Source organism: Grampus griseus, assembly GCF_964374135.1.
Source record: "Grampus griseus genome assembly, chromosome: X".
Taxonomy (NCBI): Eukaryota; Metazoa; Chordata; class Mammalia; order Artiodactyla; family Delphinidae; genus Grampus; species Grampus griseus.
The window spans coordinates 42,323,543-42,450,413 of NC_138999.1; the positions used below are offsets into that span (position 1 = coordinate 42,323,543).

Here is a 126,871-nt window from a genome sequence, read left to right on the forward strand (position 1 = left end):
CCACGGCACAGGCATGAAAATCCTAGCGGGTGAGTTACAGAGTTTACGATTGTAACGCCCAGTGCACGAGGCGCCACGCCCTGATGTATGATCTTAGAAAACCCCAACAGTAAACTCCACCTTCTGCCCCTCCTACACTTGAACAATCTGAACTTCTGAGGCTGTATTCAAACCCACCACCCGAAATCCCCAAAGCCCGGCTTAAGTGGCCCGGAACACGGGACTGGCATCTACTGCGCATGCCTCGAACCAATGACCAATGGGAGCCCGGAGCAAGGGAGCGGAGGCGGGACTATATTATTCTCCGAACTCGCGTAGCTTCAAAGAACAACAAGGACGAGAACTCGGTCATCGACCAATCAGAGGCCACGGCGGTCTCCTGCTCTCCCCACCTGTGAGCCAATTGCCGGCTTCGGTGCGTCACGAGCTGCTTCGAAATTAAGGAATCGAGGGGGTGGTGAAAGTGGTTAAGATGGCAGATGTGAGAAGGCTGAGGGTGAGACCACAGAGTGAGGCTCGCCCGAAGCAGGTGGGAATCATCTTGGGACAAGCAGAATTGTGACACTCCCCTCTCCATTAGGGAATGAGGCAGCCGTCTTATCCCTCCCCCACAAACAAAATGGTATGTTGCAAGATGGCCACCCCCTCCGCAGTGGTATGATCCTGGGCGACAGTTCCATTTTGCGTTCCTCCCCACGCCCGCAGTGGTCCATTCCAGACTGCCCTGTTAACAGTCTTGGGCTCACACAGTCAAGGAAGTGGGCGGCCCTTGGGACCCACTGACCGGAAAGTTGAAACTCTTAGAGTCACACACATTCGGGTGTGTATTCTTCTGGTGTCACAGACTGGGAAGTAGACACTTGGGGTCACAGATCGGGGTAGGGGGTAGGGAGTACCCATTTAGGGAAAGTTGGTGGTGACTTTGATGTTGTGGGCAGTGTAGGGACCAGGAGGGGACCTTTAGCTCCCCGGCTGGTCCGAGGTTAGCAGCACAAACCTAGAAGGGAAGGAGAGAGCTGGCTGGCACAGTGTTTTCCCGTGCAGGTGGGAGGAGTAGGGCAGGAAACATGTGGTGGGTGGGACCTCCGAGGTTGGCAGGGAGGTCTCCAGGAACATGTCACGGCCCTGGAAGAGTCTAGCTGGGCCCACACAATGGATCTCTGAGCTGGACTTTGCAGCAAGGAAAAGTAGAGAAAGGGCAGTGGGAAGGTGGCCGTGTTCGGTCTCTGACCATCCACCAATGGTGGTGGGACCTGAACGTCTGATGGAGGAGGGTGAGGAGAGGATTGGTGCAGGAGTGGGGAGAATGCTAGACTGAGGGAAGGATAGTTAATTCATCCAAGTTACTCAGCTATTCCATGAAAACAAACAACAATGCAAAATTATAACGTGTTAAGCTCTGCCCTCATCAGATGAATTATCTCATTTAATCTTCCCAATAGTCACTACTATTATTATCTCCACTTTATGGGTGAGAGAACTGAGGCACTGAGGGGTTACCAGACTTTAAACAGCTGGTAAGTGCCAGAGCCAGAGCCAGGCTGTAGGGCTCCAGAATCTGGTTCTATCCACTGAGCAATTCTTATCTCTACAGTCGTCTCTGCTTTTCTGTGCCCACCCTGTCCTCACTCCATCCTGACCAGGACTAGAAATCAGCCCCTCTCCTGAGGGCCCCTAAAGCACCCATTTGCCCATAGCATCAGTGAACAGTGTAGACATCTCTGTGGGAGGGGCTGGCCCCTGCACACTCTGAGCTGTTTTTCTTCCCTCTTTCCCCATGCAGGGAGGTGAAGAGAGGACAGGGGAGCCCAGTGGGAAGAGGGCAGTAAATCACAGCATAGATATCTAGACCGTACAACGATTATTCAACAAATATTGATTGAGCTTTTGCATGCAGGGTCTTATGCTAGGTGGTGGAGGTATGGCAATGAACAAGGCAGACGAGGGTCCGGTTCCTGCCTGCCCTGGAAGTGTTTGGGGAATTCCTGGTAGGCAGACTTTGGTTATCACAATGATGGAGGTGCTTTGGCATTGAATAGGCAGGGGCCTGAAATGCTGGGGGACAGCTCCACACCACCAAGGCTCGTAACATCCATGATTGTCATTCCTGGATGGTAAAAAGAGGCCTCCCAAAATGTTTCTTATGAAAAGGGAGCATTGGGTCCAAGGGTTGGGAACTGCTGTTTCCTTAGGCCTGTCCCCAGGAAGCACCCCTCAGTCAGGGGTAGGGAGGACCACGAGGGGCAGGAAGGAAGGGAGAGGAGAAGGATGGCATGGCAAAGGAAATTTTGCCACCTTGGCCTCAGTTTGGCCTTTGAGGACAGCGGTAGTGAAACAGGAGGGAAAGGAGCAGGGCATAACTTTTAAAAGAATGGCATAGCCATAAGACATGACAAAAACTGACTAGAACCGACTAGGTGCAAGATGGTGGAAGATTCAACTTCCAGTAGACCTTGAGCCTCATTATACGCTCATTGTAATACGTTAGCATACACTAAATGACACATCCATCAGCGCCATGACAGTTCCAAAGCTGACCATAAAAGGTCAAAAATGGGTGGTGGGCCAATTCCTGGAAATCCCCGCCCCTTCCCCCAAACAGTTGGAATAATCCTCCCACTCATTAGCCTATGAAATCACCCAGCCCATAAAAACTAACCACGCTGTATTTCGGGGCCTCTCGCCTTCTGAGATGGCCCACACTCTGTAGAGTGCTTCTCCTAAGGCCATTCCTGCCTTTTGAGATGGACCGCATTCTGTCTGTGGAGTGTGTTTCTCTCTAAATAAATCCACTTCTTACCTATCACTTTGTCTCTCACTGAATTCTTTCTGTAAGGAGACATCAAGAACCTGAGCTTCATTAAGTTCTGAGACCAGGTGTGTGATCTCAATTAAAAGACAGTGGGTTCAAGTCCCAATCTGGGTTTTGGCTGGGTTCGAGTCCCAGCCTGTGGGTTCAAGTCCCAATCTCAGTTGTGCGCGATTTCAGCAGGACCCTGCCCATTCCTATATCTCCTCCGTGGGTTCAACCGCGTGGCAATGACTGGGGTGTGGAAGACACTCCCATGTCTTATAACTGACAATGTCTTATTACCTACTCAGGACTTGAGGCATGGCAGTCAGAATCTTGTAAGCAATATCCCCTCAAAATAAAGCAAAATAAGCACAAGATATAAACAGGAAATGACTCTCTGTCTGGTGATCCCTGGGGGTTGGCAGAGAGAGGTGATGGGGGAGCATCAGGTGGGTGTAAGTTATTAGGCATATCCTGGTTCTTGGGGGTTCCTGGGTATTCACTGGATTACTAAGAAGTACGTTAAAACTTTTGCTCCCCTCTGTGGTGGGCTGACTTGTAAGTATTCAATCCACTCTCCTGCTTAGAACAACCAGAAAAGCTAGATTAGGGTTTTTGTTCTTTTTTAATCTATTTGAAGGTCCAGGAGAGCAAATTACCTTTGAGGTCATCACCTCACCAAATACTGTCATCCAGTACAGAAAAGCAAGAGTTGATGGGAACAAATAAAAGTAAAATAAACCAGCTCCAAATTATTAGTGCAGGTCACCAGAGCAATTCAATAATCTGAATAAGATGAAAAATGATTGTAAAATGATGAATAAATCACTGTTTTCCAGGGTGGGGAAACTCATTCTATTAGGGACTAAAATAATAAAAATCTACTTTAGGTTTTTCATTTGGAGAAAAATATAAGTTTTAAACCTGTCTGCTCCTTAGAAGAACAGGAAATATACAACTTTTAAATGTTAATTTACAAAATAACCAGCAAATGTAGCAGAGGTTTAAAGCCCCCTGATGTAGACTTAAAGGGGACAGATCTAGGAGCGGAGAAAGAAGGAGAACAAAAGACAGAGAAGGAGCAGAAGAATTTTTTCTGGGGCCCCATGTGGCATTTAACAGTTTAGGAACCATTTCTCACATAATTGGCCTCAGCTCCACCACTCACAAGCTGTGTGACCTCAGGCAAGTTAGCTAAGCTTCTCTGGGCCTCAGCTTCCCTATCAGTAAAATGTAGATAGCTGGAGTGCTTACCTCAGGGGGTCGTCTGTGCCCATGAAATGAGTACATAAGTGTGAGGCACTTAGCTAAAGATCAGAAAACACTAAATCAAATTAGACATTAACCCCTCATTCATTCCTTCAAGAAACATTTATTGAGTGTCTAGTTAGTGCCAGATACTGAAGAGAAGCCTGGCACACAGTGAGAGCTCAATGAACAGTGTCAACATGAATGAATGCAGTGGCTTCCTAAGGAAAAAGCAGGACCTTGCCCTAATGAACAGGCTGGAAGGGGCTCCAGGCCGGGAGGTATGAAATCACCCGGTAAGTTGGGAGCACCATTCGCTGGGTTGTGAACAGAGAAAGGAGGGAGGGAGGTTGGAATTGCCACACCAGAAGGGGCCTTGAGCCTAGGCTTAGGAGAGAAGCTTGGCACCTGCAGGTGTGGGAGCCATACAGGTTTCCAGGTAGGACTGTGGGTCCTGCCTTGAGATGTGCTGTTTCCCTTCAGGTACCTGGGAATGCCAGGCACACCCCAGACATGCTCAGCTCCCCCAAGCTGCTGTATGCGTACCTGAGAACTTCACGTCTCCAAACAGGCAACAGGCCCAGGGAGGAGTGGGGACCGAGCTGGCATTCACTTGGGGAAACAGTCTGTCAAAGTTAGAGCTACGCAAACCCTACAACGCCCCAATTCCCATCCTGAGTGTGCATGCCTACGTGGACCAGGAGATGCATACAGGAGGGAACACAGCAGCCTTGCTGCCAACCACAAAAGCCAGAATCAGCTCAGATGTCTGTTAACAGGAGAATATGAACAAATTGTACAGTAACACAATAGAATACTATATAGCAGTAACAGGCAAATATGAATCTTAGTAACAGAGCAGGCGTGGAGCATCCTGACGAAAAGTGCACACTCTGTACCCAGCCTGCCTGGCATGCAATCTGGGCTCTACCACTTGCTAGCTAGGACTACTGGGGAAATCATTTAACCACTCTGTGCCTCAGTTTCCCTCCATCAAATGGGCACGGTAAAAATTGTGTGTGTCCCCCGGGCTGATGTGAGGATTTCAATGAGTCAGTATTTAAATGAGTCAATATTTCAGAACAGTGCCTGGCACACACGTTCAGTGCTACATGAATGTTTGTTAGATAAAAATAGAATGTTGAGTGGGGGGAAAGACAAGTCTCCAAATATCACATACTTTCAAAAGTTCAAAGGCAACAGCAACTAAACAAAATGTTGTTTAGGCATTTATATATGCTATAAAATCCGTTTCTTACAAAAAGGGGATGATAAGCAGCAAGTAATTTGGGAGCTGCAGGGAGGCAGGAGTAGGGATGGGGAAGATGAGCTGGGTGCGAGCAAGTTGTTGGGGTCTCAGGAGAGGGATGGGATCCCAGGCGCTCGCTGTGTAATTAAAGGAAAAGCTTTAGCACAGCAACCCTTCAGCGCTAGGGGCCTTGGACCTCGGGCCCAGACTAACTAGATGCTTTGGGGAGGAAGGAGGCCGCCCAGCCCATGACTGCTCCCCGCCACACTGCAAAAATGCTGCAGTGGCCTAGCTCTTGCTGCCAGCCAACCAGGGGGAGGAGGGCCCGAGCTAGTTAGAGGGAGATGGGCCCCAGACAGTAAGAAAAAAGGAGAAGGACATGAGCTGGTCCAAAACATGGGTCTAACCAGTCAAATGGAGGAGGGCCCCAGTCTAAGGGAGGAGGAGGAGGCCAGGCCCACTGAGGGGCCCCTGGAGGACTTGTTTCCCTTGTGGTTTTTTGCACTTCCTGTTCCCCTGCTCGCTGCGAAAGTTCCTCTTCTTACCCTGCACTCAGAGCCTAGCCGGAGAGGACAAGGGCAGGAGGCACCATGAGTGGGGGCCCTTCGGGAGGCAGGCCTGGGGGCCGTGGAGGACCCGGGGTTCAGCAGAACATACCCTCCACCCTCCTCCAGGACCATGAGAACCAGCGACTCTTTGAGATGCTCGGACGGAAATGCTGGGTGAGCTGGGGATCTCCTGGCCCTCCCTGTCTCCCTTTCCTCTTCTTCCTCTCCTCCTCCTCTTCCGCCTCTTCATCTTCCCCATCCTCCCCCTCTCCTCCTTTCCCCTCCTTCCTCTCTCCTCATCTTCCCCATCCTCCTCTCTTTCTCTTTCTTCCCCTCCTCCTCTTCCTCTCCATCATCTCTCCTAGAATCCACTTACCCCCATTCACCAATCCCAGGAAGATCTCGATGTCCATTCAGTTTCCCTCTGGCTGCAGCTCTTCCTTCAGAGCCATGACAGCCATGGGCAAGGAAGGACCAGGTCTGGTTCCCAGACCCTCTGGCTGCCCCTGACCAGATTCCACTGAGTCCTGCTCTCCCCTCCCAGACGCTGGCCACCGCGGTTGTTCAGCTGTACCTGGCGCTGCCCCGTGGAGCCGAGCACTGGACCAAGGAACATTGTGGGGCTGTGTGCTTCGTGAAGGATAACCCCCAGAAGTCTTACTTCATTCGCCTTTACGGCCTTCAGGTGACCCCCGCCCCCCACTGGACAGACAACCCAGTTTTCAACCGACAAACCCAGAGCTGTGTCCATAGCCCTGAGCCCTCAGGCAGATCAATGAACCCCTGAGCCCCAGAACCAAAGACTTCATCCAAATGTCAACCTCTGGTTTGTCTTTCTAAGTCCGCGATGACTGACCCCAGAGTCTTCATGTCAAGATCTATAACCCCCAATATTAGTATACCTCCTAAGTCTGATCTGTTCCACAAACTCCAAAAAAATGAGTACTGTATTTTTACCTGAACCTCCAATCTGTTCGAAACTCAACATTTTGGGTCTCAGAAATCGCCCATCAAAACTCCTGAACTCCAGAATTCTGCCTAGCTCCTAAGTCATAAATCTGTTCCACAAATCCTCAACCTAAACTCTCTAAGCATAAACCCCAAATTCATCCTTCTAAACCATAAAGGTAGATCCAGTAGGACCACATCAAGATCCCAGGGCCATAAAATATTGACTAAACCCCTAAGCCATAACTCTGCTCCACAAACCTCAAATTGCACATACGTTGGCTAAACCCACCTCCAGAAAAACCTCCCAAGTCTATATGTCTGAACCTCAAATCTCAACCCCAACTCCTAATCCTGGAGCCCTACCTGCCCAAATGAAGGCCCCCATAAAAGGGGGGATTTGGGCTGATTCTACGAATGGGCTCAGTTTCCTAGGACTAGAGTCCAAAATCCTCAAATTCAAGCCCCCAAGTTCCACATCTAGGGCCCTGGACCCCAAATCCAAATCTCTCACTGAAGTGTCTGATTCCCATACTGTACCCCAACCCTCCACATCTGACACCTAGACCCCCAACTCTCCGATGCAGAGCTGGAAATCTCCAAATCAGATCCCTGGGCCCCAAGTTTGTATACCATGTTCCCTGTCCAGAAAACAGAGGCCTGCCACCCAGGGCACGCCTCAGTGCCAGTGTGTTCCCCACTTCTCCAGGCTGGCCGGCTGCTCTGGGAACAGGAGCTGTACTCACAGCTGGTCTACTCCACTCCCACCCCCTTTTTCCACACCTTCGCTGGAGATGTAAGTGACCACCTAACCCCTGGGCCTCAGTTGGGGTGCAGGGAGGAGACGGGAAATGTGGGGGGGGCCTGGAAGGCCACTGACCCCCCCACGCACGTGCAGGACTGCCAAGCGGGGCTGAACTTCGCAGACGAGGGTGAGGCCCAGGCCTTCCGGACCCTGGTGCAGGAGAAGATACAAAAACGAAATCAGAGGCAAAGCGGAGGTGAGGAGGCCTTGGGGGAGGAAAAGAGGTTGAGCAGAAGTGAGCGCAAGAGTAGGGAGCTGGAAAAGCCCCTCTCATCGTTCTGGTTCCCAGTCCACCTGTCTCTCCACAGACAGGCGCCAGCTCCCCTCTCCACCAGTGCCAGCCAATGAAGGTGAGTCCTCTAGTGCAAGGAAGAGTAAGAAGGGGCTAGCCCAGGAGCCTGTGGCAGGGTTGCGATAGCTCTCTACCCATTCCGTCTTCCCAGAGAGAAGAGGAGGGCTCCCACCCCTGCCCCCACACCCAGGTGGAGACCAAGGGGGTGAGTGCTATTCTTCCCTGTGTCTCTACATGGGCAGGTGGTGGGGGGGTGAATGGATACACAGGTGGGGAGTGGGTGGATGGATGAGTAGGTGGGTGGGTGCAGCAATAAGTGGGTGAATGTGTGGGTGGATGGATTGGTGGTGGAAAGATGGTTGAACGGGGGCATGAATTGATGGAAGGATGAAAATATAGATAGATGTATAAGTGGGTGTAGAGATGTATAGGTGAGTGGGTATGTGGATAAATGGATGAATACATGGATGGATGATTGAATAAATTAATTAATGAATGAGTGATTGAATGAATTCGGTAGTGAATAAATGAATAAGTGACAACATTTCAATCGGTGAAGAAAGTAACTATTGAATGAGTGAACAAATAATTTAACAAATTAGTCGATGAGCCAGTGAATAAATGAGTCAGTACTTAAGTGATAAGCATGAGTAAATAAATTAATTAATTCATCAGTGAATGTATGGATGGTTTGTGGCACCCACCCAGCCGCTTCTCCATAAACCCTATCTGGACCCCTCATCCACTCCCTCCATGACCATCAAACACACAGATTCCCTCAACCATCTTCCTGTCTCTTGCTCCTATGCTCTGGTTGGTAGGTAAATGGGTCAGTGGCCCAGTCACCCATTTTTCCCCACAGGCCCAGCAGCTGGCTCACTGTCCCTGGGGCTGGTGACAGTGGACATCCAGAACCCAGACATCACGAATTCACGATACCGTGGGCTCCCTGCACCTGGGCCTGGTCCAGGTGATAAGAAACGCTCAGGAAAGAAAAAGATCAGCAAGGCTGATATTGGTGCACCCAGTGGATTCAAGTGAGAATCTCTCCCCAGTGGGCCCACAGATCCTGGGGGTGGGAGAGCAGATGAGCAGGTGGATAGGAGGATAGTTGAGTGGATGGAAGGATGGGAAAATGGATGGGTGGGTGGGGGAGTAGGTAGATGAGTGGATGGGTAGGTGGGTGGGTTCAAAGCCGGGGACTAGGGAGAGGCACCAAAGGCACCAAGGTTCCCAACTTTTACAGAGGCAGTCACTCTCCGGGCCATGCAACTACAATTCATGACTCAGAGAGTGAATGCCTCCTGAAATTTTGCTCCTCACTCACCTCAAGCTAGTCCCACCCTAGTCCCACCCTGGGTGGGCTGGTGGGTGAGTGGATCGGTGGGTAGATGGATAATTGGATGAATGAATGAATGGGTGGATTGCAGAATGAATGGATGGGTAAATGGGAAATGGGTAGGTAGATGGATGGGTGAGTGGATGAGTATGTGGTCTGATAGGTATATAGGCTGATTTGTTCACAGACAAGGTGGATGGGGATGGATAGGTGGTCAGATATATGGATGAATGGACAGTTCAATGGGTAAATGGACAGAAGTGTGTGGTTGAATGGGTAGTCAAGTGAGTGAATGGATGGAAAGATGGGCACATGGGTAGATGGATGGGTGGATGGACAAGTGTGGGTTAGGACAGATTGGTGGACAAATGGGTAAATAGATGTGTGTGGACAGATGAGTGGGGAGACAAATGTATATAGATCAATGGTCCGACAGGTGAATGTGAATGGCTACGTGGGCAAATAGATGGGTGGATGGATGGTGGAAAGAGGGCTGGGCGGACAGATGGGTACCACAAACTATGGACCCCTTCTAGTTCCATAACTACTGCTCTCACTCCTTCATTCACTTAAGACTCATACGTTAATTCTGGCCCCTCAGAGTCCCTCTGGGCAGGAGAGGGCAAGAGGGCTTCACTAGGAAGAGAGGGAAGGAAGGGCCGTGGGGCTTCACTGGGGTCTCCTCACCTCCCCCAGACATGTCAGCCACGTGGGGTGGGACCCCCAGAATGGATTTGACGTGAGTAACTCCAAAGTCCCCTGGACCCCACTCAACTCCCACCTACCTTTCCATAGTCCACTGCTCCAGACCTACTCCCCAGACCCCACCCTTCCCACACCCCTCTTAGATCCCTCTCTGGGGTGGACCCCATGATAATCTGTGCCCCTTCCCTCCCCACCTTATTCTCACACCCCTGCCCCGGCCTTTTACCTCCTGGGCAGGTGAACAATCTGGACCCAGATCTGCGGAGCCTGTTCTCCAGGGCTGGAATCAGTGAGGCCCAGCTCACTGACGCGGAGACCTCCAAATTTATCTATGACTTCATTGAGAACCAGGGTGGGCTGGAGGCTGTGCGGAAGGAGATGAGGCGCCAGGGTGAGCCCCCCTCTTTCTGGACACCCCCTTCTTCTCCAACCCTGGTAGCTGATCTCTAAGAGATACATTGCAGGCACTCAGTCCTCATGGAAACCCCTATACCGCTCAAATTGGGAGTTGGTCGGTTAGGATACCCATTTTACAAATGAGCAAAACTGAGGCTCTAAAGAAAACTATAATAATAGCTCTGTGTTATCTTTCCCCCTCAGAGCCGCTTCCACCACCCCCACCGCCATCCCGAGGAGGGAACCAGCCCCCCCGGCCCCCAGCTGTGGGGAGTAACAAGGGTCGCTCTGGCCCACTACCCCCTGTACCTTCGGGAGGTGCTCCTCCCCCGCCAACTCCCCGGGGACCCCCACCACCGGGCCGAGGGGGCCCTCCGCCACCACCCCCTCCAGCCACTGGACGCTCTGTACCACCGCCCCCTCCCCCCCCTGGAGCTGGGGGGCCGCCCCTGCCTCCGCCACCACCACCACCACCGCCACCACCCAGCTCTGGGGTCGGACCGATCGCTCCCCCACCCCCTCCTCCTCTGGGGCTTGTGGGGGGCCTGGCCCCTGGTGGGGGTCGGGGGGCGCTTTTGGATCAAATCCGGCAGGGAATTCAGCTGAACAAGGTGAGGGCCGGCGTGATGGAGGATTGGGGGACTGGGACTCTGGGGTGTGCTGCACAAGTCAGGATATTAGGGGGCCAGGGCCGAGACTGATGGGGGTCCCAGGATTTGGGGGTTGAGTGATAGGGTTGGGAGGTTGGTGGGGAGACTGGAGTGTGTGGGAGGAGAAAGGATGATGAGGGGCGGGGAGAAGCGCTTCTCTCACAGGCCCTGAGCCTTGTGTGCTGGACCCTGCTTGCTGCAGACCCCTGGGGCCCCAGAGAGCTCAGCGCTGCAACCGCCACCTCAGAGCTCCGAGGGGCTGGTGGGGGCCCTGATGCACGTGATGCAGAAGAGAAGCAGAGCCATCCACTCCTCGGGTAAGAGCTCCCCCTCCCCTGCGAGCCTGCCATTCGGAGCCCATCCTGCCAGGACCCCGACCCTGGTTCCCAGCTAGTGTCAGCCTAAAAACACCCCTAACAGCCACCATCAATAGTAACATTAGCCCATATGTTGATGAGAGCATGAACATGAATCTTTTATCAGTCTCTTTTTCTACAACGTTAACTGTCATTATGTAACAGTAATATGATTAACTCTATCTATCTTTGACAATAGTATTAACATTAATCCCATATGTTCAATAGTATTAACATTAGCCGCTATGTGATGATAATATTATAAGGAGCCCCCATCTTTGACCATCATATTGACTCTAACTCCATGTGTCAACAGAGTAACCTTAACACATTATGTGATAATATTATAACTAACCCAATCTTTTACAATAATGTTGACATTAATCCCTTAATGTGTCAACAATATTGTCATTATATGACAATTATATGAGGATAATATTAACCTCAACCTATTATGTGACAATAATATAATTAACTCCAACTTTGACAATAATACTAACATCAACCCCAGAGTCTGTTCACAAGATAAACATGAATCCATTACATGACAATATCATAACGAACCTCATCTTTTGACCATGACATCATCATTAACCCCATTCCGTGTCAACAATGTTAACCTTAACCCATTATGAAACCATAATATTGTAATTTCCTCCACCTTGGCTAATATTTAAATCCACCCCATTAAGTGATAAGTCTGTTAAAATCAACCCTTTGTATGACAATAATATCCCAACTAACCACACATTTTTGACAATAATATTAACCTCAACTCCAGCTAGAACCCAGACCCCAGCTATAGTCCCTACCTTGCCCCTAAATCTCCCTCCTCTGAGGGGGTCCCTTCTTCATCCAACACACAGGCCCCAGATCTAATTTCCAAGCATGAGATCTCAGTCCCCCAGGGTCCTGAGCCCCAACCTCCCAGGTCCTAGTAACCCCCCTCCCTAGGGCTTTTGAACCCTCCTGCCCATCCTGAGTTCTACTCTCTCTCTCCCTCTAGACGAAGGGGAGGACCAGGCTGGTGATGACGATGAGGATGATGAATGGGACGACTGAGTCACCACCCCCCTCACTGTTCTGTGCTCACTCCCTTGGCAGCCCTGCTCGCCACCCTCCACTTCCAGGCCCCTAAGCCCTGTTTCTTCTCCACCCACCCCTTCAATGCTGTTATCTCTGACTGCCCCCCCAATACTCACCCTAGCAATAGTAGGGGACCTTTTTATACAAACTTTCTCAGTTCTCCTCACTCAAGGATTTTTAAACAAAAATAAAATAACTGTCTTTTTGTTTCTTTAAATCTTACTTCCTTTATATTCCAAATGTGGGAATTTGGGGTCCTTTTTCCCCAAAGTCCCTTTTATTCCCATTTCATTTATTTAACCTTATAGGTATACATTCATTTATTCCCTCGGTCATTTAGCCTGTACTTCTTTGTTTCCTTCTGCCCTTTTTTCTTTCCACAGATATTTATTACCAGGAACTACTTTAGGGGCTAGGGATAAGGCAGTGGGGAAAAAACAACAAAAATTCTTGGTCTTGTGAGGTCAACATTCTAGGGCAGAAGACACACAAGAAACAAGGAATTAAATCGAAACAAAAGATAGTTATAGGACTTCCCTGGTGCCGCAGTGGTTAAGAATCCGCCGGCCAATGCAGGGGACACGGGTTCGAGCCCTGGTCCGGGAAGATCCTACATGCCGCGGAGCAACTAAACCCGTGCTCCACAACTATTGGGCCTGCACTCTAGAGCCCACGAGCCACAACTACTGAGCCCGCGTGTCACAACTACTGAAGCCCGCGCACCTAGAGCTCGTGCTCGTCAACAAGAGAAGCCACCGCAATGAGAAGTCTGCGCATGGCAACGAAGAGTAGCCCCCACTCGCCCCAACAAGAGAAAGCCTGCGTGCAGCAACAAAGACCCAACACAGCCAAAAAATAAAATTAATTAATTTTTTAAAAAGATAGTCATAGATCATGATAAGTGCTATGATGTGCTGAGGGGAAGTGACATTAAGATGGAATGTTCAAGGAAAGCCACTTGGAGGAGGTGACCGTTATTCTGGATCTAAAGAGAGAGGAATCAACCATGTGAATATTTGAGGAGAAGGGCATTCCAGGCAGAGGAAACAGCCAGTGCAAAGACCCTGAGGTGGGAAAAAGCTTGGTGTGAGGCTGAGTGTGGTGAATGTGTGAGAGAGTTATTTGTTCAATCACTTACTTATTTTTTTTTAAAAGTTCAATCAACATAATATTAGATCAAGAGAGTACTTGATGGTCATACTTCCCCATTCTCCATGCACACAACTCACACACTACGATCCTGATGGGCAGGATCTCCCTCTCAATTTTAAAATTTGGTTCTGCCCAGTTCCCAGTGCAAACCAAGTCCTGGCCAATGGCAATGGAAGAAGCAAAAATTTAATAATCAGATAGATCTGCTCTAGAACCCGGGCAAGATGCCTCACCTCTGAGCCTCAGTTTCCTCATCTATACAATGGAGGCAACAATATGTAACCTTTTCCAACTGGGATCCCACTGGGTCACCCTCGTCCTCTAGAACTTTCTCTCCAGGAAAAAAAAAAGCACAACTCAAAACTGTCCGTGGTGTTTAAAGCTGTTTCCAAAGGAGTAATTAGAAACTCTTGTACATCAAAGCCTAGAATAGAGGTGGCTACTCCTTCCCATTTCTGAAACCTGGTGGATTCAAGATCTCAGATTTCCTACCTTTAGAGGAAGAAGAAAGCGGGGAGGAAGATAAAGGTGAGGAGGAATTCAAAGAGGGCAGACTTCTTCCATCTGCAAGACTAGTGGAAGAATTTCTGAACCATCCAAGGGCAGCTTGAGGGTTTAGGGGAGGGCAGAGGTGTGGGGAGTGGAGCTGGCTTTGCCCCTTAAGAATTCTCCCACAGCCGTGGAAGCTGGAGAAGGGGGGAGCCTCAGGTTCCCTTTCATTCTTTCATTACTCTTCATCCCCTACTCCACTACCCACCCAACCCTGGTCGGTTCCCGTGGCGAGCACTGAGTCTAGGAAGGGCCTATCATATCACTTCTCCCCCACCTCCCCTCGCCAAACCCAGAGTTCTGTAACCCCTTGGGCAGGCTTTGTCCTGGAAAAGACCTTACATCACACAACCTCTGAAGCCCCAGGAGCACAGGCTAGAGCAAGCACAGACCTGTGGTAAAAGAGTTGACTGTGGGTGAGTTGCTTGACCTCCCTGGGACTCAGTTTCCTCAGTCTTTAAAATGAAGATAAAAATTAAAGTAGATGGTGTCTGCAAAGTTCCTGCCTCCTTGTAGGCATCTATAAGCATCAGATGCTGCTACTGCTGTTGTTACTATTGTTATTACTGGGTGTCCCTGATCTTGAGTCACCATTGATTACAAAATGCATCGTTATTCTATGTATCGCTAAGAAAGACAAAAAAGTACTGCCAATTAAATTATGACCCATCAGCGCTTGTAAGACACAGCCTGATTCCAGAGATGTTAAAAAATTAAATGCTTCTGGAGCCCTGGCTGGTGATGTTGTTCCTTAACCTGCATTCTGGCTCCACATGTATGTTCACTTGTGAAACTCATGACATGGGTCACCCATGGTCTATGAGCTTTCTGTATGTGTGGTACAGTCCATGTGAGGTTTACATTAAAAGCAGGTCAAACTTGTGCAGCTTGGAATGGATAAAACCTTGTATTGGCCTCACACTGGGAGATGCAGTATACACAGCTAGGCACTAAATTAATTCTGAATGAACAGACGAGTGGCTGGGAGTAGGACACAGTAATAACAGGGTAGCCTCTTACTTTGAGGTCTCTTGAAAAGGTGCTAGTCCAGAAAGATTCATTTTCTTTTGTTTTATAAATTTGTTTATTGTATTTATTTTATTTTTGACTGGGTTGGGTCTTCGTTGCTGTGCGCGGGCTTTCTCTAGTTGCGGCGAGCAGGGGCTACTCTCTTCATTGCGGTGCACAGGCTTCTCATTGCAGTGGCTTCTCTTGTTGCGGAGCACAGGCTCTAGGCACGTGGGCTCAGTAGTTGTGGCTCGCGGGCTCCAGAGTGCAGGCTCAGTAGTTGTGGGGCACAGGTTTAGTTGCTCCACGGCATGTGGGATCTTCCCGGACCAGGGCTCGAACCTGTGTCCTCTGCACTGGCAGGCGGATTCTTAACCACTGCGCCACCAGGGAAGCCCCAGATAGATTCATTTTCTAGATGAGTAGGAGATGCCCACCCAAGGTCATTCATCCGAGGTTTTACAGATGCAGAAACTGCCTAAGGTCACACACTTTAGTAAATGGTGGAGCTGGGATTGAACCCAGGTACTTGGGCTCTAGAATCCAAGCCTTTACCCACTACACTGTACTGTTTGGGGAAGACCAAGGGATGCTTCCCAATACCCATAAACCTCTACATTTTCCCCTAGATTCAGGCAGAAAGAGGTCATGCCTTAAACCACTTTCGTGGGTTGGACAAGCCTCCTGGACTCCTGGGATTGGGAGGGTCCTACCTGCCGGGGGAGACTGGGGGCATGTGAGGACCAGCATCGGACTCTGTTCTAGAAGGAATAAGGGAGGGAAGGGGAATCTATGGTGGGACTTCACTGTTAACTGTTCCACTCACGGCAAGCAGGGACTAATGGAACCTCAGCCTGACCAGCCATTTATCCAACCGGTGCACAGGTGGACCGGCAGGCACAGAATAACCGTTTGGTTAACTGTATAACCGTTTGGTTGACTACATAACTCATGGACTGACAGGGAGAGGGGCAATTTGAGGAAATGACAGTGCAGTTTCCTGACACTGTGAGCTACTGAAAATCGAACTGAATTACAGCCCGCCTGGGACAGGCTGGGGCTGGTGACCTGATGGTGCAAAAGATGGGCAGCCTCCTGAGGGACTTACAGGCTGGCTGACTGATGATCCACGCTGCTGCTGCCTGCCTCGGTGGCAGGATGTTGCAAATGGCTGACTTGTTAGGAATCACACCCAGCCCGAGGGGCTGTCTGGATGTTACACTGTCTGGCGATGTGTAAAGGAGATCTACCCTGAGGGAATTTCAGGCTGACTGATGGACAGATCTGTGGCCGCCTGATAGGCAACTGTATCTGGTGACTGACTGTCTATCCTGACCAAATCACAGCATGCTTGACAGACTGTGTGGCCAGTCGGATGCTGAGAATGGCTACCTGGCTGACTGATATGAGGGGCAGACTGAACGAGTCACAGACCAGCTGACCCACTGAAAGATGAGTATAGCTGCCTGACCCCATGGCTGTCCATGGATAGAATCACAGCCGCCCCAAGAGGGCCCCGGGGTCAGAGGCTGCTGACTGACCGACCAATGGGGGGCATGCCTTGCCTGAGAAATGACAGATTGTTGACGACTGACAGGTTGCCTGGAGGCTTTAGCTGCTGTGACGACGTGCTCTGAGGGAATAAAGTGCCTGATCATGGTGTGAATGAGGAGGAACCTGAGGGAATTACAGAGTGACCAACTGACAGTGGAGAGCGTGACTGCCAGGGCTACATTAGATGCTGACAATGACAGCCTGTCCTGACATAATCACAGCCAGCCCGAGGACCCGGCTGTGGCTTCCTGGGCGGTGGTGAGATGATTCACCCCAGAGGATTCGGAGCTACTCCCAGAGCCAGGGTAGATAGAGAGTCCGGCTGCTGGACCGACTGTCGGTGCTATGAAGGGACAGTCTAAGGGAATGACAGGCTGGCTGACGAGCAGCGAGTAGCGTAGCTGTTGTCAGAGCCGTGTGTCTGCCTTGAGGGCCTCGCAGCTGGCCCGAGGGCACGAATGGATGCTGCTATTGACAGACTGACAGCGTGAATGGGGGGCGGAGGTCTGATGAGACAGTGGTCGTGGTGATTGTCTGATTTGAGTCGGGTGACTGACTGAGCAAGCTGTATGTGGAGGTAATCCACCTGGGGAGTCACGGCCTGCTTGGGGTTAAAATGTGGTGACGGACTGACGGCGGTAATTGGGGGTCTGACAGGACGGAGAATCCCCCAGTGCAGCTGGCTGACAACGTGATTGGCTGACAGCGTGACAGACAGACCGGCTTACGGGCAGGGCCTCCGGCAACCTCAGCTGCCGCCGCCGCCGCCTCCGCCTCCCAGACGCACTCTGGGAAAGCGCCGGCGAGCACCCGCCTTCTGGACCGAGCCGGGAGGCGGGGAGGGATCCGGTCACGGCTCGCCGGTTGGTCCGCGCGGGCGCTGCTCGCGGCGCGGCGCGGCCAATAGGCTGCGCGTTCTCGGCCACGCCCGCGCGAGCTCTCCTCTCGCGAGGCCGGTTAGGCCCGAATGTAGTTAGCCGTGGGGAAAGATGGCGGAAAATTTAAAAGGTGAAGCAGTGGCGGCAGCGATGCGGGCCCGCTGGCCGGGCCGGGTGGGCTGGAGGGGTGGCGTCGCTGGCTCGGGGCCCCGGCGTCCGAGGCCACGGGGTCGGGAGCCGGAAGCTCGGCGCCGAAAGGCTGGAGCTCGGGGCGCGCGGGCCTGGCGCGCGGGGCTGGGCGGGGCTGAGGGGAGGGGGCGCGTGCCTCGGAACGCGGCGGGCAAGGGGCTAAGTGGGGACACGGGAGGGGCGCGCGCGCCGCAGGTCGCGACCGGACGGCGCGCGCACGCACGGGGGTTTGTCTGGGAGGCCGCGCCCGCGCGCGGGAAAATTGGTCGCCGGTGACCGTTACCCTCTTGGTGTCCACGCGAGACGCCGGAAGGGGAGGGGAGGGAAGGGGACGGACCTCCTTTTCAGAGTTAGGGGACGGGGGACTCTTCTGGGTGAGGGTATCTCCTCGCAGCGTGGTGGGGGAGGGGTTTGCGGCAGAGAGGGCTCGCCCAGGAAGAGGGGAAGGGGGCTTCCCTAATGGGAGAGCTGGACTCCCCCATGCGCGGGGAAGGAGGGGTGACTCAGTGTGTTGGGGAAGGTGGGCCCCTCTGGGTGAGGGAAGCTGCGGGGAGGATGGGTTCCACAGGTGTGAGGGGGAGCTCTGAGGGTAGGAGAGTCCATCTGTGGTCAGTGCGGAGACAGCAGCTGATGTGAGTTGGGACCACGTTAGCGGGGCTTCAAAAGCAAGTTAAGGATTTGAAAGGGAGAGGCATCACAGGGAAAGGAAGGCGTGGGTACAGGCCGAGTCTCCACTAGGCCTGCCTAAGTGGAGGGGGGGAAATGCACACGTAATAATTTTGCAAAGCTCTTGTACATTTGTAGGTTGACGTCTAGAGTATTTCATCATGAGTTTAAATGTTTGGTTTTTGTAATGGAAGGTAGAAAATATTAAACATTTTTAAAAGATGAAATAGGATAAGGACTGACTGACTATATTTGGAATAAGGGTTTTGTGAAATGATTTGATAAAATGGCTTCTAAAGCACAGTAATCAAGAATATGCCTTGAACTGAAAGAAGCCTTTTTAAGTAAAAAAATCTGTGTGTCCTGAAAACTTTTGGTAGCCCCCCAAAACATTCCAGGTATATTTAAAGTAATTACTGTCACTAACCTATATTGTTCTGTCTGTTCTTGAATTCAGAGCACACCCCTTTGGGCCAGCTTTACCCTTCACAGAAATGTGGATGAGACAGAGAAAATCAAAATGCAGTGTGAAAAAATATACCTTGTGGGTTTAAGGCACCTGCACTAACCATTTGGGGAAGCTTCCTGTAATCTAATACCACTCCACAATCTCTTATTCATAATTCTGAAATCCAAAAAGCCCTGAAAACTTAAATTTGGTATCATTCAGTGGTAAAACTAGGCTAGATGGAGGGACTGTTCAGTGCCACTATCTTGCAGCTTTATTTCTTCTATGTTTGTGAAAATTCAGACTTTTGCTACAGAACTATTAATGTATTTGATTATGTCTTGATGCCCTGACCACACTAGGGGTGTGTTAGGGAATGTATGGGATATACCTAGAACTGCACTTGTAAAATCTAAAAAAGAAATTTGGATTCCAAAACATCTGGCCCCGGGAGCTTCAGATAAAGGATTATGGACCAGTCTTTCTAGTTACGCCTTTGTTTGGTGCCCTGGAGGTTTTAATCCCATCCCTACCCACACACCTTGGAGAAATGCACCCTACTGAGATGGAGGGGGTTGTTCTCTTTCTTTTGCAAAGTGGGGAGAAGGATGATTAGGTCTTGAACTCCAGGCAGGTTTGCAGGCAGTTTAAGGAATGGTATAGAGGGAGCTGGAAGCTCTGGGAATAGATTCCTTTAGGACAATCCATGCAGTAGATCCCACTTGGAAGTCTGCTGCTCCAGGGAAAGCCTTGGACAGTGAGCATTGAGATGGGAGTGGCACATTTTTGTTGTAGAAGGGTCTTAGCATTGGGAAGGCCTGTGGGAAGGCCTGTGGATTAAATTTCACTGACTCTGAGGTAGTCCTTTGGAAGTCCCAGGGAAGATTTGGGGTCCTCTTTGACCCCTGGCCTTGCCAGGATGCCCAGCAATAGTTCCTTCATGGCCCCCTTTGTTCTAGGCTGCAGTGTGTGTTGCAAGTCTTCTTGGAATCAGCTACAGGACCTGTGCCGCCTGGCCAAACTCTCCTGCCCTGCCCTTGGCATCTCCAAGAGGAATCTCTATGACTTTGAAGTCGAGTACCTGTGCGATTACAAAAAGATCCGCGTGAGTCTGGGGTGACCATGGCCGGGGCAGGGGTGACTCAAGGAAGCTGGCTTCCTGCCCCCTTACCCCCAATTACCCACATCTGTTTCCAAAAGTAATTTTCTCCTCTGATCTTAAAAAAATAGGATTAGTAGGCCCTCTTATCATCTCCATTTTACAGGTGGGAAAACTAAGTGGCTTTCCGAGAGGGGCAGGAGCCAGAATGAATCCCCAGATAAATCTCTCCTCCCACCTCCCTAGGAATACAAACCAATTGCAAAGATTGAGATGTTGACCCCAGTAGTAGAGATAATGACAGCTAATGGTTATGAGCACTTTGCCTGCCAGGCACTTCCTTTCAGAAACTCATTTAATCCTGCCAGCAACATTGTAAAATGGGAACTGTTATTGTTGCCAGAGGAGGTAATGGCAGGATGGTTAAGAGAGCAGCCTGGAGCCAGCATGCTTGGGTTCAGATCCTGGCTCTGTAACCCCGGGATACTTACCCAAATTCTCTGTACTTAATTTTCCTCATCTATAAAATGGGTATAATTAGTAGTATCTACCTCATATAGAGTTGTGAGGGTTAGATTAGTTAATACATGTAAGTTGCTTAGAACAGTACCTGCTACATAACGAATGCTAGAAAAATGTCAGCTTTTTTTTCTTATTTACAGATGAAGAAACAGGCCCAGCAAGGTTAAATAACTGCCTAAGTTTACACTGCTAGGGAGCGGCAGTTTCAGGATTTGTCTAGTTGTAGAATCTGTGTAGTTAAACTCTATCCTATAGCTGCCACTCAGCAAGAAAAGATCCCTCTGGCTGCTGTGTGGAGAACAGACTGTAGGGGCAAGGGTGGAAGCAGGGGGACAGGTGAGGAGGCTGCTGCACTCCAGGTGAGCAATGACGGTGGTGACGGTGACAGAGGTGTGAAGTGTAGGATTCTGGATGTAGCTTGAAGGCAGGGCTGACAGGATCTCCTGAGAGTGGATGTGGGGAGTGTGAGAAAAAGGAGTCAAGGATGACTTGGAGAGCTGGACTGAACAGCTAGCAGGAGGGAATATGTTTGGGAGATTAAATTAAAAGTTGGGATTTAGACAGATAGTAAGCGGGAGTGAGGGATTTGAACCCAGTGAGCCTCACTCTAGAGCCCATGCTTTTTAACCACTGCACAGAGTCATTCCAGGAAACGGGGGGAACAGTTTGGGTGTTGTCCACAGGCGTTGGGATGGAAGTCCCATGAGGGCTGGCCCAAGGGTCTCGTCTGTCACTTACAGTGACCTCATCCCTCCCCACCCCACCCCCCAGGAACAGGAGTATTACCTGGTAAAATGGCGTGGGTACCCAGACTCAGAGAGCACCTGGGAGCCACGGCAGAATCTCAAGTGTGTGCGCATTCTCAAGCAGTTTCACAAGGACTTGGAAAGGGAGCTGCTCCGGCGGCACCACCGGTCAAAGCCACCCCGGCACCTGGACCCAAGCCTGGCCAACTACCTGGTGCAGAAGGCCAAGCAGAGGCGGGCGCTCCGGCGCTGGGAGCAGGAGCTCAACGCCAAGCGCAGCCACCTGGGACGCATCACCGTGGAGAACGAGGTGGACCTGGATGGCCCCCCACGGGCCTTCGTGTACATCAACGAGTACCGTGTCGGTGAGGGCATCACCCTCAACCAGGTGGCTGTGGGCTGCGAGTGCCAAGACTGTTTGTGGGCACCTGCTGGAGGCTGTTGCCCTGGGGCGTCGCTGCACAAGTTTGCCTACAATGACCAGGGCCAGGTGCGCCTGCGAGCCGGGCTGCCCATCTACGAGTGCAACTCCCGCTGCCGCTGTGGCTATGACTGCCCCAACCGCGTGGTACAGAAGGGCATCCGCTATGACCTTTGCATCTTCCGCACGGATGATGGACGTGGCTGGGGTGTCCGCACGCTGGAGAAGATCCGCAAGAACAGCTTCGTCATGGAGTACGTGGGAGAGGTAGGGAGATGGGGCTGTGCGCAGCTCTCCCCACGTGTGTTCCCACCGTGCGCGCCCAGCTCTCCCCACTGTGTGCCTGCAGCTTCCCTGCTTTCCCTGTGGGAAAGGTGTTGAGGGGGTTAACCTGAGTGTGAGAGGGACATCCTGGCAGGGGCGAGTATTCCAAGCTGGTAAAGGCACGTTGAAATACCTCCAGACTGGGTTGACTTCATAAGGGTACCTAGCAAAGAGGAAAGCGGGAACTGAAATCCAGGCAGCGTTCCTTTTAACAGGCCGTGTGGTCTGCACAGGATTGCGTCACCTGAAAAGGCACTTCCTCTTCTCATTTCACGAGGGTCCAGCTTATCACCAAGCTGTGTCTACCCAGAAGGAGCACCTTTTACTTATCTGCACAAAAGGAACACAGTCTGGAGTAGGACATAGACATGCCTTGGGGAGGTTGGCTACCTCCTCTTTTAGCCGCGCAGGACACTGGGGAAAGGCGGGCTGTGTCCAGCAGGCTAGCCGCTGGACCAGACGAGCCCCACATCTTAATGGCTTTGCATGCTATAAGTCCGTTTGCTCTACCAGTGTGGGCATTTGGGTCGTATCCTTCCACACGACGGCGTGGCCACCTAGGTTCTTTCCCTCTTGTGCCTGTGCCATGCCTTAGAGTCGCCTCTGATCCTCAGCATTGCCTGGCAAGTAGGCTGGGGGTTGCAGAAGGGGAGATTTCTGAGAGGCCAGGCCTGGACGCGGTGCATATCATGTCTGCCTGCACCTACTGGCTGGAACCGAGTCACTGGCCTTACCTCAGTGCAAAGCAGCTGTGAAGTGTGATTCAGCCATATGCCCAAGTGGAAAACAAAAAGGGATTTGGGTGAATAACTAGCAAGTATCTGCAACAGCAAGTGTCATCTTCTAAGATGGGACGTGGTGGGCATTTGGAGTGGGGCAGTTCTTTGTTACGTAGGACCGTCTCATGCATTGGGGAACATTTAACATCCCTGGACCTTGACCATTTAAATCCATGAGTGTGCCTTGTCACGATGACAACCCCAAACACCTCCGTATTTCTGTGGGTCTCTTAGGGGTATGACATGGCTGGGAAGTGACAGAATTGGCCTAAGGGACGCACACCTGAGGATGTCTACACTGTAGTGATAACACTGATGAAGAGGAGAGGCTCCTGCTCTGAGGAACTGTAAAGTAGAGAGGGTCATAGCCCCCGGGGCTGGGAGCGGGGCAGAGACCGTCTAGAAGCAGAGCAGTCCACACTGCAGAGGACCCTGACAGTCTGGACAAGGAGATGTCCACACCCCAGATAATCCCAGTGGTTGGGTGGAGGAAATGTCCACATGTTGAAGGACCTGACAGTCTAGAGGAAGAAGGAGGTGACCGCAGCCCAGAGGGTTCCTGACAGTCTAGAGAAGGGGGGGTCCTGACAATCTGTAGGAAGAGGTGTCCATGTCCCAGAACGACCTGAGGAAGAGAGCAGGCTCTCCAGAGGACCCTGGCGGTCTGACTTAGGAAGTGTCCACACCCACACTGCCCTGACACTCAGGAAAGTGAAGTGTCCTCACTCCAGAGGGATAATGACAGTCTGAAGGAGCTCAGGTCTACACCTAAGAGACTCTGACAGCCTGGAGGAAGTGTCCACACCCTCAGCGCCCTGACACTCTGGTGGAGATGTCCAGACCTTAGAGGGACAGTGACAGTGTGGAAGAGATGTCACACCCCAGAGCTATGTTAGCAGTGCAGGGGATGAGGTGTCCACACCCACAGGAGTCAACAGTCCTAGAGGAAGTCCAGAGCAGTGGGTATCCCTAGCTCCACTGCACTGACAGTCTTTGGAGGAGCTGTCAACAGCACAGGAGAATCCTGACAGGCAAGGAGGAGGAAGAGTCTTCATCTCACTGGCACCCCAAGGTCCCCTGGGCCCAATACTTTTCCCACCATTCTTCCTTAGTGTCCTTACTCCTCCACGCTGTAAACATGGCGGTTTCTGGGGACCCTGCGGTGCTGTCCTACCGGGTGTTATCAAGGGCATATCCCCGACCCGTTCACCACACTGTCCTCCTCCAATCTGGACCTCCGTTCACTCTCCACCTCTGCACTGACAGTCCTTCCACGTGAGCTGCCCTTCCACGTTCTGTCAGAACATCTCCACCCTCACCCAGCAGAGAACATAGCCTGTTTTATCAATTCTGAAACATGCACTTTCTTCATATTTTAACAACTCTGAAATGAAAGTGAGTCTCGCTTTAGTTTAATTAAATGATGGCATATCATCATTTAATTAGCAGCAGTTTTTCCTTTCTCGGGAAAGGGCGCACAAAATCAGGGAGCCTGTTAGATTTTGACAAGCTACGGTACTCATAACCACTCCTAACACAAAAACAAACAGAAATCCCTCTCACATCTCTGATCTTGTTGGATTTTGACAACAGCCCCTATCAGGTTGGGATGATTGTCACTGTCATCTCCATTCGACAGATGAGAAAACTGAGGCCCAGAGAGGTATAGTAAAGTGCTCAGTCACCAAGCTAGTAAAGTGGGTAAAAAAGGCCCAAATGTCTAAAACTGGTGTGCTGCCAAACCTGGTGGAGTGTTGTTTTTTGGATTTGGGGGGGCGGGGTTGGCTGAGGAAACAGGGGCAGGGAGAGAACATTCAGGATCCCATATCTGGGACGGGGCAGAGCAGCAACTGGACTCTGAGTCTTCTGGTTCCCATTCCCATCAAAACCCTTTCCCGGCTGCCAGCTTCTAGCCCATCTGTCTTCCCCAGTCACTCCAGAGAATTGCTGGGGAGCAGGGAAATGGACTGATTTGTTCTCAGGTTTTCAGGGTGGACCACCCCTTACAGAGTGGGAATGAAAAGAAGACAGAGAGAAGGAACCGTTTGTGCCCTGCAGGGTTTGCAGTGTGACTCACACCTGGGGAGACTGGGGGAGCAGGTAGGGGCAGAACAGGCAGGAAGATGGAGACTGAGGAGGAGGTGGGCATTCCCTCTGGTTGGGGAGGGGCCCAAAGGGAAAAGCTGGCCCAGACACCACCCAGTATGCTCATGAGCCCAGGAGAGGCTGTCCTTTGATCCCAGGCTTCTGAAGGCAGCGGTGGGTGGGGATTGGGAGCTTCAGGAAGGCTGCACAGAGAAGTGACATCTTTGGGAGCTGATGTCACAAGGAAGAGTATGTGGGAGGTAGAGGGAAACTGACCTTGATATACTCTTCCTCAAAATGCTTCTGTGGCTCCTGTTTTGTCCCTCAGGAGAGTCCCCACTTTTCAATCTGGTCAAAGCCCTTGTGTGATCTGCAGTTTGCTTTGATGGTGTATCTTTTTTCCACTGCCCCTTAAACTCTAAGCACTGTGGGTGTCTGAGTCCATCTATGTTACCAGATTGTGACCCACGAGGGCCAGACTGGACCTGGTCCCTGTGACTTCCCCACCAAATTGACCCCTGAGGGCCAGGACAAAGCCTGGTTCCTGTGTCTCCCCCACCCAACTGTAACCCCTGAGTACTGGGACCAGGCACAGGGTAGGCCTCATGAAAATCCACTGAATGAATGAGTGAACAAACAAAAATTGAGGGTATGGGGGAGCCAGGTTCCTCACGGAATGGAGCTGGAGTATGGGGCAGTGAGCAGTGCGGCCTGAGGGATAGGCCTTGGTCTTCTAAGGGGGTTGTTGATTGGCATTCAGCACGGAACAGAGGCTGGAGGTGATGGTGGAGGAGGCAGGGAGGAGGCTAGAGAAAACGGAGGCTGGTCAAGACCAGAAGTAGGAAGAGCAAGGTCACTGGCTGGCTTGAGGATGAGCAAGGAAGGAGGCCCGGGTGGGTCTTGGGCTTATGCCCAGTGTGGCAGGAGGGTGGTGGTGGGCAGTGGGTCTCTGATGAAGGGAGAAGGAAGGAATAAGGGGTGTGGCGAGAAGAGAGTGCCTGAGTTGCCTATAGAACCACTGCTGGACAGAGGTCAGGTCTCCGAGCTAGAAAGCAGGATACAAATAATGGGCATCTGCTGTGTGTCTGCTGTGTACTGTGCTGGCACTTGTGTCTGAGGGCCGGGCAGAAACCCGGGAGTGGAGAACGAGGCCGGCCCTGGTCTAGGGGCACCCAGGCTGAGGAGGGGGCAATCTTGGCTACCGCGGGACCTCACCCAGAGGCATGGGCCCAGAAGAGGGGACATGAGGGATGGAGAGGAGGGATGGAGTGTGGCAGGGGCTGGGGTGAGGAATCCGTCACCAGCATTTGGGAGGCAAGGACAGGCTGGGCTAGGATAATGGTCCAGTTACTAGGACAGATGGGGACCCATCTGGGGAGGAGGAAATGCCTACTGCTGTCTTAAATACCAGTTGTTGGCAGTGTGCGGTGTCAGGGCTGAGCGAGGTGCTCTACTCTGTGCTCTGGTCCCCTTTCTTTCCTCTTCCATCTCTGAGTTTTTGGCCTTGGTCTCTTTTTTGTGATCTCAGACTCCTTGGGGTCTTGGGCCTTTTTTCTGGACCTGGATCTTTTGCGTTAAGATTCTGTCTGTTTCTAACTCTCTGCCTCTAGCTCTCTCTTCTGAGTCCCTTTCTCATTCACTCAGTCTCCCTTTTCCCAGGCCTCTCTCTTCAGCTTACTCTCCATGTTCCTTTTGCTGTCTGCACCGCCCTGCACTGGCTCGGTTCTCTAGTGCTGGATCCTGCAGCGCCTCAGGCTCTCTCGCCCTGGATCAGTCAGCCTCTCTCACCCCCACTCTCCCCACCCCTCTCTGTTGAGTACTGGGTCTTCTTCTTTCTCACCCTTGATCTGGGTCCCCTCACTATGTCCTACTATGGGTATCTCACTATGGGGACCTCTGTCTGTCACTCCTGGACCTTGTGGCCGCCCTCCGCCTACCGTTGAGACTCCCAGTGCCCTCCAGAGGGCTGAGAAGGGCTGACACACCCTGTGCGTCACTGCCTCGCATGTGTCCACACCGCCCAGCCCCGCTGAGCCAGCTGCAGGGTGCGGGTGCCTCCTTGCTCCCTTGTTCTCCTCCAGGGGGGCCATGCTAGGGGGTCGGGAGCTGTGCTGGCTTTCCTGAACCTTCTTGGCCAACCTCCCCTCCCCTGTGGCCTTCTCCTCAGATCATTACCTCAGAGGAGGCAGAGCGGCGGGGCCAGATCTACGACCGCCAGGGCGCCACCTACCTCTTCGACCTGGACTACGTGGAGGATGTGTACACCGTGGACGCCGCCTATTACGGCAACATCTCCCATTTTGTCAACCACAGTGTGGGTACCCCGAAGGCGGGCGGGGGGTCGGGAGGAGCAGGCTGGGCCCCTCCTCACCCTCCCACTGTTCTTTTTTGCCCAGTGTGACCCCAACCTCCAGGTGTACAACGTCTTCATAGACAACCTTGATGAGCGGCTGCCCCGCATTGCTTTCTTTGCCACAAGAACCATCCGGGCAGGCGAGGAGCTTACCTTCGATTACAACATGCAAGGTGGGGGTGGCAGGGGACCGCGGGCAGGGACACACGATGACGTGGGGCACAAGGACCCTTCCCCAAGGAACTTTAAGATGTTCTTACTCCCAGTCTCATATCTGGACTCCTGGACCCCTGCCTACCCTTTGGGGGTCCCTTAATTCCCAGCCACTGGACCCCCATTCTGATACACTCATGCCACCTTCTCCCAGGGCTCCCGGGGGAGGATGTTTGGCTCAACAGTTATGACACTCCTCCTGACTCCAATCTTGTCTGAATTTCCCCAGTCCCCCAACCCTCCCCACTCCTAACCCCCTTTGGCCTTCCTCATTCTAAGCCTCTGGACACACTTGTGGCCTCCAACCAGTCCCCTTCTTGACCAACTAGCCACCTCTGAGACACTCGAGGGGGGATCTTTGGCAGGAGAGTTCAGATGCCCCTCTGGATGCCCAGGTGACCCTCCATTCCTGACCCCTGCCTGACACAACCCTCTTGGTTGCCCCTGACAGCTCCCTGACACCCCTCCTCCAAGAACCCCCAATCCCTGGCCATCTTCCTAATACCTGAACACCCATCTAGTGCTAAGCCCTGGCCCTTGCCTGAAACCACCAACCCCATGACCCCTTCCTGACCCAGACCTCAGACCTGCTCCCATCCCCTAAGATCCCTGGGTCCCGTGGTAAAAAGGGCAGTGGGACAACTTCATCTAGGCCTTCTATCTAACAAGTACCCCCCCCACCCCCGGCTATGACTCCACAGTGGACCCCGTGGACATGGAGAGCACCCGCATGGACTCCAACTTTGGCCTGGCCGGGCTCCCCGGCTCCCCCAAGAAGCGGGTCCGTATTGAATGCAAGTGTGGGACTGAATCCTGCCGCAAATACCTCTTCTAGCCCTTTGAAGTCTGAGGCCAGACTGACCATGGGGGCCTAAATATGCGTACCCCACCCACCCACTGCTGCCCTCCTGTTGAGGAACGACTGCCAGGGCCTCCTGCCTGCCTCTGCCTGCCCCCACCTGCCCCATGCTCGGCGCTGCGGGGCCATGGGGAGGACAGACTACAGGAGTTCCCTCTCCCTGTCCCAGCCCCATCCGTGGGTTGCACTTACCCCTGCCCACCTTCGGAAGTGATTTTTCAGCACCAGGACTTTCTGCAGTTGGGATTTCATCGCCTAGCAAGGAGGTCCAAGGGCTGAGCCCCAGCCCAGACCCAGAACAGAAAGACGTTTGTTTTTGCACCTGCTTCTGCCTGGAGCTTGAGGGGTCTGTTGCAGGCCCTCTCCCCACTACCCCAAGGGTGTGGGGAAGCGGCCCCAGGACAGGCTGATACCAGAGCCCAGGGTTCCCAGCCCACTGTCTCCCCTATCACAGAAACGTTGTGCTAGTGAAAGAAAGGGGGTCTCCAAGGCTGGGGTCTGAGGCTGGTTCCTGCTTATGCTTGCATGCTCCTAGTGTTGGCCTAAGAGCCGTAGGGTCTCTTTTTCAGGGCTGTGCGTCTGAGAAGTGGACACCCACATGCCACTGGAAGGACAGTGGATGCCCATGGCCTGTTGGCCAGTGAAAGGCAGTCCAGACTTTCCCAGCCCTTAAGGTGGGCTGGGACTGAGCTTTGCCTTTGGGAGTACATAGAAGGTGCCCAGGGCTCTCAGGAGCTCAAAGGGTGCTGGGAGCTCTAAACCTGGGGTGCGACGACTGCTGGGAGTACCCAGAGCTGGAACTGAGACCTGGCTAGGCTGTAGATAGCACTTAGGACAAAATGTGCATTGATGGGGCGTTGATGAGGTGCCAGGCACTGGGCAGAGCACCTGGTCCATGTGGATTGTCTCAGGGAAGCCTTGGAAACAATGGAGGTGGATCCCAGGAACGGGCCCATGTGGCAGAAGGCAAAGCGCAGGCCAAGAATGGGGGTGGGGCTGGCTTACCCACGAGGGTGTGGTGAGGCGAAGGGAGCCTCTGCTGCCTCCCAGCCCTGGCCCTTTGTGCTCACCTTGGGTCCACTGGTCTCAAAAGTTACCTGCCCACAAATGTACAAAAGGTGAAGGCTCTGATGGCTGCCTCGCCCCTTGCTTCCCCTGTGAGGTCTTCTCTAGGAAGCCTTCCCTGACTACCTGTGCGTAGTGTCCCTACGTGACATTGTGTGCCCTGCCACCAGATCTGTGTGTCCGTTTATATGTCCGTCTGTGTGTCCGTGCTCCCACCCCAGACTGACCTTCAGGCATGGACTGAATCTGATTCTTCTCTTGTATATCCCTCAGCCCTACCCAGCCTGGGATGGGCATCAATAAAACAAATTATTGACTGAACAAACCAAGGTGTGGGGATTGAAGACCTTGTGTAGGTGGGGGTTGGGGAGGTGAGAGGCTGGGAGCCGGGGGCGCCCAGGAACGCAGTCCTCCAACCTCAGCCATTTGACTAACACTCCCCACAGTGCACCACTTGCACCGTCTACATAACATCCTGACCTAAAATAAGCTTGCTTTATGCTTAAATTTTATAATGCACTGAAAAAGCAAACTAAATCCATTGCTGTTTAAATGGACAAACCATTATCACTGGCCATAAACAAAAACCAGAGAAATAAATACAGTGGAGATAGATACAGAAATAAGACACAATTCTAGCTGGATCCTCCCTGCTCTTCAAAGTTTTGAGCCCAAAGCCTGCCTACTGCATTCAAAGAGAAAAGTTTGTGTGTGCTAGGGGAAGGTTTTTCTGCAAATATTTATTGAGCACCTATACGTGCCAGGGTATAGAGCAGATAACAATGAGATGGTGTTTCAAGTATATGTACTTGTTTTTATCACCCCTCAACCTGAACGTGAGCCAGTGCCCTTTGGTTTTGCTCAGAGACTGCACATGCTGTGGCACATACCCAAAGATTTCAAAGACCTCACACACAGGTGACAGAATCCTCAACAGCTCAGAGACCTCAGGGCACCTAGGGCATGAGCCTCCAAACAGCTCATAGACCTTATACATTGGATATTGACCCCAAACCTCAGGGACCTCACACCCTGGGACATACATCTCCCTACAGCTCAGCAATCTCATACCTAGACACAAACCCCACATCACTGAGGCTGCACTGAAGCCAGGGGACACAGACTTCCAAAGAACTCCGAGACCTCAGATGCTGCCTCATACACTGCATTGGATTCATGGGCTAGAGATGCACAAACATCTCAAATACCTCACAATCTGGAATACTGCTCCCCAAGCTATTTGGAGCCTTCACACCCTGATCATCGAGTCCCAAACTGCCCAGAGGCCTCATAGCCTCAGATAACCCCCCCAAAACAGCTGAGATGTGACACCCCAGACATGGACCGCCCAAACACCCGAGAGACTTCATACTCTGAACACAGATCCCTAAGTTATTCCAAAACCTCATACCTTAGACATGGACCCCCAAGTTGCTGAGACACCCCGGAACACAGAGCACTAAACACCCCAGAGCCCTTGCTCCCTAGAACACAGTGCCGCAAACAACTCAGACTCAAGTCTTGAACACAGACCCCAAAGAGCTTAGAGATCTCAGAGCCCAGAAACAGACACAGTTCAGAGAATTCCGACTCTGGGAAACATCTATACATGGTTCAGAGACCTCACACCTTCTGACACAGACCCCTAAACAGTTCAGAGTCAGGGCATCCTAGGAAAGACTACCAAGCAATTCAGAGACCTCACGCTTTGCAACCCACATACATACCCAAAGAGTTCAGAGACCTGAAAATCTCACTACAGGCCCCCACAAAGCTCAGAGACTTCACAGCTGGAGATAAAGACCCACCAACTTCTTGAAGAACTTACAAACTTGGGTAAAGATGGAGAAATGGTTCAGAGACCTCAAACCCTCTTCTCAGACCACCAGATAGCTGAGAGACCTCACAACACGAACATGATGCTAGACAGCACCAAAATCACATCCGCTGGGACACGGGACCTAACCCAGCTCAGCAACGTCACACTCTCGACAGATTCCTGTTCAGAGATGTCACGTACTGAACACAGATTTCCCCCAAATAGAGCCTTCAAACACTGAGACAGACCCCCAAACAGCTCAAAGGCCTCATATTCTAGTTCACAGAAGAGCTCAGAGATCCGAAGATCTGGACATGGATCCTTTACACAGCTTCTAGACTTCAGGTCCTGTGATACAGACCCCAGATAACTCTGAGGTCACACGTCCTGGACACAGACCCCAAACAGCTTAGAAACCTCACATCCTAGGCTAACATCCCCAGCAAAAATCACAGACCCGCAAACGACTGAGAAATAGCACACCTTGGACTCAGACCTCAAAACCACTCAAGGAATTTGCACTTTGCACTCATATCCAGAAAGATTTCAGATACCTGACCTTTATGGACACAGATCACCAAACAGCCCAGAAACCTCACAAACCTGGGCAAAGTCTGCTACAAATGGCAGAGAGACCTCATAACTGGGACACAGACCCACAACAGCTTGGGGACCTCGCATCATGGAGGCACAAAAACGGCTCAGACACAGCACATTCTGGCTACGTGTGCCCACACACAAGCACCTCACATTCTGGGACAGAAATCCCCATAGAGTTCATTAACCTCACAGCCTGGAAAGTAGACCCACAAACAGGCCAGAGACCTCACATGTCAGACATACAACACCAAAATGCTCAGAGTTAACAAACCTTACACCCTAGGAGACAGACCCCTACACAGCTCAGAAACATAATAACCAGGACACGGACCCCCAAACACCCAAGAGACATCATAAACTGGTGACAGAACCCCAAACTGCTCAGAGACCTCAAACCCTGGAAACAGACCCCCTAGTAAGTCAGAGGCCTCACATCCTGGGACAGAGACTCCCCCAACAGGAGCTACCTCACCCTTGGAAACATACCCCAACGGTTAGGGACCTCAATATCAAGGGATACAGAGATCAGAGATCTCACACTCTGGGACACAGAGGTCTGAACCAGTAGAAAGACCTCAGCAGAAAGACCTCAAACTCTGGAAGCAGATCCTGAAACTGCCCCGAAAAATCACACCCAAAGACAAAACCCCCAGCATCAGAGAGAGCTCACTCCCTGGGACATGGGCTCAAAACGGATCAGAGGGGTGACACCCAAACAGCTCAGCCACCTCTCCCCTGGAAAGAGAGACTTCTAAGTAGTTCAGAGACATCATACTCTGCACAGAGACCACTACAGAGTTGAGAGATTTCACACACCGAATAAAGACCTCCAAATAGCTCAGAAAACTCACTAACCGGCACCCACCCACCCCCATCCCCCCATTAAAAGCTCAGAGAACTTGACCCTGGAACAAACCTCTAATGAGTCAGATAGCTCACACCCTGGGACTGAGGCCTCTGGAAAAGAAGACTTCACACCTGAAAATATGTCCCAAACGGGACCACAGACTCTAGGACAGTCACCCAAACAGCTCAGTGAACTCACCCCTGGAATGTAGACCAGAAGAAGCTCAGAACCCCCAAATCCAGGATTCAGAAATCCTTCTGAGACTTAGGATATAGACCCTAAAGTATAATTCAAAGAAAATATGCTGGATGCAGAACATTGAATAACTCAAGAGACCTCAAATTGTGAGACATACACACCCAAACAGATCAGGAAACTCACGCCCTGGGACACACACACACACACACACACACACAAACAGCTCAGAGAATTCAAATTCTAGGAAATCATGCCCTGAAAGAACAGACCTCACATCCTGTGACATACTCACATAAAGATCAAAAACCACACAGGCTGAGATATACACCCACAAACATTTCAGAGAAACAGCATCCAGGGACATATAACCACAAACAGATCACAGACCTCAATCCCTGCAACATTTGCACATAAAAATACAGACACGTCGCATGCCGGGATACATGCCAACAAACAGATCAGAGCATTCATATCCTGGGAAATACACCAAAGAATGGACGGACTGGGTACTCACACCCACAAAGAGACCAGAGACTCAAATCCTGGGACACAAACCCAAAACACCTCTGACACTATGAAGAACAGTATGGAGGTTCCTTAAAAAACTACAAATAGAACTACCATATGACCCAGCAATCCCACTACTGGGCATATACCCTGAGAAAACCATAATTCAAAAAGAGTCATGTACCACAATGTTCATTGCAGCTCTATTTACAATAGCCAGGACATGGAAGCAACCTAAGTGTCCATCAACAGATGAATGGATAAAGAAGATGTGGCACATATATACGATGGAATATTACTCAGCCATAAAAAGAAACGAAATTGAGTTATTTGTGGTGAGGTGGATGGACCTAGAGTCTGTCATACAGAGTGAAGTAAGTCAGAAAGAGAAAGAGAAATACCATATGCTAACACATATATATGGAATCTAAGAAAAAAGTCATGAAGAACCTAGGGGTAAGATGGGAATAAAGACACAGACCTACTAGAGCATGGACTTGAGGATATGGGGAGGGGGAAGGGTAAGCTGTGACAAGGTGAGAGAGTAGCATGGACATATATACACTACCAAACGTAAAATAGCTAGCTAGTGGGAAGCAGCCGCATAGCACAGGGAGATCAGCTAGGTGGTCTGTGACCACCTAGAGGGGTGGGATAGAGAGGGTGGGAGGGAGACGCAAGAGGGAGGGGATATGGGAACATATGTATATGTATAACTGATTCACTTTGTTATAAAGCAGAAACTAACACACCATTGTAAAGCAATTATACTCCAATAAAGATGTTAAAAAAAAAACAACCACCTCTGAGACCTCACATGCTGGGACAAAGAAAGACAGGTCAAAACCGTGTGACCTGGGACACAGAGTCCCAAACAGGTGAGACACCATACACTGTTGACGGACATACAAAAACAGACCCTCACATCCTGAGACACACCACCACTAGGGATCAGGTGTCTCACGTCTTGAAGTACACCCACAAACAAATGTGACAGCCGGGGACAGGGACCCCAACATGGATCAGAGACTTCACACCCTTGGACATACACCCACAGACAGGTAATAGACCTTGCAAGCTGGAAATACACACAGCACTAGATGAAATACCTCTCATGCTGGGACATAGACCCTAAAAGAGGTCAGAGAACTTATGTCTTGGGACATATGCCCACAATCACAACAGAGACCTCAGACCCTGAGACACAAAACATCAGACAGAGAGCATACACCACGGAATGTACACCCACAAAGGGATCAGATACTGCCCACCCTGGGACATACATCAAAAAAGACCAGAGAGAGGCACATTCCAGGAAATATACTTTAAAATCCTGGGAAACAGCAAAATGTACACGCAAAGTGGAGAGAGACACACATTCTGGAATACTCACCCACAAAGAGATTAGAGACCTCAAACACTGGGACATTCGCCCACAAGCAGATCAGAGACCACACAACCTGGGACACATACCAACAAACAGTTTGGGATTTCACATCCTGGAATAAACAGCAAGAAACAAATCAGAGACCTCAAAAGCTTGACAATACACATGAAGATATCAGGGCTATCACATACTGGGACATATAGCGACAAAATGTTCACAGACCTCACATACTGGGAAATACACACAGAAACAGATCAGAGGGAATCCCCTGATGGTCCAGTGGTTAGGACTTGGCACTTTCACTGCCGGGGCCCAGGTTCAATCCCCGGTTGGGGAACTAAGATCCTGCAAGCTGCGTAGCGTGGCCAAAAAAAATAAAAATGAAACAAAGAAAGAAAGAAAGAAACAGATCAGAAACCTCGCATCCTAGGACACACACCCTCAAATAGATCACAGACATGAAATCCTGCAAAACACCCACAAACCATTTACAAACCTTGCATCCTGGAACATACAACAAATCAGAGACCTCACATCTGGCGACTACACCCAAAGAGAATACAGATAACACATCCTCAGACAGACACCCAGAAGCATATCAGTGACCTGAGGTTCTGGGAAGACAACAGCAAACAGATCAGAGACCTCGCATCAGCAAAATAAACACGCAAAGTGGAGAGAGACACACATTCTGGAATACTCATCCACAAACAGCTCCCCCAAAAATCACATATTGGGAAATACACCCACAAACACCTCAGAGACTTCACATCCTTGGACATTCACCAACAGACCAGACACATCAAAACCTACAAATCAGGCTTCCCTGGTGGTGCAGTGGTTGAGAGTCCGCCTGCCAATGCAGGGGACACGAGTTCGTGCCCCGGTCCGGGAAGATCCCACATGCCACGGAGCGGCTGGGCCCGTGAGCCATGGCCGCTGAGCCTGCGCGTCCGGAGCCCGTGCTCCGCAACGGGAGAGGCCACAACAGTGAGAGGCCGGCGTACCGCAAAAAAAAAAAAAACAAAACAAAACCCTACAAATCACACATGGAAATCAGTCCTCATATATAGGGGGATACACCCACAAATAGATCAGAGGGCTCAAGTCCTGGGATGTACATTGACAAAAAGATTAGAGACATCACAGCCTGGATACAGAACAAACAAACAAAGACTTCAAAGCCTGCAACATCCATCCACAATCAAGTTAGATACTCCATGAGCTGCAAAATACACCCAGAAAATACACCGGATGGCAGACGGGACATCTTGTGGTATAGCCCACAAACAGGTCAGAGGATCCAAGCATTGTAACTTCAAATCTCTCTCTCTGACCTCACAACATCTGCCATCACATCACCTTTTGTGACTTTACTTATGTCACCACATAGTCCTCCCTGTCTCGACACACACAGTCACTTGGTCTTCTCTGATCCTGAAGGTTCTGCCTCTCTCATATAAAGATTATACTGTGACCATACTGGACCCTCCTAAGTACTCCAGGATAACTGCCCCAATCTCAGGATGCTTACTAATACATATCTGCTAAGTCCCCTTTTCCAGGTAAGACAACACATTAACAAGTTCCAGGAATGGGGTGAGGACATATTTGAGCAAACAGAATATACATGCACAAACAAAAAGAAACCTCACATCCTGGGACATACATCCATGAAGTGCTCAAAAAATTCACATCTGGAACCACTCACCTCCAAAGAAATCAGAGACCTTCCACCCAGGGACATACATGCAAAAGATGAGAGAGCCGCACATTCTTGGTGCTGTAACAAATCACCATAATCTTATTGTCATAAAACAACACAAATATGTTATCTTACATTTCTGCAGATCAGAAGACTGGCAAGGAGTCTTACAAAGTAAAAGTCAAGGTGTCGGCAGAGCTGGCCTCCTTCTAGAGTTCCTAAGCGAGAATCCAGTTCCTATAGGCCGCCTGCATTCCCGAGCTCATGGCCCCTTCCTCCATCTTCAAAGTCAGCAGTGTTTCATCTTCAAATGTCTCTCTCTTTGTATTCATCTATCTCTATCTCCATCTCTCTTTGATCTCTGCTTATGTCATCACGTCACCTTTTCTGACTCCACTTCTGTCACGACATTGTGTTCTCTGACTCTTGCCTTCATGCTTCCCTCATATAAGGACACTTGTGATTACACTGGGCCTTCCCAGGTAATCTGGGATAACCTCCTCATCTCAGGATGTCTAAATTAATCATACCTGCAAAGTCCCCTTTTCCATGTAAATTAACATAATCATAGTTTCCAGGGATTAGGAAGTGGACCTCTTGGCGGGGGGCTGTTATTCAGACACCAAAGACATACATGCACAAACAGCTCACAGAGCTCACGCTCTGAGTCATACACTTCCAAATAGATGAGACACCTCCCACCCTGTCATATTCCTCCAAAAAGAACAGAGAGACATACGTTTTGGAACACATACCCCAAAAGTGCTCAGAGTCCTCAATCACTTGGAATTAAACTCACCATCTGGGACATACACACACAAATTGCAGAGAGAAACACATTCTTAGACATAAACCCACAAAGAGCAGCAAATTGAACAGACCTCACACCTTGGATAAACCCACACAAAGAGATCAGGCACTCACATACTGTGATAAACACTCACAAACAGATCAGGGACCTCACAACCTGAGATAGATACCAACAACCAAATCAGAGATCTCAAATCCTGCAATATACACCCACCATCAAGTCAGAGACCTCATATGCTAGGAAAAAAAGGACCAGAAACCAATCATAGACCTGAGATCTTACAACATATGCCCATTAAAAGGTCAGAGAGCTTGTATTTTGGGACATCCTCCCAAACAGGTCAGAGGTTTCAAAACAAGGGAAATGACCCACCGGGAGCTCAGTAACCTCACAGCCTGGACATACACACCTTCAGATCAGGTAAGTATATAGATATAGACATAGATATAGATATACAGACACAGACTCACACATATATCAGCAAACAAACCAGAAATCTCATAAGCTTGGAAGTATCCTCCCCAAATATCAGAGATCTGACAACCTGGGACGTGCACACCCCAAGAGCTCAGAGAACTCACATCCTTGGGATGAACATTCATAAAGAGTTCAGAGACCAAACACTTCCTAGGACAAGCCAAAAGCAAATGGACTAGAGAACTCAGGTCCTGGGAGAATACCCTCCTACAGGTTGGAGACTTCACACTCTGGTTCACTGGCCAGTGAACACATCAGACATTTCACACCATCAGATGCTACCCACAAACAGATCAGGGCATTCACATCCTGGGACACAGACCAACAAAGGGATTACAGACCTCACCACCCGGACATGTAGCCACAAACAGATCAGAGACCTCAAACAAATAGTTCAGAGGCCTCACACCATGTGATATACACCATCAAACAGATCAGGGAGCTGAAATCCTGGGATATGCATCCACACACAAATTAGAGACCTCACAACCTGCACATGAAGTCACAAAAAGACCACAGACTTCAAACTCTGCAACGCATACCCACAAATAGATCAGAAACCTCAAGCCCTGGGTCATATATAACAAACAAATCAGAAAGTTCACATCCTGGGATATATTCCACAATGTTGAGGTCATAGATACCTGAGACCCACAAATGGATCAGAGACCTCAAGTCCTGCAACCCACAATCACAATCAAGTCAGAGATCTTTCAGGGTAAGAAAACATCAGAAACAGATCAGAGACCTCACATACTGGAATGTGCTCCCCAGATCAGCTCAGACACCTCACATCCTAGGACACGCACACACAAAGAATGTGTGGAGACCTCACATTCTGAGACATATCCCCACAAACAGCTACAAGACCACAAGTTCTGGGACACACATCCTCAAACATTCAAAGACTTTTCAATATGGTTCATACACCCGCACACAGATCAGAGACCTCCCACCATCAGACACACACTCACAAACAGATCATGGAGTTCACATCCTGGCATGTGTACCGACAACCAGATAGAGACATCACAACCCGGCACACTGTTCATTTCCTATCGCTGTTGTAACAAGTCACAATCTTAGTATCATAAAACAACACCAGTTCATTACCTTACGTTTCCACAGGTCAGAAGCCAAAAAATGGGTTTCAATGGGCTAAACTCAAGTTGTGGGCAGAGCTTCATTTCTCCTGGAGGCTCTCTGGGAGAAGCTGTTTCCTTGCCTTTTCCAGTACCTGAAGCTGCCTGCGTTTCTTAGCTCGTGGCCCCTTCCTCCAACTTTAAAGCCCGCAGCGTTTTCATCTTCAAATCTCTCTCTCTGATTTCTATTTCTGTCATCACATCTGCTTCTCTGACTGACCGCTCTGTCTCTCTCCTATAAGCACCCTTGTGATGACACTGTGCTCACCTGGAAAATTCAGGATAATCTCCTCCATCTCAAGATGATTACTTAATCACATCTACAAAGGACTTTTTAACTTGTTCCAGAGATTAGGACATGGACAGCTTTCAGGGACCTTTATTCCACCAACCCCAGATATACTTCCACAAGCAATTAAAAACACCCCATCCTGAGATGTATGCGCATAAGTAGCTCAAAGACCTCACATTCCATGCCATACAATTCCAAGTAGGTCAGACACCTCCCAACCTTGGCCATACATCCAAAAAAGAAGTGAGGCACACGTTCTGTGTCATCTACCCACAAACAGGGTAGGGACCTCACAAGCTGGTACATATAACCACAAATAGAAGACATCTCACATCCTTGACAAACACACACAAAGAGATCAGAAACAAATACTGAGATAGAAAGGCAAAAACAGAACAGAGACCTCATCTGAGAAATGCGCCCACACACAGAAGAGAGACCTTGTATCCCAAGGCATACACCCACGATCAGATCAGAGATCTCAAGTCCTGCAACACACACCCACAATCAAAGAAGAGACCTCACATTCTAGGAAAAACACCTCGAGGCTGACTGTATACCTGACATCTTCACAGAACACCCACAAAGAGTTCCGAGGGTTCATGTCTTGGGACACAGACCCACAGAAAGATCAGAGACCTCAAGCCCTATGAAATACAGCCATAATGAGCTTCAAACCTCACACCTGGATATACACAGCGAAACAGATCAGAGACCGCTCATCCTGGTATGTATATATGCATATACATATGTATTTTTATATATGTATATGTATATATGTGTATCTATATATGTATATACATACATCACCAAATGAATCAGAAATCTCCTATTTCAGAAATACCTGTGAAACATCCAAGACCTACCAACCTAGACATAACTCACAGACATCTCAGAGACCTCATATACGTATACACAAAAACAGTGCAGACAGACTTAGAGAGCAAACTTATGGTTACCAGGGGGGAAGGGTGGGGGGGTGGGATAGTTAGTGAGTGTGGGATTGACATGTACACGCTACTATATTTAAAATGGATAACCAACAAAGACCTACTGTATAGCACAGGGAACTCTGCTCAATATTATGGAACAACCTAAATGGGAAAAGAATTTGGAAAATAATAGGTACATATATATGTATAACTGAATCACTTTGCTGTACATCTGAAACTAACACAACACTGTTCATCAACTATACTCCAATATAAAAGAAAAAGTTAAAAAATAATCAGTGCAGAGACCTCATATCCTGGGACATGCACTCACAAACAGACCAGAGCCCGCATGTCCTGGGATGTACACCCACAGAAATCTCAGAGCCCACAATTTTAGGGAGACAAACACTCTCAAACAGGTCAGAGATCTCTCGCCCTGGTTCACACAGCCACACACAGTTCAGAGACCCCCACCATCAGACACACACTCACAAACACTGTGGAGTTCACATCCTCGGACAGCCAGATAGAGACACTGCAACCCGGGACACCGTATTCGTTTCTTATTGCTGTTCTAACAAATCACCACAATCTTAGTATCATGAAAAAACACAAATTTACTTATTATATTACATTTGTGTAGGTCAGAAACCCCAAAATGGGTCTTACAGTCCTAAAGTAAGGTGCAAACACAGCTGTCTTCCTTCTGGAGACTCTAGGGAGAATCCATTTTCTTGCCTTTTCCAGTTTCCAGAACTGCCTGCATTCTTGGTCCCTGGCCCCTTCCTACACCTGCAAAGCCATAATCACTTCATCTTCAAATCTCACTGATCTCTGACTCTGCTTCCATCATCATATCTCCTCCCCGATTAGGGCTCCCTGGTCACATGCCCTTTGCTGGGACGTATTATTTGCCCAACTACAGACTTATATGCACAAACAATTAGAAATGTCACATCCTAGAATATACTCCCAACAACAGCTCAAGGACTTCACAAGCTGGGACACATACCCACAAACATCTCCATCATGAGATCACTGTATCTGACCTGGCCCATGTCATTACTTTGTGTTCCTGACAATAACCATCCTGTCGCCCTCATTTCATTGGATTACATTGGACCCACCTAGAAAACCTAAGAAAATCTCCCCATCTCAATATGCTTAATTTAATCACATCTGCAAAGTACCTTTTAACATGTAAGGTCACATCTTCACAGTTTCCAAGGATGAGAACATGAGACAAGGATTACGACATCTTTAGGAGGCCTTAAGTCGGCAGAGCAGAGACATACACACACAATTAGAGACCTCACATCACAAAACACACACCTCCAAAAAGCTCGAAAAGCTAAAATCCTGGGGCATGCACCAGAAATAGCTCACATCCCTCATCCGGAGTCACACATCTAGAAAGTAATCAGAGACCTTCTACCCTCAGACATATATCTAAAGAGAGCAGAGAGATGTACATTGTGGGACACATACCCACAAACAGACAGACCTCACACCCCTGACTAACACGCAAAAGAGACCGGAAAAAAAAACTTTACATACTGTGATACACACACAAATGGATCAAAGACCTCATCTGAGAAATACAACCAAAAATGGCTCAGAGACCTCAAACCCAGCAATAAGAACCTACAACATGTTAGAGAGCTCATATAAAGTAATGAGCTCATATAGGTAATTAAAGATACTTGACATCTTGGAGAATATACCGACAAGGAGATGAGAGAGATCAAATCCTAGGGCACATACCTGCAAACAGATCAGAGACCTCAACCCTGAGATATACATCCAAAAAGAGCTTGGAAACCTCATACCTTGGATATACACACTTTAACACATAATAAACCTCTCATCCTGTTATATGTTTGAGCATATAAATCAGAAATCTCATACGCTTGCAAATAACACCAAAAGCATCAGAGATCTAACACCCTGCGGTATACAACCTCCAACAGCTCAGGGAACTCACGCCTGGGATGTACATCCACAAAGGGCTCCGAGACCTCACGTCCTAGGACCTGTATTCAGAAACAGATCAGAGAACTCACATCCTGGGAAAACATCCTCAAACACATCAGAGTCGTTCTAACCTGGTTCATTTACCAGAAAACAGATCTGAATCTTCACACCATTAGACATATACCACCCCGCCCCCTCCTGACACACACACAAAGATCAGAGAGCTCACATCCTGGGATACACCTCAACAAACAGATTAGAAACCTCACAACCTGGACATGTAACACAAAGAGACCACAGACCTCAAACCCTGCAACCTATGCCTTCAAAAAGATCAGAGAGCGGCTTCCCTGGTGGCACAGTGGTTGCCGATGCAGGGGACACGGGTTCGTGCCCCGGTCCAGGAAGATCCCACGTGCCGCGGAGCGGCTGGGCCCGTGAGCCATGGCCGCTGAGCCTGCGCGTCCGGAGCCTGTGCTCCGCAGCGGGAGAGGCCACAACAGTGGGAGGCCCACGTACCGCAAAAAAAAAAAAAAAAAATGAGAGATCTCAAACTCTGAGAAATATACCAACAAACAGAACAGGGGACATCACGGGATATACTCCAGAACACATCAGAGACCATATACAACCAGACACCCACAACTAGATCAGAGATCTCAAATCCTGCAACGTACACTCACACAAGTACGTCAGAGACCAGACATGCTATGAAAAAGAGCCAGAAATAGATCACAGAACGAATATCTTGTGACATATACCTGCAAAGAGATCAGAGAGCTCATAGACAAGGACAAGTATTCACAAGAGATCAGAGGATTCGGGCCAAGGGACATACACTCACAGCGAGCTCTTTGAAACCTCACAACTTGGATATTCATAACTAAACAGATTAGAGACCTCATATTCTGGTAGATGTACCACCAAGGAAAGCAGAAAGTTCACTATCATCAGAAATACCTCCAAAACACACCAGAAACCTAATAACCTGGAATGCAAACCACAGACATCTTAAAGACCTCATATACTATGGGAGTTCCCCAGCAGTCCAGTGGTTAGGTCTCAGTGCTTTCACTGCCATGGACCTGGGTTCAATCCCTGATCTGGGGAACTAAGATTCCACAAGCCACAAGGCCAAAAAAAGACCTCATATACTGGACATACACCCTGAATCAGCTCAGAGACCTAGCATCCTAGGACACATACAGATTAGAGACCTCACATTCTGAGACGTAAACCAACAAACAGCTCAGAGACCACAAATTTGGGGACACACACCCTCACACCATCAGACGCACATTCACAGATGATGGAGTTATCATCCTGGGATGTGCACTTACAACCAGATAGAGACATCACAACCCGGGACACTGTGCTCATTTCCTATCACTGCTGTAACAAATTACTACAATCTTAGTGTTGTAAAACAACACTAATTTATTATCTCACATTTCTATAGGTCAGAGACCCAAAACTGAGTCTTACAGAGATAAAATCAAGTTGTTGGCAGAGCTACCTTCCTCCAGGAGGCTCCAAGAGAGAATGCACTTCCTTGCATTTTCCAGTTTTAGAGGCTGTCTGCAGTCTTTGGCTCATGGCCCCTTCCTCCATCTTCAAAGCCAGCAGTGTTTCATCTTCAAATGTCTCTCTTATCTCTTTGCTCTCTGCTTCAGGTGTCATATCTCCTTCTCTGACTCTGCTTCCATCATGACATCACCTTCTTTGACAGCTCGCATTGTCCCAGTGTTATTTCTGACTCTCACCATCCTGCCTCCCACACGTAAGGACCTTAGTGATTACACTGGGCCCACCTGGATAATCCAGGATAAACTCCCAGCATTAAAGTGATTAACGTAACTGCATCTGCAAAGTCCCTTCTGCCAGAAAGTTAACATAGTCACAGGCTCCAGGGATTGAGACATGGATATCGCTGAGGGCCAGTCTTCAACTGAACAGAGACATACGTGCATAGACACATATCTTGGGATACACACATCCACAAACTAATCAGGGAGCTCACACCTGAAATACACACCCACAAACAGATCAGGGACCTAAAAACCTGGAAAATATAGGCATAAAGAAATTACAGGGACTTCCCTGGTGGCGCAGTGGTTAAGAATCTGCCTGCCAATGCAGGGGACACGGGTTCGAGCCCTGGTCCGGGAAGATCCCACGTGCCGTGGAACAAGTAAGCCTGTGCACCGCAACTACTGAGCCTGCGCTCTAGAGCCCATGCGCCGCAACTACTGAGCCCACGTGCTGCAACTACTGAAGCCCATGCACTACAGCCCGTGCTCTGCAACAAGAGAAGCCACCGCAATGAGAAACCCACACACCACAACGAAGAGTAGCCCCTGCTCACTGCAACTAGAGAAAGCCCACGTGCAGCAACGAAGACCCAATGCAGCCAAAAATAATAAATAAATAAGAAATCACAGACCTCAAATCCTGCAACATAAGCCTAAAAACAGTTCAGAGACCTCACGTGCGGGGTAGTACACCCAGAAATAGATTAGCATTCTCACACCAGCACATATACTAACAAACATGTGAGAGTCCTCAAAGCCTGGTACATACACTCATAAAGAGTTCAGATATATCACTTGCTGGAATTCACTTCTAAACAGATCAGAAACCTCACAATATATACCCACAAACCCATCACGGCCCTCCCTCCCTGGGACATACACACACAAAGAGCTCAGACACCTCACTCTGGGACATTCACCACCAAGCAGATGAGAGACTTCAAGTCCTGGAATATAAAACAAACAGATCAGAACACCCACAACCCCGAAAAAATTCGTGAGCAGACATCACATACTGGAACATAGGAATGAACAGAGAAGGAACTTCATACCATGAAACACAACCACAGAGAGGTCACAAACCTTACACTCTCTGGACATACACACCCTAAGAGATCTAAGACTTCATATGCTATGGTATGTACCCAAAAACAAATCAGAAATCTCAAATCTTGGGAAATAATCCTCCTAGCAGATCAGAGAACTCACAGCGTGAGATGTACACCCATTAAAAAACAGAGAGGGCTTCCCTGGTGGCGCAGTGGTTGAGAGTCCACCTGCCAATGCAGGGGACACGGGTTCGTGCCCCGGTCCGGGAAGATCCCACATGCCGCGGAGCGGCTGGGCCCGTGAGCCATGGCCGCTGAGCCTGCGCGTCCGGAGCCTGTGCTCCGCAACAGGAGAGGCCACAACAGTGAGAGGCCTGCGTACCGCAAAAAAAAAAAAAAAAAGTAGAGAAACACACAAATGATCAGAGACCTTAAATCCTGGGAATTAGGCCCACAATGAGATCTGAGACCTTACATCCTGGGATATGTACCCTAAAACAGATTAGAAATCTCACCCCTGGACAAACATACCCAAACAAATCAGAGACCTCACATCCTGGGACAAATGCCTACAAACAGCTGGGGTTCTTACATCCTGGGACATAAATGCACAATCAGATCAGGCCTTACACCCTTGATAAACACACACAAACAATCAGAGACCCCCATTCTGTGATGTACACCCACAAAGAGATTAGGAACCTCACAACCTGGGACATACATACATAATATACCAGAGAACTCAAATCCTGCAGTATCCACCAAAAACAGATCAGAGACCCCACATACTGGGAAAAACATTCAGAAACGAAGCAGAGTCCTCTCAAATTGGAATATATCACTCAAAAGAGAGGAGACAGCTCATATCCTGGAAATACACCTACAAATAAATTAGGGGCCTCACATCACAGGACATACACCCTTACACAGGTAAGAGACCTTACCTCTCTCATTGGGGAAATACATTGAGGAATAGATGACAGCCTCACGTCAAGGGATATACACCCCTGAAAAGATAAGAGACATCACATGATGGGACATATGCTTGCGAACAAGTTGGCAATGTCAAACTCTAGGAATTAAACCCATAAATCAGCAACCTTACACCCAAGGACTCACAACCACAGATAGGTCAAAGACAACATTTTTTTACACACACCCATGTAAGAGACCTCACATATAGGAACATACAATGACAAACAGTCACAGACCTCACATCCTGGAACATACAATGACAAAAAAGGTCATAACCCTCAAAAGGTCATAAACTAGTAAATAATCCCCCAAACTGATCAGAGACCTCACACCATGGGACCTATACCCAAAAAGACCTCATAAGCCTCACACACTGAGACATAACCCACAAGAAAAAGAAACCTTACAACCAGGTTCATTCAACCCACAAACATATCAGAGGACTTACATTTTTGACATACACCCATGAACAATACCTCACATACTGGTAATTATAGTGACAAGAAGATCACAGATCTCAGATCCCAGGACCTATATGCACAAACAAATCAGTGACCTCTCACTCTGCGACAGACATCCACAAACATATCAGAGCTCTCCCATTCTGATGAATATACCCACAAATAGATCAGGACCTCACAACTGAGACCTATACACACAAAGAGATTGGAGACCTCACATCCTGGGATATTGCAGAAACAACCCAGATACCTAAAATTCCAAGACATAAAGCCACAAACACAACACAGACATCACACCTCGGAATTATAACCATAAGAGATGAAAGACTTCAAACTCTTGATACGGCTATGAAAAGATCAGAGACCTTACATACAGAGACTTATATGGACAAACAGATCAGGGACTTCTTACTGTGGGACATACACCCAGAAACAGATCAGAGTCCTCATGCTCTGGGAAATACACCCACCAACAGACCTTGACATACACCAAGGAAGACAGACTTACACAGTAGTGTACAGCAACAAAACAGATCAGAGACCTTACATTCTAGGAAATATACCACCCAACAGACCAGAGAACTCACACCTTGGGATATATACCAACAAGGAGCTCAGAGACTTTTCACCATGGGACACACATGCCCAAAGAGGTCAGACACCTACATCATAGGTCATACAGCCACAAACATACTTGAGAACTCACATTATGCAACCCTCCCAAAAAAAAACACAGGTCAGAGACCTCATTCCCTGGGACATATGAACACAAAAGTATCAGAGAGCTCATATCCTTGACATATACCCATGAAGAGAGACCTCACATACTGAGACATATACAGGGACAGAGAGATCTGAGACCTCATTCTGGGACATATACCCAGAAATAGATGACAGATTTCACATTGTGGGACATACACCCACAAAGAGTTCAAGGAACTTACATACGGGGAACTATACCCACAAACACTTTAGAGACCTCACACCCACACCCACAAACACAGCAGAGACCTCACACTCTGGGACATACACCCTCAGATAGAATAGTCCTCATATCCTGCAACACACAATTAACCAACAGATCAGAGTACTTATACCCCCAGAAAACCACAACCAAAAAAGCTCAGAAATATAACAACCAGGGAAATATATCCACAAAGAGCTCAGAGACCTCATATCTTGGGACATATACCACAAACAGATCAGAGAGCTCACACACAGGCACATATACCCACAAAGAGATCAGAGCTCTAACATCCAAGGGCATAAACCCCCAAAACAGATCAGAGACTTTATACATTTGACATACACCCAAGAAGAGAGATCTCACATCCTGTGACATACAATGACAAACAGATCAGAGGTCTCATACCCTGAGATATATACCCTCAAGCAGATCAGAAACCTTATACCATTGGACATATACCCACAACAGAGCAAAAACCTCATGCCCTGGACATATACATCCAAATAGATCAGAGAACTCACATCCTGGAATATACACCCACAACCAAATCAGAAATCTCTCATCCTGGGAAACAAACACCCAAACAGATCAGAGAGACATCATAACCTGAGACACACACTCAAAGAGCTCAGATACCTCACACCCCGGTATATATACCCATGAACAGAGACGTCATATACTGCAACATTCAGTCACAGTCATGTCTGGGATCCCACACATTTGGGACGTACATCCACAAACAGCATAGGAACCTTATAACACCCATAAACCGTTTAGAGAGCTGAAGCCCTAGGACACAGATTCCCCCTGCCCTCAAAATCAGTAATATCAATATCTGGACACAGACCCTCAAACACCACAGAAACTTCATATCCAGGAACTCAGTGGCCCAAACAGCTCTGACACCCAGTGCCCTGGATGCAGCCTCTAGTCACCTTGGTGATATCGCTTTCTAGGACATAAAAATCCATATAACTCAAAGAAGAAACAAAACCTGTACACAGTCCTTCAAAGAGTTCAAGGCTGTGAAACCTGAGACACAGACTCCCAAACACCTCAGTGCCCTCATATCCAGAACAGACTGCTAGAGGGCTCAGAGACTTCAAATCCTGGACCCAAGTACAAAGTATTTTAGAGATGTCATACCCTGGGATTAAGGATCCCAAATAGTTATGATCACATTCTAGACATGAACAGAAAAACAGCCCAGAACTCCCTTAATTTTGGACCTAGATCCTCAAATAGTTCAGAGATCTAAAACACAGAGAGAGAACCCAAAGAGATCAGAGACCTAAAAATGTGAAACACAGAATGCTTAAAACATGCAGATATGGATACAGGTTACAAAAAACTCAGGAAACTGGAACCCTGAACAGAGACTCTCAAAGAGCTCAGAAACACCACAAATTACCCCAAAATTTAGCAACTTAAAACAATGGTAAGCATTAATTATCTCACACAGTTTTGGGGAGTCAGGAACTCAGAGCAGCTTAGCTGCATCATTCTGGCTTTGGTCTCTTGGGCTACAGTCATCTGAAGGCTGGAGTGAGGCCAGAAGCTCCACTTCCATGTTGGATCACTCACATGGCTGGTGAGTTAGTGCTGGCTTTTGGCTGAGGTACTTCAGTTTTGTGGTACAGGTGTCTCCCCAAGGGGCTGCTTGAGTGTCCTCACAACATGGTGGCTGGCTTCCACTAGAGCAAGAGATCCAAGAAAGAGCAAGGCAGAAGCCAAAATGCCTTTTAAACTTCCCTCTAAGTAAACACTGCTCTGCTGCATCCACAAATTGGTAAATTTTATTATCATTTTCATTTCATTCAAACTATTTTTAAAATTTCTCTTCAGGCTTCTTTGACTCACTGAGCCTCTGCACCCTCCCCCTCAGCCCCTGCCTCTTGAATAAATGCACAAACCTGTCTCTCTTATAATCAGACTTACAGTTTTCACAAAAGGAACAATGTTTTTTCCTCACTGTGTACCCTTGCCTCATGGTATACAGCCTATTATGTCTGTTCTCAAGAGAACAGCTGAAGTAAAATTGTGGATTTCGTAGAGATGGAGACACAATTCTGGAGAGTGTCTACTCTTTCTTGAACCCAACATACATTTATAGTAAATGATATGTGCACGTTACTCCTACATTCCAACTGAGACAATCTCAGACCCACACTGGCCCCTGGCCAGAGAGGGCACTTACCTGGATTGCATCCCTCCCCTGACCCCTGAATTCTGCTTTCAGAAGTCAGGGGACTGTAGGTGCGTGGATTGTACATTGTCCTATTGACTCAGAGAAGTCTTGTAAAACCTCAGCAAATTAAGGTTTAGAAAGATGATCCAAAAAATTAGACTCTCCTACCATCCAACCAGGACTTGGGGGTTCCAGACTCTGAAATAAGGTCTACCAGCCTCCAAAACCTATGTGTACTGGGTGTGAACTGGTAGTACTAGGTGTGAACAAGGCCTGAGGGGAGATGGACCCCAACATCCATATGAGCAATGCCCATCCTGAGAGACAGGGGTCTCCACTCTGGAGCTGATGTCAGGAGACACAACAAATACCTCCCTATAATACGATCTCCACAAAGAGTGTCAAAGGAGACCCTGTGACCTCCAGAACAAAGGGCAAGACAGGTTCTGAAGGAAGCCGACCACCTATACTTCATGATCCAGACGAGGAAGCTGGGCTTGCTATGAATCCATGTGAAGGAGTTCACAACCAATCACGTGACCCCCACCTCTCACTGCCTTCATGAAATGGCCAGGGATGGTGGGGGTGCCACAAACACCTCATGTCTGGATTTTGGTACATGATGAGGTCACTCATTCCTGACACAGCACCCCAAAAAGCTCAGAGCTTTCAAACATTGGGGCAGAGACCCTGAGACAGACCAGAGACTTCCCATCCTGAGACACAGATCCAAACATCTCTCAGAGAACACAAACCTCAGAAAAAGACCCCTAACTGCTCAAACACGTCACACCCTAGCCCCCAGGGAATATGTGGCAATATCTAGACACAGTTTTGGTTGTCAAGGCTGGGAGGGCAGAGGTGCTATTGGCATCTAGTGAGTGGAGATCAGGGGTGATGCTTGTCGGTGCTCTTTAGCCAAAGACCCCCACCCCCAGGAACATACCTGTAGTTAAACAAGTTGGGCTTATTACTCATTGCAGTGAAGAAGAACGTGGGGAACCATGGGACATCTTGGTAAGAGGGTGTTCGAAAGAACGGATCACAGAATCTGGGCTTCAGTTGAGTGGTTTGGGGGAGGGTCTAAGGAAGTGGGGGCTCACTCTAGATTGGAGGCTGTCAGAAAGTGAGGGAAATTTTGATTGGGTATCTCAGTAAACCTTTAAATCTATGGGGAGGGAAAACTAGAGTAAGGATAAAGCTGAAATTGATAGAGGAGTAGCAGTCACTCATTTTAACCAAAAGAGGGAAATATTTGGTATCTTGTGGGTGGCAGAGCGAACTTGTTTTTGTCTGTGCTTAGATAACATTATAAAGTGGCTTTGCTTTGTCTCATTTTAGCATGGTCTTAGAATAACCTTGTCTGAGGTTAGTATTCTGTGAGATTGTTTATGTCTAATAAGAGAATAACATAGCCTAGCTGTGAGTGCCAGGATAGCTTCTGAATGTTGGGGGCTGCTCCCTCTCTCTCTCCCTCCTTTCCTTTCTTTCTCATGCTAAACATCTGTTATGGGTTGAATTGTGTCCCCTCAAAATTCACATGTCGAAGTCCTAATCCCTAGGACCTCAGAACGTGATCTTATTTGGAAATAGGGTCATTGCAGATGTAAGACGACGTCATACCGGAGTGGGGTGAGCCCCTAATGCAGTATGACTGGTGTCTTTATAAAAAGGGAAATTTGGGCACAGAGACACACACAGGGAGAACGCCATGTGAAGATTAAGGCAGAGATCAGAGTGATGCAGCAAAAGCCAAGGAATATGAGACTGCCAGCAAACCACCAGAAGCTAGGAGAAAGGCATGGAACAGATTCTCAGCCCTCAGAAGGAAACAACGCGACTGACGCCTTGATCTCGGACTTCCAGCCTTCAGACTGTGAGAAAATAAATTTCTGTTGTTTGAGATACCTAGTTTGCGGTACTATTTTTTACAGCAGCCCTAGCAAATGAATACAACATCCTACAATGCCCTCCGTAAAGAATTTTCCAATTCAAAATGTCAGTAGTGCGTGGTGATCATTTTGTAATGTATAGAAATATCAAATCATTATGCTGTACACCTGGAACTAACATAGTGTTGTAGGTCAATTATACTTCAATTTTAAAATGTATTACTTAACCGCTTATTCTTTTTTTTTAGTGTATTCGTCTTTTTTTTGTTGTTTTTAAGTTTAACGGTTGTTTTAATTCTGCTTTTAATAACAGAAATCTATTCACACTGGCTTAAAACACAGAGGTTTTTTCTTATTCTTTCACACATCTTAGTTAGTTTTTTAATTTAATTTTTTATTTTATATTGGAGTACAGTTGATTTACAATGTTGTGTTAGTTTCAGGTGTACAGCAAAGTGATTCAGTTATACATATACATATATCCATTCTTTTTCAGATTCTTTTCCCATATAGGTTATTACAGAATACTGAGAAGAGTTCCCTGTGCTATACATATCCACTTATTCTTGATTTGGGGAAAATTCATCTAGAATACCATAATCCAAACATTCAAGGTCTGAGTTTTCACTTACATAATAAATTTCAGCAATATCCAAAAAAGAAAAACACAAAATTGTCAATAGTGCGGAGGTTGAGAAACCCTGCCTTAGATACAGAACCCGAAAGTACTTACTAACCTCAGAATCTCTGATAAAGACCAATAAAAAGTAACTGAGAGTACACACAGCTTTGGACATAGACCCCCAAAGTGCTCAAAGACCTCACACCCTGGATACAGAAGCCTAAACAGCTCAGAGAAGACATGCCCTCAAGAGACCCCTAACAAGTCAAAGACAACATTCTCTGGGGCAGAAACCACCAAGAAGATGAAAAACCTAGCATCTAGAAACAGACACCAAATGCTCAGAGATATCATAGCATGGGACACAGATCCCAAGAGAGCTCTGGGTCTAAAGAGCTCAGATATTTCACACCTTGGACACACAGCAAATAGGTGAACAACACCTCATGAACAATAGTATCATTCATTTCCTGCTTTTAAAATTGTATTATGGTTATGTAAGTTCTTTACATTAGGGGAAGCTGGGCAAAGGGTATACAAGAACTCTGCACTATTTTTGCAATTTTTCTCTAAGTCTAAAATGATTTTAAAATAAATTTTTAAAGAAAAAAAAGATCAAAGAACATAAAAGGGAATTTATAAAACTTAAATACATCGTTCCACAAGCTCAGAAAACAATATTAAGCCCCTTTAGTAGTCAGAGAAATGCCAAAAACAAAAATGAAATTCAACTTTAAGAAAAAAAAAAACCCGGCATACCCAAGGACAAAGACCCTCAAAGAGCTTAGAGACTTCACACCCTGGGACAGAGATCCACAAACGTCTGGAAGACCTAAACCCCTGTGATGCAGACCCCCAAAACAGCTGAGAGAAATTTCGCAGTCTGCTCATAGATGTCATGCCCTGAACTGAGATTCCAAAAAATGAGATTTCACATTCTGGACACGGTCCTCCAAACTGCACACAGCATATAATAACCACCTTATGAGTTGACTGAATTGAGAACCACTCTCCTCCTACTCACACTCAGCCAAACACCTCCCCTGCCTGATGCTTAAAATCCCATCATTAAAAAGTTTACTCCTTTGACTTAAGACTTGCCTCCCTTCAAAATTCTCCTTTAACTGCCACACACCCCTCTATCCTAGAGCATGAAATCACGCATTGCTCTCTAGTCATTTATGGCCCAACCCCTCACCCTACTACACACACACCACCATCACACACCCCAGTCAGGCCTGGTCCAGAGGGGGCAGGAAACCTCCAAGTCATCCTCTCTGCGGGGAGGAGGGGATGGCTTGAAGAAGGATCATGAGATCGCCTTGAACCTTCGCTGCAGGGCTCAGACCTACAGAGGCAGCCTGATACAACGATGTCATGAACCCTGGAGAAGAATTTTTCTCAGTGCTGTTGTGAATGGTGAATGGATCCTCTAATCAATATAATGGGACGTAATAAGCATTGTTTTAAAAAGAGAAAGAACAGGTAGAAGAGAATAGAAAAGATTACCCGACACATTCTGTGCCAGCCAATAATGCCAGCTTCTTTTACAGGTGCGCAAACTGAAGTTCCTAGATAGGATTCGAACCTATAGTCTCCAGTAGCCAAAGCCCTGCCTCAGCAACCCCGAACTCCAACCCGGGAACCATAGCGCCTGCGCCGAACCAGCAGCCAATGGCAGCCCGGAGCCGCAGGACCCAGCTCGCGGCCTATACGTGATTCCGGAAAACCTCGGTACCCTGGAAGAGCTTGGGTAAACAATCTAGCGGCGGCCAGTCAGAGCCTCAGAGCAGGACTTGATCCCGCCCTACTCATTCAGGAGCCAATCACCGCTCCGCACCCTTCCACCCACTCCACACCCCCGCTGTTGATTAGAATCGGTAGAGCCAACGCAGGCGGGACCAGAAGGCGGCTTCCAGATAGGTGGGGGCTCTATGCTGAGGGTGGGGTTATCCCCACCCTGGCCCCCGGGGCCAAGGCCAGTCAGGGCATCGCCATTCTCTCCGTCTGGGGTAGGGGCCGATCCACGCGTGGGATCTTTCGTGTCCCCAAACATACAGTGGTTTCTTCCAAAATACACGACCCCTCACCCCCGTGGTACCTCCCAGAGCAGACTGTTCCATCTTCGCATCACGCAATAGTGTGTCCCGGAGCTGCAAAGTCTCATCCTTAACTCTTCATTCCCAACCCTCATGCCCTTCGTGTATGCGATCTAAGAAGGGCTGTTTCATGTCAATGTCCTGAGGGTCATTCAAACTTCGGTTCATGCCAAAACAACTAGACTCTCTCTCTTTTTCATATCTTCCTCCCCCGGTCCATGTTCCATCCCCGTCTCCCTCTTACACATCCCTCGATAGACTGTTCCAGCCCCATAATCTGATGATCTTGTTGAGAGCCATGCCAAGGGATCCGACCCCTTGCTGCAGAGCAGTGGCCTGTAAGAAGGCATTCGTTCCCCTGATGCCACTGATGGAAGTGTGAATTTGTGTGCCAGTATCTATCAAAATAAAAAAATGACACCCCCTTCCCACTAGAATGACAGTACCAGCAGGGTGTATATGGATTTCTAGTTCCCCTGTGTCTCCGCAGCACCTAAAACTGTGCCCTGTACACAGTAGTTGCTCAAAGGGGGGGGGTTGTTGAATAAGTGACTCCTTTGACCCGGCAGTTCCACTTCTAAATATGTGTTCTAAGGAAATACACATGCACAGGTCTGTGTGCACAAGAATGGGAGGAGCACACAACTGGCGGGGAAGGGTGATTCATCTTATGCCATGGAGTACGGGCTGGCTGTGAGACAGAATAAGACCCCAACACTGGAAACATACCCCAAATCGCTCAGGGTTGTCACATCTTTGAACACAGAGCACAGAAGAGCTTGGAGAACTCACACGATGAGGCATAGATAACCAGTTAGTTCATAGATCTTATCCTCCAGTCACAGACTCCTACAAACATCTCAGAGACTTCACTCCCTGGGACACCAAAACACCTCAGGGACCCTCCACACCGGGACGTGAACCCCAAATAGTTCACATACCTCATACCACGGACACAGGCCCCAAAACAGCTCAGACACCTTGCCACCTGAGATTTACATTAAAAATCTGGACAGGACTTCCCTGGTGGCGCAGTGGTTTAAGAATCCGTCTGCCAATGCAGGGGACACGGGTTCGATCCCTGGTCTGCGCAGATCCCACGTGCTGCGGAGCAACTAAGCCCACAAGCCACAACTACTGAGCCTGCGTGCCACAACTACTGAAGCCCGCGTGCCTGAGCCCGTGCTCCACAACAATAGAAGCCACTGCAGTAAGAAGCCTGTGCACTGCAACGAAGAGTAGCCCCACTCACTGCAACTAGGGAAAGCCCACGTGCAGCAGTAAAGACCCAACACAGCCAAAAATAAATAAATAATAAATAAATAATTTTTTTTTAAGAATCTGGACAAAGACCTCACGCTCTTGACATACACCACAAAACAATGCAGAGGCCTGGACACAAACAGAATGAGGGTGCCACACATGTACCTGCAGGAAGGACTGTCTAAAGGACATAATGTTAATGGGCGAGCAAGTGGGAAAAAAACGCTCAAAGATATAAGATGAGCACGGCCCTGCAAAGTGCTCTGAGACCTCACACCCAAACAGCTCAGAGAGCCGTGACACAAACTTTGTGCCCCAAATCATAATCACTTCAGTGATCCCACTTGCTGTGATATTGACCCCAAACATCTCAGAAAGGTGACATCCTGCACATAAGTTCCTAAGCAACTCAGGAGCCTCACACCCTGGGACAAGACACAGAACCAAAAATAGTACAGCGACCTGAGACTCTGGAAACAGAGCTCTGAACAGCTAATGAGACTTTATACTCAGGAACACAGACATCCAAACACTCAGAGACCCCACACCCTGGAAGAAAGTTTCCAAAACAGTGCAGAGACTTAATACCCTCTAACAAAGGCCCCTAAACATCTCAGATACCCCAAAACCCTGAGACACAAAGTTTACAACAATGTAAAGACCTCATACCTTGGACGCAGACCTGGAAACATTTCAGAGACCTTACAACTTGGCACACAAGTTAGATAAATAAATAGATCAAAGATTTCAGACCCTAGAAACAAACCCCAAATAGCCTATGAGACTTTATACTTAAGCACTCAGACACTCAAAAAACACAGACACCTCACACCTGGGAAAAGGGACACTGATACAACTCAGTGACCTCACTGCCTGGACACAGACCCTAATAGATCAGACATATCACTCTCTGCAACCGAGACCACCAAAAAGTTCAGAAACCTCATGCCTGGAAACAAAACCCAAATTACTCAAAAACGCTACATCATGGAACTCAGGATGCACATGAGCTTGGAAAACTTGCACACGAAGACCAAGAATCCCAAACCACTCACAGATCTCCAGACACAGGTGCCCAGAACCTGATAGACTTTATACACTAGACACAGGCCTCTAAAACATTTCCCAGATCACACATTCTGGGAAAAAGACCTGCTGAGAGAATAGAGATGCCCTACCTAGCATGACACATCCCCATAAATAATTTTGGAAACTAACCCCAAATAGGGCAGGGATATCACAATCAAGAAAGTAATCCCTACCCTCCTACACTGTTGGTGGGAATGCAAATTGGTGCAGCCACCATGGAAAACAGTATGGAGGTTCCTCCAAAAACTAAAAGTAGAGTTGCCATATGATCCAGCAATCCCATTCCTGGGCATATATCTGGAGAAAACTCTAATTCGAAAAGATACATGCACCCTGTGTTCATAGCAGCACTATTTACAATAGCCAAGACATAGAAACAACCTAAATGTCCACTGACACGTGAATGGATAAAGAAGATGTGGAGGGAGACACAAGAGGGAGGAGATATGAGGATATATGTATATGTATAGCTGATTCACTTTGTTATAAAGCAGAAACTAACACACCATTGTAAAGCAATTATACTCCAATAAAGATGTTAAAAAAAAGATGTGGTATATATATACAATGGAATATTACTCAGCCATAAAAAAGAATGAAATAATGCCATTTGCAGCAACATAGATGGACCTAGAGATTATCATACTAAGTGAAGTAAGTCAGAAAGAGAAAGACAAATACCATATGATATCACTTATATGTGGAATCTAAAACTTATCTACGAAACAGAAACAGACTCACAGACACAGAGAAGAGATTTGTGGTTGCCAATGTGGGGGTGGGGGAGGGGTGGATTGGGAGTTTGGGATTAGCAGATGCAAACTATTATATAGAGAATGGATAAACAAGGTCCTACTGTATAGCACAGAGAAATATATTCAATATCCTTAATAAACCATAATGGAAAAGAATATGAAAAAGAATATATATATATATATATATAAAAAACTGAAACTGAATCATTTTGCTGTGAAGCAGAAATTAACACTGAGAATAAACTATACTTTAATAAAATAAATTATTTTTTTAAAAAAGGAAGTAATCCCTAATAGGACAGAGAAACCACGCCCTGAGACTGACATCTCTGAAAGGAAAAGAAATTTCACATCCCAAACGAGCTCAGAATCCAAAGACCTTGGACACCTCACACCCTGGAACACAAAGGCTGAAACAGCTCTGGGGACTCACACCTTGAACACAGACCCCAAACAGCTCAGAGACCTCACACGTCAGGACACAGACCCTGAAACACCTTAAAGGCATCACACCATGGCATGACACACTCAACAAAAATACCTCAGAAACCCCAGGCTCTGGAAATATACCAGAAATAAATACAAGACCTCATTCTTGTAATTGAGACCCACACAAACATCAAAGACCTCACACGTGGAAACATCTGCCAAAAGGCTCAAAGATTTCACATGATGGGATTTAGATCCATAAGAGTTATGAGGTCTCATATCCTTGACAGAGACTTCCACAAAGTTCAGAAACCTTAAACTCTGAACCCACATCCCCCCAAAACCCAAATCCTCACATGCATGGGGAAAAATACATCCCAACAGCTCATAAAACTTACACTGAGACAAAAAGAAATATAAACACCTCAGCAATCTCATTCTGTGGTACTAGGCTCCCAGACCACAAAGAACTCACACACTTGGACACAGAACATAAAACAATTCCAAGTCCTTGTACACTGATTCCCAAGAAGCTCAGAGATTTCATAGGCTGGGACAATGACTCAGAAACACTGCAGGGAACTCACACCCTGAGACACAGCGTCCCAAAGAGCGCAGAGATCTCACACTCAGGGCATAGCAGAAAACATTTCTGAGGCCTTAAGCTTTGGACCTGGACTCTCTCCACCCCCTACTCCCACCCAACCTCACAGACCTCGCGAGTTCACAGAAAATCCAGAACAGAGATCTCACATCTTGTCACACAGAATACTAATACCTCAGAGATCTTCAGACCTGAACACATACCCCAAAAAGGTTTGACAACTCTTACCCTAGGATACACAACCCCCCAAGGGCTCAAACAATTCACTCTGGGGCATAGATGGAAAGTACCTCAGTGATCTCATCTCCTTGAGATTCAGCTAACCCAAACAGCTCAGAGGACATGACACAAAACCCCAAACAGCTCAGAGATCTCATGCTCTGGAACCCCAATCCATGAACAGACAGTGATCCCACACAGTCACACAGATGGCTAAATAGACCCCATCCCTTGGAAACAGAATAGAGGTCAGAGACATCACACCCTTGACAGTGACTGTCAATAGGAACAGACTCTTCACACATGGAAACATCCCAAATGGCTCAGAATTCCCATCATGTGACACAGAACCCCAAAGAACACAGAGACTTCATAACCTGAACTCAGATCCCCAAATATTAGAAAGTTCACATCCTGGGACCCAGACCCCAAACAGCTCAGAGAACTCACACCCTTGGACACAGGCCACAAAACAATTCAGAGACCTCAGGCCATGAACACAGATGCCCATGAGTTCACAGACCTCATGTGTTGGGACCAGGATCCAAAATTTCCCAGAGATTTCACACTATGGGGTACATGCCCCCTAGAGAGTCTTTGCAGCCTAGACATAGTCACCAGTCACCCAAAGTGTTCAGACATCTCACACCTTGGACACAGACCACAAAAAAACCCACAACAAACAAACCTATTCAGAAACCTCCTACCTTTGTAACAGATTTCAAACAGGCTCCTAAATAGCTCACAAACTTCATGGAAACCAATTGGCAAAGAAATCTCCAACTTGAGACATAAACCTGATCAAATTCTAACAGACCACTTAGTAGTCAGAGGCATCACACCCTTACACAGAAACCACCAAAAATGTGAGAGACCTCACACTTTGGAACATACCCCAAGTGACACAGGGATTTCATGGCATGGTACACAGACCCAAAGGAACTCAGACACCTCATACCCTTCAGACAGTTCAGATCCCCAAACAGCTAAAAGACCTCATTTCTTGGACCCTGACTAAAAAATAATTCATAATCATCATAACATTAACAAACAACCCAGAGAAACTCAGAGACCTCATGTGTTGGGACACAGATATGCAACCACTTCCAAGACAGCACACTGTGGAACACACCCAGGGACACAGTAATTCAAACAGCTCAGAGAGCTCATATCTTGGGACAGAGTCCCCCACTCCAACGACTCAGTGGCCTCATGCTATTGGACAAAATCCTACACATGCTGTAGTTCAGAGACCTCAAACTCTTAAGAAAAAATGCACAAAATTTCAGATATCTCATACTCTGGACACACATTCCAAAAGAGTTCAGATACAACATACCATAAGGCACAGAGCATCAGCCTTGGAATTAAGATTTTCCAAAAGGAACAGAAACATCATGCCTAAAAGCATACCCCAAATGGTTCAGGAAACTCACACTATGCAAGACAGATGCCAAAGGAGTTCTGAGAATTTACATTCTAAGATCTGGACACCAAAATAGCTCAAAGACCTCACACCCAAGTATACAAATTACAAACACCTTAGAGCTGTCATTCCTTGGGATTCTGGCTCATAAATGGCTTAGAGACTTCAGTCACTAGAAACAGTACTTTAGTAACATCACACCCTGGGACTGATACCCCGAAATGGAAAAGAAACTTAACACCTGGAAATATACCCCAAACAACTTAGGGAACTCACGTCATGGGATACAGAAACCAAAGGTTCTCAGAGACCTCACCCACTGGACACACACACACACATAGTTCAGAGTTCTCAAATTCTTTGCCACAGGTGCCCAAATAGTTGAAATAAATCCTAATTCAGATAGAAACCCCAAAAGAGTTGAGAGATCACATATTCTGGAAAATGATCTTCAAACAGTATAAGGATCTTCCACCTAGAACCATGATACCCAGAACCACAATACCCAACTGTAATCTGAAGAGTGTGGGGAGGAGTTGGGGTGGGAATCTCTGGGGACTTGTTTTTCTTTTTTCTCTCCTGGCTTTCCCCCAGTGGTGGCCCCAGTCCAGAACCATATGGCAGTAGTGTAGGCAGCTAAATCTCCAAGAGAAATGACATCATTCTGGCCAGAGGACCAGGAAAACAGGCCCCTGAAAGCTGGAGAATGTGGAGGGCAATGCCATAGAAGAGAGAGCTGGAGAAAGGAATCCCCTAATTCTGTGCATAAACTTACACAAGTCTCCAGCTTGCTCCTGAGCTGTACATGCATGAGCAGACCCAAACAGGATAGCAAAGCTTTGAAAATGGAACTGACATCAGAACTACTGTCCACAAAAGGCGAGACAAAACTTGTGGTTTGAACCCAAACAAGGGGATTGTCTGGTAAAAGAAATAAATCATTACTTTAAGGAACTTAAGAAGACCTAGGGACTACCCTCATGGTCCAGTGGTTAAGAATCCACCTTCCAATGCAGGGGACATGGGTTCGATCCCTGGTCTGGGAACGAAGATCCCACATGCAGCGGGGCAACTAAGCCCACGCGCCGCCACTACTAAGACAGCGCGCCACGACTAAGACCCAATGCAGCCAAATAAATAAAAAAAATTTTTTTAAAGTGACTTCCCTAGTGGCACAGTGGTTAAGAATCTGCCTGCCAAGGTAGGGGTCATGGGTTCGATCCCTGGTCTGGGAAGATGCCACGGAGCAACTAAGCCCGTGTACCACAACTACTGAGCCTGCACTCTAGAGCCCGCGAGCCACAACTACTGAGTCCGCGCACCTAGAGCCCGTGCTCCACAACAAGAGAAACCACCGCAATGAGAAGATAGAAGAGTAGCCCCCACTCGCCGCAACTAGAGAAATCCCGCGCACAGCAACAAAGACCCAGTGCAGGCAAAAATAAATAATATAATAATAATAAAATAATTAAATTTTTGAAACAGATTATGAAAAACCTTTATCAGATAAGATGTTTTTATCTGCAAGTAACAGAAACCAACTTGAACCAGCTTGACCAATAAGAGTCAATAAGATCAGCTCACAAAAGAGCAAGTGGGCTTTGGGCTCACTTAATGCTGACCTAGAGGCCCCAGATTCCTCTTACCTCTCTCCCCTGAAATATCCCGAGGCTAACAAGACTTCTTGGTGTCCATAATTACTAACATTTGCAAAGTACCTACTACCTTGAGTGCAGGAAAGGGAGGAGGGGACTCCAGAGTGGCTAAGCAAATTGCCCGAGGTCATCCTGCCAGGGTGTGGCAGAGCTGCGATCCCAGCCCAGGCCATCCAACGTTAGAAGCCAGGCTCTTAACCACTGTCAGTCCACACTGACCTGTGCTGGTGGGGGCACCCCGGTCCAGAGACCTGCCTTCCTGAGTGAGTGAGTGGGGGCTGGCGGACCAAGTTTCCCGGTCTGGTGAGGGGCTGCGTCTCTCAGGCACAAGCCAGCCCTCAGCCTGTCCATCACACACGACTTTGGAGCTGCACTGGGATATTGTCAGGCTGCCCATTTCCTTATCTTGCCTCTGCCTGGCTGGGCTAATCTGAGCCTCTGCAACCCGCCTATTGCTCTACGGTCCAGTCTGCTACCCTCAACTCCTTGGTTTTCCCACATTAAAATTTTTCATTCTCATCTCCAAGAGCTTTACACGTGCCACTGGCACATTCTGTCTCCCGGTCTTCTGTTCGGTTAACTCCTTATCCTTCAGATTTCAACTGAGATGTTACCTACCCAAGGACTCCTTCCTGGCGTCCCCAACTGTAGGAGGTTAACTAATAGCCCTACAAAGTTATCCACCTCCTAATCCCTGGAACCTGTGAATGTTCACTTATATGGCAAAAAAAAAAAAAAAAGACTTTGCAGATGTGATTATGTGAGGGATCTGGACACAGGGAGATTATCTTGATTATCTGGTGGGCTCTAAATGTAACCACAAGTGTCCTTATAAGAGGGAGGCTGAGGGAGATTTGACATAGACAGAAGAGGAGAAGATGCACACACAGAGGAGGCGGCAGTGTGACCATGGAGGCAGAGATTGGAGTGATGGGGCCACAAGCCAAGGAATGCCAGCAGCCACCGAAAGCTAAAAGAAGCAACAAATAGATTCTCCCCTAGAGCCTCTGGAGGGAGTGCAGCCCTGCCCATACCTTGACTTAGGACTTCCGGCCTCCAGAGCTATGAGTGAATAAATTTTTATGTTTAAGCCACCATGTTTGTGGTACCTTGTTACAACATCCCTTGGACACCAGTATACCCTCTTTGGCTCTGTTGGTTGCCCTCCTTTAGAACATTCCTGATGAGGAATATTAATGCTTAGCTGCAGACTCATCCAGCAGATTCTGAGCTCCAGGAGAACAGAAGTGGGTCTGCCAAGTTCCCTGTTGTATCCCCAGCACCCAGCACCAGTGCACCCAATAAATAATAAAAAGGGAAGAAAGGAAGGAAGGGAGGCAGGCCATCCACAAAAGTTCTGGTTTTACTGAGAGGGAAGCTGTGGGGACAAAACCTCAAGACGAGAAGAACAGCTTTGACTGAGCCCTGCTCTCAGGTGGCAGTGAAACAGTGGACAGAGGGAGGCTGGAATGGGCACCAGAGAATCTGCCCTTCCCGCAAGGACTCTGAGGCACGAGTAGGAACACTGAGTGAGCATCAGCTTCAAAGCTTCAGCTGCAATCACTGGAAGTTCCTAACTCCCCCATCCCTGCCTCCAAGGGCCTCCCAAGGTCCCAGGAATGCAGACCTCATCTTTCTCTTCTGTCTTTCTTGAGCCCACTTAGCCTCAGCAGTTTAGGGCTGTAAAGTCCAGCAGAGGCCATCCTATCTAAACTCCTCACTGAACAACTGGGGAAAATGAGGGACAGAGAGGGCCAGGGACCTTTCAAGGTCACCTACTGTGACATCAGTAACAAAACTGAAGCTGGAAGCTGAAAACTGGACCCAGATGTGAGCCCCTGCTCTGCCCCAGGAGTCCCTTGTACACACTCAGAATGACCTCTTCAAGGACAACCAAAATGACCTTGATCCCAGAAGGACGAGAGATCCTTGCCCCTGCCAGGTGGAAGGAGACAAGAGCCAAGTAGCTTCTGGACCTTCCCCAATGAAGGAGTCAGTGGACCTTCGCTGTCATGTAGTGAATTCCAGAGCCCAGCCCCCATGTCCAGGTCAAGTCTACAGGGCGATCAACCCATGGTGTGCCCTTTGAAACCTTTGACCTCAACTCCCTCTGGTACAGAAGAGAAACCAAGGCCCAGAGATTGCAAGGGACAAAACAAGCCACACAGCAACTCCAATGCAGAACTAGGGCTAGAACTCGACTCACCTTGCCTCCCACTCTGTGGTTCTATGGTAGATGCTTCCCACCGCCTCCCCTACTGTCCTTACCCCATTCCCTCCCTCTCTACTACCTCGTTCCCACTCTTTTCAGATGGTAGATGGAGATCCCCAGTCCTTAAAGAGGATAAGTTCCTCCCCCAGACCAAGTGAATAGATTATGATTGATCTAAATCAGTCATAGTTATTTTGCCTCCTTTGGAGAGTTATAAATTGGGGGAGGGGGACATTTGATGCTGCTTTGGCCAATGAGATATGAAGGATAATCTATAGGGAGGGTTGTCCATCTCAAATAAAAAGACAATGCGTCATTAAGAGAAAGCTTTGTCCAGATCCCTTTTTCCTGCATTGGATACAGATGTCAGGGCTGGAAGTGCAGCAGCCATCTTGTGACCACAAGGCAATAAGCATGAAGACAAAAGTCAGCATGCTTAAAGACAGTCAAGATGAAAGAGGGAAGGAAAAATTTGATGCTGCTTACAATATCATTGAGCCTGGGACTGCCCACCTCAAATTTTCTGGTAATGGGAGGACATAAACCCCTCTCACTTGAAGGCAATCTAATAGGGCTTTCTGTTACTTGCAGGGAGAATAATGCTTTATTGAGAAAGACACTTTTCACATAATCTCTTTTTTTTTTAACATCTTTATTGGAGTATAATTGCTTTACAATGGTGTGTTAGTTTCTGCTTTATAACAAAGTGAATCAGTTATACATATACATATGTTCCCATATTTCTTCCCTCTTGCGTCTCCCTCCCTCCCACCCTCCCTATCCCACCCCTCTAGGTGGTCACAAAGCACCGAGCTGATCTCCCTGTGCTATGCGGCTGCTTCCCACTAGCTAGCTATTTTACGTTTGGTAGTGTATATATGTCCATGCTACTCTCTCACCTTGTCACAGCTTACCCTTCCCCCTCCCCATATCCTCAAGTCCATGCTCTAGTAGGTCTGTGTCTTTATTCCCGTCTTACCCCTAGGTTCTTCATGACTTTTTTCTTAGATTCCATATATATGTATTAGCATACAGTATTTGTTTTTCTCCTGACTTACTTCACTCTGTATGACAGACTCTAGGTCCATCCACCTCACTACAAATAACTCAATTTCGTTTCTTTTTATGGCTGAGTAATATTCCATTGTATATATGTGCCACATCTTCTTTATCCATTCTTCTGTTGATGGACACTTAGGCTGCTTCCATGTCCTGGCTATTGTAAATAGAGCTGCAATGAACATTTTGGTACATGACTCCTGGTTTTCTCAGGGTATATGCCCAGTAGTGGGATTGCTGGGTCATATGGTAGTTCTATTTGTAGTTTTTTAAGGAACCTCCATACTGTTCTCCATAGTGGCTGTATCAGTTCACATTCCCACAAGCAGTGCAAGAGTGTTCCCTTTTCTCCACACCCTCTCCAGCATTTATTGTTTCTAGATTTTTGGATGACGGCCATTCTGACTGGTGTGAGATGATATCTCATTGTAGTTTTTATTTGCATTTCTCTAATGATTAATGATGTTGAGCATTCTTTCATGTGTTTGTTGGCAATCTGTATATCTTCTTTGGAGAAATGTCTATTTACGTCTTCTGCCCATTTTTGGATTGGGTTGTTTGTTTTTTTGTTAGTGAGCTGCATGAGCTGCTTGTAAATTTTGGAGACTAATCCTTTGTCAGTTGCTTCATTTGAAAATATTTTCTCCCATTCTGAGGGTCGTTTTTTGGTCTTGCTTATGGTTTCCTATGCTGTGCAAAAGCTTATAAGTTTAATTAGGTCCCATTTGTTTATTTTTGTTTTTATTTCCATTTCTCTAGGACGTGGGTCAAAAAGGATCTTGCTGTGATTTATGTCATAGAGGGTTCTGCCTATGTTTTCCTCTAAGAGTTTGATAGTGTCTGGCCTTATATTTAGGTCTTTAATCCATTTTGAGTTTATTTTTGTGTATGGTGCTAGGGAGTGTTCTAATTTCATACTGTTACACATACCTGTCCAGTTTTCCAAGCACCACTTATTGAAGAGGCTGTCTTTTCTCCATTGTGTATTCTTGCCTCCTTTATCAAAGATAAGGTGACCATATGTGCATGGGTTTATCTCTGGTCTTCCTATCCTGTTCCATTGATCTATATTTCTGTTTTTGTGCCAGTACCATACTGTCTTGATTACTGTAGCTTTGTAGTATAGTCTGAAGTCAGGGAGCCTGCTTCCTCCAGCTCCATTTTTCGTTCTCAAGATTGCTTTGGGGCTTCCCTGGTGGTGCAGTGGTTGAGAGTCCGCCTGCCAATGCAGGGGACACGGGTTCGTGCCCCAGTCCGGGAAGTTCCCACATGGTGCGGAGTGGCTGGGCCCGTGAGCCATGGCTGCTGAGCCTGCGTGTCCGGAGCCTGTGCTCCACAAAGGGAGAGGCCACAACAGTGAGAGGCCCACATACCGCAAAAAAAAATTTTAAAAAAAGATTGCTTTGGCTATTCGGGGTCTTTTGTGTTTCCATGCAAATTGTGAAATTTTTTGTTCTAGTTCTGTGAAAAATGCCAGTGGTAGTTTGACAGTGATTGCATTGAATCTGTAGATTGCTTTGGGTAGTAGAGTCATTTTCTCAATGCTGAGTCTTCCAATCCAAGAACATGGTATATCTCTCCATCTATTTGTATCATCTTTAATTTCTTTCATCAGTGTCTTATAATTTTCTGCATACAGGTCTTTTGTCTCCTTAGGTAGGTTTGTTCCTAGATATTTTATTCTTTTTGTTGCAATGGTAAATGGGAGTGTTTTCTTAATTTCACTTTCAGATTTTTCATCGTTAGTGTATAAGAATGCCAGGGATTTCTGTGCATTAATTTGGTATCTTGCTACTTTACCAAATTAATTGATTAGCTCTAGTAGTTTTCTGGTAGCATCTTTAGGATTCTCTATGTATAGTATCATGTCATCTGCAAACACCCCACTTTCACCAATGGACAGATCATCCAAAAAATAAATAAATAAGGAAACACAAGCTTTAAATAATACATTAAACAAGATGGACCTAATTGATATTTACAGGACATTCCATCCAAAAACAACAGAATACACATTTTTCTCAAGTGCTCATGGAACATTCTCCAGGATAAATCATATCTTGGGTCACAAATCTAGTCTTGGTAAATTTAAGAAAATTGAAATCGTATCAAGTATCTTTTCCGACCACAACGCTATGAGACTAGATATCAATTACAGGAAAAGATCTGTAAAAAATACAAACACATGGAGGCTAAACAATACACTACTTAATAACGAAGTAATAACTGAAGAAATCAAAGAGGAAATAAAAAAATACCTAGAAACAAATGACAATGGAGACACGATGACCCAAAACCTATGGGATGCAGCAAAAGCAGTTCTAAGAGGGAAGTTTATAGCAATACAATCCTACCTTAAGAAACAGGAAATATCTCAAATAAACAACTTAACCTTGCACCTAAAGCAATTAGAGAAAGAAGAACAAAAACCCCCAAATTTAGCAGAAGGAAAGAAATCATAAAGATCAGATCAGAAATAAATGAAAAAGAAATGAAGGAAACGATAGCAAAGATCAATAAAACTAAAAGCTGGTTCTTTGAGAAGATAAACAAAATTGATAAACCATTAGCCGGACTCATCAAGAAAAAAAGGGAGAAGACTCAAATCAATAGCATTAGAAATGAAAAAGGAGAAGTAACAACTGACACTGCAGAAATAAAAAAGATCATGAGAGATTACTACAAGCAACTCTATGCCAATAAAATGGACAACCTGGAAGAAATGGACGAATTCTTAGAAACGCACAACCTGCCGAGACTGAACCAGGAAGAAATAGAAAATATGAACAGACCAATCACAAGCACTGAAATTGAAACTGTGATTAAAAATCTTCCAACAAACAAAAGCCCAGGACCAGATGACTTCACAGGCCAATTCTATCAAACATTTAGAGACGAGCTAATACCTATCTTTCTCAAACTCTTCCAAAATATAGCAGAGGGAGGAACACTCCCAAACTCATTCTACGAGGCCACCATCACGCTGATACCAAAACCAGACAAAGATGTCACAAAGAAAGAAAACTACAGGCCAATATCACTGATGAACATAGATGCAAAAATCCTCAACAAAATACTAGGAAACAGAATCCAACAGCACATTAAAAGGATCATACACCATGATCAAGTGTGGTTTATCCCAGGAATGCAAGGATCCTTCAATATACGCAAATCAATCAACGTGATACACCATATCAACAAATTGAAGGAGAAAAACCGTATGATCATCTCAATAGATGCAGAGAAAGCTTTCGACAAAATTCAACACCGATTTATGATAAAAACCCTGCAGAAAGTAGGCATAGAGGGAACTTTCCTCAACATAATAAAGGCCATATATGACAAACCCACAGCCAACATCGTCCTCAATGGTGAAAAACTGAAACCATTTCCACTAAGATCAGGAACAAGACAAGGTTGCCCACTCTCACCACTCTTATTCAACATAGTTTTGGAAGTTCTAGCCATAGCAGTCAGAGAGGAAAAAGAAATAAAAGGAATCCAAATCACATAATCTCTTAACTACCCTTTGAGATGGCTAGGCTAGGTTCTAGCATGTCCTTTTTATGGACAAGGAAACTGAGCTACAGAGCGTATGTGGTTTAAATGTCTGGATCTGGTGGAAAGGCAGGCATTTTCTTTTCTTTTTTTTTTTTTTTGTCCGTGCCACACTGCTTGCAGGGTCTTATTTCCCCAACCAGGGACTGAACCCGTGCCCTTGGCAGTGAAAGCGCAGAGCCCTAACCACTGGACAGCTGGGGAATTCAGGCAGGCATTTTCTTTGGGGTAGAAATAACACTCCTTAAACAAGCACTGTCCCAGCACACTGTGTGGGCCTGTGTCATAGGAACATCAAATGGCCCTGAAAGTTGCATGGTTTGGGAAACCCTGGCTGCTGCCCCACTAGCCCCGGGGGCTTTGTCCAAGAAGAAGCACTGGGGCCAGCACTGGTGGGGGAAGAGCATGGTAGGTCTCGGTTACAACAGCAGAAAGTGCCTTCATTCTAAGGAGAAGAAATCCACTGTTGGAGACATTTAGTGAAATCAAAGCTGTCTTTAATCCATCTATAGAAGGTTGTGGCTGAATTCTACCAACTCTAGATGTACCCCGAAGCCCATTATTAAAGCCAAACCAAGCTTCGGAGCACCAGCACTTCATTCACCTCTGGGTCTCTGAAGAACAGGGTCCCATGTCCAGGGTCCCCCCAATCCCGGCAGGGGAGCCAGTGTCCAGCTTGGAGGTTCAAATGCCCTCCCAGCCCCTCACCCTGGCCAGAGTTCTGCCTGCTGTAAAGGAAGGACAAGCAGCTCCTAGAAGCCAGTAGGACCTCCCAGAAGAAGCCTCTCCTGTCCATGGGCTCCTCAGCTTGCAGAGCCCATTTCCACAGAGGATTCGATCCACACAACACTGTGTATGTGTTCAGGAATTAATTCTCTTGCAGTAACAAACCAACACCACAATGTCAATGGTTTCACACAATAATAAACATCACAGACTACTGTGAGTGTTCCTGGTTGATAGGTGGACTTCCATGTGGTGGCTGAGAACCCCAGGGTCCTTGTACACTGTGGCTTCACTCTCTGCTGGGGCTCTAGACCTCCAAAAGATGGACAAATGCAAATGGAGAAAACACCACTGTTTGTTAAGGACACATGTCATTTTAGCTCAAGTTCCATTCAGCAGGACTGGTCATATGACCCCATCCAGGTGCAAGTGGGGGTGGGAAATGTAATTTCTGGCTGGGCAGCTGCTTTGCAACAGCTCAACATTAGGGAAGATGAAGTATGACTTTTGGGGACAGCCAACTGTCACTGTGATACCCTGTCAGATGGGTATTATCCCCAGGAATCTCAGGCTGGTGCAAGCAAGTGACTTGTTCAAGGTCACACAGTTAGATCCGTGATTACAAACTTGGTGTCCACTCTCCCAGCTCCTTGCCCCATGCCACTGGACCAGCCAGTTCACTGCTTTGAATTTTAGGAAAAGTCTTAGGCCTGGTGCTTTATTTTACAAAGCAGTTTTAACTTGAGAACTTCACTTCACCCTCAAAATGTCTTGGCAAAGGAGGTGGGAAATAAGTGATCCCCATTTCACAGATAAAGAAACAGTAAGATAGGGGACTTCCCTAGTGGCACAGTGGTTAAGAATCTGCCTGCTAATGCAGGGGACATGGGTTCGAGCCCTGGTCCGGGAAGATCTCACATGCTGCAGAGCAACTAAGCCCATGCGCCACAACTACTGAGGCTGCGCTCTAGACCCCATGAGCCACAACTACTGAAGCCCATGTGCCACAACTACTGAAGCCCACGTGCTCTATAGCCCGTGCTCCGCAACGAGAGAAGCCACCGCAATGAGAAGCCCACGCACCACAACGAAGAGTAGTCCCAGCTCGCTGCAACTAGAGAAAGCCCGCGCGCAGCAACGAAGACCCAACACAGCACCCACCCCCTCAAAAAAAGTATATGTTACATTCAAAAGTCCTAAATACAGTAGATTTCAGTGTCCTTGCTCTCCTAATCTCAGTGGTGGTGTAAGACTGTACAATGAAATAAAAACATAAAAAAAAAGAAACAGTAAGATAAACTCTGAAGATAAGTGAGAAGCCCCAGGTCACAGGCACTACAGACCTTCCAAGCCATAGATTATAGATGTTTCCCTTCCTCAGGCATCACCAATATGGACCAAAAGAGGCAGTCTGTGGGTCTTACATGGTGATTAAAAGTGAAGCACACATTCTAGAGCCTGTCATGTGTGTGGCTTACGTGTGTTAAAAGATAAACTGAGGCACATTTAAATTTTCAGGAGTTTATTTGAGCAAACATTGGAACTGGGCAGTGCTTGGAAGTGGTTAGGAGTGCTCCACGACAGGAGCTCCAGGCAAGGCTTTTTTTTTTTTTTGGTACACGGGCCTCTCACTGTTGTGGCCTCTCCCGTTGCGGAGCACAGGCTCTGGACGCACAGGCTCAGCGGTCATGGCTCACGGGCCCAGCCGCTCCGCCGCATGTGGGATCTTCCCGGACCGGGGCACGAACCCGTGTCCCCTGCATTGGCAGACGGACTCTCAACCACTGTGCCACCAGGGAAGCCCCAGGCAAGGCTTTTATGGGGCAGATGTAGAAGCAAAGTGAGATTATTTGATTGGCTAGAGCTGAAGAGGGTGTTTATTTGGGAAAACCCAGTTGGCTGTTTGTGATTGGTTTTTCTTAAATTTCGATTTCTCGGATACAAGTGCATTGACTCTGGCTCATGTTGGCTGCAAGGCATCAGAGCCGCCTCAATCTAACGGGCTCCTTGTTTAACTACTTGAGCAGGTGGTATTTGAACTTTCCCTTCTTCATCAGTGGTCCCCGAATGCACACCTTCAGCATCATTCTCTCCCCAGCCTGGACCTCAGGAGAGTCCTCTCCCTATTCTGTGACACCATGAGTGTGCACACTACTGTGTGTGAGGCCAGAGGTGTCCCCACCCCAGTGTGTGACCCCAGGGTTATCCAAATGCCAATCTGTGTGACCACAGTTGTGTCCAAATATCATTATGTGTGACCCCAGGAGTGCCCACCCCCCAAGCTGTGTCACACTAGCAGTATCCACACCCCAGTCCCAGTGATCATGAGTGTTCAAACCCCCTTATGAGTGACCCCGGGAGTGTTGACTCCCCAATGTGTGTAACTCCACGAATGTCCATTCTCCAATACGTGTGACCCCCCATGAGAGTCCAAATACCCATGTGTGTGACCCCAGAGCCACCCACACCACAGCCTATCACCTCAGCAGTGTCTGCTCCCCAGTCTATACCGAGGAGTGTCCATCAACTACTCTGTGTGACCGCAGGAGTGTCCACACCTCAGTCTCTAGCCCCAGGGGTGCCGACTCATCATTTCTTTGACCACAAGAACGTCCACATCCCTTTCACTGAGATTATAGTGGTGTCTACAACACAGCCTATGTGACTGTAGGACTGTCCCCGCATCAGTCACTATGACCCCAGGAGTGTCCCGTCCTCTGTGGAACACCATGGATATTCATACCCCAGTCTGTGCAACACAAGGAGTGTCCAGTCCACAACATGTGTGATTTCAGGAGTGTCCACTTCCCAGTGTGTTTAACTTCCAGAGTGTCCCAAACTCCCTCTGTGTGACCCTGGGAATGTTTACTCTCCAGCACGTGTGACCCTTGGAGTGTTCACGCCTCTGAGTGACCTCACATCTGTCTACACTCCAACCTGAGTGACTCCAGGAGTGTCGAAACCCCCATCTTTGTAGCCCCACATCTGTCCACACCCACTCTATGTGACCTCACTGCTGCCCACACCTCAGGCTGTCTGACCCCAGAAGCACACATCCCAGTCTGAGTGACCCAAGAGGTTCTATTCTACAATCTGTGTCCATGCCCCAGGCTAACTGAGCCCTGGGGTGTCCACACCCCAGTATGTGTGACCCTACGAATATCCACTAACCACTCTGGGTGACTCAGGAGTATCCACCCCCTAGCGTGTGTGAGCCCAGAAGTGTCCACGTACAGATCTGTTTGACCCCAGGACCATCCACACCCTAGTTTGTTTGATTGTAACAGTGTTGACAACACTAACCAATCTGACCCCGGAAGCATCTACACTCCACTCTGTGTGATTCCAAGAGTGTGCCGTGTCCAGTGTGTGTGACTCCAGGAGTGTCCACGCCCCAATGTGTGTGACTTCTGGAAAGCCCGACCCCCATTGTCCACTGTGTATTCTGCCTCATGTGGATGTCACACTCCTGTCTATGTGGCCCCAGGAGTGTTCACACCCCACCCTGTGTGACTCCAGGATTATCCACACCCCTGTCTCTGTGACCCCAAGGGTGTCCACAAACCAGTCTGTGTGGCCCTAGGATTGTCCACACAGCAACCACCCAATGGTATGTTCTGAGACGGTACTAGATTCCTCAGCGCTGCCATTCCTGCACACCCTGTGGGTGTGGCCTGGGGGGTTGCTGCTCAGGCCTGATTCAGGGGATCGCTCTGTCCCTAGCTCCCTCCAACACCATAAAGTGGTCTCTTCTATCCCTATTTCCCCTCACGCTCTCCAGGGGACCATTCAGTTTCCAGATCCCCCTCCCCAGCCACACGCACACGTGCACACCCACATCCCCAAGTAGAGAGTCCCAGCCTCAGCCCCTGCAGGTCTTGTAGAGAGCAAAGGCCAAAGCAGCCAGCCTCCTGCTGCAGACCCTGCCCCATAGAAAGCAGTGGAGAAGAAGCCAGTAAAGGCACCACGGATGAGAGTGAAACCTTCCAGGACCTTGTGAAACATCTAAAATTGGACACCCTCCTCCGCAACTAGAATGTCAGCTCCACGTGGGCAGGGACATTTGTCTGTCTTGTTCTCTGATGTCTCCCCAGCACCTAGAACAGTGCTTGGTACACAGACCTCGCTCATTAGGTGTCTGTTGAACGAATGAACCCTTTGACCCAGCAACCCCACTTCTAACTTGAAAATGTACACACATGCACAGAACTGTGTGGGCAAGGCTGGTAGGAGCAAACAACTGCGAGAACCTTGTAAATGTCCATTTCTAGCCAATGACTGTTGCAGAGTGAAATGAATGGTGGGGGTTTACGATGTACCACAGAGCCCCGCCCGATGTGCCGCAGAATGAGTGGGACCTGTGTGTGCCTCTGGGGTGGGAGTGCCTTCCACAGGACATGCTGTTGACAAGGAAAACTAGTGGGTGGGAGATGGTTATGGTGACACTGCATGCGCGTGTGTGTCTGTGTGTGTGTGCATGTGTGCGGGCCTGTGTTTGGAAGGAAACACCAGAAACTGACAGCAGTGGTCATTTTTGGAGAGTGGAGTGGGGATCACCTGTGTAGTCCATATACTTGATGTGTTGTTGGAACCTTTTATACAAACCTCTATTCACATATTATTTGTGTAACTCTTCATAAAGGAAAATCTTATGCAAAAAACAATATGCATAGCACAGAGCATTTGTGTGTCTGTCTGAGTATCTGGGGTGTGTCTAGGTACAAGAATCTGAAACTCACATGCCCCAGGGGGTGGACAGGTCATCCTCAAAAGAGAGGGCGCTCAGCTCAAGGTAAGGCGAACAGCAATGGGGCTGATGAATGTTCCCTCTTAGCAGTGAAGGGTGAGGGTGGGGTTGAGAGAGGGGTGGGGACGGGGAGGACTCCAGGGCTCACACCCCAAAAGGATTCAGAAACACTGCACCCTGGGACAGAGAACACTTAATAGCTTCGCAATCTTGGCTTGGAAACAGACCCATTATAAGTTAGAGTGGTTATACTCTAACTTGGACTGTTCCTAACTTCATACCCTGGACACAGACTCCCAAACAGATCAAAGATCTCACATTCTGCAGACACAATCTAAATAGATCAGAGGCCTCACACCCTAGAATAAAGGTCCCCCACAAAACTTTGGGATGGGTGGTTTTTCTATGTTATTACAAAGTAATCCCTTATTATGGATTGAATGTTTGCACCCTGCCCCCCAAATCCATGCCTTGAAGACCTAACCCCCAATGTGACGATACTAGGGGCCTTTGGGAGGTAATTAGGGTTAGATGAGGTCATTAGGGTGAAGTCCTGGTGATGGCATTAGTGCTCTTATAAGAAGACACCAGAAAGTTTCTTCTTTTTCTCTGCCATGTGAGGACATGGCAAGAAGGTGGCCACCTGCAAGCCAGGAAGAGAGATGTCACCAGAACCCAACCATGCTGGCACTCTGATCTTGGACTTCTGGCCTCCAGAATGGTAAGAAAATAAATTTCTGTTGTTTTGGCCACCCTGTCTATAGTGCTACATTATGGTGGCCTGAGCTGGCTAAAACACACCTTAAGCTTTTACTTTCGAGGCGCTGAGTTTTATGTCAGAGTCCTTATACTTGCCCCATCTACCTCGGTCAACACCAGCAGTCCCCGGTCCGTGGCCCTCCCATTCCTGCCCCTTGATCTCCAGGCACTGAGCCAGAGGGTTGTCCAGAGGCTGGGGGCAAGGAAGCCTACCATGCTGCACCATCTGCCCTCCAGGCTGCCAGCCAGGATGTGGAGCAGGATTTCGGAGAAGCAGGTGAACAGCGTGGCCCATGGGGGTCTGGGGCACTGGTATTGGCACCAAGGCTGGGCGTTCCCAGCCGGGCCTGGTAACCTGCTTCCCTTTCATGCGGGCTATCCCGGTGTGCTTTCATCCATTTTCCCGTCCTCTCTTCCTTCCTCTTTCTAAGACAAGCAGAGGGCAGCAGAGGGACACGGAAAGTCCCTGTTCTAACACACAGTCTGCCATCAGCACGTCTGCCAGGAGTGGGCTGCTGCTTCACTGGGCTCCCGGCTCCCTCGGGGCGGTTCCGGGGAGCCAGTTCAGCCAGGGCCATCTGGATGGGGTGGGGTGAGGCGGGGAGGGGCCAGGAAACAGCGCTGACCTTGAGGTTTGCTAGAAGAATTCCAGGGGTCCCTGGCACCCTGAAGGAGACTTTGAAGAGGACTTTGTTGAAAGATAGAAGCCTTCCCTGTGGAGGAGGCAGGAGGGAGAGAATCATATTTTGGATACTCTAGTTTATATATATTTACATGTATAATATACGTATATACACATACGGTTGTTGTGAGGAATAAAGTGGATTATATTTTGTGTAGTGCTTAGAACAAGGTTTGGCACACTGTAAGCTTAAGTGATTACTATGTCTTGCTGTGGAAAGGAAAAGCTGCCCGCCATTCCAGTAAACAATGAATGTTGCCTGCCCTCAAGCCATCAGCCACTGTACCCGCAGCGGTGCGCCCTGGAGGAATTTAGGACAGAGAAAAACAGGATACTGGCCCTAGATAGTTAACATGCATATCTGAGAAATGATTTCAATGAGCCCAGACTCTTGCATCTTCTCATACATAAAGCACTAAAATCATTAACTTGGAATGTCTGCTTTTTGTGATTAGCAGCAATCTTTTGATGTTTGACTACATGGTTGTTTTGGGGGTTTTTTTTCAGCAAAAATTCTTATATATCCAGGCTCCTCCCTTACCTCTTTGGGGCAGTTCCTGAGAGCTATCTGCGAGGCTGTCTCCTGGGCTACAGTCCTCAGTCCTCAGTAAGGTCCTGAGATAAAGCATAACCCGCAACTTTTAGGCTGTGCATTTTTCTTCAGTCATCTTTTTCAAAACCAGCCTCCCTAACCTCGCCTTGAAAACCTTGCATGATCTGGCCCTGTCTTCCCCTTCTCCTCCTGTCTCACTCTTGGATTCTAAGCCACATGGGCCTTCTTCCAGTTCCTTAAGAGAGCCAGCTTTGCTTACCCTTGAACTTGCAAGGATGGAGCTCTGCATCTGCAAAGCAGAATCCGGGGAGTGAATGAGCTAGCAGGGCATTGAATAATGGGAGGAGTAGGTTGAGCTGATTTCCAAAAACTGATCAAAGTTGGGGGATGTGGCTAAAGCAGTGCTTAGGAGAAATCTGTAGCTCTAAATGCCTATAGATCAGAAAAGTTGAAAATCAAGTACCTAAGATTTCATATCAGAGTCTGGAAAATAACAGCAAATTGAACCTGAGAAAGTGGAAGGAAGGAAATTATAAAGATAAGAGCAGAAACTGGTAAATTGGAAAACAATCATACAACAGAGAAAATCAATAAAGTCAAAAATTGGTTCCTTGAACAGATTAATAACCTATTAGTAATTTCTGTTTTTTCCTCTTAATAAATTAAGAGAAAAAGTATAGAATACCAATATCAGGACTGAAAAGGGAGTGCTATTACGAATCCTACAGACATTAAAAGGTTAATAAGACTTTTTTAAACATATGACTTTATTTTCAATGAAGCCCAAACATCAGTCATTTTCTCATTCTACTGCTTCTGTGTTCATATGGATCCTCTATATCCATGAGGACAGCAGAACTCAGGAATTTTGCTAATGCCTCCTTCACTCATGAAAATAGAAAAGCACAGTACTTTTTTAAAGCTGGGGCTCAAGTGAAATCAACTGTTTAAGATGTAATGGTTTGAAATGGAATTGAACACAGTAGAATAGAACAGGATAAAATAGCATAGGGTGGAATGGTATAGCATGGTGGAATGGAATAGAATAGAATAGAACAGAATAGAAGTCAGATTTGTGCCAGGCACTGGGCCTAATTATTGTAGTAGATATTCATTAACTGAACAAATATTATTGAACATCTGCTAGTTGTCTGGGATTCAGTGGGGAACAAAACAGAAATCTCTGCTCTTACGAAGCTGATATTCTAATCAGGGAGACAGATATTAGCATGCGCAAAAGGCTTTGAGGCCCACACTGGTCAGAATGGCCATCATCAAAAAATCCACAAACAATAAATGACGGAGAGGATGTGGAGAAAAGGGAACCTTCCTACACTGTTGGTGGGAATGTAAATTGGTACAGCTACTATGGAGAACAGTATGAAGGTTCCTTAAAAAACTAAAAATAGAGCTACCATATGACCTAGCAATCCCACTCTTGGACATATTCCTGGAGAAAACCATAATTCAAAAAGATACATGCACCCCAATGTTCATTGCAGCACTATTTACAACAGCCAGGACACGGAAGCAACCTAAATGTCCATCAACAGATGAATGGATAAAGAAGTGTGGTACAGGTATACAATGGAATATTACTCAGCCATAAAATGGAACGAAATTGTGCCATTTGCAGAGACATGGATGGACCTAGAGACTGTTATACAGAGTGAAGTAAGTCACAAAGAGAAAAACAAATATCATATAATATTGTTTATATGTGGGGTCTAGGAAAATGGTATAGATGAACTTACTTGCAAAGCAGAAATAGAGACACAGATGTAGAGAACAAACGTATGGATACCAAGGGGGAAAGGGAGGGTGGAATGAACTGGGAGATTGGGATTGACATATATACACTACTATGTATAAAATAGATAACTAATGGGAACCTACTGTATAGCACAGGGAACTCTATTCAGTGTTCTGTGGTGACCTAAATGGGAAGGAAATCCAGAAAAGAAGGGATATATGTGTACATATAGCTGATTAACTTTGCTGTACAGCAGAAACTAACACAACATTGTAAAGCAACTATACTCCAAAAAAAATTAATTTAAAAATAAGGGCCTGGGGGCTTCCCTCGTGGCGCAGTGGTTGAGAGTCCGCCTGCTGATGCAGGGGACATGGGTTCGTGTCCCGGTCCAGGAAGATCCCACATGCCGCAGAGCAGCTGGGCCCATGAGCCATGGCCGCTGAGCCTCCGCGTCCGGAGCCTGTGCTCCACAACAGGAGAGGCCACAACAGTGAGAGGTCCGCGTACCGCAAAAAAATAAAAATAAAAATAAAATAAGGGCCTAGGACTTCCCTGGTGGTGCAGTGGTTAAGAATCCGCTTGCCAATGCAGGGGACATGGGTTCGAGGCCTGGTCCGGGAAGATCCCACATGCCGCGGAGCAACTAAGCCCATGCACCACAACTACTGAGCCTGAGCTCTAGAGCCCGCGTGCCACAACTACTGAAGCCCACGTGCCTAGAGCCTGTGCTCTGCAACAAGAGAAGCCACCACAATGAGAAGGCCGCGCACCACAACGAAGAGTAGCCCCCGCTCACCGCAACTAGAGAAAGCCTGCGCACAGCAACGAAGACCCAACGCAGCCAAAAATAAATAAATAAAATAAATAAAAAATAAGGGCCTGAGGGCTAAAGGTACAAGGATGGCCTTTATGAGGAACAGGCAAAAGAACAATGTGGCTTGGAGTTCAAGAGCAATGGATGAGGCCGTAGAGATTGTGGGTCCTGGTAGAGAGTCTGGAATTTTAACAAGATGACCATGACATCATCATCATCATTGTTAACTCTTACAGCACTTGCTATGTCAGGCATTGTCCTAAGCCCCCCCCCTTTTTTTTGGTCACCCCCCTCACACACACACACACCCACCAGCCTGTGGGATCTTAGTTCCCCGACCAGGGATTGAACCTGGGTCCCTGGCAGTGAGAGTGCTGAATCCTAACCACTGGACCACCAGGGAATTCCCCCCAACTCGTTTTTTTAAAATTGTTCACAGCAGTCCTATAAAACACATATAAAATCATGCCCACTTTCCAGAAGGGGAAACCAAGGCACAGAGAGTAAAATGTCAGTCTGGCTCCAGAATCTGTTATTTTAACCACTATACTCTGCAACTTATAGTGCACAGGCATCTTATAATCCTGTAGCAGATGAAATGTAAATATACAAATTACTAAAGAATGCGAATCAAGAGAAAGATCTGGTGGGAGGTGTGCTGAAGGCAGGAAGTGAGGGGTGGGGCGGTGTGCCCTCCCACTGGGTGTCAAGGTTGATCTGTAGGCACACAGGCCCAGAAACATTTATTGCATCTGAGATGCTCCCTTCTTGTCCTGTCCTCTGTTATCGTAACTGTAGAGTGAGAAAGGAGGGGACTGGGTTAAATTGGCCAATAAAGGGCTTGTACTCATGGGGTTGGGCCTCCTCTGTGTCTTATCATTGCTTACAAAAGAGATCAATTCCAGCTCAGGGAAAACAAGGGAGAGTTTGGTTTCAGTCTTCACTCCCCTATCTTCACCTCTATCCCTCTGGAAGGAGGAAAAGAACAAGAAAACAGTGGAGAGTGGTCATGGCAGACACATGGACTCTTATGAATCTACACATGAGCAATAAGTACTGAAGATTCCTCCCAGGACTTTCCCCTTGAAACGGGGGTAGAAGGAAGTATAGTCACCGAGGAGGTGAGAGGAGGTGGGGAGAAGGAAACACAGGAAACATGGGTGTGACTAGTGGCAGTGTGGTCTCTTCTCTTTTTTCTCTTTTTTTAGTCATGGAGGGACAACAGTCAGACCCCTTCCCTGTGTCTTATCCATAAACTTGACCACATTGTGATGACAGTAAAGAGCACCAAAGACACCTCTGTGTTTTATTCTAAGATCCTGGGCATGGAGGTCATGACTTTCAAGGTAATCACTTCCCCAAATGCCAAATTGCAGGTGGGGTAAAACTTGATTATACTATTTTTAAAAGTAACTTAAAACTCCAAAGCGCACACACACGCGCGCGTGTGCGCACACACAACGCGCGCGTGCGCGCACACACAGGCGCGCGCGTGTGCGCGCACACACACACACACACACGAGAATCTGTGAGAAAAATTTAAAGGATCAATGGAGGAGATTCCAAACTCTGAATAGTAGGACTTCCAGAGAGAGAATGGAGAAAAAAGGAAGGGAAGAAATTATCATAGAATAATGCAAGAGAACTTTCCAGTCTTTATATGGAAAGGGTTAACTGAGTATCTGGCACACTGACACCTAGATATGTTCCTATGAAACTACAGAACATCAAAATAAAAACAAATCTCCTAGAAGCTTTCAGAGAGGTTAAAAAGAAAAGTAGTTCAACTACAAAGGAAAAGGAAATACGCAGATTTCAGATTTCCCAAGAGTCAGAGACCAGAAGACAATTGAAGAACAACTTCAAGATTCTGAGGGAAAACATTTCAACCTAGAATTCTGTGACCAAGCTATTAATCAAGGTGAGTACAGAATGAAACATTCTTAGACATAAAAAGATGCAGAAACTTTGTCTACTTGCTTTGAAAATTACTTGAGAATATGCTATATCAAAATGAGTGCTTAATCCAAGAAAAAGAAAGACATAAAAGTCAGGACACCGTGGATCCCAAGAGGAAGATCCAGAAAGATACCTAGAAAACAATCAGTCCAGTTTGGATCAGAAGGAAAGGTCTCAAGAAAAAGAGCTTCAAGGTAAAAAGGAGGTTTCCAGAGATTGACTACAATCCTTGAGAATTTGGAACTTCAAAAGTGGGAGATGCACAGACACTGAATGTGTCTTAAACTGAAGGGGCCCATGGAATGGCAAACAGGGTAAAAAATGTAAAACTAACACAGAATGCTATGCATAAAAATAGAATTATGCAGTATCAGACTGGATATATACATAGCAAGACAGACAGCTCTTAAAAGATCATGCTGAATGAAAAATGAAGAAGCCAAATCAGGTCTATAGCATGGTACCATTTATAACATACACACATAAAAAATACACTTTTTACAATAACTTATGAAAAACCAAAGGATGAACATCAAACACATTAAAATCATTGCCCAGGGTGGGGACAGGAATGAAGAATGGAGATAAAAAGATTAAACATACAAATAAAACTAGAGAAGGGTCTTGCGTGGCCCAACAATGATAGTGAGGCATATGAAGCCTCAACCCCCGTTATTTGGACACACTTGAGTGAAATTTCAGTACATCTAAGATCAAGAAAAGTCCTAAGAGCTGCAGTAGTAGGGTGGGTGCATCATCTATAAAAAGAATGAAAAACAGATTAACATCAGACTTCTTACCAGCAATACCAGATTCAGGAAGACAACGAAGCCACATATTTAAAAGGTTGTGAGGGGACTTCCCTGGTGGTCCAACAGTTAAGACTGCACTCTCAATGCAGAGGGCCCAGGTTTGATCCCTGGTCAGGGAACTAGATCTCACATGCATGCCGCAACTAAGAGCCTGTATGCCACAACTGAAAAAAAAGATCCTGCACGCTGCAGCTAAGACCTGGCACAGCCAAATAAATAAATATTTTTTAAAAAAATAAAAAAATAGGGACTTCCCTGGTGGCGCAGTGGTTAAGAATCCATCTGCCAATGAAGGCAACATGGGTTCGATCCCTGGTCCAGGAAGATCCCACGTGCCGCGGAGAAACTAAGCCCGTGCACCACAACTACTGAGCTTGCGCTCTAGAGCCCGTGAGCCACAACTACTGAGCCCGAGTGCTGCAACTACTGAAGCCTGTGTGCTGCAACTACTGCGTGTGCCTAGAGCCTGCGCACTGCATAGAAGAGTAGACCCCACTCAACACAACTAGAGAAAGCCCCAACACAGCAATGAAGACCCAAAATAAATAAATAAAATACATTTATTTTAAAAAGTAAAATATTAAAATTTTTAAATAAAAAATAAAAGGCTGCAGGAAAATAACCTACAACCTCAAATTCTATACTCAGCCGAACTATCATTCAAGCGAAATAAAGTCATTTTCTGATAGAATGGATGTAGTATCCATCATGGTGAGATGAAAGGGACATAAAATGATTTTTTAAAAAATGGCAGAAGTTGAGAGGCACAGGAGAGGGAGGCAGGATGAAGAGGATAGTCGGGCCAATGAGATACTATGTTCGTCCATCAAAACATAAAGACGAAAGTGGGTTATTTTAAAATTGTAAAGGAACCAAAAGACGAGCTAAAACCGATGACAGAATTTCGTTGGGAGGGGTAGTAATGTGGATGAGCTAAATTCTCATTTATCTTAACAGGGAAAGGATAGAAAATGTCTGAAGTTGCTAAATCAAGACATAGTGGCACATCAGTTAGGGATTGTTTGGAGGCATGTGGGAGAAAATTTAACTACCAGCGGGTTAAATAAAATAGAGTTTTCTTTTTCTCTCATTCAACAATCAGTCCAGAGGTAGGCAGGAAGGGCTCGGGCAGTGGCTGGAAGGAGGAAGTGAGTGGGCAAAAAGCATCAGCTTAGTGGGGTGGGGAGGTTCCCAGATGCACTGCTCACAGCCTCTGCGGACATCTCATCGTCTCGTCTTACATGGTCACCCAGCAAGGAATGCTGGGAAATGCAGGTTTTTAAAGCTGGGTGTACAATAAACCCCACTGAAACTTGGGTTGTGTTTAAAAGAAAAGGGGAGAAATGTATATTAAGTAGACAGATTGCAGTCTCTGCCATGGGTAGTATAAACATATTATTTGGAGGTATGGAAATAATTTCCAGAAGAAACATATACACACGTTGAAAGCAGTTTGCCTCTAGGGAATGGGACAAGTGTGGGACAACGGGCTGCTGTTTTTCATCAAAAACCTTGTTCTACTTTTTATTTTTTAACCTTGTTGGGGTAGGTAGGGGGCTTTGCCTCACACTCATCTTGGAGGTTTAGTTCCAGGTTGTTTTCTCTCCCCAAATAGGGAGACCGGAAAGCATTGTGTTTTGGAGACCAGAAATTTAACCTCCATGAGGCGGGAAAGGAATTTGAACCCAAAGCCGCTCACCCAGTCCCTGGCTCCCTGGATATATGCTTGATCACAGCCTTTGAAGGAAATGGTCCAGCACCTCGCGGTGAGTCAGACTTCCATCCTCTTTTGAGAAAGCTGCTGCAGATGCAGTGAAAACAGAAGCATGACTCAAACTTCAGACATAACAGGTTTCATCACATCCAGATAAGATTTATGCACAATTGTTTATTCACTATTTTTATTGACATCATTTTTCCCTGTAAGCAAATGTATTTTTTTAAAATAAACTTATTTTATTTATTTTTGGCTGTGTTGGGTCTTCGTTGCAGCGCGCGGGCTTCTCATTGTGGTGGCTTCTCTTGCAGAGCACGGGCTCTAGGCATGCAGGCTTCAGTAGTTGCAGCATGCGGGCTCAGTCGTTGTGGCTCGTGGACTCTAGAGCACAGCCTCAGTAGTTGTGGAGCACAGGCTTAGGAGGATCTTCCCAGACCAGAGGTCGAACCCATGTCCCCTGCATTGGCAGGCGGATTCTCAACCACTGCGACACCAGGGAAGCCCACAAATGTATTTTAAAAGAAAACCTTACATCACCCTTGTGAAAAAAATTATACCTAAACTCTATTTATATAAATACATTTATGTAAAAAGAAAATGTTCAACCAAGTAAATGAAAACCCATTATATCTTGGCATAAAGGGGAGGTAACTGTAAAAACAAACAGCTATAAAAGCATCACAATGCCATTAGATTATAGCCACTTCCATTGCCCCACTCTCTGGGCTGACAAATTTAGATGTGGCAAGTGGTTAAGGACTTCGCATCCACCAGAGACTTTCCTCTTTGTATAATCAGAGGACTGAAAGAGGATTGAAGAGGGAATAATTTCTGACTCACTGTTATTTAATTTAGTGTCCTTGTAATACTTAAAATGATTTCATTTGAAGGGGTCATTTGTTCTCCTTTTGGGGAACACAGATTGAGGTATTAAATACACTTCATGCAAATTGACCTGGACTGCTTTGGAAAATATCAGTGAAAAAGTCTGGTTTGGAAGGAAAGTGGGTAAAGCATCGGGATTAAGGGTATGGACTTTGGCCCAGACTTGCCTGGGTTTGAATTCTGACTCTGCCACTTACTAGATAACACTAGGTACATTATCATCCCCATTTGACAGATGAGGAAACTGAGGTACAGAGCAGTTAGGTACTCTTCTTGAGGTCATAAAGCTAGTAAGTAGCTGGAGCAGGGTGAGGGAGGGAAGAATGGTAGGAGATGAAGTGAGAAAGATACAGGGGTCTTCTAGGCCACTGTAAAGAATGAAATTTTGGTCCCACACATGGACTGTGATGAATGACTTTTGTTCTCTCCTCCCATTTCAGGCTTGTGATGTCCCCATTGAGGAGGGTCCAGTCCCCAGCATGGGGGAAAAAGGGGGCAAAAGTATGTCCATCTACTTCCAAGACCCTGACAGAAACCTCACTGAGGTGTCCAACTACATCTCCTTGTGATGGAGGCTAGCTCTCTGCCATCTTGTCCCCTGCTATGTCGCCCTTTCCCTTCCTTCCTGCAAACCCTCGCCCAGGCCCAGAAACCTCTAAGAACTGAGGACTTAGGCACTTCACACATCCTGCTGGAAGATCTGAGGCAGGTTTGGGACCAACATGTCTGAGTGTCCTCCATCCAAGCTGCCCCAATAAATTAATAACTTTCAATTAATATGAACTCTTCATTAATTACTGTTTCAGCTTTATGTATGGGTGTTTGTCTAGGACGTGAGGTCTCTGAGCTGTTTGGGGGTCAGTGACCAGGGTATGACATCGTTGAGGACCAAATTTAGGGTCATCGCCTTCGGATTCAAGGCCCCTGACAGATTTCTCCTTGTCAGTGAGCCCATCCTTTTTCACCCTTTTTGATTCCTCTCACTCCTTCCAAGTGCTGCCTGCTGTTTCCTCCACCACATTGGCTTGACTGAACCCCAAGATCTCTGTGATTCCCATGGGGCCTTCACAGCCCAGATGATACTACCTCGTCCTGGAGCGCCTTAGCTGGTCTCATCCCCGGGGAATGTGGCACTTTCTACCTTTGGATCTGGTACATTCAGACTCATCTCAACTGAGGCTCAGCTCCTGACAGAGTAGACAGATGGGACAAGAACAAATTTCCTCTGTTTCTGTTCCCTTCCCCCACCATTTACTCAGTCAACCAACCAATAAACATACATTGAGCACCTACTGCGTGCTTGGCCCTGTTCCAGGCATTGGAGACACAGTGTTGAACAGAAGAGATAAGCACATCTATGTTTGTGGAGCTGCCATTCTAGTGGGAGAGACAGAAAAGAAATAATATTAAGTAAGGAAAATATCAAGGGTGTTAGAGGATAAGTGCTTTGGAGAAAAAGAAAATATGGAAAAGTGGTGACACAGATAAAAATCACTGGGGCAGTTTCCAATGTGTAATGGGATGGTCAGGGGAAACCTCACTAAGGAGACATTTGAGCACAGACCTGAAGAGATGAGGGAGGGAGCCGCGCCAATAGCTGGAGGAAGAGCATACCAGGCAGAGAGTACAGCCAGTACAAAGGCCCTGAGGCATGAAGGGGCCGTGGCTAATATGTGTGAGGAACAGCGAGGAGGAGGCCGTTCAGCGGAGCAGAGTGAGTGAGGGGGAGCGGCAGGAGGTGAGGTGGGAGAAGTGGAGGCACAGATCACGTGGGGCCTCACGGGCCATGGAGAGGACTCTGGGTTTTACTCTGAATGACAGGGGAGCCGCAGGAGGGTCTTGAGCAGAGGAGGTCCATGATCTGACTTAGGATTTAACAGGCTTCCTCTGGCTGCTGTGAGGAAAATAGACTGCAGGGTTGAGGGTGGAAGCTGGGGGACCCTGAGGAGGAGGCCACTGCAGTGGTCCAGGTGAGCGATCCTGGTGCTGGCAGGGGAGGTGATAAAAAAAAAATGGTTAGATTCTGGAGATACTCTGAAGACGGAGACTGGATGAGTTCACCAAGAGAGAAAATGTCAACTAGAGAAGAGGCCCAGGGACATTTAGAGTTCTGGAACAAGAGGAGGAAACAGCAAATGAGGCCGGAAAAGAGGAAAGGGGAGAGTACGGTCCCTGAGCAAATAAGAGATGGATGAAGGAGTACATATGAGGATCTCCTGGAGGTGAGGGAGCCCCTAGTCCTGTGGACTCTGGTCTCTAAACAGTCTCCAGGTGGTAGTTCAGCCATGCCCTCTGAGTAAACTCCCAGGGAGCCCCCAAAATGTTGGGAATAGAGGATGGTTAAGGATGTGAGTTTCAGCACACGAAAGGCTTTGCCAAAGGCTGCAGCAGGTTTCCTGCCTATTTTTACAAAACAGCTTGTCTTGGACCCAGATGTTATATGCCTAGAGATAGATGATTTATGGAAGGAAGGAAGGAAAGAATGGAAGGGAGGAAAGAAGGAAGGAAGGGCAGCAAATGGGTGGATAAATGAATGGGTAGGTGGATGGGTGGATGGATAGATGGTTGGGTAGGTGGATGGATGGATAGACTGGTATCCCCTGCCCCAGGAAAAAACTCTTCCACGTGTGTGTGCACAGAGAAAGACATATGAGTTTGTAAGTTACAGGTTTGCTGTAATAAGAAAAAGACTGAAAACAACCCAGATGTCCATCAGCAGATGAATGGGTAACCAGACTATAGTATATCGATTCCATGGACTATTACTTGGCAATAAAAGGGAATGAACTTATGAGGCCATCATTACTTCATACCAAAACCAAAGACATAATTAGAAAAGACAACTATAGACCAGTATCTCTTTTGAATATAGATACAAAAATCTTCAACAAAATACTAGTAAATAGAATTCAGTAACATATAAAAGGATTATACACCATGACCAAGTAGGATTTAGACAAGAATAATCCAAATGCCATGGGCTTGGACCAAGCTCTGGAGCCCCAGAAGATGCCAAGAGGGAGGGAACAAGTCAGGGAAGGCTTCCGGGAAGAGAGGGGAAGAAAGGCCGTTGGGGCTGAGTCTCAAATGGAGGCCTGATGGAAAGGATGCTTGGCCCAAACACCCACCCCCACCCCTGCCCCCACCCTCGTTGGTCTCCCCCAAAGCCTGGCCTGGCCCTGCCGATTCCCTTATCTGCCCACTCCCAGCTGCCTCCCTGCTGGCTGAACTGCCGCCACAGGCTTCTGGGCCTATGCCCCCTCCACAGGGATGGGGGAGGGAATGGGGTGAGGCCTGGCCTCAGAGCCACAGGGTTTTGGCCCTTGATGGAGGCAGAGCCCTGAGGCCCCCACTCCCCACCCTTTACTTCCCTTCCTGAGCCCTTTCTCTGCTCCAGTTATGAAGAAATGGACTGTAGGTCCAGCAGCCAAACCCTTGTCTGAGACATGCCTCCAGCCTGCCCTTCCCAAGGGGGGGCAGCTTTCCCTACCTCATCCCAACATTGCAACCGCTATTTCTAGTAATAGTAACAATGAGGAGAGTTACCACTACAGAGCTCACCATTTATGGCGTGCAGGCAGGCCCTGTGTTGAGTGGCCTTTCAACAACATTTGAGGTGGATTCTATGATTATACCCATTTTCCAGGCAAAGAAACTAAGGCTCAGAGGGTGGCCTCCCCAGGAATCATGCAACAAATCAGTCAGAGCTGAGACAAGAACCCAGGGCCTTAGACGAACATCATTTCTCTGCACCTACTCCCAGTCTAGAAGATGGGGGCAATTATATGCACTTATACCACAAGGACCTGGTGAGAATAGGATAAAATTATGCATGAAGAACATTTAGTACAGTGCCTGGGGTGGCAGGGCAAAATAATGCTGCTGTTGTTATTATATTAATGCTAGGAAAAGTATTAGTATCAGAATTATTATTATTATTACCATTAGCGTTGTTGATAGAATTAAAATGAATATTAGTTCTAGAATTAGTATTAATATTCATAAAGTACTCGTGTTAGATTACAGTTAGTATTATTATTACTGTCACTATGAAAACTAGCATTAGTGCTCATATCAATATTAGAATAGTAGTAATTAGAATTAGTACTGGTATTGGTGTCAGCATATTATTAGCATTAGTACTAGAATTAGTAGTAGTGCTGATAAAAAAGGGCCAAATACTATCCTTCGTATACAGTAGGTACTCAATGAATAAATAAGAATACTTAATATTTATTGAGATTTCAGAATCAAATGAGTTAAAATCACTTAATGGATTAAATCTCATTTAGTCACCCTCATCACCCTATGGAGTAGCCGCTATTATTACCCCATCTCTTCAGATGAGGAACTGAGGTCCAGAGGGGACAGTAACTCACCCAAGGCCACACGCCAGTCGGTGATAAGGGCAGCCTATAAATGAGGGTGGACTGGCTCCAGAGTGGATGTCCTGAAACCATCGCCACTTGAGTCAGAGGAGTCTTTGTCCTTGTTCTTACTGACAAGGGCTTGGCACAGAGTGGGGCACAGAGCAGGAGCTCAATAAATGGCCTTGCTCTCTTTCCTCCTCAAATCTCCCGTTTTGCATATGAGGACACTGAGGCCCAGAGAGGTAAGATGAGGATGGTAAACTCCCTCTGGGGTGGGCCAGTGACTGAGCAGACCCTACTGACCCAGGGCTCCATCCTTGCCCTCTGCCCTTGGTGGGTCTCAGTTTCCTCATCTACAGAATGGGTGGTCAGGGGAGCTCCCTGTCCCATGGAGTCCCAGGGCCATTGACTGGTTAGTCTTACCCACTACAGGGACCCAAGTTGGACACCTACTGCATACATGTGTGTTCAATGATTTTACATGGGCAAAGTGCCCAGAACAGGCCAGGCACAGGTCTGTGTCAGCAATGAGACACTGGTCCTTGTCACCGTTGTTACTATTTGGGGGAGGCAGGACAGGGCAACAAGGTGGGGACTGAGGCGCAGGGGTCCAGTGACTCTCTGGAGGTCCCTCTCAGCAAGTTGAGGGCAGAGCCACAGGCCACATGGGTCCACATCAATCCACACCCCCTCCCACCCCACCCTGGCACCACCTGCCCAGGGCATACCCCAGGCTGCTACCTGGGGTCTCATGGACTTCCTCTCAGACTCTCTGTTTCTGAATCTCTGTCTCTGTCCCCCTCTCTACATCATCTTTTTCTCCCTTCTCAGTTTCTCCACCTGTATCCTTGGCCTCTGTCACTTTCAGGCTTTATCTTTCCCCTTCTGTCCATCTCTACCTGCCTCCCGCTCTCTTTGCCCCTCTTTCTATCTGTCCGTAACTGTCTCCGGCTCTCTCTGTGCATCTCTCACCCTTCTGTCTCTCATTCCTTTCTGTGCCCTCTGTCTCCTCCCAGCTCTAGGTCTCTTTCTCTCTGTTTATCTGCATCTCCCCATTCCCATCTCTCTGTCTCTCTGCCTCTCTCCCTTCTCTATCCCTTCAATCCTCCTTCCCTTCCCCCACCCTATCCTACTCAAGGGTCCACAGAGGAACCAGCCCCAAGTCCCACCTGTTTCCCGCCTCCAACGCCGCATGGCGGGCAAGAAGTTGAGGCCGCTGTCCCTGGGTGTCCCCCACCGAGCCCCGCCCCCCATCCCAAGACAGCCTGTTACCACCGCGGAGCCAACAGCCACACTGGCCTCCATCTGATAAGACTTATCTGCTGCCCCAGGGCAGGCCGGAGCTGGCGTAAGCCCCAAGTGGGGCGCTGAGTGAATGTGCCTCTGCCTCCCGCCAGTCCTGGCCTGGTCCCCAGGGTGGGCCTGGGTCCTGAAGATGTCCCACGGACATCTTGATTCAAATTCCCACCAAACCTCTTTGAGCCTCATTCTTGTCACCTGCAAAATGGGTACAGTCACATACCTCCTCTCCCTTTGGCCAGGAAGACACATACATAAGGGCCCAGCCCACACTTGGCTAAGCACACAGTAGGGGCTTTACAAACACTCACTGAAAAGCCGAGAGGTCATGAAACCACATCTGCTATTTTCATTTTATCTTGGCTTCAGCCCATTTTGTTTGGCTGGACACTGAAATCCACAGAAGCCCAAGTCAAACAGGGTCCAAGAATCCATGAGGTGGGCAGGTGGGGTGGAGGAAGGCCCCCACTGCCCAAGAGGTGCCCCACCAGGAGGGGGGCCCGCCCCCTCCCCTGGCCCGCCCCACCCACTGGGGCACCAGCCACTCCCTGGGGAGGAGGGAGGAGGGAGAGGGGAGGGAGGGAGGGAAGGAGGAAGGGAGCCTCAAAGGCCAAGGCCAGCCAGGACACCCCCTGGGATCACACTGAGCTCGCCACATCCCCAAAGCAGCTGAACCCTCCGCACCAACCAGCCCAGGTCAGTCTCAGCCCTTCAAGAGCCCCCAGCAAGGCAAAGCCTGGGCCTGCTGCCCCTTACTTCAAGGCTATTCCCCCAGCTTGCTCTAGGCTCCCCAACCCACCACTGGTCCCCAAAGTGTCTACCACCCCTGAATCCCGACAGCTCCTCCAGACCACCTCTGTCTTTCCAATCCCCATCCCTACCCCAAATCTACTCCCCAAACCCCACCTCTCTCTGCCCTGCCTCCCATCCACTCCTTCCAAGGTATCTATGCTCCCCCGATCCCTTAACTCTGCCCACCATACCCCACCTCTGACCCCTGAAACATGCTTTAATCCTGCCAAATCCTACCTCTGCCCCAAATCTGACTTTCACTCGCCCAAACTTGTCTCTGTCTCTGAATTCTCCACAAAGGCTCACTCTTGTCCCCCCATACCTATTTCTGCTCCCCAAGCCCTTGTCTACTCCACAACATCCTTGTCTCTGCCCCCAATCCTCTCTCTGACCCCCCAAACCTGTCTCTGGCCTGCCAAACCCTAGCTCCACGCTCTTACCCCCATCTCCACCTCTCAAACCCCATATTTGTTCCCTGTGACTTCTCTCTGATCCCCTAAAACCATCTCTGCCCCAACCCTTTGTCACTCCAAACACCAAGTCTACCCCCCAAAATCTGTTCTGTCACATGAATCCTCATGTCTGCCTTCCCTAAACCCCATCTTAGCCCCCAAATATTTTTGTGTCTCCCCCAGGTGTCCTCTCTGGCCCCAACTCTTTCTGTACTCCAATTTTATCTCTGTTCTCAAACTCCTCCTGTGCTCCCATAAGCCATCTCTAATCATCAGACACATTTCTGCCTGCCTGTCCAAATTCTACCTCCGCTCCCCTCAGACTTGGACCCTCAGACTTTTCCATGACTCTTGGAATCCACTCCGACCCCTAAACTACATCTCCAGCTTCTCAACTTTCTCTCAAACTTTGGCTCTGATCCCCAACCCTGTCTCTGCTTTCCCAACTTATTTCTGATCCCCAAATGGGACCTTTCAAGCAGATCCTTCTCTGCTCCTCAAACCCATATCTGCTTACCCCAAACTCCACAGCTGTTCTCCAAACTCTGACTCCTCACCCCCATACCTAATCCTCAAACTCCACCTCAAACTCTCCCAAGAGTTATCTGCCCCCATATCCCAGCTCTGCTCCCTTCAGTCCCGAGGGACCCTCCCTTGAGGGCTGGGATAGGGACGTTACCTGGGGTGAGGGGCTGGGCGGAAGGAGAGTTGAGGGTGCCGGCCTGCTGCCTGCTGCCCGTTGGGGCAGCACTTACTCTAGTGGGGCAGCTGATAAGGAGCTTTCATATCCCCCAGCCTCGAGATAAACTTTATCTCTGTCTGGAGAGTGATAACTGGGGGTGGCGGGGCTGGGCCCCTGCCATGGGAGGGGTGGGCAGTCCTGGACCCACCAAGGTACAAGGTGCAGGGACGGGGGGCAGTGGGGCTGGAGGGAGATTGGGGGTGGTGGTGAGGTGAGAATGAGGGTATAAAGGAAGAGTGGTGATAGAGACAAAAAGAGTAAGAGACAAACAGAGACAGAGAGAAGGGAGGAAAGAACAAAGAGAGATGGAGAGAGAGAAAAGAAGCAAAAGACAGAGACATGAAGAGAAAGAAGAAAAACAGAGACTCAAAGAAAGAGTGAGAGACAGAGAGACAAGAAAGAGGGGGAGACCCAGGAACAGAAAAGGAGAGCGAGACAGGAACTCAGAGAGAGATACAGATAGAATCATGGCGAGACAGAGAGGAAAGAGATGGATGAGGAGATGAGGAGGCAAGACACTCTCCCTAGGGAGAGACAGCAGGTGCCCTGGACCCTAGAGGAGGTTGGTGGTGGGCACACTGACAGATCCATCTCTAGCCCAGCACAACCCCTAACCCCGGGCCCAACTCTTAGCCTGTCTATACAATGGGTCACATAAGCGGAGGAAGATGGTCTTCTCTATATTTGTCACTCCACCCTACAGACAGGGAGACCAAGGCCTTCAGATTCACTGGGCAAGTCAGGGGCAGGGGTAGGTTTCTTGCCTCTTCATATGGGGCTGTGTGCAGGAGGGTGTGTTCATGGGTACGTGAGTAGTCAGACAGACATGGAAATAAGGCCAGAGGAGCCAGAGAGAGAGACTAAGGAAGAGACAAACAAGCAGAAAGAAACAGAGTGGGAGAGATGTACAGACACTCAGAGAGATGAATGGAGAGGGAAAAAGAGAAACAGAAAAAGATACAGAGAGCAAAGAAAGAGATAGAGAAACAAAGAGATAAAAAGAGAGATAAAGAAGGAGAGAGACAATCAGACAGAGACATGGGAGGACAGAGAAAGGGAGGAGGAAAAACATTAAACATTTATAAAAGCACAGAAAGAGAGAGCAAGATGTATCATGGTAGCATAGAAAAATGGGAGGGAAATACAGAGAGTCAGACTTGAGAAGAAACAGGGTCAGGAAAAAAGAGACACAGGGAGACAGAGATACACACAGGGAAGGACAGAGGCAAATGGGCAGAGAGACCAAGCTGCCTTCTCCTAAGTCTTAGCTCGAGCCCTGTCACCACCTCCTATCCGGCAGATAGGGAAACTGAGGCCTGAGGATGGTGGGGACTGAAGGAACTTGAAAGCAGAACTATGGCAGACCTCCCCAGGGGACAGGGTATGGGTAGAGGGAACACCTCCCACCTGTCCCCCTCCTCAGAGGAAGCCAGTGGCCTTGGGGTGATTTCAAAAGTTGGGCGGGGATGGCAGAGATAAGCAGTGGGGGTACTGACCCCCCCATGGAGCAGGGAGGAACTGAGGGGCCCTCTGTCTGCAGACCCAACGGAGGTGGGGGAGGGGAGAGTCAAGCCGGAAACCATGGGGTTTCTGAGAAAGTCAGAAGGCAAGATGCAACAGATAGGGATGAAGTTGGGGAGCACAGGAGGGTGAACCCCAAGGTCCAGGGGGGTGACCAAGGAGTTCAAGGGACTCTGGCTCCACACCCCAGCCTACCCCACCTCGATTCTTTTAGAGGCGCAGGGGAGAAAGTGTGGGGGCAGAGGGGAGAAGAGGAAGCGGAGGAGGAGGAGGAGGAGGAGGAGGAGGAGAGGAGAAAATGAGGAGAGGGAGAAAGAGATGAGCAGAAGGGGAGGGAGAGGAGAAGGATGAAGACAAAAGATGGGAGGGGAGGGAAAGGGAGGAGAAGGAGAGAGGAGTGGAGCAGATATAGAAAGGGGAAGGGGAGAGGTGGCTGAGCAAAGGGGAGGTGGAGGAGGAAGAGATGGAGGGAGAGAAGGGGGACCAGGGAGAAGAGGAGGAGGGGGAGAGGAAGAGGGGAAGAAGAGAGAAGAGGGAGGGAGGCAGGAGTAGAAAGAGAAGGAAGAAGGGGAAGAGGAGGAGAAAGAAGGGCAGCTGAGAGGAGGGAGGAGGGAGAGACGGGGGAGGGAGGAGGGCGAGGAGAAGAAAGGGAAGAGGAGGAAGAGGAGGGTACAGAAGAGGGAGAGGAGGAGAGGAAAGATAAATGAGGAAGAAGGGGAAAGGAGCAGGATGGGAGTGAGAGGATGGAGTGGAAGATAAGGGAGAGATGAGGGAGGGGAGAGAGGAAGAGGAGGGGGAGAGGAGGCAAGAGGAGGGTACTAGGGAGATGGAAAGGGGGGATAAGAGGATTGAGGGGATGGAGTGGGAAGAGGGAGAAAGGAGGGAAGAAGGGGTGGAGAGGGGAGAGGAGGGCTTCTGTGTTGAGGACCCCTCCTGTTCTCACAGGTCAAACCCCAGAGGCCCCATGGAGTTCCCTGGCCTCGGGGCCCTGGGGACCTCCGAGCCCCTGCCCCAGTTTATGGACCCTGCCTTGGTGTCCTCACCACCAGAATCGGGGGTCTTCTTCCCCTCTGGGCCTGAGGGCTTGGATACAGCAGCCTCCTCCACCACCCCCAGCACCGCCACGGCTGCAGCTGCTGCACTGGCCTACTACAGGGATGCTGAGGCCTACAGACACTCCCCAGGTAACTTCTTTGGGTAGCTGTCTTGGCACTGGCTCTGTGTTATTGGGGTTGCCATGGAGACCCTTAGCTAAGGCAGAATCCTACTAAGAAGTCATCCTGAAAATGGCCGGAAGCCTTCACGTGGCTGTGCTGACCCCTAGTTAAGTCCAGACCTGGGAATGCCAATGCTCCCCAGCCTGCCATCTTGGGATAGCCATACTGGGAAGCAATGATGGAAGTAGGTGGTGGCCCGAGTTGCCAACTGATCTATGGGCTCCAAATCCCAACAAGTCATCCTCAAAGCCCACTTGGAAATGGCTGGAGGTTATTTCAGTTGCCAGAGTGACCAGTGGGGTTCAGGACCCAGGAGTCACCCAATGGCCAGTAGCTATTCTGGTCACCTGCAGAAAGGTTGGAAACTTGGCCACCATGTTGGGGCTCTTGGGCATCATTAGACCCTGAAAGCAAGATGACTTTAGACTGATTGCTCTTCTTCTTTCCTCCTCCTTTTCCATACCCCCCAATAGTCTTTCAGGTGTACCCACTGCTCAACTGTATGGAAGGCATCCCAGGGAGCTCACCATATGCTGGCTGGGCCTATGGCAAGACCGGGCTCTACCCTGCCTCGACTGCATGCCCCACCCGCGAGGACTCCCCTCCCCAGGCCCCAGAAGATCTGGATGGGAAAGGCGGCGGCAGTTTCCTGGAGACCTTAAAGACAGAGCGGCTGAGTCCAGACCTCTTGACACTGGGGCCTGCACTGCCTTCATCAATTCCGGTCCCCAGCAGTGCCTATGGGGGCCCTGACTTTTCCAGTACCTTCTTTTCTCCCACTGGGAGCCCCCTCAATCCAGCAGCCTATTCCTCCCCCAAGCTTCGTGGAACTCTGCCCCTAACCCCCTGTGGTGAGGTTCTCTAAAAGGGACTGGGAGGTGGAGGTTGGTGGGGGGGTGGTGGTCTAGGGCGAAGCTGGACTGAGCCTGGCTCCCTCTTCCCCTCTGTCCACCCCACCAGAGGCCAGAGAGTGTGTGAACTGCGGAGCAACGGCCACCCCACTGTGGCGGCGGGACAGGACGGGCCATTACCTGTGCAACGCCTGTGGCCTCTATCACAAGATGAACGGGCAGAACAGGCCCCTCATCCGGCCCAAGAAGCGCCTGGTAAGACCCAGGCCTGCCTCCACCACTGTGCTCACCCTGTGCAGGGATTCCAGTCCTCACGCTCTACAAGAACCCACATCCCCCACCCCTTCCCCATCCACAAAGGAAGCCAGCTTTGTATGGGACCGCCTATCCTCAACCTATCCTCACAGTCTGCAAGCAGGAACCCCATCCTCTCCCTGCACTGCAGTTTTCATCCTCGGCTTCACACTGGGATCACCTTGGGGCACTTCGAAACCACTAGGGCCTGGGGCCCTCCCCACATGTATTGGTTTAATTGGTCTGGGATGCCGTCTGGGCAACAGGACTGTTTCTAACTCCCCAAGTGATTCCAGTGGATGGCCAAAGTTGGGTACTACTGGTGTATTCCCCCATATAATACCCAAAATCCCTATCCCGGCCAGGAAGTCCTGTCCTCACCCACACAGAACCCCCAGCCTTCGCCCTGTCAGAAACCCTGCCTTAACCTGACCCTCACCTCTTTTAGTCCTCCATCCACCAGTGTGCTCATCCTCACATTCTCTCTCCCCCAGATTGTCAGCAAACGGGCAGGTACCCAGTGCACCAACTGCCAGACAACCACCACCACACTGTGGCGGAGAAACGCCAGTGGCGACCCTGTGTGCAATGCCTGCGGCCTCTACTACAAGCTACACCAGGTGCCCCGGGGCCCCTCGGAGCCTCCCTCCTCTCCTCCCGCTTCCCTTCCTTCTGCTCCTCCCTTCTCCCTTCCCTTCTCCGTTTGTTATTCTCCTCCCTCTTCCTCCATGCCCCCTCCACCTTCCCCACCCCTCTCTCCTCCACTCCTTCATCTCCTTTCTTCCTCCTGCTCCCTCCTCCCTCCTCCTCCCTTGGCCATCAGCTAACTTCCACTCCCCCGTCCTAGACCAGGGGCAGCTCCCATTAGCCTGAAAGGCTTTGCCAAGCTCAGGGCCTCACAACCTCGGGATTCTTGAGGACGATACCTGTGCCACACCAGGGGCGCACTCCCTAGTCCTTGAACCAATTCCCTATTCTTAAGAAGTGGGGTGGAGAGAGCATCCCTGGAGGAGACGTAGAGGCAAGATGTGGAGTTGGGAAACACCCATGGCCTCCCTCTTGGCAGGTGAACCGACCACTGACCATGCGGAAGGATGGTATCCAGACTCGAAACCGCAAGGCATCTGGAAAAGGAAAAAAGAAACGGGGATCGAGTCTAGGAGGTACAGGAGCAGCTGAAGTGCCAGCTGGCAGCTTCATGGTGGTGGCTGGGGGCAGCAGTAGTGGGAATTGTGGGGAGGTGGCCTCAGGCTTGACATTGGGCCCACCTGGCACTGCCCACCTCTACCAAGGCCTGGGCCCCGTGGTGCTGTCAGGGCCTGTTAGCCACCTCATGCCTTTCCCAGGGCCCCTGTTGGGCTCACCCACAGGCTCCTTCCCCACAGGCCCCATGCCTCCCACCACCACCACTGTGGTGGCCCCACTCAGCTCATGAGGGCACAGAGCATGGCCTCAGGGCAGGGGTTGGTGTCCCTCCCCTCTTGTAGCCAGATGTCTGTCCAACCCAACCCTCTGGGCCCCAGACAAGCCTTGGCGTGGACATTCAAAGCTTTTGTAAAATAAAACCACCAGAGTCCTGAAACTGAATGTGTGAGTCTGTGTGGGACTAAATAAAGAACAGTGGTGGGGGGTTGTGTATCAGTGTCCGTGATTCTTTGATGACAGTGTGTGGCTGCCGTGTATGACCATGTGAGATGGCACGCAACGCTTCACGATTGTGACAGAATATGTGACACCGCATGTGACGGCGTCCAGGTTGTATGAGACAGCACATGCAGCCACACGTCGTGGTGAGAGCTGGTGTGCAGCGGGCAGTAGGGATGAGGCTGTATGAGACGATGTGCGTGACTCCAGATGCCTGCAAGAGGCCAGGCACGGTGACTGTGTGAGCAGACGTGGAGGTGTGCCCGTGACAGCGTGTGCTGAGGAAACACATGGGGTTGTGCACCACTCGGGGTGACCTTTGAGACAGCACGACAGCATATGCACTGGGCACAGAAGTGGATCCATACGCATTTTGGAAAGTTGAACAAGAACTACTGTGTGACAGTGTGTGAGGCATAACAGTGTGACCGTGAGGGTCTGCGTGTCAGGATGTCTCTGTGGGTCTGGTGATGAAAGTATTTCTGTGCAAGTCTGTGTGTGTATGTGAGCGTATTGTGTGGTGTGGGCCATGTCAGTGTCTCTAAGTGGCTGACAATGGGAGCAGCCCTGTGTACACATATTTATTGAAGTGTTAACATGTATAGTTTCAGTTGGTGTAAGCTAGGGACCCTCTTCCAAGGGACATTAGACATGCTGAGGACAGGAAAGGGAGGAAGGGGTGGGGCAGGAATGGTAGCTGTCAAGATGGTCAGAAGGCCAGTATGGGACCATGAGGTTGTCCATGGGCCTTCCTGTCACTCATCTCTTATCTCTTTCAGCCCAGCTCAGCCTGCAGCCCTGTGGGAAATGGTAGAGAACGAGAGGGGTAGATTAGGAGGACAAAATAGCCTCTGGGGGTGATATTTAGACCCTGGAGGTCGGGGAGCTCCCCACAGTACCATCTCCCTCCCCAACGCACCTACTCACCTGGGTAAACTGCTCCCCCCAGAGTGGCATCTGTACTTCCATTTAACAAACGCTTCCACAGAAACAGTCACCCAGTCAGGTGACATCCTAAGTCAGACAGGTTAAGTGGTTCACCCGAGGCCACACAGCTGATGGCACAGGGTTAGCCAGGCTCCATGGCTCAGGCTTCCCAACGGCTCCTAACAGCAAGCAGCGCCTTTAACTGAGTGCTCACTGTGGGTCGGCAATGCTGAGAGGCTTCAGTTGCTTTAGTTCATGAATACCTGAAAAAAAAAAAGACTAAGGAAAGTACACTCATGCTCCTTTTACTAATGAAAAACTGAGGCTCAGAACTTGCCCTGACCACGCTGAGTTTAAGAAGTGGATTTTAGATGGGCGACCCTCCCCTACCAAAGTGAGCCTTGCTCACACTTAACTGGGCTGCTTCTCTTTACAGCTTCTCCCCCCTGAAGCCCCAGAGGTGGGGACTGTGGGCCGGCACATCCTGAACACAGTATGCGTGAGCAGCTGTCCTCAACAGAACAGCACCCCTTCAGCAAGTCACCACACTAGCCCACTCGAGAATCACAGTAGTCCACACTCCTTACAGGAGCGCGCCCTGGCCCTGTAAAAGCCTCCTGCCTGGCTGCCCCATGGAATCCCAGCCCTCTTACCCTGGAGGAGCCCCTGTCTTCGTCTTGAACAGAAACCCCTCTCAGGGCACTTCCCTGGTGGTCCAGTGGCTAAGACTTCATGCTATCAATGCAGGGGGCCCGGGTTCGATCCCTGGTCAGGGAACTAGATCCCACATGCATGCTGCAACTAAGAGTTCGCATGCCACAACTAAAGAGCCTGCATGCTGCAACTAAGGAGCCCACCTGCCGCAACTAAGACCCGGTGCAACCAAATATAATAAATAAATATTTTTAAAAAAGAAACCCCTCTCAGAACCTGTGTGGAAATGTGCCTGGCCCCGCCTTGTTCAGGAACCCCAGTCCTCACTCCCTATAAGAATGGGTGCCCTAGCCTGGTACAGGAATCTGGTTCTGGAATTCTAAGGGAAACCTTTCTCTAATTATCAACAGGAAACCCATCCTGAGTCCAGACAGGAACACCAACCCTCACCTTGCACAGGAGTAACCCCAGTCCTCCCATATGGCACAGGAACCTCTGCCTTACTCTGGTTAGGAATCTCTGAGCTCACACTGTAAGGAAGTCCCTGTACCACCCCTAACAGAAATGCCTGTCTTGACCCTTTCCCCAAGCCTCAATCTCTTTATAGGAATCCTGTCTTGACCTTGGACAGGACACCTCGTCCTCACACTGTACTGGAGCCGTGCCCTCCAGGTAGCATTTTTAAAATACTTTGCTCACAAGAAAATCTAGTGAGTGTAGAAAATCTAGACTGAGTGTAGAAGCCCTTGCCTCCACGGTTGACGACTCCCGATGATGTCACTCTGCACAACAATCCTGATCTCGTGACCCACCCCGTAGAGTACGAAGGAACCCATGGACTAACTCTCAACATGAACCTCAGTCTTGAACTTACACAGAAAACCCTTTCCTGACCCTGTGTCAGGGACGCCCGTCCTGACCCTCTACTTTAAGCCCGTATCTCATCCGATACAGGCACCTATGGCCTGATCTGGCACAGGACTTCCTTCCCAGACACTGTACAGGGCTTCTCATCCTCATCCTGTGTTAGCTCCATGGCCCTGACCCTCTACAAGAAGCCTTGAATACAACTGTACTGGAACTTCTGACCAGACTCTCTGCAGAAAACCTTTTCCTGACTCTCAACAGAAATCCTTAACTTGACTCATTTATAGGAAACTCTTACCTGATCCTTTACAGGAACTCCTAACCTTCCCCTCTGGAAATACTCTCCTGACCCTGCACAGGAAGCCCTGTGACTCTCTATGACAGCCCCTGCCCTGGGCTTGGCCCAGAAGCCCCACACTCGCCTTGCATAGGAGCTACTGTCCTGAGCCAAGAGTAGAAACACTAACCTGAATCTCTGAAGGTGACAGTGTCCTACCTCTGCACAGGATCTCTGTCCTGACCCTGCGTGGGACCGCCCTCTGAGTCCCAGCAGGAACTTGTGTCCTGAGCTGGTACAGAAAACCCCGCTCTCACCCTCCACAGGAACCTCTGACTTGAGAGACATCCAAGAAATGAACCAGTATAAAAACACCTGGAGCTTCCCTGTGTGTGGGAGTGACATATCACACTTCCAGGCCTGGCCCCTAGAAGTCTCTCACACAGTCCCCCACTTTCTCTTTCCCCATCTACCTGCTGAATAGTGAGAACTCCAAGGGCTCAGAGGAGAGAAGAACTGCAAAATGGAAGTTGCCTGGGTCCATGAATGACCAGTAATAAATATTCACAGTGGATTCTGTATGAGTAAGAAACATGTATTGGGGCTTCCCTGGTGGCGCAGTGGTTAAGAATCCGCCTGCCAATGCAGGGGACATGGGTTCGAGCCCTGGTCCGGGAAGATCCCACATGCCGCGGAGCAACTAAGCCCATGTGCCACAACTACTGAGCCTGCGCTCTAGAGCCTGTGAGCCACAACTACTGAGCCTGAGTGTCACAACTACTGAAGCCTGCGCGCCTAGAGCCCGTGCTCCACAACAAGAGAAACCACTGCAATGAGAAGCCCGTGCACCACAATGAAGAGTAGCCCCCACTCAACACAACTAGAGAAAGCCTGTGCACAGCAATGAAAACCCAACGCAGCCAAAAATAAAATAAATAAATTTATAAAAAAAAAAAGAAACATGTATTTGTGAAGCCCCAGATTCTGGGTTTTACAGCAGCTAACATAATTTAGCCCAATTAATAACAACCTCTTGACTGAACTGGACATGAACACCTAATCCTAATATCTATATGAACACAGATCTGAACCTGTACAGAAACACCTGTGCTGACCCTGAATTGGGCTGCCTAATTCTTCATAGGAATCTGTCATGATGCAGTCTAAGGAGCCCCATCCTGAATTTGTATGGGAACCCCTAGTCTGGAGCTCCCTAGAAACAACTGGTCTGCCCTGTATAGAAACCCCTGCTTAGTTCAGTAGAGGAACAACACTATAGAAACTATAGGAATCCCTATCCTCACTCTGTCCAGGAACATTTGCTTGACCCAGTACAAGAACACCAGAAATGACCTGACCCTGTCCATGAACCCCTGTCCTCACACCTCACACAAAAGGAATACCTCTCCTCAGGAAACATGTAACCTCTGCACTCAACCTGTAAAAGAATCCCAGCCAGAAAAAGGAAACCAAAGACTGACACCCTACAGCAGGGATCATCAAACTATGGCCTTCAGGCCAAAGCTAGACTACAGCCTGTTTTTACATTTTTTAAGGGAAAGAAAGAAAATAAAGGAGACAAAGGGGAAGGAAAGGGAGGGGAGGGAAGGGGAGGGAGAGAAGAAGGAAAAGAAAGAAAGGAAAGCAAAGAAAGAAAGGGAGGGAGGAGGGGAGGGGAGGGAAGAAAGAAAATGTCACAGCAGCAGTACGTGGCTTGCAAAGCCTAAAATATTTACTATCTGGCCCTTTATAGAAAAAGTTTGCCAACCTCGGCTCTACAGGAACCTCTCTTCTGACTATACAGAAAAAATAGGCCTTGGCCTTTACAAGACCTCAGTGTGTATCATTGTATATATGTTTTCTTTGGTGTATCTGGAGGTTTAAAAGTCTTAGGGCTGTGACCCTCTTCCACTGGGACAAAAAGACACGTTCAGGTAGAAAAAGAGTGGAAGGGAAGAGAAGGCTGGAACTGGGGTTTGCAAGAGGGTAAGAGGGCCCGGCTACTGGGCGGCGGGGCTGTCAATCTGTTAGTTAGTCAGCGATGCTGAACCCCAGACCGCTTATCTCTCCCGCCCCAGCCTACAGCCCGGTAGGAAATGGTGAAGAATGAGAGAGGGAGATTAGGAGGACAAACCGGCCTCCTACGGGTCTGACATTTAGGCATTTAGACACAGTGTGGGGGGGAGTTCGGGGGTGGTGCACAGTGGCAACTCCCCCTACCCTCTAGGCACACACTTTCTATTACAGCTTGGGGGCAGAGGTGACCCAGTGGAGGGAGCCGACAGGGCGAGCCGCCGCCCAAAGAAAAACTCCCCTCCTGAGGTCCATTCTGGCTCCGGCACTATAATTACCACAATTTTCCAGATGAGGAAACTGCAGCCTAGAGATGCTCAGTAACTTGCTCAAGGTCACATGGCTAAGTCGCATAACCTCAGTTTCCTTATCTTCAAAACAGCTTTAAGGAACTACCTCATAGAATTGTGGCCTGCGACAATGCCTGTCACATATTACTTGCTATCATCACAGTTATTTGCCTCTACTAAGACTCCTTCCGCTCCACCATTCATTTTCCCGGCAGAATATTAATAGCTAACATTTGGTGAGTGCTTCCTGTGTACCACCTTAGCGAATATGAACTCAGAAAATCCTCACATTTATTAACATCACCACTCCCATTTTGGCCGCCACCAGCCTTGTCCACTTCCCACCGCGCTCCAGGCCCACCAGCCCGCCCTCACTACGTCATCACGGCGCGTCCCGCGGGAAGCCACTGGGAGGAGAGAAGACGCCCCTTTCTAACGGCCTTGCTTGCTTGCACTCTTGAGTTAATCGCACGGTACAGTTGGCGCCGGTCCGGAGGGCTCCTAAGGTAACACTTGACAAGGACGGAGGGACGGCGGCCATGGCCGCCAGAACGACAGCGGCGGTGGCTGGGGGAGGGGCGAGGTTGACCCCGAGCGCATCGTCCAGCCGCTGGCGCGCGCTTCATACAGACGCAGCACGGCCTGCGACGCCAGCTCTCGCGCAGACCCGCAGTTTGTGAGTTCGCGGGAGGTGTGGCCCGCACGAGGGGCGCGGCCTTGCGGCAAGACCCCCAGTGTGGGAGGGATTGGGGCGGGCTGTAGAGAGCCCCGGCCCAACGGAAAAGAGGGTGCTCAGGGAATTTTGAGGCGTAAGCCAAAGGCGGAGTTTGAAAAAGGGGCTGCGCCCGCGTCGACGGCGGGGGCGGGAAGGGGGAGGGGCTAGCGGGAGGTGGCTCGGAACTGGCTGAAGGGGCTTGGTGAGGCGTTAGGGATTGGGCCTGGGTAGGGGGTGGGGCCTGGTGGAAGGAAAGGGGCAGTCCCCTGAGGAGCTGGGCTTGTTGAAACGTTAGGGGCGGGATCTAGCCAAGTGGAAGGTGCCGGTCGGGCCGAAAAGGGGTGGAGTTAAGTGGATCGTTAAGGGTGGAGTCGGGGCCCTGGCTGGGTCTGGCTGAGTGAGAGTGGGTGATTATCCCGGGAGATTGGCTGGAATGGGCAGGTTTGAGAAGGGGTGGGGTCTGGGCGAGGCTTTGAGGAATGAAAGGGTCTGGGAATGGGGCTTGACAGAGCGGAAGGGGCGGTGATTAGCTGGAAAGGGAAGGCTCTAGAACGGACTGAGCCAGGGGGTTAATTGCTCTGTGAAAGGGCAAGACTTTGAAAGGAGAAAGAATAGTGTTAAAGGGGTGGAGCCTAGTGGAACGGGCGGGACCAGGTAGAATGGACACCCTGCTGGAGGGAGAGAGCCTTCAGAGGCAGAGTTTAGAAGGTGGTGTGGAATAGATAGCAAAAGGAATAGAGACTAGCGTAGGGGGCGGGGCCTGGGAAGGGCTGGGATGTAGGGTTTTCAGTGCGTTGGGCCCTTTCAGAGTCACCTCCACCCCACCCCCAAGAAACGCGTGAGGGGTGAAGTCTCCCCAGCCATGACCTCCACCGGCCAGGATTCCACCACAACCAGACAGCGAAGGAGTAGGCACAATCCCCATCTCCCCGCCCACGACTCCAGCGTCACCTCGGTGAGACCCCAGACCTCGGTGAGGCCCCAGACCTGCCCTGATGAGGGGGAGGGGGAGCAGCGGACCGTGCGTTGGACTCTGACCCTTCTCTCTGTTTGGCAGAAGCGAGGTGTTAAAAAGGGTGCCGTACTCCGCTCCAGCCCCAATCTAGCGGAGGTAAAGAAGAAAGGCAGAATGAAGAAGCTTAGTCAAGCAGCCGAGCAAGACCTAGTCGTGGGGCTGCAAGGGCTGGTGAGAGGGGCCTGGCCGCAATTTAACCTCCTGTGACAATCAAAACCCTGAGCTTCTCCATCCTGGACAGTGTGGGATGCTCCCTCTGACTCAGGCCCTCAGTGCATCAGTCTCTCCCATTTTTTTTCCTTGCAGGATCTGAACCGGGAGGCCAGGACACTGTCTGGCACTGGCTTGGTGTTCGATGAGCAGCTAAATGAATTCCACTGCCTCTGGGATGACAGGTGAGGCTGGCTCCTCCAGGCCATACCCAAGCCATACAAAGACAAACACTTAGAGCACATTAGAAGAACGAATCCTGTCTTAATCTAGCCTAGAGAATGGAAGCAGATGATTTAGGGAGATGGGGCTCAGCCTTGAATGGGTTGTTTTCATTTAGCCAACAAACATTTATTGAGTGCCTTCTGTGTGCCGGAGATGGTGATACAAATGTGTCAGACAAGACCGACAGGGAGCTGACAGATGAGTAGGAGAGCAGGTCACTAAACCGCCATCAGCAGTGTGAGGTGTTTAATGAAGGAGGACCTAAGACCAGAGCTTTCAAGAGTGTTTAATAGAGGACCCTAGACTAGCATCCAGGGTTCCCAGAAGGATTCCTTGAAGAAGGGATGTTTGTGCTGAAATGGAAGAATTACACTTCCCATTCAGTCACACATTACAATCCATCAGCAAATTCTTTTGGCTCTGTGTTTGAAATGTATTCAGTATCTGACCTTTCCTCACCGCCTCCACTGCCACCACCATCATCACTCACCTAGACTTGCAGAGGCCTCCCTGTTTCCACCCTCACCCCTGCTGCCTGTTCTTCACACAACAGCCTAAAAAAATATGTACGAGATGATATTCTCTCTCTTAAAGTCCTTCAAGGGCAGGGTGTTACCCTGAAGGTAAAGTTCAAATTCTTCATCCTGGCCTCTAAGGTTCCATGTGATCTGGCTCCATATCACCACGGTGACCTCGTCAGCCAATCCTCCCCCTCATTCGCTTTGCTTCACTTCACACACACTGATCCCCTTGCTGTTCTTCCAACATGCGAGGCACTCTCTCATCTCAGGCCTTTACCCTGGCCAATCCCTTTTCCAGAGATTCATTTCCACCTACTTGTCTCCTAGTTAACATTCACATCTCAAGGAGACCCTCCGAGAGGACTTTGCCTAGCCACTCCCCTTCCCCCACACCTGAGCATCAAGATATTCCTAGCCCATGCCATTGTTTGTCCATTATTATATGTTTACTAGTTTAGTATCTATCTCCCCTATCCCAGTGGAAGACTCAGGATGGCAAAAGACTTCATTATTGAATACATATCTACCGTCTCCTGAGGCGCTAGGGACAGGCAGTACACAAAACAAACAAAACTCCTGCCTTTGTGGAGATTACATTTTAGAGGAGGGAGACAGATAGTAAACAAGGAAAAAGCAAGTGATAAAGTGTGTTAGAAAGAGAAGTGCTGTGGAGAAACACTGAAGCGGGAGGGAGAGTAGCAGAAAGTGCAGTGGAGGGGACTCTTCAGTTTTAAATACGATGATCAAGGAAGGCCTTACTATCTGAGCAGGGATCTGAAGGAGGTGAGGGAGTGAGCTATGGAGGCATCTGGGAGAAGATTGTCCTGGGCAGGAAGAAGAGCTAGTGGAAACGTACTTGGTTTGACTGAGGAACAGGGAGGAGCCCAGTGTAGGAGAAGCAGTGAGTGATGGAGAGAGCAGTAGGAGATAGGGGTCAAAGAGGGGATGGGGCAGGTCGTCAAGGGCCTTCTGGGGCATGGGGAGGACATTGGCTTTTACCCTGAGTGAGCTGGGAGCCAGGAGAATTTTTTTTTTTTTTTTGCGATACGCGGGCCTCTCACTGATGTGGCCTCTCCCACTGCGGAGCACAGGCTCCGGACGCACAGGCTCAGCGGCCATGGCTCAGGGGCCCAGCCACTCCACGGCATGTGGGATCTTCCCGGACTGGGGCACGAACCCCTGTTCCCTGCATCGGCAGGCAGACTCTCAACCACTGCGCCAGCAGGGAAGCCCCAGGAGAAGTTTTTGAGTAGAGGAGGGATGTGACCTGATTTGAGTTTTAACCAGTGTCTGGGCTGCTGTGCAGAGAAAGGACTGTTGGGGGAGCAAGGGCAGAAGCTGGGAGGCCAGCTGAGTGCAATAGCCCAGGCGAGAGATTATGGTAGCAGCAGTGGGGGTGATAGGAGAGGGCCAGGCTCTGCATATATCATGAGAACAGAGACCAACAGATGCCAGGGATGACTCCAAAGTTTCATGCGTCAGCAGCTGTGGAAGGGCAGATGGGGAAGATGTGCAGAAACAGATGTGGTGCTCACCAGTGTCATATATATCTGTATCTATATCTGTATTTGTATCTCTGTCAACCCAGCTTCCCTGAAGGCCCTGAGCGGCTCCATGCCATCAAGGAGCATCTGATCCAGGAGGGCCTCCTGGATCGCTGTGTGTCCTTTCAGGTGAGTCCCCCAGCCGACATCCTGGGCAGAGGGCAGCAGCTGGTGGGACAGCCTGAGCCTTAGCACTTTATTCCTCATGTCTCCCCAGGCCCGATTTGCCGAAAAGGAGGAGCTGATGTTGGTTCACAGGTGAAGGCTTAGGGGCCTTGTAGGGATGGGGAGGAGGCTGCCCTGGGCCAACCAGGGCAGGCCAGATGCTTTGGGAAGGAATGTCATGGGCTCTGTGGTCTTGGGCAAGTCACTGAGCCTTTCTGAATCTCAGTGTCATCACCTGTAACTTGGGGGCTAGTAAACATGAGCTCCTCAGGAGGGCTTGATATGTGTCGGGTGCTTAGAATGGTGCCTGACATATCATCAGTCCCTGATGAGCTCTTTTTGTTATTATAATCTGATGTGTAAACAGATGATGGATATGTGGACAGAGTGATCAGGGGGTTCCCCCAGGGGGCTGAAGGAACCCAGAGTAAGAGTCCTGATGTGGTATGGCTCAAGGAAAGTTAGTGTGGCAGAGGGGGTATCTTAGCTGAGCTTTAAGAGGAGAAAAAGAATGAGTCCCATGAAACAGAAGGCTGAGGAAAGGGAGATGCAGACAGCTGGAACTGTCTGGTCAAAGACCTGGAGGTACTGGGCTTCCCTGGTGGCGCAGTGGTTGAGAGTCCGCCTGCCGATGCAGGGGACACGGGTTCGTGCCCCAATCCGGGAAGACCCCACATGCCGCGGAGCGGCTGGGCCCGTGAGCCATGGCCGCTGAGCCTGCGCGTCCGGAGCCTGTGCTCCGCAACGGGAGAGGCCACAACAGTGAGAGGCCCGCGTACCGAAAAAAAAAAAAAAAAAAAAAAAAAAAAGACCTGGAGGTAGGATTTGATGTGGCCAGAGTAGAGGGCAAGGGTTGTTACTGGAAATGAGGCAGGCTGGGGAAGAAGCAGGGAAGGTATCCTACATCCCAGCTATTCCCTGGATTGACAGTTGAGGAGGCCTGACTTGTCCAGGGGTTTGGTGCATGGAGGACTCAGCTGGGAAGGGGATAGGGCCCTGGTTCAGGGCCAGGGAGGGAGGCGGGCCCCTGAATCCCATCCCCCATCTATGTACCCAGTCTAGAATACATTGATCTGATGGAGACGACCCAGTACATGAATGAGGGGGAACTCCGTGTCCTAGCAGATACCTATGACTCAGTTTATCTGCATCCGGTATGGATGAGAACTGTGAGGGCAGAGGGTGGTGGCAATCCCGGGGTCCCCCATCCCTACATCCACCCCACCTTGGAGCGGGGCAGCTGAGTGGACAGGGCTGCTATCTCCCTCACTCCCTCTCTGGCTCCCCACTGTCTCTCCAGAACTCATACACCTGCGCCTGCCTGGCCTCAGGCTCCGTCCTCAGGCTGGTGGATGCAGTCCTGAGGGCTGAGATCCGGAATGGCATGGCGATCATCAGGTAGGACCCACTAGCATAAGGCTTTTTTACTTTACAAAAAATTCCTTTCTCAAATGTAAAAGGTAATGGTATGGGAAGTATATTCACATGGTTCAAGAATCAAATGTTAAAAAAGGTTGGGGGTCCGGTACAAGTAAAAGTCCTCCCCACCCCCGTCTCCAGACACCTGCTTCCTCTCCTGGAGGCAGTCGCTGTCACCAACGACTCTTGTGTCCTTCCAGAAATATTCTGTGCCTTTCATGGAAAAAATACCATATTTTGTTGATTCTAAGATGTATATTTTTTTCATATTTGAAACATCTTGAAATCCAGATGCATCTTATAAACAACGGTGTCTCAGAATTCCTTTGGCAGCATTTTCTGCTTTGTTATTGGCATGTAAAATCACAGTACATCTTCTCATCATTGGCATCTCAGAAGTGATGAAATGCAGAAGACGTAGCTTTTCTCCTACCTCCCCTTTTTTAGCCACAAATTATGGTAGCACTCGACACACTCCCTGTATCATGCGTTTTTCACTTATATATCTTGGAAAGCTTTTCTCTTAACAGTGTATAGCCTAGACCCATGTAGAACGCCATTATACAAATGCACAGTAAGTTAACCTGCCTGCTACCACTGGGCATTTTGGTTCTCTCCAATCATTTGCTGTTTCCAAAAAATGCTGCACCAAATATCATCCATTTATAAACATGTTATTTCACCCTTTTTGTTATATAGGTTGTGGACTAAGTCCCCAGGAGCAGAAGGACTTGGTATGAGGGTGTATGCATTGATAATTTTAATGAGCATTATCAAATTCCTTCAGAGAGAGAAGAGTAGACTGGGGGTGAGGATCTGAGGGACCCAATTACTCAGTTCCTGGCAGATGTGCAGGCATCGGCACTGGGGGAGTTGGTGGTCCAGGATTAGAGAGCAGGGAAGAGTCCATCTCTGAAGAGGAGGACCCCTCACCACCATCAATCTGTGGCCTTCCCTGCCCTTCCCAGGCCTCCTGGACACCATGCCCAGCACAGTCTCATGGACGGGTATTGCATGTTCAACCACGTGGCTGTGGCTGCCCGCTATGCTCAACAGAAGCATGACATTCAGAGGTCAGCAGCAAGCAGCAGGGCGGGTGTAATGAGGGTGGCACAGGGTTGGGTATCTTGGTCTAGGCACTTCCCCTAGATGCTCCTTGATCTTCTTACATAGTGCCCCCCTCTCTCTCACTCACAGGGTCCTTATCGTGGATTGGGATGTGCACCACGGTCAAGGAACACAGTTCACCTTTGACCAAGACCCCAGGTATGCCCGGAGTACCACCCTAGATGCTAGACTCCCAGCCACCCGCCACCTTTACAGGCGCAGCCAGAGGGGGCCCAGGAGGGAAGGGGAAGCATTCACATTTGTTGGGCCTGCCCTGGCAACAGGCTTGGTACTGCCCTCTGTGTGTCTGCTGTCTCTTAATTTCACTCTGAGACAGGGACTGTTGGGTTCCCCATTTTACAGATCAGGGAACTGAGGCTTACAGGTTAAGAGGTCATAGAGAGAAGAAGTTGAAGAGACGAGATTTGAGCCTACAAATGCTTGGAGATCTCGTTCACCAATTTATCCTGGAGCTGGAGTGAACCTCAAATTACTACTTTATGTTTTCCGATTATGACAATACTGCAAATTTTATTTCTTTAAAAAATTAAAGGGAGTTAGTTCCCTGGTGTCCTAGTAGTTAGTATTCTGGGCTTTAACTGCCTCTGCTGGGGTTCAACCCCTGGTCGGGGAACTGCGATCCTATAAGCCACATGGCATGGCCATAAATCAAACAAAAAAATTAAATATCGAAACGTCTAAAGCAGTGAGTCTCCTGTAATTCTTATCACGTCAAAAGTAACTGTTGATAGTTACAGAATTTTTCCTGTAGATGTACGAATATTCATCATTATCATTATTATTATTAACATACTACCACTACATTTTCTTCAACAACTTGCTTTTTGCATTTAACAGCATGGTTTGGACACCTCTCCATGTTAGTTCCTCTGAAAAGCATCTCGTTCTTTGTAAGAGCTGTACAGTGTTCCATTGTATGGCTATACCTTTGGCCATTTAACCCCAGGACGTTTATAGGTCTTCCTAGTCTTTGCTCTACAGATAATTCTACAGTGAATAGTCTGGTAAATGTATAATTTTATACTCCTCTGAGTATATCTGTAGGATGAATTTCCAATTCGTCAGAGGGTCACTGTGCTTGAAAGTCTAGAATCTAGTGCCAGACTTCCCTCCAGAAAGAGAACCACCTTACCCTTCCTGCAGAAAGTGATTGAGCCCATCCTTGTCAGTAGGGGACACTACTAAATAGTTGCTGTTTTATCCAGCCTTTTATTGAATTGACTGCATAAATTCCACTTATTCTCATGGTTCCTGAGCTCCTGTGGCCCATTATCTAATCTAGGTTGGTTGTTCTCCAGACATTGCTTTATTATTTTCCACCATTCAGTGTTGCTGACAGATGTCTAGATGTCAGTCTGATTTTCATTCCTTTCCGATATATTTTCCTCTCTGGGAGGTTTTACGTTCTATTATCCCTGGTGTTGTGAATTTTCACCCTGCCCCTCATTCTGCTTACCAGTGGTAGATATTTTACATCTGAAGACTCATGCCTTTCTTAAATCCTCAGAAGTTTTCTTCTATTAGATTGTTGATGATTTCTTCTACTGTGTCCTCTCTGGTCTCTCTGTTAGTCAGATGTTAGACTTCCTGGGTTGATCCTCTGTGTCTCTTATTTTTTATCTCATGTCTTCTGTCTCTTTTTTCCTTTTGCTCAGTGTCCTGGGAGATTTCCTCAACTTTACCTTCCATTCCTTCTTTTAAGCTTCAAGAGCACTTTCTTCCTCTCTGTGTTTATGCTCTACTAAGCTTTAGTTTAGTTGTTTTCCTTGTCTTCATAATAGTATTTTAAGGGCTATCCAATTTGTCTCCAGCCAGGACCCTCCTGATGGAGTTAAGAGATTGAGAGATGGGGAGCTGGGAGATTGAAGGTCATGGATAGATTTTTTTCATTTATACATTCTTATTCATAAAGAATGCATTGAATATATTCACAATTCTTCATATCTATGCATATAGTCATATATCCACAAAATAACACAGCTATTGCCTCCAATGCACTTTTAAAACGAAAAAGAATGATTAATGATATTAAGGAATTCTTGTTATTATGCCTAAGAAAATTAACAAGAATTCATTTAGTAAACTAAAGCTTAGTAGTTAAAAGAAACAAGTAAATTTAGTGAATTGGTTATTCAGTGAATTGGCTATTCAGAATTGATTTTGTGAGCATTGACCTGGATCTGTGCTTGACTTCTCCAGAAGGGAAACCTCAGATTGTCTTGGGTGACTTCCCAACCTGTTCAGCATGGGAGAGGGCCTGCTGTGGCCCCTGGAGCCTGAGACTACTTTCCAGAGATGTGTTGAAGCCTCTAATTGTCTGACATCCTTTCTCCCACTTTCTGTCTTCCTGGGTTGATATTTGTTTAAAATTCCTTTACTATCTTTTGACTAGGATTGTAGGATAATGAGGAGGTATACCTGTGCTATCAGTCCACCATTCTTTTACTGGAAGTCAGTTGAACTTATTTTAAAATCTCCTTCTATTTGCTTTATAAACTTAATTTCCTTGGGTGTTAGTTCTTCTGTTTGTTGGCTTTGGTGCCTCTCTTGTGGGGTGGACTTTCTTCAAATCTTTTCTTTATTCCTATCTTTCCTGATGATAATATTTATGTTCTACTGTATGTTTATCTGTTAGAGTCAAAAGTAAAACAGTCAAAAAAAAAAAAAAAGTAAAACAGTCATCTCCCATCTCCTCAAGACCAGAGCTTTCACATGGTCTTTATCCCCCAATTCCAAAAATCCTTGTATACCAATTGCATTTAATTTCACAACTATATTATCAACATTTATTAAAATGTGACTGTTAAGTTTGTCTAGATTTATTGCTTACCACTATTTCTTGCATTTCCCTAAAAAAGGAAGAAAATGCTGCCTTAAGTCCTTTCTGGAACAAGGCAGGGGGTGGATGAACAGATGGATGGAAGGATGGATGAGAGATATTCATTTTGATCGCCTCAGTCAGAATCAAGCCCTCCTACTTGGCTTACTATCAGAACATATACCATTGTGTCTTTTCAGTATCTGTTCTGTGTCAGCCCCCCTCACTGCTCTGAGTGCTCAGTTTCTCACCTAGAAAATAGAAGAAATAGTAGAGGTAGCCTGTAAGGTATTGGAGACAAGGAATTGCCCCCTCACTGGCCTCATGGAGCCCCAGCCAGCATCCCCACTCCAGCTCCATGTACAGAACCAAGTCCCACCCCTCCTAACCCCTAGGCCCTGAGTCTCCCCACTTCCTTCAGGGAAAATACTAAGCTCCCTAGCCTTGCCTGGCGTTCTTTTCAGCCTTAGCCGGCTCCCGCCAACTAAGAGCCTCATGCCTCTGTGGGCCTCCAGTGTCACAGGGTTTGTCCTGCTGGTGGGTGGGCAAGCATGATCTAGAGTCCCCCACAGGGTCAGGAGCCCTAGGGGGTGGGATAGACTTGATAGCTCTCAGGGTGTCAGAGCTAGAACTGGGTGGGCACTGAGAGGGGCAGCAGTGTTTGCTGAGGGAGCAATTTCAGTAAGAGAGCAAATGAATGAGTGAGTGAGGTAATGGATAAATAAATGGAAGAATTAATGCATGAGAGGATGAATAAGCTGGCAACTGAATGGAAGAATGAATGAATGTATGAATTAAAGAATTCATGGGGAAATTAATGAGAGAATGAATGAATGGTTGAGTCAACTGTGGTAGCTGTGGGTTGGGGGTTTCTGGGGGGACCGATTCCTCAACCCCCACCTCTTTTTTTTCTCTGCCTCTAGTGTCCTCTATTTCTCCATCCACCGCTATGAGCAGGGTCGGTTCTGGCCCCACCTTACAGCCTCCAACTGGTCCACCACAGGTTTTGGCCAAGGCCAGGGATACACCATCAATGTGCCTTGGAACCAGGTCAGTATCTGCCCACCCTTTGCCCCCAAAATGAGGCCCACCCCTGCCCTTCAGGGCAGATGGCAGGACGTCCCCATCATGCCTCCCTGTCTGCAGGTGGGGATGCGAGATGCCGACTACATCGCCGCTTTCCTGCACGTCCTGCTGCCAGTTTCCCTTGAGGTCCTGGGGGTCTGGGGTGTGTTGGGGCAGAGGCGATGTTGAGGGAAGGGCCGTGAGGGCAGGTGGCCTCATGTAGTTCCTTCCCTCTCAGTTCCAGCCCCAGCTGGTCCTGGTAGCTGCTGGATTTGATGCCCTCCGAGGGGACCCCAAGGTAAGGCAGGTGCACTGGGATGGCAGGAGGGCAGAAGGGGGCCGCACAGAGCAGGGCTGACCCTCCTCGTCCCTCCAGGGCGAGATGGCCGCCACTCCGGCAGGGTTCGCCCAGCTAACCCACCTGCTCATGGGTCTGGCAGGAGGCAAGCTGATCCTCTCACTGGAGGTGAGTGACTCACTTCGTCTCTCAGCCCGTGGATCCTGGAAGACATAAGAACAACTTTCAGTCCTGTCCCAGCAATTCCACTTACTAGCTGAACAACCTCTCCTAAGTCACTCAGCTTCCCTGTGCCTCTGCTTTCCTTATGTAAAATGGTCGTTAGAATACTAGTAATCATCCCATAATACTGTCCAGCACATGAAATGAAGTCAGCCTTCAAATGCCCTGTTGCTTGGGCTTCCCTGGTGGCGCAGTGGTTGAGAGTCCGCCTGCCAATGCAGGAGACGTGGCTTCGTGCCCTGGTCCGGGAGGATCCCACATGCCGCGGAGCGGCTGGGCCTGTGAGCCATGGCCGCTGGGCCTGCACGTCCGGAGCCTGTGCTCCGCGGCGGGAGAGGCCACAGCAGTGAGAGGCCTGTGTACAGCCAAAAAAAAAAAAAAAAAAAATGCCCTGTTGCTTGACAACACCCTACTCTTCTCTGGTAACATCTGGTTCTTTCCTGCCCTCCCTCATGTGAACTCCTTCTCCCAGGGTGGCTACAACCTCCGCTCCCTGGCTGAGGGCGTCAGCGCCTCGCTCCACACCCTTCTGGGAGACCCTTGCCCCGTGCTGGAGTTCCCTGGCGCCCCTTGCCCGAGGTGAGCCCAGGTGGAGGAGGGGAGAAGTAGGCCCCTCATTACCCACTCAGGGGCCAGTTGGTCACATTTTCCTCTCCCTTGCCCTCCAGTGCCCAGGCGTCTATATCCTGTGCTCTGGAAGCCCTTGAGCCCTTCTGGGAGGTCTTCGTGAGATCAGGTAGTTGTCAGGGAGTGCGCTGGGTGGGGGGTTGGGCAGGGAAGGAGCTGTGGGAGGAGACTCCTCCAGACCCCACTCTGACTTTCCTCGATGCCTTGGTGGGGGAGGGTCAGGCCCTCTCTCACTGGGCCCTGGTTTCAGGCCTCCCACCCCTTTTTAGGTTTGGGTAAACTGAGTTCCAGAGTATTAAGGGGATCCAGGGTGGGGGAGTAGGAGTAGGGTGAATGTGGCCTCCCCATGCAGCTGAGACCCTGGAGGAGGAGGACACTGTGGAGGGGGACGATGTGGAGGAGAAGGAGGCGGAGGGACCATGGCAGCCCCCTGAGCTCCCAATCCTGACGTGGCCGGTGCTGCAGGCTCGCACAGGGCTGGTCTATGACCCACAGATGATGGATCACTACAACTTGTGGGACAAGTATGCAGTCAGAGAGCCGGGCTAAGTGGGAGGAGGGGAGGGAGCCCCCACTTCAAGCGCACTAAGCCCTGCCTCCGACTCCCCCACTCCTAGCCACCACCCCGAGACGCCTCAGCGCATCAAGCGTATCATGCACCACCTGGAGGAGTTGGGTCTTGCCGGGCGCTGTCTCGCCCTGCCCGCACGTCCAGCCACGGACGCTGAGCTGCTCACCTGCCACAGGTCAGACCCCTGTGGCCCGGTTGGGGTGGGGCCTCAGAGCACACAAGCCACCCTGGGGGCTGGAGCCTGGGCTTGCCTCTGTTACGTGGAGCTGCTGCGAGACACAGGAGAGGACGTGGAGGGGACAGAGTTACCTGGCTGTCCCCTTGAGTGCCCCCCCTGTGCCTCCAGTGCTGAGCACGTGGATCGTCTGCGGGCCACGGAGAAGATGAAGACCCGGGAGCTGCACCGCGAGGGCGCCAGCTATGACTCCATCTACATCTGCCCCAGCACCTTCACCTGTGCGCAGCTGGCTGCTGGCGCCGCCTGCCGCCTGGTGGAGGCTGTGCTGGCAGGAGAGGTGCCTGCACTTTGGGGAGGGGACCTTGGGCTCCAGGAGAGGAAGTCCTGGGGGTGGAGGGTGGGGAAAGAGGCGGCTCTGAGAGGTGGGCCAGGCCTGAAGAAAGGGGGCATGTAATGGGAGGAGATCCCAGCTCACCAGAGGCCTGGCTCCTGGGGAAGTGCACCCAGTGGGATGGGGGCTACAGGCTTGGGGGCCCCTAGCAGCTGGTGGAATAGTAGAGGGACAGGAGAGATGGAAGAGGAGAGGAAAGGGAAGGGAAAGCGGGGAGGGTGGGTGGTCTAATCTTTGTTCCCTGCCCCTACCCCAGGTTTTGAATGGCATTGCTGTGGTGCGTCCCCCCGGCCACCATGCAGAGCGGGATGCCGCTTGCGGTTTCTGCTTCTTCAACTCTGTGGCTGTGGCTGCTCGCCATGCCCAGGCCATCAGTGGGCGTGCGCTGCGGTAAGTGCTCCCTGCCCCCACCGCCTGGTGCTTACGCAGCAGGCCCTGTAGTACAGCCCCCAAAGTTACCCTGAACCACCCAAGGGTCCAATTGCCCAGCACTTCCAGAAAAGGACCAAGGATCTAGCCTTTCAGTGCTTACCCAGATAGGATCCCCAGATTGCGGCAACCACGTGCTTATAAAACAGCATCTAGGGTCCCCTTCCCAGAATTTCTGGCCCTGATGACTATCCCAACAGAAGCCAGGGTCCGGCCTCTGGTGCTTCCTTCAAAAGACCCACAATCTAGCCCCTGGCACTTACCCATACCACGCCCGGGATCTGGCCCTGAGCACTTGCTCAGGCCCACAGTGAAGCCCTTAGGACTCTGATAGGACCCACAAGCCTGCTACCCAGTGCTTTCCCCAGGGACCCAGGGTCCTCCCATCCACAATAAATGCCCCTGCATACAGACTCCAGGGGTCTAGTCCCTGCCCTCCCCCAGGGGGCAAGTGTCCTGGGGTAACTGAGAAGCTGTCCCCTCCCTCCTCAGGATCCTGATCGTGGACTGGGACGTCCATCATGGTAATGGAACTCAGCACATATTTGAGGAGGACCCCAGGTGAGGGGCTGCGGCAGGGGGTGGGGTGTGGTCAGGGAGGTGGGCGGGCCATGCCTCATGGGTGCCTCGCTAACCAGGCACATCCCTCCTTCCCACCGTGTTCCTGCAGCGTGCTGTACATTTCTCTGCACCGCTATGATCATGGCGCCTTCTTTCCTATGGGGGACGAGGGCGCCAGCAGCCAGATAGGTCAGGCTGCAGGCACGGGCTACACCGTCAACGTGGCCTGGAATGGGCCCCGCTTGGGTGACGCCGACTACCTGGTTGCCTGGCATCGTCTGGTGCTTCCCATTGCCTATGAGGTACGATTTAGGACGCACGTGACAAGACTGTGTGGGTGGCAGCAGGCGTGCATGTGTCCGATGTCTCAGTGACTGATCCTGTGAGAGGACCTGCAGGTGGCTGCTGTGATGGCTTTGGGGGAGGGGATGTGACTCTGATGGCCTTTGGGTATGTTTGTGCAGTGGCTGTATGTGACTGCCTTCTGTGTGTAACTGTGAGGACTTGGGAGTGTGCGGGGGTGGTCTTGCCTGGGGGCGTGCCTGGCTGTGCACCTGTCCTGTGTGTACACCATCACTAGTGCCTATCTGTGTGTGACTGCCCATGTGACTGCCATCTCTGTGGAACTGCACGTGCCAGGTGGAGAGGGGTTCGAGCACGTGTGAAACTCTGCACGGGGAGCTATTTGTCACTACCGCTGCTCTGTGTGGTGGGTGTGATATTGTACGTCATTGACATTGCTCTCTCTGACAGCCAGTGTGTGACTTTCTGCATGTGGAAGGCTGTGTGTGACAGTCATCTCTCTCTCCTATGGCCTATATACATTTCCCTGACTCTGTGTGAGTGGCTGTAGGTAACTGCCTCCTCCGTGTGTAAACTGTGTGTATGTGTGGCAAATCATGTGTACATGACTAACTCTGAGGGTAGATGAACGTGAGCGCCATCTCTGTGACCTCTGTGCAGACATGCGTGTTCAGATGTGTATGTGTGTCTGTGCACAGTTGGCTGTGACTATCTCTGTGTGTGTGTAACTCTATGAAATAGTGTGTGTGACCATGTGCAAGCGACCACCTCCTGTGGGTGCAACAGTACATGTGACTATTGTGACTGTGGTGGTGGCATGTGTATGATTGTGTTTGTGCAGGGGTAGCTGTGGATTACTGTTCCCTCTGAGAAACTGTGTGTGCGTGTGTGACTAGTACTATGTATAGTCTGGTCTGTGTGAGACTGTCTGATTGTGTGTGGGTGTATGTGACTGTATGTGACCATCTTCTGTGTGTGGCACCTGTGTTGTCATCTTCTGTGATGGAAACGTGTGCACCTTTCTTTGGTACCATGTGTGTAAAACCCTGTGTTGGGCCCATGTGTCCCATGTTTGACCCAGGGAGGGGAGTGTGTGCCTCTTGGTCTCACCCTTGGGTGTGTATGTGAGGACATATCTCTCCGTCTCATGTCACTATCTCTTGACATGAGTCTCCACATCTCACAACTCTGCTTCATGACCCTGTCCGTCTGTTTCTCACATCTCCATATCTCTGTATCTCGGGTCTCTAAATCTGTGTCTGATGTGTCCACGTCTCTGAATCTCTCTTGTGTCTCCATGTCCTCCCCTCCCTATTTTCAGGGCTCTGGTCTTGTGTCTCCCGGGCTCCAGGTCCCATGTCTCCATCTCTCTGACTTGCATTGTCATGTCTTCATTTGTCCTTGTCTGTGTCTCTAGGTCTCCCTGAACTGCTGCCTCCCCACGCCCCCACCCTCATGCTCATGTGTCTCTTCTCTCCCTGCCTCAGTTTAACCCAGAACTGGTGCTGGTCTCAGCTGGCTTTGATGCTGCCCGGGGGGACCCACTGGGCAGCTGCCAGGTGTCGCCTGAGGGCTATGCCCACCTCACCCACCTGCTGATGGGCCTGGCCAATGGCCGCATTATCCTTATCCTAGAGGTAGCTGTCTCGGTCCCTCTTCCTGCGGTGGGAGGGTGGTCGGGAAGACTTGGATGTCCCCACCTGGAGTTGTGGGCACACAGTGGGCATTAGTAATAACACCAGCATTAGCAACTTTAATTGAGCACTCACTATGTACAAGACACTCTTCTTGGCACTTTACGTGCATTATTAATGCATTTACTTAACAAAGCAGCCTTGTGAGGTAAGGTCTACTGACCTCATCATTTTCCTCTCTCAAGATCAGGGAAACTGAAGTACAGAGAGCTGCGGTGACTAGCTGGAGGTCACACATTTAATAATGACGGAGCCAGGCCTTGAACCCAGGCAGCCTGGCTCCAGAGTCTTTACTTTTTACCTCTACTTGAACTACCTCCAACAAAATCCTGAGACAAAGGAAATTCACTGACCTTTTGTAAAGTACTCAGTGCCCCCACCTCCTGTGCCTCAGTTTCCTTGTCTGTAAGGTGTGGATGGCCAATCGTGGAGGGGTGCCTGGCACATGGTAAGCCCTGTGCAAGAGCTGTGGCTTCTTATGGTTATGCGTTGTTCGTACATTAGTTTAACCCACTCAGCAACCTTCTGTGCTGTCATTTGTACTCCTTCACAGATGAGGACAATAAGTCACAGAGAGATTAACTGGCTGGTAAGATGTCCCACTGTGTGCCCAGGCCTGCCTGTGGCAGGGCAGGGTGGTGGACCCTTTCCTCAGGTAGCCCAGGTTCCAACCTCAGTGCTGCCTCTTACCAGCTGTTAAGACCTCAGACAAGTCATCTAACCACTGTGAGCCGCAGTTACTTTATCTGGAAAAAGAGCAGAGACTGGGGTTCCTGTAGAGTGTGAGAAAAGAGGGTTCCCATACCAGGTCAGGATACAGATTCACATAGAGAGAAAGACCAGTTGTTCCTGTACCAGGGCAGGGCAGCGCCTTCTGTGGGTAGAGCCAGGGGTTCCCATACTGTGAAGGCAGGTTCCTGCACGGATTCAGCACATGCGGTTGTGAGGATTCAGTGCTTAGAATAGGGTCTAGCACACAGCAAGCACTTAATGAACGTCAGCGCTTACTAATGTTGCCATCAGTACTGTCATTCTTGTGGTTATTATTATCTTGCATTTTATGTCACAGTTCTGTCCCCCTCAACAACCACCTCACATAGTGGGCGCTGTCCATCTGACAGATGTGGGTTCTACTTACTTGTCCCCAGTACCTACCCTCCAGACTTGCAGGACCCCAAGGGGAGACTGGGAGGCAGGACATCTCATCTCCCAAATTCCCTGAGGACCCCCCTCATCATACCTTTCCCTCCTCTTTTCCTTAACAAAGGGTGGTTATAACCTGACATCCATCTCGGAGTCCATGGCCGCCTGCACCCACTCCCTCCTTGGGGACCCGCCACCCCTGCTGACCCTGCTGCGGCCCCCACTGTCAGGGGCCCTGGCCTCGATCTCCGAGACCATCCAAGTCCATCGCAGATACTGGTGCAGTTTGCGGGTCACAAGTGAGTGGGTGAGGGGAACTGCGGGCAGTGGGGGCTCAGGGGAGGGCAGGGATTAGAGGTGGGAGAAGGGATAGCACCCACACTCAAGGATCTCCCTTCCATGGTTCCAGAGGTCAAAGATAAAGAGGGACCCTCCAGTTCTAAGTTGATCACCAAGAAGGCACCCCAGGCAGCCAAACCTTTGTCAGTCAAGGGGATGACCATGCCAGAAGGGAACATTCTGGAGGCAGGCACAGGGAAGGCCACCTCAGCAACATCTGTGAAAGAGTCCACTCCAGGCCAGACTACGTCAGAGACAGCTGTGATGGAGTTCACTCAGGATCAGTCATCAGAGACAGCCATGGGAGGAGCTGCTGCGCTGAACCAGGCCACCTCAGAGGCAGCCACGGGGGATGCCACGCTGGACCAGACCACCTCGGAGGAGGCTGTGGGGGGAGCTGAGCTGATCCAAAGCCCTCCAGCCTCATGCACTGACAATCAGACTCCTCCAGCGTCACCCATGCAAGGAGCCACAACCCAGATATCCCCCAGTAAACTGACTGGAAATCTCAGGACCTTGGAACTAGACAAGGCACAGGTAAGGCCCACCACACCCAGGTAGGGGGAAGAAGGGACAAGAATCAGGCCTCCCGGATTCATCTCTTATCTCTGTGTGTATAGGAACCCCCAGAAGAGGAGGAGCTACTAGGAGAGGCAGCTGGAGGTCAGGACATGAATGAGTCAGTACTGATGCATGTCACTGGAGACCATGCTGACACTGACCAAGTGAGCTCTGGGAGAGGCTAGAACAGTGGCTTCCTTCTCATGCCCATTTGTGCCTCCACGTAGGATCATGGGCTATAGGGACATATAATGGGAAGGTGGAGTCCCTACCTTACTCAGTTTCACCCACCCCCAGGCCATGTTTTATGCTGTAACACCACTGCCCTGGTGTCCCCATTTGGTGGCAGTATGCCCTGTACCTGAAGCAGGCCTGGATGTGACCCAACCTTGTCAGGACTGTGGAGCCCTCCAGGAGAACTGGGTGTGTCTGTCTTGCTACCAGGTATGCAGCCGAGGAAAGGGATAGGGTGGAGGTTGGCCCAGGAGCAAACCACAGGTGGGTGCTGATTCCCCACCCAATGCTCGCTCCCCAACCTCAGGTCTACTGCAGTCGTTACATCAATGCCCATATGCTCCAACACCATGAAGGCTCGGGACACCCGCTGGTACTCAGCTACGCCGACCTGTCTACCTGGTGTTACCACTGTCAGGCCTACGTTCACCACAAGGTGGGCCCTGGGCAGACCCTCTAATGTGTGCACACTCACTCACACTCCCCCCTGCCCCCCCACACCTTTTGTGATTGCATAAGGGGCGAATGGAGACCCTTCTGCATGTGGGATAGGCCAAGAGACAGGGCGGTTGAGGGCTGGAGTGGGGGTAGCCTCCTGGCTGAGGTAGAGGGGTGCTCACTCTTACCTCCCCTCTCTTGCCTCCTCCTCAGGCTCTCCTAGCTGTGAAGAACATCGCCCACCAGAACAAGTTTGGGGAGAACATGCTCCACTCACACTAAATCCCAGAGTGTGCTCCTCTTCTTCACCTTCTGAGACCCAAGATAGACCAGCCTTAGTTCATTCCAAGCTATACCTTTGATGAGGGGTAGCCTCACTCCATCCCATCCTGAAGACCCTTTACAACTCCCCCAGGGTGCTGATTTAAGTGTATATATTTGTAAGAGGACTGTGATCAATTATAGATCTCCCACTGCCTGCTCAAGGGACTCCATCTACTCTGCTCCAGAAGGCAAGAGGAGCAGCTCAGTGACCCCAAGAGGGGGCTGATATAAAGATGATACTTTGGAGGGGAGGGGATCAACTGGCAGGTATGGCGGGGTTGCATATGTAATAAAGTACAAGCTATTACAAAACTTGGAGAAAGCTTTTAATCTTGAGTGGGTAAAGAAGCTCACCCTCCTGGCCAACAGGGCTGATGAGTAATGAAGGAATGAGGGTGTGGGTCTTTATCAGGTCAACCCCCTGCTCATCCAAAAACTAACTGGAAATAGAGCAAGCAGCTTGGCTGGCTCCATAAGAGATTAAATGGTGGGAATCTGTGAGAAAATGAGCTCCTGCCTTAGAAATAGGAGCCTCACAGCCAGTCCCAGCTACACCCTGGGCTGGGAAGGCAAGAAAACTATCATGAAGTGTCTTCATTAGGCCTCCGTGTCTTCATCTGTCTTTGTCTTGATTGGGGGTTGGGGGGTCCAGGTTTAACATACTTGGATTTGGTCGTCATGGGTAGCTTCCTGGGGGAAGGAGTGTCTACCACTGACCAAGGGTGGGGAATTGTGGGATAATTTTAGGGTTTTATTTCTCCCACATAATGAGAATTGCTTTGGCAACTCAAAGGAGTCTGGGCTGAGGTTTCCTGGACTTTTCTTCATGGCCACCCTCTGACCCCAAGATGACCACCAGAGCCCCACCCAATCAAGAAGAGGAGAATGGGACGGGGAAGGGTCAGCTCAGTCATCCATTTTGAAGGAGCATTGTGGTTGCCCCTGCCCTCACAACTCCTGCTTACATTTTATTGGTCAGAATTGTGTCACATGACTGCCATAGCTGCAAGGGAGTCTACAAAATGGTGTAGCTTGGAACACGTCCGTCTCAAATCAGGTTCTTTCTGCCTTTACAAAATAACCCCTCCTCTGCAACTCTCTCCCTCCAGGACCGGACGCAACTCTCTCCCACGCTACCAAAAAGCCCACTTGAGGCAGCACAAGCTCCAGGGCCTTAGGCCCTCACAAAACATTTGGCAAAGTCTGGACATTCAGGTCAAAAATCTGACACACCCCCCACGCAGTAAAAACACAAAATCACGTCCCAGGTGGGGATAAGGTAAGGAAGAGGTGCAGCAGGATGCACGGGGCACACAGCGGGGGTCAGCGCTCACAGCGCACCCCAAGAAGACCTCCTTTGCGCACACTTGCCTGGCGGGCAGTGACCCAGCACTCACCCCGGGGCGGGGGACAGGGGTGAGCCGGCGGAGGGGTCCAAGGGCGGCTGGCTGCGCATGCGCACTCCCTCCCCGCCCATCCCCACCTCGCCCCATACCCCCAGCTGGGACCAACGTCTCATTCCCTGTCAGTCCTGTCAGAGCAGCAGAGGGTTCGGGTCCCAGCGCCACCGGCCTTCCCGGGACACAGGTGAGCCGGGCCGCCCAGGCCCCCCAGCACCGACCTGAGAGGTCCTTCCACTTAGGGCTGTGGGGGTATGGCCGAGGTCGGGTGTTGGGGACCCTCCCCTGTCTCCTCCCATCCTCAGGGGCCAGCAACCCTGGACCGCCTTTGTAAGGACGGGTCTGGGTGAGGGTGTGGGCGCCGAGCGGGGAGCCGGGAGCTGAGCGGGGAGGTCCAGGCCGAGCACGGGGTCACGGCTTTGGGGTGAAACTGGGGGTCCCCCCTCCCAGCCCCACGCTGGCCAGCCACCCGGGCTTAGGGGATACGCGTATGGGGCCCGGGCCAGCCTGGAATGAGGTGGGACTGTGCTTGGGGGGGGCGCCCCCTGCTCCCCTCAGGTCAGGGAGGTGACACAAAGGAAGGCGTACGGGTGTGGGGGAGAGGCCCCCGACAGTACTCCACTGGCACTTGGCACTGCGCTGCTTCCGTATTCCCGTGTCGCCCTGCCATGGGCTGTGTGACCTCGGGCCAGTCACCGCGGCTCACTTCCCCAAGCCTCACGGCTCCTTGTTGACGAAGCGGCCATGGCACCGTCGGCCTAGCGCCCCGCCAGGTGTCGGGAGGTCGGCCGGCGCTCCGCTGCCAGTGTCCGGTGCTCTCGGTGTCAGCCCCAGCGACCCCCCCGCCCAGAGCGAGGGCCCCCTCACCAGGCCCTGCCTCGGGTGACGGCACCCACCTCTCCAGTCGCCTGGACTCCCTCCCCTTCTTCCCAGTCCCTCAGCAAATCTTGTCAGGCCTGCCTTCGGAACATCTCTGAATCCCGCCCGGCTTGTCCAGATCCCCCACTGCTGGCCCGCACTACTGCCCTGGCCTCCTTGCTACCCCCCTCCCCTCAGCTCTGTCCTCTGCTTACATCTCCTCATCATGGCCCCCTTCTTCCTGGGCGAGCACATTCCACAACTCTTTTCAGGGATCCTCTCTGGGCTGAGGGCCCCACAGCTAGATCCCCACCTGGGACCTAGCCCCCCAGCCCTGACCCCCGGATCCCAAACTCCACAGAACTCCCCCTCCACCCCTACCCCCTGTGGATCCCTCAAACCCACCACCTGCCCCCCAGCAGCCACTGTCCCAGGGCTTCCTGGGATACTTGGGGCCGCAGCCATTATGATGCATTTCCTGAGGCCACACACCGAACCAAGACCAGGATGTGTATTGAATGGGTTAATGGTGACTTAGTATTAATAGTGAACGCTAATTGAGTACCTGCTGTGTGCCCATCCTCTTCTAACTACATGGTAATTTACTTGCTTATCTTGTTTATTGTCTCTTTCTCGCTTTCAGAATCTAACCCTCCCAAGGGCAGGGACTTTATTTTGTTCTCAGCCATATCCCCGCCCCCCACCCCACCCCCCATCCCCGCACCCATCACAATGCCTGGCACGCAGGAATGTCCTCGAATTAATGAATGAAAATTAAGTTATAATAGAAATACCTAACATTAACCAAGCACCTTCTGCCTGCTTATCACCTATTGCTGAAACATTTTTTACTGATTTATCTTTGTTGTTGTCTGTCTTCCTGACTAGAATGTCACGTTCATGAGGGCCAGGGGTTTCTTAATCTGTTTTTTCCCCACCTCTTTGTCCTTGCCCCACAGTAGGTTCTCAACAGCTGTATGTTGAATAAGTAATAAAGACTAAATTCCAATGACAATGGCTAACAGACCTCATCATTTGCTTACCTATTTGGTTTATTGTCTCCATCTTTTAAAACGTAAACTCCTGGGGGCAGGAATGTTGCTCGGCACAAACTATGACTAGCAGTGTGCCAGGTTGGGGTCCAATGGTGACACAATCCGAAACCAAAACCGACGAAATCCCTGCCCTCCCTCCGGAATGGGGAGGGACTGCTAATGGGCAGGGGGTGTCTTTTCCGGGTGACTGGAAATGTTCTAAAATTAGACTATGGCGATGGTCACACAACTCTGTGAATGTACTAAAAAACATTGAATTGTACACTTTAGCTAGGTTAACTTTACGGTATATAAATTAATTAAGCTGTTTTTAAAATCTCACAGCGTTTATGTTGTAAAAGGGAGTGAGAGAGAATAAACAACATAAATAATGTATTATAGTATATTAGGTGATTAGCACACACTAGGCACTCAATAAATGTTGATTCGATGACACCCAGCTGTCCCCTTGCCCCTAAATGGTCTCACCTAACCTCCAAACCCCCCACCCCCATTGTCTTTCTTCTCTTTCCATCTGCAGGGCCTGCTGTCCACATCTCTTCCCTGAGCTGCCCACTTGGGGCCATGGCGCTGCCAACAAAGCCTAGCATGATTGATCTGGGCCTGGGCACCTGGAGCCCTAGCTCCCAGGAGCAGAGCCACAGGGCTCGGGCACCCTCCAGGGGTGTTGGCAAGCAGCTGCCTGAGTACAAGGCCGTGGTAGTGGGCGCGAGTGGCGTGGGAAAGAGCGCGCTGACCATCCAGCTGAACCACCAGTGCTTCGTGGAAGACCACGACCCTACCATCCAGGATTCCTACTGGAAGGAGATGGCCCTGGACCACGGAGGCTGCATTCTGAATGTGCTGGACACGGCGGGGCAGGCCACTCATCGGGCCCTGCGTGACCAGTGTGTGGCGATTGGGGATGGTGTGCTGGGTGTCTTCGCCCTCGATGACCCCTCGTCTCTAGCCCAGCTGCAGCAGATGCGGGCCACCTGGGGCCCGCACCACACCCAGCCCCTCGTCCTTGTGGGCAACAAGTGTGACCTTGTGACCACCACTGGAGATGCTCGTGCTGCTGCTGCAGCCCTCGCAAAGAGCTGGGGGGCCCCTTTTGTGGAGACCTCAGCCAAGACACGCCAAGGTGTGGAGGAGGCCTTTTCCCTGCTCATCCATGAGATCCAAAGAGTCCGGGAGGCCATGGCAAAGGAGGCCATGGCAGGGCCAGGTGGGGATAAAGGCCGGCACCAGAAGGCCATGTGCCGCTGTGGCTGCTCCGTGGCCTGAAGTTCTTGGTCTAGAAAAGTGGACCCTCCCCCAGACCAGGGTGGTGGTTCCTTCACTTGAGACCCGCCCCCCCGCCCGCCCCCCCCACCCCGCTCCCCGACCCCAGCAACTAGCTGTGTGGGACACTGTCGGTGTACTGGGGATAGATGGACCCTTCTCCTGGGGAGGTTTTCTTTTGGTGATGGGCTTTTTGGCAATGTGGGGCCGTAGCGTTGGTTATATATTATGTCAAGTTGATTTTGTGCAAAATTAAATAGTGTTCTTAGGTTTCAAACCTGCCTCCATGCCAAGTGTTATGTGGGTGGGAATGAGACTGGGGAGAATGTTACTTGAATTGTGAGAATTATTTCATTCAAGAAATGTGGGGGAGACCCCTGTGTACCAGGCCCTGCTTTGGGTACAAAAGATATAGAGACAAGCAAGACACTAAAAATCCCTGCACTTGTAGATATAACATAAGGCTATGTATTAAAGGCGGGCAAAGGAATAGAGTGACAGGGAGGTCAAGGAAAGCCTTACTGAGTAGGTGACATTTGGGCAAAAACTTGTGGATAACTAGGGACAGAGGGAATAGCCAGTGCACAGGCCATGACCACAAACCAGTTACCACGCCAACTCCCAATACCTTCAGGGCTGGGGTAAGAGTACAGATAGAGTGGCTTCTATACTATATAACTAAACATTACATATCAAACTAACAAAATACATCCTATCCTCCTACCTTGACTAATACACTTTCTCAAGGCCCAGAGAGTTCCATGCCAGGAGGTGATGGTGTTGGGAGGGCTGACCCCTGGCCGGGAGTGGCAGCCCACTCTGGTTCTCTTCCTGCTGGTAGCCCCTCCCCATATCAGGAGGCAGGGGCTCATGTGTGCAAGTGGCCGTGCCAGCACCGCCCAAGCTCTACTCACATGCCGCACAAACAGCCACCCCTTGACCACCACTTGGTCCCCAGGAGGATGGACCCCCAGAAGATGCCGCTGAAAGTGGCTTCAAAGCCTTCTGGGCTCCCCATTCCCAAGCGAGGCCTAGAAACGGCACAGAATCTGGGTGGGCACTGCCATTGTCCATATGGATATCTCCCCAGTGAGGAGAAGCGAAGACTGAGGCAGGGGTTGTCT

The 126,871-nt window shown here is 49.3% G+C and overlaps 6 protein-coding genes and 1 long non-coding RNA gene across 19 annotated transcripts; 6 read left to right on the plus strand and 1 right to left on the minus strand.

The window, feature by feature from the left end:
• The first annotated feature begins 5,867 nt into the window (after window positions 1-5,867).
• On the plus strand, window positions 5,868-12,583 carry WAS (WASP actin nucleation promoting factor). Its single transcript, XM_082681556.1, has 12 exons — window positions 5,868-6,013; window positions 6,384-6,524; window positions 7,497-7,583; window positions 7,686-7,788; window positions 7,901-7,942; window positions 8,036-8,089; window positions 8,747-8,921; window positions 9,920-9,962; window positions 10,166-10,319; window positions 10,529-10,935; window positions 11,177-11,291; window positions 12,337-12,583. The coding sequence occupies exons 1-12, from the start codon at window positions 5,882-5,884 to the stop codon at window positions 12,390-12,392; spliced, it is 1,509 nt and encodes a 502-aa protein (XP_082537682.1). The 5' UTR covers window positions 5,868-5,881; the 3' UTR covers window positions 12,393-12,583.
• Window positions 12,584-17,641: 5,058 nt separating this feature from the next.
• SUV39H1 (SUV39H1 histone lysine methyltransferase) lies at window positions 17,642-29,615 on the plus strand (the record flags this gene model as incomplete). Of its 2 annotated transcripts, XM_082681375.1 has the most annotated exons (6): window positions 17,642-17,687; window positions 19,820-19,965; window positions 21,253-21,915; window positions 27,004-27,150; window positions 27,233-27,371; window positions 28,104-29,615. In XM_082681375.1, the coding sequence occupies 6 exons, from the start codon at window positions 17,669-17,671 to the stop codon at window positions 28,235-28,237; spliced, it is 1,248 nt and encodes a 415-aa protein (XP_082537501.1). In that variant the 3' UTR covers window positions 28,238-29,615. The 2 variants fall into 2 exon arrangements, with proteins under 2 accessions (XP_082537501.1, XP_082537500.1); XM_082681374.1 differs by lacking the exon at window positions 17,642-17,687 and having other exon boundaries at window positions 19,780-19,965; window positions 27,233-27,362.
• Window positions 29,616-74,799: 45,184 nt separating this feature from the next.
• GLOD5 (glyoxalase domain containing 5) lies at window positions 74,800-84,332 on the plus strand (the record flags this gene model as incomplete). The annotated part of the gene is given in 5 exon segments (XM_082681846.1): window positions 74,800-74,862; window positions 79,599-79,736; window positions 82,777-82,895; window positions 82,897-82,927; window positions 84,204-84,332. Coding segments are annotated over 5 exon segments (480 nt in total).
• Window positions 83,099-98,135, minus strand: LOC309839873. Its single transcript, XR_014298534.1, has 4 exons — window positions 98,087-98,135; window positions 96,228-96,425; window positions 85,044-85,140; window positions 83,099-83,362 (listed from the first exon to the last, which is right to left on the minus strand). It is a non-coding gene; the product is annotated as an uncharacterized lncRNA (long non-coding RNA).
• Window positions 93,889-96,929, plus strand: GATA1 (GATA binding protein 1). The gene is made up of 5 exons (XM_082681845.1): window positions 93,889-94,123; window positions 94,630-95,007; window positions 95,117-95,262; window positions 95,796-95,921; window positions 96,368-96,929. The coding sequence occupies exons 1-5, from the start codon at window positions 93,904-93,906 to the stop codon at window positions 96,734-96,736; spliced, it is 1,239 nt and encodes a 412-aa protein (XP_082537971.1). The 5' UTR covers window positions 93,889-93,903; the 3' UTR covers window positions 96,737-96,929.
• Window positions 98,136-102,418: 4,283 nt separating the features above from the next.
• Window positions 102,419-121,466, plus strand: HDAC6 (histone deacetylase 6; the record flags this gene model as incomplete). Of its 12 annotated transcripts, none has more annotated exons than XM_082680914.1 (29): window positions 102,419-102,539; window positions 103,557-103,721; window positions 103,806-103,934; window positions 104,070-104,158; window positions 106,308-106,392; window positions 106,481-106,521; window positions 107,486-107,582; window positions 107,729-107,826; window positions 108,816-108,920; window positions 109,045-109,113; window positions 112,717-112,843; window positions 112,940-113,005; window positions 113,097-113,156; window positions 113,235-113,324; window positions 113,851-113,957; window positions 114,047-114,114; window positions 114,358-114,529; window positions 114,623-114,751; window positions 114,923-115,091; window positions 115,402-115,535; window positions 116,067-116,135; window positions 116,245-116,437; window positions 117,926-118,075; window positions 119,400-119,574; window positions 119,685-120,151; window positions 120,235-120,339; window positions 120,473-120,619; window positions 120,717-120,845; window positions 121,061-121,466. In XM_082680914.1, the coding sequence occupies exons 2-29, from the start codon at window positions 103,611-103,613 to the stop codon at window positions 121,127-121,129; spliced, it is 3,450 nt and encodes a 1,149-aa protein (XP_082537040.1). In that variant the 5' UTR covers window positions 102,419-102,539; window positions 103,557-103,610. The 12 variants fall into 12 exon arrangements, with proteins under 12 accessions (XP_082537040.1, XP_082537050.1, XP_082537043.1 ...); XM_082680924.1 differs by having other exon boundaries at window positions 103,806-103,859; XM_082680917.1 differs by having other exon boundaries at window positions 103,557-103,703; window positions 120,717-120,849.
• A 3,582-nt stretch (window positions 121,467-125,048) lies between these two features.
• ERAS (ES cell expressed Ras) lies at window positions 125,049-125,750 on the plus strand (the record flags this gene model as incomplete). The annotated part of the gene is made up of 1 exon (XM_082681986.1): window positions 125,049-125,750. One exon carries the CDS (start codon window positions 125,049-125,051, stop codon window positions 125,748-125,750), a length of 702 nt encoding a protein of 233 aa, XP_082538112.1.
• Window positions 125,751-126,871: the final 1,121 nt, after the last annotated feature.

Coding starts and splice junctions, on each gene's coding strand:
- WAS (XM_082681556.1), top strand. CDS start 5,882: ATGAGTGGGGGCCCTTCGGGAGGCAGGCCTGGGGGCCGTGGAGGACCC. Junction 7,943..8,035: donor ACCAGTGCCAGCCAATGAAG/GTGAGTCCTCTA, acceptor CCGTCTTCCCAG/AGAGAAGAGGAGGGCTCCCA. Junction 10,936..11,176: donor AGGGAATTCAGCTGAACAAG/GTGAGGGCCGGC, acceptor TGCTTGCTGCAG/ACCCCTGGGGCCCCAGAGAG.
- GATA1 (XM_082681845.1), top strand. CDS start 93,904: ATGGAGTTCCCTGGCCTCGGGGCCCTGGGGACCTCCGAGCCCCTGCCC. Junction 95,263..95,795: donor TCCGGCCCAAGAAGCGCCTG/GTAAGACCCAGG, acceptor TCTCTCCCCCAG/ATTGTCAGCAAACGGGCAGG. Junction 95,922..96,367: donor TCTACTACAAGCTACACCAG/GTGCCCCGGGGC, acceptor CCCTCTTGGCAG/GTGAACCGACCACTGACCAT.